At 44.2% G+C, this 121,896-nt stretch overlaps 1 protein-coding gene across 1 annotated transcript; it reads left to right on the top strand.

Moving 5' to 3' along the window:
* Positions 1-2,496: 2,496 nt before the first annotated feature.
* Positions 2,497-77,726, top strand: LOC110489634 (zinc finger protein 516). The gene is made up of 6 exons (XM_036948238.1): positions 2,497-2,701; positions 50,565-52,926; positions 61,638-62,993; positions 66,131-66,235; positions 67,649-67,716; positions 74,208-77,726. The coding sequence occupies exons 2-6, from the start codon at positions 51,126-51,128 to the stop codon at positions 74,265-74,267; spliced, it is 3,390 nt and encodes a 1,129-aa protein (XP_036804133.1). The 5' UTR covers positions 2,497-2,701; positions 50,565-51,125; the 3' UTR covers positions 74,268-77,726.
* Positions 77,727-121,896: the final 44,170 nt, after the last annotated feature.

Genomic DNA, 121,896 nt, shown 5'->3' with positions numbered 1-121,896 from the left:
GACATTCAGAGACTTGTCCCGAAGTCACTTCTGTCTTGTCTTGGGCTGTGTGCTTAGGGTTGTTGTCCTGTTGGAAGGTGAACCTTCGCCCCAGTCTGAGGTTATGAGCGCTCTGGAGCAGGTTTTTTTCAAGGTTTTTATGATCTCTCTGTACTTTGCTCCATTCATCTTTGCCTCGAACCTGACTAGTCTCCCAGTCCCAAATGCTGAAAAATATCCCCACAGCATGATGCTACTACCACCATGCTTCACCGTAGGGTTGGTGCCAGGTTTCCTCCAGACGTGATGCTTGGCATTCAGACCAAAGGCTTCAATTTTGTTTTCCTCAGTCCAGAGAATCTTGTTTCTCATGGTCTGAGAGTCTTTAGGTTCCTTTTGGCAAACTCCAAGAGGGCTGCCTTTTACTGAGGAGTGGCTTCCGTCTGGCCACTCTACCATAAAGGCCTGATTGGTTTAGTGCTGCAGAGAAGGTTGTCCTTCTCTGGAAGGTTCTCCCATCTCCACAGAGGAACTCTTTAGCTCTGTCAGAGTGACCATAGAGTTCTTGGTTACCTCCCTGACCAAGGCCCGACTGCTCAGTTTGGCCAGGCAGCCAGGTCTAGGAAGAGTCTTGGTGGTTCCAAACTTCTTCCATTTAAGAATGATGGAGGCCACTATGTTCTTTGGGACCTTCAATGATTCAGAAATGTGTTGGTACTGTTCCCCAGATCTGTGCCTCGACACAATCCTCTCGGCACTCTGCAGACAATTCCTTCGACCTCATGGCTTGGTCTTTGCTCTGACATGCACTGTCAACTGTGGGACCTTATATAGATAGGTGTGTGCCTTTCCAAATCATGTCCAATCAATTTCATTTACCACAGGTGGACTCCAATCAAGTTGTAGACATATGTCAAAAAATTGTCAAAACATGTTGTTGCTTTGTCATTATGGGGTATTGTGTGTAGACTGCTGAAAAAAAATATTTGATCAATTTTAGAATAAAGCTGTAACCTAACAAAATGTGGAAAAAGTAAAGGGGTCTGAAAATTTTTCAAAGGCACTGTACATGTGCATGCCCATGGAAGCCATTGTGAGCTGGAGGGTGGTGTGTCAGTGCATACCGATTCAAGGGCTTGTGGTTGATAAGATGTGTCAGTGACTTAAATCACTGGTACATCAGAAGTTAGGAAGAAGGCTTCTTCCCTATGCATGCTAAGAAAACACTCCTATCCATGGCTTACTCACTGTAATGCAGATGTGAATCTATCCACAATCTAAATTTAACTCAAAGTGTAACAATTTAAATGTATTATCATATTATCTAGGCCTCTTAGTTTAAATTCAACCTACCATAGACTAAAGTCAATTTAGGCTGTTCAAGAAATAACCCTCAATTTATATTTCAAATCGGTGTGCTTATACAGACGTCCTATGCTAGTGAGTCTACAAAAACCGGCCAACCTAACACGCAGATATTTTTTTCACTTAAAAAAATATTATTATTTTAACCTCTTAACACCACAAGTTGATTCCACTGTATCAAAAATAATAGATTAGGTTACAACATATCCTGTATTAATGCAATTGACAAATTAATACACTTTGCTTTTAGCAATTTTTACAGAATAAAATGTTTTATTACACCTTTGTAAAGGTTTTAATATAGCTAATGCATGTTTAATGAAATATATTTTAATAAAATGCCATGGTGTTGCAGCGAACGGAGGGAGCGGGAATCTTACTGGGTCTCTGGAAAGGCAAACACCGTACCAATAGGGTTAACTCACTTTGTGGAATTGTAATGTGGCTCAAATAACGAGGGCTTCACTGCCCCGTCCGAGTAGGAAGGTACGTCCCCATGCAACACCCATGCTTCGACTAACTTCAGTCTCACGATGCAATCCGATGGCCCCACTGCCCCCATCCCATTTCTGACACCGATATAGCTAACGAGGGCCGTGGGAAGCGAACCAGGGCCTCTGTGAAAGGCATACAACCAACGCATCTTGCCAATATGTTAACTCGATGGGAATTGAAACGTGGCTCTTATAGCGTGGGTCGCTACAGTATATTATGTATAATTACCTAGGCCAATTAGAAGTTAGGCTAGTTCAACTAGGCTATTTGTTTGGGATTTATCTGATTCCTCTGTCTGTAACTGCGTGCATTCCAAACGGCTGTTGTCTATGACGTCCGTAAGCAGGTTTGAGAACCTGTCTGAATTTAATCCAAATGATAACACATTGATACTCAATATTTTGGCGAATATACAAGTGTTAGGCCTACATGTCAAGTCGTCGTGTATGTCAACCGAACACTTTATTTAGTATAGTATCAATAACTTTGTGCTGATGGAGACAATAGTAAATAGTTCATTTAATGCGGGAGAGACCATCCACAGCACTGAAAGGTGTTTCTATGAAACGATCGTGGCGCAAACGTCTTGGTTTTGCTCATAATGTAACACAGTCCAGGAAATAGGCTTTACTTAGGAGGTAAAGAAGCAATTTGAGGCTTTGCTTATCGTCATTGCTCGAGAGGAATCAAGCTCTTAGTGCATTGAATGCTTGGAGACCGATGACTATCCCTATGTCACAGTGGTTTCGACTCACTCAATCATATGCACTTCAACATACAGCGCATGCTGCTTTCGCCTTTGCTTTCGCCTATTCTTTGGGAGTGCTTGCAGGATATGTTTCGATCACACACTTGCACACAGGTACGTAACTATATTAGATTACATTGATGTTTCGCTTCCGTGTGTTTTAGTGAGGGTTTTGAATGGCAGCCGAGTCGAGGAGTATGAGTAGGAATATGAGCGAATACGAACCTATTAACGCACTCGAGACTATATCAAACAAACCAACAAACATAATACACGTTTCATTAGCAATAGTCTGTATCGGTATCAATGACGACGTTAGTACGTGGTTATATCATATGGTTTTGATAGAGCTGCCCAAATATAGGCTACCTTTGCTTTGTCATATTCTTGAAAATGTGAAGTTGAAAACGTTGCTCTGTTATCATGCAACATCAAAACTCAAGGGATTAATCAGTTTGGAGGAACGTTATTGGAAGAGCTTGGTTGACTAGATTCATGACTGTTGTTTTATAATCATAGTCAATTATTAAATGGCTATTTAATAGACTTTGTTGTTTGTTCCTTAAAACAGGCAGAGACAGATGAAAACATCCATATTAGGAAGTCAAATGTCCTACACATAGGCCTAATGGACATGCCATAGCTGTCATTTAGTTAGAGGAACATGGCACAAATGTCATGCGTTCATAATAGCTGATTTTGAGATCGCTGACGCAAAAGTCCCCAACATCTGAAATAGCCTACCATCAAAATTAGTTGGAGCTCATTAACATGTGGCGGGGGTGGGGAGTCGAAAGATGCGGGCTGAGTGGGGGTGTCGGGAAACAGAACAACTTTTGAACCACATGGTATTCATGTTTTATTGTCCTTCATAAACTTCAATAAACCATTGTGGACGTATGTCCTATGCTCTATATGGGGAAGCCTAAATCTCCTATACATGGAGATGTGTGTGACATTGTGGAAGGAAGAAAAGCAGGAGGGCTGTGCCTTAACAATCGTAAAGTAGAGTCCACGTAGCGCAAGGGAGAATATCACAAGTCTGCGCACAGATTTCCGGCAATTAGGCTAAGCGTAGCCTATTCAAACCTCATATATAAAAAAACATGTATTTAAATATTTTACTTGTTTTATTTACTGGCACAAAGGCTATAGGCACAGTACCCAAATCAATTGCCGTATAGGCTAACAATGAAAGACGAAGGCCTAAACAATTTAAGCCAGCTGTGGGTTAGTATGCAATGAATAATGTTGATAAAACTTTTCTGTTTCCCTTTTTTCAACCTCGAGCTGCCTGTCCTCGGTTCTAGTTGCAGGGACGTCACGCGGGTGCTCTACATTCTTAGCGCAAGTGACACGAGAGAGAGAGAGCGGGTGACAGACAGGGAGACAGACAGACAGACAAACAGACAGGGATAGAGAGCGAGAGCGAGAGAGAGAGCATGGAACCTGTACAGTCCTAGGGCAACAAGAGAGCAGCGCGAGGAAAGTACGCTAGAAACGTGTCATGCAATGGAACTAATAATGCATAGAATAAAAATATGATAGTGGAACCGGCACTCTCGAAATAGTGCCCCAAGTCGTCTAGGCCTATCTGGAGTAATTTCCTCATACTGCATAACCATATCTCTCCTAAGGGAAAACGGTTGTCCACTGTCTTACCTGGAAGGAAGTAGCTAAATACATATTATTGTTCCTGGTTGCAGGTCTCAGACAGACTTCTTTGACTGGCCAAAGATTTAAAGCATTATTTTCCTTGCCCCTGTGAATACAGTGTTACAGTGTTAGTTTTACTTGATGAGGAATGGGAGTGGTCATTAAATTAGGCTACTATTTAGTTTTATTTGCTTGTGCCCTGATTTGAAGAATGTCATAACATCAAAACATGGCTGTTTTGTTTCGAGGACATTGCAACAATGTATCAGTATAGCAGTGTACTTGTCTGGCTACATTTCGGCAGCAATGTAGTGTACAATCAGTGAGTGTTTTGAATGACCCTGCATGCTGAAAAAAGTTATGATGTGATGTAGTCCTACAACAAGACAAAACTTGAAAGATGGAAAATAACTTGACATGTTTGATACAAAGCAGACTTTAGCAGGCTTATAACAGTGCAGCGGTCAGCATTGGGGACAGTTTCCTTAGCCTTGCACACCTGTTTCACAGGATGCAGTTGTTATCTCTGGCGGAGTCAGGTTTCAGATTTATAGGAACATTGTATTCACCTTTCAAAAGTCCGCTGATGAAAACAGTTTTTTTTTTGCGACCCACAATCTCTTCCGTGACATTTGGACATGATTGCAACACATGACGTAGCCTAATTGTATTCTCCCTCAGAACTGAGTAGCCAATGAAATTAGAATGATAATCCACTGGAGAGCCACCGCCTGATGTAATAGGACTACATATTATCTTCAAATTCATTACAGTGAAAAGGTATCCATCCAACCTTTTTCTGAGAGTAAATCACGTAGCATAAAAAAAAATGTAATGACAGGCCTGATGGAAACGTCAAATTTGTCGGTAAACTTTCCAAATGTCAACTAAACAAATAGGGTATGCAAGGTGGGATCTTTTTGTGTTGGTAAAATGTATTATGCGAGAAATGGCTCTGGAAATGCTTTTGTGCGCAAATATTGATATAATAACCTTTATATCAATTTGGAGTCACCAAATGAGATGTTATTTAGTCCTCCCACTACAACTCGGGAAAGCATGCAGTTTATTAGGCTAAAGATTGAAAAAACAGGTTGGTGAAAGTGCAAGGTGGCAAAGCAACATCCAATAACAACATTCACCTTTCCAATAAACATCGAAGGGTCTTATTCTGGTGACATGATGATCAATGCTTGGCTGCAGTTTGACAAATAATCATAATCTCGCTCTTTTGTCCTTAATAATCTCATCATGTAGGCTATACCTGCGCTGTAGGCCTTGTACGCAGTCTGTCGGTTAGAGCGAATGTGCACGTGCTAATACCGGAGTGGGCACATTAGCTAAATGAAGCTTCTTTTTTTGTTGTTGTGACAAAATCATTAGTAGAGTTGAAAATGCTTCGGAAATTCTTTTCATTTGTATTTGTATTAGGTACATGGGAATTTAACCCTCTATGGCATGAAATTTTTGTCTTTGGGGAAAACGATATGCTACGAGGGTACTGAAACACCAAGGTTCTCTATAATACATATACAGTGCCTTGCGAAAGTATTTCGGCCCCCTTGAACTTTGCGACCTTTTGCCACATTTCAGGCTTCAAACATAAAGATATAAAACTGTATTTATTTTGTGAAGAATCAACAACAAGTGGGACACAATCATGAAGTGGAACGACATTTTTGGATATTTCAAACTTTTTCAACAAATCAAAAACTGAACAATTGGGCGTGCAAAATTATTCAGCCCCTTTACTTTCAGTGCAGCAAACTCTCTCCAGAAGTTCAGTGAGGATCTCTGAATGATCCAATGTTGACCTAAATGACTAATGATGATAAATACAATCCACCTGTGTGTAATCAAGTCTCCCTATAAATGCACCTGCACTGTGATAGTCTCAGAGGTCCGTTAAAAGCGCAGAGAGCATCATGAAGAACAAGGAACACACCAGGCAAGTCCGAGATACTGTTGTGAAGAAGTTTAAAGCCGGATTTGGATACAAAAAGATTTCCCAAGCTTTAAACATCCCAAGGAGCACTGTGCAAGCGATAATATTGAAATGGAAGGAGTATCAGACCACTGCAAATCTACCAAGACCTGGCCGTCCCTCTAAACTTTCAGCTCATACAAGGAGAAGACTGATCAAAGATGCAGCCAAGAGGCCCATGATCACTCTGGATGAACTGCAGAGATCTACAGCTGAGGTGGGAGACTCTGTCCATAGGACAACAATCAGTCGTATATTGCACAAATCTGGCCTTTATGGAAGAGTGGCAAGAAGAAAGCCATTTCTTAAAGATATACATAAAAAGTGTCGTTTAAAGTTTGCCACAAGCCATCTGGGAGACACACCAAACATGTGGAAGAAGGTGCTCTGGTCAGATGAAACCAAAATTGAACTTTCTGGCAACAATGCAAAACGTTATGTTTGGCGTAAAAGCAACACAGCTGAACACACCATCCCCACTGTCAAACATGGTGGTGGCAGCATCATGGTTTGGGCCTGCTTTTCTTCAGCAGGGACAGGGAAGATGGTTAAAATTGATGGGAAGATGGATGGAGCCAAATACAGGACCATTCTGGAAGAAAACCTGATGGAGTCTGCAAAAGACCTGAGACTGGGACGGAGATTTGTCTTCCAACAAGACAATGATCTAAAACATAAAGCAAATCTACAATGGAATGGTTCAAAAATAAACATATCCAGGTGTTAGAATGGCCAAGTCAAAGTCCAGACCTGAATCCAATCGAGAATCTGTGGAAAGAACTGAAAACTGCTGTTCACAAATGCTCTCCATCCAACCTCACTGAGCTCGAGCTGTTTTGCAAGGAGGAATGGGAAAAACTTCAGTCTCTCGATGTGCAAAACTGATAGAGACATACCCCAAGCGACTTACAGCTGTAATCGCAGCAAAAGGTGGCGCTACAAAGTATTAACTTAAGGGGGCTGAATAATTTTGCACGCCCAATTTTTCAGTTTTTGATTTGTTAAAACAGTTTGAAATATCCAATAAATGTCGTTCCACTTCATGATTGTGTCCCACTTGTTGTTGATTCTTCACAAAAAAATACAGTTTTATATCTTTATGTTTGAAGCCTGAAATGTGGCAAAAGGTCGCAAAGTTCAAGGGGGCCGAAAACTTTCGCAAGGCACTGTAAGTGGAATAAGGAAAAAAAGCAATATATGCATTAGAAAAAGTTTTATTTGGACAAACATCAACCACAAATGGTTCCAACCAATGACAATTAGAAGCTTTAAAGTCAAAACATCAAACAATCAAATGAACAAACCACTACTAATTACAACTAACACCTCATGTATAAATGTTTCTCACATTTCATATGAGCATATAAACCAACATCCAAATGTCTGTGTGTGTTTGTGTGTGTGGAGGGGTTAGCCTGTGTGTGCGGGTATATGTGCGAGTGTGTTTCAGTGTGTCTGAATGTGTGTTTGCTTGGGTGATTGTTTGAATTAGTGTTTCTCTTTTTGACAAAGCATTCTTTGATTTCCTATTCTGTGTGGAACCTCAGGAAGCAGTTGCTGGTGGATGTGAAACAGAGGTGGACATCACATTTCCAGGCACTTGGATTTTGGTGTACATGTGCACCCTGGTGCCTAGCATCTCCCCTTTCTTTCAGCCATAATCATCCAGTAGACTGTGGCATCCAGGCACACATCAGGGACTAGAATTGGAGCAGCGGGCCCTTTTCTCCTCCTCTACTCATACTCACCAGCAATTGTGGAACCTCTACGACCTATCTTGCGCTCCCGACTCTTTCCACTTTCGCACAGGCCTTCAGCGATGTATAACTTGAAGGTTTGCAGCTTCATTTGTTCCTTCTTTCTCATGCCAGTGCCTTCACAATCTCTTCGGTAGAGCCGCCAGGTGGTCACAATGATCATATCCAGGAAGTGGAACACCAGCCGGTGGTACCACTTCTTTGATCTAATTTTGTTCCGGTACAGTGCAATCAGTGAGTCAAGCAGATCCACCCCACCCATATTCTTGTTGTATTCTTTCACCACAGCAGGGCAGGGGAGATCATCTTTTGAAGACAATGTTGCCACTTGCTCCCACATCTACTAGCTCAGGGTTGTACAACTCTCCCTGTGCAGATTTCTAAGTTGTGCGGGACACCATCAGAGCCAGCCAAGACGAGTATCTTGTAGCCCCGTTTCTTTGGTTTTGATGGCAGGTATTGCTTCAATCTATTTCTTCCCTTGAATGCGACCATCTGCTCATCAACAGCCAGCTAGATAGACGTCAGTTTTGAGGTTAGATGAGTGACCAGTGGTCGGATTTTGTGTAGTGGATCATCATTTTCCTCCTGTCTCTCTTCATTGTTACTGAAGTGCAGGGAATTTTTTGATGGCCTCCCATCTATTCAGTATCATGGTGCCAGCTACTTGGGACACTCGGCAGGCTTTGTTCCAAAACATGAAGGTGCCTGGTAAACCAAACAATGACATGTACACCACAATACTCAGGAACTGCTCCAATTATTTTGTAGTGAGGTTAAGGGGCTTGTTTGCATTACATTGTATCACATATAGATTTGACTGCCCTACAATAACTTCCAGAATGTATTCAGAAACAAACTGCTTGAAGTACTGGAGGGGGGACATGATATCATCAGATCTTGAAAGCAGTTCCTGCCATTCTGAGTAAGCATTGAAGTACGCATTGTGGGGTGTTCTCCACCAGAGTAGGCGTGGAACATCAATCTCTGCTACATCTTCATCCTCAGACTCAGTCTCATTGTCAACAGACATATACCCATCTTCATCCACTGACATGCACACACACACACACACACACACACACACACACACACACACACACACACACACACACACACACACACACACACACACACACGTTACTTTTGAGGTCCAAAAAGGTAGTTTGTTATCTGAGGGCAACACCATGCCATTGAGGGTGAACTGCAAAAGTAATTTTATGTGCACTAGAAAGGCTTTTATGCACAATTTTCAATTTGATGGAAACACATCTCTGATGAGGAAATGTGTGTTTTATGCAGATTTTAGGATATTAACTGTTGCAATTGGATGGAAACCTAGCTACTAACCATGTTTCCATCCACTGTTGTTATGCGAGTAAAGTCATACCATTTCAAAAAATGTATATTGACAGCTGTGATTTTCTAAATGTTGACAGATAATTTTTCATTTGAAAATGGTGGTGGAAAAGCCTTTATGCAATATTTTGATATGATAACCATCATATTCAATGTAAACTTGAAGTCACGCGATGATATGGTGTCTGGTCCTCCCACTATGACTTGAGAAACCATGCAGTTTATTAGGCTACAGATTAAATAAGTTATTATGCACTTCACAGGGTGTTGAAAGTGCACAGTGATTTTGATGCTTTTCTATAAATATCAAGGGTTTTATTCTGGTGACATGATGATTGAGGCTTGACTGCCATTTGACAAATGCAAATATTCTCGCTCTTATCCATAATCATCTCATCATGTAGACTAGCCTACCCGCACAACCAATCTGCGAGCTGTCGGCTAAAGCTCGCGTGCCAAGACCACAGTAGCCACATTTGCTATTTAACTCAACAGCCTTTGTGACAAACTCTCAGTAGAGTTGAAAATGCGATGGGAACACATTGAACTTTCAAGTTGTTTTCGGTACATGAAAACGTAAGTGAAAAAGTACACTTTTGTCCGCAACAAGTCTGTTTGGTCGGAACACGTCAATGGTGTTCTTTATGTGTAATTTAGAATATTCACATTCAAATCTGTCGCCAATTGAATGGAAACCAAGCTTGTGACTCAATGCCATAGATTTGTATGGCTTTGTGAGAATGACACTTGACAGGCACATTTACTAGTCTTTTTGTAAGTTTAAAATTTTACAAGAGTAGGGGATGTTATTGTTCTTGTGTCAGTTGAATTAAAGTCTGACATGAATTGAAATATTATAGTCTTAATAGTCTAAAACTGAAGTACAGTACCAGTCAGAAGTTTGGACACACCTACTCATTCAAGGGTTTTTCTTCATTTTTACTACTTTCTACATTGTTGAATAATAGTGAGGACATCAAAACTATGAAATAACACGTGATGGTGCTTTGCTTGTGACACTGTCTGTGATTTATTTAGAATTCAAGGCACACTTAACCAGCATGGCTACCACAGCATTCTGCAGCGATACGCCATCCCATCTGGTTTGCGCTTTGAAAAAATATATATTTGACCTTTATTTAACCAGGTAGGCTAGTTGAGAACAAGTTCTCATTTACAACTGTGACCTGACCAAGATAAAGCATAGCAGTGCGACACAAACAACAACACAGAGTTACACATGGAACAAACAAACATACAGTAAATAATACAATATAAAAAAAGTCTATATAGGCCTCCCGGGTGGCGCAGTGGTTAAGCTGTGCCAGCTGTGCCATCAGAGTCCCTGGGTTCGCGCCCAGGCGTCTGTCGTAACCGGCCGCGACCGGGAGGTCCGTGGGGTGACGCACAATTGGCCTAGCGTCTTCCGGGTTAGGGAAGGGCTTGGTCGGTAGGGATGTCCTTGTCTCATCGCGCACCAGCGACTCCTGTGGCGGGCCGGGCGCAGTGCGCGCTAACCAAGGTTGCCAGGTGCACGGTGTAGCCTCCGACACATTGGTGCGGCTGGCTTCCGGGTTGGATGCGCGCTGTGTTAAGAAGCAGTACAGCTGGCTGGGTTGTGTATCGGAGGACGCATGACTTTCAACCTTCGTCTCTCCCGAGCCCGTACGGGAGTTGTAGCGATGAGACAAGATAGTAGCTACTACAACAATTGGATACCACGAAATTGGGGTATACAGTGTGTGCAAATGAGGTAGGATAAGGGAATAAATAGGCTATAGTGGCGAAATTATTACCATATAGCAATTAAATACTGGAGTGATAGATGTGCAGAAGATGAGTGTAAGTAGAGATACTGGGGTGCAAAGGAGCTAATTAAATGGGGATGAGGTAGTTGGATGGGGTATTTACAGATGGTGCAGTTATCTGTGAACTGCTTTGACAGCTGGTGCTTAAAGTGAGTCTCCAGCTTCAGTGATTTTTGCAGTTTGTTCCAGTCATTGGCAGCAGAAGGAGGAATTGGCTTTGGGGGTGACCAGTGAAATATAACCTGCTGGAGCCCTACGGGTGGGTGCTGCGGGTGGGTGCTGCTATGGTGACCAGTGAGCTGAGATAAGGCGGGGCTTTACCTAGCAAAGACTTATAGATGACCTGGAGCCAGTTTGGTTGGCGATGAATATGAAGCGAGGGCCAGCTAACGAGAGCATACAGGTCGCAGTGGTGGGTAGTATATGGGGCTTTGGTGACAAAACAGATGGCACTGTGATAGACAGCATCCAATTTGCTGAGTAGAGTGTTGGAGGCTATTTTGTAAATGACATCGCCGAGGTCAAGGATCTGTAGGATAGTCAGTTTTCTGAGGGTATGTTTGGAACATAAGTGAAGGATGCTTTGTTTCGAAATAGGAAGCCGCTTTCTGGATTTAATTTTGGATTGGAGATGCTTAATGTGAGTCTGGAAGGAGAGTTTACAGTCTAACCAGACACCTAGTTATTTGTAGTTGTCCACATATTCTAAGTCAGAACCGTCCAGAGTAGTGATGCTGACGGGCAGGCAGGTGTGGGCAGCGATCGGTTGAAGAGCATAGTTAACACAGTATCCAAAGGGCCAGAAGTATACAGAATGGTGTCGTCTGCATAGAGGTGGATCAGAGAATCACATATACATCATTGATGTATACAGAGAAGAGAGTCGGCATGAGAATTGAACCTTGTGGCACCCCCATAGAGACTGCCAGAGGTTTGGACAACAGGCCCTCCGATTTGACACACTGAACTCTGTCTGAGAAGTAGTTGGTGAACCAGGCGAGGCAGTCATTTGAGAAACCAAAGCTGTTGAGTCTGCCAATAAGAATGTGGTGATTGACAAGAGTCGAAAGCCTTGGCCAGGTTGATGAATACAGCTGCACAGTATTGTCTCTTAATGATAGCGGTTATGATATCATTTACGACCTTGAGCGTGGCTGAAGTGCACCCATGACCAGCTCGGAAACCAGATTGCATAGTGGAGAAGGTACAGTGGGATTCGAAATGTTCGGTGATCTGTTTGTTAACTTGGCTTTCGAAGACCGTAGAAAGGCAGGGTAGGATGGATATAGGTCTGTAGCAGTTTGGGTCTAGAGTGTCTCCCCCTTTGAAGAGATCGATGACCGTGGCAGCTTTCCAATCTTTGGGGATCTCAGATAATGTGAAAGAGAGGTTGAACAGGCAAGTAATATTGGTAGCAACAATTTTGGCAGATAATTTTAGAAAAAGAGTGTCCAGATTGTCTAGCCCGGCTGATTTATAGGGGTCCAGAATTTGCAGCTTTTTCAGCTATTTGGATTTGGGTGATGGAGAAATGGGGGAGGCATGGGCAAGATGCTGTGGGAGGTGCAGGGCTGTTGACTGGGGTGTGGGTATCCAGGTGGAAAGCATGGCCAGCCGTAGAAAAATGCTTATTGAAATTCTCAATTGTCGTGGATTTATCGGTGGTGACAGTGTTTCCTAGCCTCAGTGCAGTGGGCAGCTGGGAGGAGGTGCTCTTATTCTCCATGGACTTCACAGTGTCCCAGAACTTTTTGGAGTTTGTGCTACAGGATGCAAATGTATGTTTGAAAAAGCTAGCCTTTGCTTTCCTAACTGCCTGTGTATATTGGTTCCTAACTTCCCTAAAAAGTTAGCCAGGAGTGGTCACTCGGATAGCAGCTAGCAGGTGAAAAGGTTCAGAGCTTGTGATAGGAATCCGGAGATATGGAGAAAAATAAGTCCGATATGCTCTGGTTTGAATCGCGCTCTGCGGACTGGCAAGAGTTGTCCAGGCTAAAGGTTAGCCGATGACCGCTAGCAGTGGCTAGCTGACTACTATCTAGTAGCTAGTTAGCTGGCTATCTCCTGTTTGGGGTTCCGGTTCTAAAGTAAAGAATATCGCAGAACCATACCAGATTGGGTGTGAGGCGGATTGCAGGAGAGTATGTTGAAGTTGAGATTAAGAGAAATATAACAAAAAAAGATATGCGAAGAAAAAAGATACATGAAGATATATACACAGGACACGACAAGACGAAGACAAAGACGTCTGACTGATTACGCCATCTTGGAAATCCAAATCCATTTAAGGATCAGCGTTGTAGCAACATACCATGATCCACAGCTGATCCTGTTGGAGCTCCAAAAATGCAGAGCTTCACAAAAGAAAGCCACTGGTGGCTCATACATTACATTTAACCCAACCCCTCTGAATCAGAGATATGCAGGGGGCTGCCTTAATAAACATTCACGTTATCGGCACCCAGGGAGCAGTTGTTGTTTGGGGACAATTGCCTTGCTCAAGGGCGGAATGGCAGATTTTTCCATCTTGCTGGCTCAGGGATTTGAACCAGCGACCTTTCAGTTACTGGCCCAACGCTTTTAACCACCAGGCGACCTGCCTTTTACCATCGTGTTTTTTGACTCCAAATGAATGATGAATAAAATAAATCAATTGAAACATTGGTTTTTCTGTACAACTTTACTTTCCATCTCTTGGCTTATCACACTTAAACTCTACACACTGTACCACGAAATGTCTTTCAAAGCCGTTTTGTTATAGTTCCCCCTCCCTTTCTCTATCTGTAGGAGTCAAATTAGCGATTTCATTTTTTTTGTTGACCCGAACGTGTTTTATCGGCCTATGTGAAACAATGAGGACAAGGAAGGCCTTTGTGGTGGCTGCAATGCATTTTTAACTCATGTGAATGGTGCCTCACATTCCACAGCAGCAGGCCCTAGCTGAATGGCACCAGTTACTCCCTCTGCTGTTTTCATTGCTGATTACTCTGTTGGGCTTTTTGATCAACACACACACACACACACACACACACACACACACACCTCTTAAATATCTTATATCATGTCCTTATGGAAGAACCATAGAACCCCATTTGGAGACACTGGTTATGCATCTTAATTTCCTGTGTATCCAGTCTCTTTGTCTGGATAAAAGACACACAGTTGGTGTGTCTTTTGTTTCCTCCATTTTTGTCTACCATGGCGACACCTTTATGGGCTAGTCCGATGTGGTAAACACACCACACCTCTACTACAGTCTAGGATATATAAGATACGTAATGATGTTGCATAACCTGTATCCAGAGTAGAAAATACTTCCTATCGTCTTTTATCCATACACACAGTGTTGACTCATTTCTTTGTGGTTTACTTGGTTTGGGTAAAACAGCTACAACAGCTATTTGTTTTTATGAAATTAATTTACTGTAATGGAATCTCTACCTGATGGCTATCGACAGACAATCCCATAATTAGTTTATCGTCGGACTGATAGGAAGTGGTACCGGGCTGTGTTAAGTTTGTGGCCATGGCATTGATTTCAGCTGCACAGTGGGACTCCTCATGTGAAAGGGCAGTCTCTCTCTGCCAGCTCAGAAAGACTGTGGCTCCTGGATTAAATTATAAATGAGCCCCTCCATAGGAAACTCATTGCTTATGTCCTCAGTATAATCAAAAGGAATGTATTTGGCAAAAGACTGACTGCAGTCCCTTTAAGGCACTGCTGTATCTTCTCTCATCATCACTCCGCACAAGAACACGCACGCACACACACACACACACACACACACACACACACACACACACACACGTGTGTTTTCTCCAAATTCTGAGCAAGGGGCAACAGCTGGGTGTGTAATCCCCATATTTGGGTCACACCTGTAACCCCATGGCTGGATCAATAAAATGCCATGCTTCGTAAGCATGGGCTTGATAGTAAGCTATCTAGCAAGATATCTGGCCAAATTAGACCCGAAGAAAATGATTTAGTCACCGGGGGATTAGGGGTTAGAGGAGAGGGGTTGGAATGAGGTTGGGGGGAGGCTGTGGCCAAGGGATTTAACGTGGCACATTTGAGACTGCATGGTTAGGTAGTGAAGAGGCTGTGCTGTTGTGATGGGGGCACAGTTAATATGGTGTATTGGTAACACTTAATAACACACATTCATGAATACGCATTAAAAAAATCAACATTAGAAGCATTATATTTGTAAACGTTAGAAGCATTATAAAAAAAAAGTGTTACTGTTGTTTTTCAGGGACTGTTGTTGTGAGACTGATTTTGGAATGCTGCATCTGAGACTGAGTGAGGAGTTTCAATGGAAGGTTTGATTGGGGGATTCCGAGACTGCCTGGTGTGTGTTAGATTTATCTTCTTACACATATAAATGCTTCCTTTCCAATTAACACATCATGCCTATTATTGGCCATTCATCTCACATGAGAGAGAACAATTGAACACCATGTTGATTATGCATCTGTCCCACTCCTGGTGAGTCAACATCTTACCTCCACAGCAGATCACAAATACATTCTTAAAACACTACTTTGATTAATACTTACAGTAATTATTTGAATCCCCATCGGTTGTGGTATGCTATAATAAAAATAACATAAATCGAATAGATTTTTTGCCTGCTCTGTGAACCAATGGTGGCATTGTTTCTCTGATTGCTAAGGGATTAAAGAAGAGAAATACGATTAGGGAGAAGTAGCCCTGAGCCACGTGGATGCAATCGGGGATTGGAAAGAGACTCTGTGTGTGTGTGTGTGTGTGAGTGTGTGTGTGTGTGTGTGCGCGCGCTGGGGCGAGCTCATTGTCCAGCCCAGATGTCACTAGCGACTAGCTCACTGGTATTATTGATCCCCTTTTTATAGACCCACTGCTCAATAGAATAATGACATTATAAGCAGACAGTGTGTTGAATAGGACCGACATGATACTGTAAAAATTACTGTTGGTAAACGCTCGCTAATAGAATCATATTTTCTCTTTGATCAGTTACCTTCTTCCATTGCCTTTTTATTCAAATGACAAAGGTCATCAAATGAAATTGATTCAATTAGGCCTTTCGCTTTTGAACATGACTTTTCCGTAAACAAAAGAAAACCTTTTGGTAAAATGTACCAGTCGATCAAATGATAATCATTCAATCAATAATAAGTGGGACTTGAAGGAGGCCATTGCTCCTGTTTTGTCTACATTAGCAGGTAATATGTCCTCAATATATTTGTTTTACCCTTTGGTATCTCTCTATGCAGATAACCTGTTTTTATCTATCATCCCGTCCGGTGGTGACTGTCTTGACTGCATCAAACCAATGTAAAGAAGCTTGCTAAGCTAGCTACCTAGGCTACTGGAAGCTTTTCTGTTGCACTTTTCCTTGTCCACAACAGCTCCATTCAGATTAAACAACAGCCTACCTGATGGTTGCTCATTGTGGCCTACTCCTTCTCATTTAACTAACTTAATTCTGTAATTTTAACTCCATTTTGCTTTGATTAGAGATCTCTCATGTTGGTTGCTACACATGGAGCCACTGACAGTGCCACTTTGATTTGCCAACAACAGCAACAAACGCGTGAAACCTGTGTAGGTTTCGCAAGTAGTCAAACACTAACATCCGTTCGGATATTCGAATAACCGTGCCCATCCCTACCTAACACTACTAGTGCCCTAACACTATTCCCCCAACACTGTGCCTTCCACTGGCCATGCCTCTGTGTCTGTCTCTGCTGTGTGACTGAGGCCGTGGCCTTCCTCGCGACCTTGTTCATATTTGATGAGCCACGCGAGTCGCTAAGCCCCAGCGAGCTCTAAACACCCACTGTCAGGCCTGAAGAGAGGAGAGGTGGAGGGTGGGAGGGGTGCAAGGGTGCAGGGGTAAAGGGGAGGAGAGGTGGAGGGATTGGGGTGAAGGGGTGGAGAGATGATGACACTTACAAACTTAATCCAAACTCTGTTCTAAAGGGCAACAAAGTGGGGTGGGGGTTGGGGCAACGATTCTCAAAGGAGCCTCCTCTGTCCATGGTTTTGGCCTATATCGCACTCAAATCTCGAGAGGTGACCACAGTTTTTAATGACAACGCTGGTTTAAAAATACATACTACTGTTTTTCTGCCATGGAAGTGGTGCTTCGAATTCCTTTGAATCCCAGTCGGATACAGAGCTCTTATACTTGTAAACAAACACGTCATTTAGCTGAGATTTATGTAGAGTGGGACAACTAGCTGGCATGTTATTTTTGCTGGTCCATGAAGTGAACAACAGGAGATGTGATCCTGCTGTGAGTGAGGCTGCTTGACGGTGGTTAGTGAATGTTCTTATTAGATGAGATTAGCACGGCATCGTAGGCTGGACAGGCTCACACAAAGACCACACCCAACAGTCACAGTCATACATACAAATAGCACAGCAGACTCATTGAAGCATATTTAAAGTGGCTATATGGAACTTTGGCCTCTGGGTTGCACTTGAGCCAAAAGGGGTCCCGTAAAATAGACTGAAATATTGTCAAGAAAATACCTAATTGGAATGAAAGTTGCATACATTTCCATACCCGTGAGCCAAAACACATATTGTTTACCCAAAACAAAGGATATTTTTGGTCATCCCTAATATTTGTGGATGACAAATGTATTTCATTTATTTTATTTAACCTTTATTTAACTAGGCAAGTCAGTTAAGAACAAATTCTTATTTACAATGATGGCCTACCAAAAGGCAAAAGGCCTCCTGCGGGTACGGGGGCCTGGGATTAACAATAAAAAATAAAAACATTATAAATATAGGACAAAACACACATCACAACAAGAGAGACAACACAACACTACATAAAGAGAGACCTATGACAACAACATAGCAAGGCAGCAACACATGGCAACACAGCATGGTAGCAACACAACAACAACATGATAGCAACACAACATGGTAGCAGCACAAAACATGGTACAAACATTATTGGGCACAGACAACAGCACAAAGGTCAAGAAGGTAGAGACAACAATACATCACACAAAGCAGCCTTTGAATGAAGAGATTGAGATAAAACTGTCCAGTTTGTGTTTCGTTGCAGCTCGTTCCAGTCGCTAGCTGCAGCGAACTGAAAAGAGGAGCGACCCAGGGATGTGTGTGCTTTGGGGACCTTTAACAGAATGTGACTGGCAGAACGGGTGTTGTATGTGGAGGATGAGGACTGCAGTAGATATCTCAGATAGGGGGGAGTGAGGTCTAAGAAGGTTTTATAAATAAGCATCAACCAGTGGCTCTTGCGACGGGTATAAAGAAATGACCAGTTTACAGAGGAGTATAGAGTGCAGTGATGTGTCCTAGAAGGAGCATTGGTGGCAAATCTGGTGGCGAATGGTAAAGAACATCTAGCCGCTCGAGAGCACCCTTACCTGCCGATCTATAAATGATGTCTCCAAAATCTAGCATGGGTAGGATGGTCATCTGAATCAGGGTTAGTTTGGCAGCTGTGGTGAAAGAGGAGCGATTACGATAGAGGAAACCAGGTCTAGATGTAACTTTAGCCTGCAGCTTTGATATGTGCTGAGAGAAGGACAGTGCACTGTCTAGCCATACTCCCAAGTACCTGTATGAGGTAATAACACCTGTGGTAAGAGGGGCATTATTCTTACCAAACCACATGACCTTTGCTTTGGAGGTGTTCAGAACAAGGTTAAGGGTAGAGAAAGCTTGTTGGACACAAAAAATGCTTTGTTGTAAAGCATTTAACACAAAATCCGGGGAGGGGCCAGCTGAGTATAAGACTGCATCATCTGCATATAAATGGATGAGAGAGCTTCCTACTGCCTGAGCTATGTTGTTGATGTAAATTGAGAAGAGGATTGGATCGAGCCTTGGGGTACTCCCTTGGTGACAGACAGTGGCTGAGAGCAGATTTTCTGACTTTATACACTGCACTCTTTGAGAGAGGTAATTAGCAAATCAGGCCAAAGACCCTTCAGAGACACCAATACTCCTTAGCAGGCCCACAATAATGGAATTGTCTACCATATCAAAAGCTTTGGCCAAGTCAATAAAAATAGCAGCACAACAATGCTTAGAATCAAGGGCAATGGTGACATCATTGAGGACCTTTAAGGTTGCAGTGACACATCCATAACCTGAGCAGAAACCAGATTGCATACCCAAGAGAATACTATAGACAGAAAAGAAAGCCAGTCAGTTGATTATTGCTAAGTTTTTCCAACGCTTTTGATAAACAGGGCAAAATAGAAATAGGCCTATAACAGTTAGGATCAGCTTGATCTCACCATTTAAATAAAGGACGAACCGTGGCTGCCTTCCAAGCAATGGAAACCTCCCCAGAAAGGAGAAACAGGTTAAAACAGTTGGAGATAGGCGTGGCGATGATATGGGGCAGCAACCTTAAAGAAGAAAGGGTCTAAACCATCTGACCCAGATGTGTTTTTGGGGTCAAGTTTAAGGAGCTCCTTTAGCACCTCGGACTCAGTGACTGCCTGCAGGGAGAAACTTTAAAGAATAACTCGAAAACAAAATAGAACAGAAGTTATGTTTCTGCTTTCCACTTAACTTGAATTCTATGATAATGATCTAGTTTCTAGATAAAGACACTGAGTAGATGTGGGCTTTGAGAGTGGAACAGGATGGATGTAGGCCTAGTTATTGTGCTCTTTGAAGCCTGGTGATGTTAGATGTCTGAATGACTTAGGGAAACAAGCTGGAAATGTCTCTGGGCTACAGCTAATCATTCACCACAGAGGAACTGATCGTTAGCCACTGATGTCAACCTAACCTTGCCATGATGGAGGGGGATATTTCTGTTCCTATTTGTATGGGTGTGTATTGGGATGTGTGTGTGTACATGCATGTGTGTGTGTGTGCATTCGTGCTTGCGTGTGTGTGGGTGTGTGAGGGAGGGGCCTCCCCCAGTAGCCAGGCCCAGCTGTTGTTAAACACACTACTTCACTAGAATTGTGTTTCTGTGTGTGAGTGTGTGCCTACGTGCGTACATATGTCCCAGTAGTACAGAACAGTAGTTCTGCTTTTACTTACTGTAATAAAGTGCTTTCATTACAGTAATTCCCCCCCCCCCCCCCCAAAAAAAACTGAAATGTTCGTTGTGGTTGTGTTCTCTCTTAGTTAGCATCTCTCTCACAAAGCTACTCATGTGGAAAGCCAGACGGAGGGAGAGATAGTCTAGGATGGTTATTTGATTTCTCTGTTTCTGTCAGTAGCTGTGTCTGCATTCTCAGAATGAGGGAGAGAGATGGAGAAGGAGGGAGTGAGAGTGAGAGAGGGAGAGAGAGAATCCATATTTATGTTTATTTAGGTTGTACTTTAACCTTTTCTGCATCGTTACAACACTGTATATAGACATAATATGACATTTGAACATATGTTTCCCATGCCAATAAAGCCCCTTAAATTGAAATTCAGAGAGGGAGAGAGAGAGAGAGCTGTGGAAAAGGGAGACAGCGGCAGACTGGTTTTGAGGTCACTGAGGATGGGGGTGAGGATGATGACTGCCAGGGGCTAATGAACTTGCCCCATAGCCACGTGTGGAGCTGAATGTAGAGCTGGACAGAGGTAGCTACCACATTATCCACTGACTATGCTGGCCTCTCTCCACTACATCAGCCAAGGCAATGAAACATCACTGCTTCCTGAGTGGCATTTCTCTCTTCCACCCACCCCTCATCCTCTCTCTTTGCCTCCCCCCATCCTCTCTCTGCTGAAAGGCTCCACTACTATTTTTTTTTATTTTTTAACTAGGCAAGTCAGTTAAGAACAAATTCTTATTTACAACGATGGGCTACTGAGGAACAGTGGGTTAACTCTCTTGTTCAGGGGCAGAACAACAGATTTTTACCTTGTCAGCTCGGGGATTCAATCCAGCAACCTTACAGTTACTGGACCAATGCTCTAGCCACATGGCTACCTGCCGCCCCTGCTGCTACTTGCCGCACTCGGCTTAATCTGAGTCTGGGAACCCTATGTTTTCCACCTATGAACTCTATGTTTTCCACCTTCCTCTAGTCCAGATTCTGTCTTCTACCTTCTGTCTTCGATGGGCTACTGCTGCCAGCGACCAGTTTTTTCCGCTGGGGTTGCACGTTTCCCAGCTGCTGCCTCTGTACCTCTCGCCCTGCGGCTTGGTGGTGTAGTAGAGGTTCAGAGAGGGGAAACCAACGTCAGAGTGCTCTTAGCAATGACCCCCGACCCCCCCACTCGCCCCTCCTCATTGGTCCATTGGTGTTTTTTAAAGACCTAGATCTCCTTGCACTCCCCCCGTACACTCCCCTACCCCGCTGACCTCGGTGTCCTATTCCCACATTATATCCAGATGTGTGTGTGTGTGTGTGTGTGTGTGTGTGTGTCCTCTATATGTATGTGTGTTTGTGTGAGGGAGGGAGGGGCCCCCCAGTAGCCAGGCCCAAACTCAGATTATCTGAAGCTGCTGTTAAACACACTCATTCACTAGACTTCTCTGTTTACCCTACTACTGAGAGAAAGGAAGTCAGATTTCATCATGATGAACTGACTACCATGCCCTCTTACAACTCTTTCAATTTACATGTATTTCCATATAAATAAACATTTTCCATTTTCCTGGGTCGAGCAGGAACCTGCCAGTAAGCATTTCGCTGGACGTTGTATACCATGTGTATCCTGTACATACGACTACTATTTTTTTGTTTAAAGCATGCTTCCTTCCCCCCTTCCTCGAAGCAATCACTTATCCGGCATGACAATAGGTGAATGGAACTCTTGCTGTCACAGTTAATGTCAGAACACTGATAACTTCAAAGATGGTAGAAAGTGTACTTTAAGTATTCAAACAGGGCCCTGGAGATATCTAACCTAGCTTCTCTTAGCGCTACTGGGTTATAACACTTTAGGAATCACAACAAACCCTTTGTCGTGGTCTCGTTTTGTTTCCGTGATTCACTGTGACTCAACTCATTTCAAATCACATTTTATTTGTCACGTGCTTTGTAAACAGCAGGTGTAGACTAACAGTAAAATGCTTACTTATGGCCATTCCCAACAATGCAAAGAGCAATAAAAACAATCAAATATATTTTATAAACGAGGTATAAATAGAAGTATAATAGCACAAGGAATAAATACACAATGAGTAACGATAACTTAGCTATATACACGAGGTAATTGAGGTAGATATGTACATACATATAAATCAAATCAAATGTATTTGTCACATACACATGGTTAGCAGATGTTAATGCGAGTGTAGCGAAATGCTAGTGCTTCTAGTTCCGACAATGCAGTAATAACCAACGAGTAATCTAACCTAACAATACCACAACTACTACCCTATACACACAAGTGTAAAGGGATAAAGAATATGTACATAAAGATATATGAATGAGTGATGGTACAGAACGGCATAGGCAAGATGCAGTAGATGGTATTGAGTACAGTGTATACATATGAGATGAGTAATGTAGGGTATGTAAACAAAGTGGCATAGTTTAAAGTGGCTAGTGATACATGTATTACATAAAGATGCAGTCGATGATATAGGGTACAGTATATACATATACATATGAGATGAGTAATGTAGGGTATGTAAACATTATATTAAGTAGCATTGTTTAAAGTGGCTAGTGATATATTTTACATCAGTTCCCATTATTAAAGTGGCTGGAGTTGAGTCAGTGTGTTGGCAGCAGACACTCAATGTTAGTTGTGGCTGTTTAACAGTCTGATGGCCTTGAGATAGAAGCTGTTTTTCAGTCTCTCGGTCCCAGCTTTGATGCACCTGTACTGACCTCGCCTTCTGGATGATAGCGGGGTGAACAGGCAGTGGCTCGGGTGGTTGTTGTCCTTGATTATCTTTATGGCCTTCCTGTGACATATAGGTAGTGATAAAGTGACTAGGCATTGGGAAGGATAATAAACAGTAGCAGCAGTGTATGTGATGAGTCAAAAGAGATTAGTGCAAAAAGGGTCACTGCAAATATTCTGGGTAGTTTATTGGTTAACTATTTAAGAAACGATTTAGCAGTCTTATAGCTTGGGGGTAGACACTCTTCATGGTCCTGTTGGTTCCAGACTTGGTGCATCGGTACCACTTGCCATGCGGTAGCAGAGAGAACACTATGACTTGGTTGACTGGATTATTTGATAATTTTTAGGGCCTTCCTCTGACACCGCCTGGTATAGAGGTCCTGGATGCCAGGGAGCCTGGCCACAGTGATGTACTGGGCCATAAGCACTACCCTCTGCAGCACCTTGCGGTCAGATGACAAACAGTTGCCATACCAAGCGGTGATACAGCCAGTCAAGATGCTCTCAATGGAGCAGCTGTAGAACTTTTTGAGGATCTGAGGGCCTATGCCGAATCTTTTCAGCCTCCTGAGGGGGAACAGTCTGTCGTGCCCTCTTCATGACTGTGTTGATGTGTGTGGACCATGATAGTTCCTTAATATTGTGGACGCCGAAGAAATTGAAGCTCTCGCCCTGTTCCATAAAAGCTCCATCGATGTGGATGGGGGGTGTGCTCGGCCCTCCGATTCCTGTATTCCACGATCAGCTCCTTTGTCTTACTGACATTGAAAGAGAGGTTGTTGTCCTGGCACCACACTGCCGGGTATCTGACATCCGCCCTGTAGGCTGTCTCCTCGTAGTTGGTAGCTCTAGCCTTTAGCTCAGTGAGGATGTCGCCTGTAATCCATGGCTTCTGGTTGGGATATGTTCTATATCTCCGGTCACTGTGGGGACAACGTTGTCGATGCAGTTATTAATGAAGCCGGTGACTGATGTGGTAAACTCCTTAATGCTATCGGATGAATCCCGGAACATGTTCCAGTCTGTGCTAGCGAAACAGTCCTGTAGTTTAGCATCCACTTCATCAGACGACTTCCGTATTGAGCGGGTCACTGGTACTTCCTTACAGGTTTTTTCTTGTAAGCATGAATCAGGAGGATAGAGTTAGGATCATATTTGCTAAAAGGGAGGGTGAGGGAGAGCTTGTGTGTGTCTTTGTGTGTACAGTAAAGGTGATCTAGAGTTTTTTTGCCACTAATTGCACAGGTCACGTGCTGGGGAAATGAGGTAAAACAGTTTTCCTGCATTAAAGTCACCGGCCACTAGGAGCACCGCCTCTGGGTGAGGATTTTCTTGTTTGCTTACTGCCCTATGCGGCTCGTTGAGTGCGCTCCCGGCCACGACAATTGGCCTAGCGTTGTCCGGGTTATGGAGGGTTTGGCCAGCAGGGATATCCTTGTCTTATCGCGCACTAGCGACTCCTGTGGCTGGCCGGGCACAGTGCACGCTGACACGGTCGCCAGGTGTACGGTGTTTCCTCCGACACATTGGTGCGGCTGGCTTCCGGGTTGGATGGGCATTGTGTCAAGAAGCAGTGCGGCTTGGTTGGGTTGTGTTTCGGAGGATGCATGGCTCTCAACCTTCGCCTCTCCCGAGTCCGTACAGGAGTTGCAGCGATGAGACAAGACTGTAACTACTACCAATTGGATACCACGAAATTGAGGAGGAAAAAGGGAGAAAAAAAATATGTTTCCATGAGAATTGTGGAAATTGTTTGGTCAGTTGTTTGGTCTCTAGCGTTGCTTCGAGTTTGACCTGTGTCACCATAGGAAAACCTTGCCATGCAACAACTACACTTGTTTTTGCTGAGCCCACATATGAATGGTAATCTAATAGACCTCGGAGAGTCAGAGCTCATTGTCAGAATATTATTGATTAGAGGTGACACACACACAGAGACCTTCTCGAATAACACTATCTTGCTCGGAATGATTGTTGTCATGGTATTCCCATAACAAAGTCAACGAGACAGAGGCTCTTTTGATCTTGAGGCTCTTGGCCGGGATAATCTAATCTCTGGCCACAGAACTCTATTTAAAGAGCAAACTAATCTCATTAGATTATACCCGGCCGACTACCACAAAATCACCCAATTCATGCCCCATGGCCATGGGTGGAAAATTCTGTCCGCCGCCGTAACCGATGGAATATACAGGAGGGCTGTGTTCATTTGAGCATGACGCATAAAATGTTTAAAAACATTTAGTAACAGAAAACAAAAATGTCTGTTCCTTATTGGACAAGTCGAGGTAGTCCCCCCCCCCTGGTTCAGTCTGTCTTGTCCTGTTTGGTGCCTAATGAACACGACCCTTGCTATTAAGGCAGAAAGGGAGTCAGTTTACAGGGGGCTGCAGGCAGGTGTCATTGGCCCAGATAATGCTAGCGGACAATTGTGAAGTGAACACTTGTGTTGTCTGCAGCCTGTTCCGTTGTGCTGCTATGTTACAGTGGTCCTTTGTCTCTGTGGATCTTTACAGTCAGTGTACCACCACTACCTTATACTGTATGTCTTCAACTGTCTTCAGCTGTGCCAATATGTTTTTCTCTCCTCTCCTCGGTGCTCGTCTATTCTGGTCTAAACCACCTCATTCTGTGCAGTGCAGACATCACTGGCATGAGTTCTATATAGGCTAGTGTATTGCTCTGTGCAGGGCGATGTAGCACTGAGCTGCTGTGTGTGTTTGTGTTCCACTGTGCTGTTCCATGCTGCTGATTTACACAGAATACACACCCATACCTATGTCTGCTATTATATGTTGCTCTCTACAGTCATGACGCCCTTCTCTGCACTTATAGACACATACATGTACATAAGACAAACACACAGACATAGAGATGTCGTATCTTAATTTGACCAGTTTCTCACAGCCAAAAAATAATCCTGAAGCAACAGGCAATGTGAATTATTGTGTGGATTATAAGAAATTGCCATTTTTGTAGGGGTTAATACATTTGTTGTAAGGGGAAATCAAGTCTGACATGATATATATTTTATTTTGTATATATGTATTTTTGTTGTATTTTACCCCCTTTTTTTCTCCCCAATTCATGATCTCCAATTGCGATCCAATTACAATCTTGTCTCATAGTAGCAACTCCCGAACGGGGTCGGGAGAGGCGAAGGTCGAGTCATACGTCCTCCATACCGCCATACCGCGCTGTAGCGACAAGGAGTTGCCAAGTAAAGCTACCCCGGCCAAACCCTCCCCTAACCCAGATGACGCAGGGCCAATTGTGCACCGCCCTATGGGTCACGGCCGGTTGTGGAAATGGCAAACTTTAGAAACCTTTTTAAACCTTGCATAAACCTACACCCCTCAAACGCAAATATGGTCCTCGAAGCCAGTGCCATTGCGTTTTTTCATTATTCCGTTGTAATCAGGGATTGATTTAGACCTGGGACACCACGTGGATGCAATTAGTTTTCAGATACACCAGAAAACCAGAATTCTCCAGACCTCATAGGGTAATAGTTGAATACCCCTCACTACATGTTTGCATTTCCTTCAACAACTGGGGAATCAAATTAAGAGCGTACACCTGTGCCGGTCTTGTTGATGTTTCCATCAGTAATGCATCCTCACACAGCTACAGTATATACGAGAAACCATGCAAGACATCTAGCCTAAATGCTGCAAAAGCACACTCTCACACACACACATATACACACAGACAAAGTGTGTTGTGTAGGGAAGGGCAGTAGCTCGGCCTGATGTGAAAAGAACTACATGAGTAGTAATCCTTTGCTTATTTGTTGTGCAACAGGGCTGAGGGTTTAGCATCGCTTGGGCAGACAGAGAGAGACGCGCACAGCCCAGGTCTCTGTCGTCACGGCAACCTGGCGGGCCCGCCTGGCAGGTGAATCCAGTTGGAATCATTGAGCTCCGTCACTGACTGTCTTGAGTTCTCCAGAGACCTGTAGACATGCTGTAATCACCGCTGTTTACAGTATGGTTATGTTCAGCTGTGTGTGTTCAGCTTAGCCGTGCATATTAGTCTGCGCAAACCCTCTGATGACATCATTGACTATGCTACTTTACCTTACTCATCGTTTACCTCACATTACTGTACTGTCTAAAACCAGTGCAGAAATCTCATTATCTCACCCCAGGTTAATATGCCCCACCGGGACACTAACATTAAGTTATAAGTGACTGATACAGTCATGGGTGTAAGGGGTTATGATACAAATGGAAGGTGTACTGAAACATTCATCCTGAGGTGTTCTGTAACATGGAATAGTGTGTTGTAACACCACTTGATCAAGAGTCGGGCAACACCTTGCAAGAGACTGGGAGTGCTAACCCGGAAAAGGTTGAGTACACTATTATATTGTTTCTAGTCCTGTCTAATGCAGAGTTTGATCCCTTATCTTTTGGTGCCGTTTCCTCTCTCTTAAGCTCCTAAACACCGTTATGGTGTGTCGAATCCTGTCTAGTGCAAAAAAAGTTTCCAAATACTGTAAATGGGAGTCCCTCCTCTTGTTGTATATGCCTTGCTCTTATATGGTGTGCTGATAAACGCCTCATTGGTCATTCCCAAAAGTCAAATATACAGTATTATGCTCAAACAAAGGGTAAAAGAAAATGTTTTTTTGTGAAAGTACAAATTAATACGTTTGTCCAGGATAATAATTCATGAGCACAAAATTTACTTTTCAAGAAATGATTTTGAAGCTTCAAATGCTTTCTTTTCTTTGCAAATGTATTTGTTCTGTTACCTCATTTTACCTCTGCAGCTATTACTCACATAGCCCTAAATATTTTGATTGTAACATCATTTATAATCTCACAATGGGCTTGGCAACTGTAGCCTGTACTTAGTGTCATTGCCTAACCTAGGAAAAGCATTCAATTCCCACTGTCTTCTTTAAAACGTTAATTAAAGAATCAATATGTACGCTATAAACTATTGGCATTTCAAAATCATTGAAATGATTGTATGAGATGCACAGTTTGCCAAAATCAGCTTTTTGTGTTTTGATGTTGCCTTTTACATGCACTGAAACACCAACAATGGTTTTCACAAGACTCTTAAAAACATGAATATTTCTCTTTTTCAGAGTACTTCCATTCTGTTTTTTTTTTTTAGATACATTCGGTGTATTATAACACTTACATTGGGTTTACATTCAAACACCGCCCACAGATTTACAGCCATGTGCCTTATCTCAAATCGACCCCTTGCCCCTACGTCAGCGTTTCCCAAACTCTGTCCTGGGGACCCCAAGAGGTACACGTTCAGTTTTTTGCCCTATCACTTACGTAGCTGATTCCTTTAATGAACTAATCATCAAGCTTGGATTATTTGAATCCGCTGTGTAGTGCTAGAACAAAACAACAAAAGGTGCTTCTCTTGGGGTCCACCACGACCCAAGTTTGGAAAATGCTGACGTATGTCTAAGCAATGTAGTGAACGTTTCACCTAGCTTATCAAAGTGCAAGGTAGATTTAGAACCATATCAATCAAATTCTCTTCGATCGTCACTGTTAATTGTACCTTTAATTCTACAGGGAGTACCATTGAGACCAACATTTGACAATTTCACACATTTGACAAAATAGAAGAGAATAAAAAAAAAAAAAATACAAGTGCATAGGGCATAGGACATAGGGTCTAGGGGTCGATTTTGGATTGGTGACGGTATTTCAGAGGCACTGGTAGTCATTGTAGGAGACGATATGGCTGTAGTGTTCTCTGACGCTGGCAGGTTGTGACTCCCACCTCAAGTCAATCCTGGTCATCAGTAACTAATTAACAGACCAGCCCAGGTTCCTCGCTCTCTCTCAGAGAAAGAACAAATCAGAGTGGAGACCTCGAGGAACTTGAGGCAGACCAACGTACGGTGCTGGTCCTTCTTGGTAAGACACGTCCATTGAGACCACCTGTGTCAGACATCACTACGTCCTTACTACTACTTGTTTTTAACCTCATGTATCTGAACTCCATTTCAAATGGAAGGGGACTCTATAAATCAGACCATTTGAATGTATCTGTATTAACAAATCCCATGCAACATGAGGATACATTTGGCTAGATGCAGTATGAAACTATGTCGAGTCATGATGCTATGCTAACACACAGTGACTGTGGCGTTATACTGTGTTGCCTTTGGGATGCAGAAAGAGACTCCTGTCTTCAACATGCATGTAGCATCCATAAGCTATAAACTAACAGAAAGAGGAAGCCTCTGAAATACTAATCCTATCAGATTCTCCCCCATAGGAGCTTTCTTGGCTAGGAGTGTTTGGAGATTGGAGAGCATGTAGCATTTCCTTGGTGTGGTTTGAGCCTGCGGTTTACCCTCTCTCTGAATCTCTCTTTCAATCATTCATACAATATCTTTTGTTTTCTCTTTATCTTGCTTTCTCATACTCTTTATATCTCTATCTCTCTCTCAACCTTCCTCCCCTCTCCCTCCGCCATGCTCTTTTCAGATGGAGCTTTCACTACTGCTTTCCTTCTTAGTTTATACTTTCCACTTGGTGAGATAACAAGCAAGGCTGATGTTCACCAGCGGGAATCAGTCAGCCCTGTAAAGACATGACCCAGATGTCCATGGTTCTGCTATCAATCACATCATTAAGCTCATTGTAATGTCTCAGACGCAGTTTGAAGGAACTATTTTACATGTAGCTTCCTTGTAAACAGACCTGGGTTGAAATACTATTTTAAATCATGTCAAATACTTTATCTGAGCTTGATTGAGCTTGTCTGGCTCAATAAACCAATATAATAGTTCCAAAACACCAAACCTTGCCATTCTGGCACTCCCGACTGGCTAGAGCAAACTCTCATGGTATTCAAAAGATTTCAAGTACCATTTGAACCCAGGTCTGCTTATGAACTCCTTGTAAAGTCTTGTGTGAAACTGTGAAATATCAAACACCTAAAGTAGTGGTTTTCCTGTGTGCTGTTTCTGACTTATTGTTGTTGGCTCCGAGGCCTCGAGCAGATGTTTCTTTCTGTTCCCAGTCCAATAGTGAAGTGGACTCCGTGACACAATAACAAAGTGTTTGTGGCGAAGAAATTGGATTTCACCCACTGGTTATTTTATTTAGGTTGCACCTCTTTGTGTTATTGTATTTGATTTGAACAGCTTGAGCCAAGTTAGTGTTTGAGCATCCACAGTCTCCATTGAGCTGAGGAGTTCTCTGTGAAAACACATCCTTGAGAGAGAGAGAGAGAGAGGGAGAGAGAGATATTTTCTCCATATAAAGTTTTCCATTCTCTCCATCCCTATTTGTCGTGCCTCTTCATCTCATCCTCCAATGCACTTCATTTTCTATAATGTACACATGCTATGTTATCATTAGGATTTACCTCAAGTTAGACCGCAAGATTAAAAGGACTAGAATGGAACAGACCAAAAAGAAAAGACAGGAGAAACCCTGGCACAGCTATACATTGATAATGTCCTTCTTTCCATCCATTATTTTTGTTCCCGATTTGTTTGTGGCCACGTGTGTGTGTTGCTGTGGGGCTGGCTGGAAGTGTCTCTCGTGGGCCTGCGCTGCAGAGGGGGAATGCACGGGGAGTTCAGTGGCCTAATTGCATTCCAGAGAGCCTCATTTAAGTTGCTGTTCCAGGGTTTATTCTGGGCTGCCTACACAGGTGGGCGTAGCGAGAGAAGACCTTGGGACAGACCCTGGGATGGAGGTTCCATATGGGAGTCTCATCCCAGCCTACTACGCTCTCCCTCGCCTCAGTCACACCAAGTCCATAAGAAACCTGTTAGAACTGGTTTGGCAAAGAGCTCAATATGAAATGACCAAAACAAACAAATGCATCTTATCACTGTCCAAGTGTGTTTATAGTTCCAACATCTTGTAACGGCTGTTGGTGGAAGAAGGTGAGGACCAAAGCACAGCACGTGTTCATGTTCTTTATTAAACTGAACACTAAATACAACAAGTAACACAAGAACAACCGAAACAGCTCCGTCAGGTGCAAACCACACTAAACAGAAAATAACTACCCACACCACACAGATGGGAAGAGGCTACCTAAGGATGGTTCTCAATCAGAGACAACGATAGACAGCTGCCTCTGATTGAGAACCACACCCGGCCAAACAACACAGAAATCCAAAACATAGAAAATGAACATAGAATGCCCACCCTAGTCACACCCTGGCCTAACCAAAATAGAGAATTAAAGCCTCTCTATGGCCAGGGTGTGACACATCTGCTATTTTTGTTTTAATTTATCTGTTAAACCAGAACATGTTGGCTCACTATTTATAAGGAAGATGGAGAACAAGCTATAGGATGGACCAGAGTTTGGCGCAAGTGCAGTCGACTAGCGCTAGCTAACAATAGCAAAAACCAAAAAAATGGCCGCAGTCTCCGTACTAACCATGCGATTAGCAAAAAAAAAAGTATAGATACAAATGTTTTCCTCCACTCCTGACTGCATGTGCTGCCATCCAAGTCCATGGTGGCGTAATGAGTGGACTGGTGGCCATTGTGAGTGTATCCATAGGGGCAAAGCAGGAAATAAAAGCAGGAAGTGTACCCATCAATATTTGCTGTGATTTGTTGATTCAACTCAGCTGACATTACAAAAATACATTTGATTGCGTGAGCCATATCAGTTTACGGGCGCGTTCGTAAGTGTTCTTAAATTTGCTCTTCTATCTACTCCGATTTCAGAGCACTCTCATCTGAATGAGTGAGTTCTCTCATTTATGTCTGAAAGTAGCTAGCAAGCTAACCAGTTAGCTTGGGTGCTTGACTGCCATTGTGTGGTCCGAACACTCTGATCAACCCTACTCCTCGGCCAGAGCATCCAGTGTGCACTCTTAACGCTCAGAGGGCCTTGTTTGTGTGTCTGTCTTTGCTTTCCTCTCCCTCCCTCCCCCCACCGGCCCTGTCTGTTTTTCTCACACTACTCATTAACCCCTATACAAATACATTTAAACTCAGTTTAAACCAAGCTAATTAATTTATACAATACATTTTTTATATATACTGTATATACAGTTGAAGTCGGAAGTTTACATACACCTGAGACAAATACATTTAAACTTCGTTTTTCACAATTCCTGACATTTAATCCTAGTAAAAATTCCCTGTTTTTGGTCAGTTAGGATCACCACTTTATTTTAAGAATGTGAAATGTCAGAATAATTGCAGAGAGAATGTTTTATTTCAGATTTTATTTATTTCATCACATTCCTAGTGGGTTAGAAGTTTACATACACTCAATTAGTATTTGGTAGCATTGCCTTTAAATTGTTTAACTTCGGTCAAACGTTTCAAGTAGCCTTCCACAAGCTTCCCAAAATAAGTTGGGTGAATTTTGGGCCATTCCTCCTGACAGAGCTGGTGTAAGTAAGTGAGTTAGTTTGTAGGCCTCCTTGCTCGCACACACCTTTTCAGTTCTGCCCACAAATGTTCTATAGGATTGAGGTCAGGGCTTTGTGATGGCCACTCCAATACCTTGACTTTCTTGTCCTTAAGCCATTTTGCCACAACTTTGGAAGTATGCTTGGGGTCATTGTCCACTTGGAAGACCTATTTGCGACCAAGCTTTAGCTTCCTGACTGATGTCTTGAGATGTTGCTTCAATATATCCACATAATATTCCTTTCTCATGTGAAGTGCACCAGTCCCTCCTGCAGCAAAGCACCCCCACAACATGATGCTTCCACCCCCGTGCTTCACGGTTGGGATGGTGTTCTTCGGCTTGCAAGCCTCCCCCTTTTTCCTCCAAACTTAACAATGGTCATTATGGCCAAACAGTTCTATTTTTGTGTCATCAGCCCATAGGACATTTCTACTAAAAGTACGATCTTTGTCCCCATGTGCAGCTGCAAACCGTAGTCTGGCTTTTTATAGCGGTTTTCCTTGCTGAGCGGCCTTTCAGGTTATGCCGATATAGGACTCGTTTTACTGTGGATTTAGATACATTTGTACCTGTTTCCTCCAGCATCTTCACAAGGTCCTTTGCTGTTGTTCTGGGATTGATTTGCACTTTTCGCACCAAAGTCTGTTTATCTCTAGGAGACAGAACGTGTCTCCTTCCTGAGTGGTATGACGGATGCGTGGTCCCATGGTGTTTATACTTGCATACTATTGTTTGTACAGATGAACGTGGTACCTTCAGGCGTTTGGAAATTGCTCCCAAGGATGAACCAGACTTGTAGAGGTCTACCATTTTTTTTGAGGTCTTGGGTTATTTCTTTTGATTTTCCTTCCCATGATGTCACTGAGTTGGAAGGTGGGTCTTGAAATACATCCACAGGTACACCTCCAATTGACTCAAATTATGTCAATTAGCCTATCAGAAGCTTCTAAAGCCATGATGGAATTTTCTGGAATTTTCCAAGCTGTTTAAAGGCACAGTCAACTTAGTGTATGTAAACTTCTGACCCACTGGAATTGTGATACAGTGAATTATAAGTGAAATAATGTCTGTAAACAATTGTTGGAAAAATGTCTTGTGTTATGCACAAAGTAGATGTCCTAACCAACTTATTATAGATATAGTTATACAGTGGGGCAAAAAAGTATTTAGTCAGCCACCAATTGTGCAAGTTCTCCCACTTAAAAAGATGAGAGGCCTGTAATTTTCATCATAGGTACAATTCAACTATGACAGACAAAATGAGAGAAAAAAACCCCCAGAAAATCACATTGTAGTATTTTTAATACATTTATTTGCAAATTATGGTGGAAAATAAGTATTTGGTCAATAACAAAAGTTTCTCAATACTTTGTTATATACCCTTTGTTGGCAATGACAGAGGTCAAACGTTTTCTGCAAGTCTTCACAAGGTTTCCACACACTGTTGCTGCAATTTTGGCCCATTCCTCCATGCAGATCTCCTCTAGAGCAGTGATGTTTTGGGGCTGTTGCTGGGCAACATGGACTTTCAACTCCCTCCAAAGATTTTCTATGGGGTTGAGATCTGGAGACTGGCTAGGACACTCCAGGACCTTGAAATGCTTCTTAAGAAGCCACTCCTTTGTTGCCCAGGCGGTGTGTTGGGATCATTGTCATGCTGAAAGACCCAGCCACGTTTCATCTTCAATGCCCTTGCTGATGGAAGGAGGTTTTCACTCAAAATCTCACGATACATGGCCCCATTCATTCTTTCCTTTACACGGATCAGTCGTCCTGGTCCCTTTGCAGAAAAACAGCCCCAAAGCATGATGTTTCCACCCCCATGCTTCACAGTAGGTATGGTGTTCTTTGGATGCAACTCAGCATTCTTTGTCCTCCAAACACAACGAGTTGAGTTTTTACCAAAAAGTTATATTTTGGTTTCATCTGACCATCTTCTTCTGGATCATCCAAATGCTCTCTAGCAAACTTCAGACGGGCCTGGACATGTACTGACTTAAGCAGGGGGACACGTCTGGCACTGCAGGATTTGAATCCCTGGCGGCGTAGTGTGTTACTGATGGTAGGCTTTGTTACTTTGGTCCCGGCTCTCTGCAGGTCATTCACTAGGTCCCCCCGTGTGGTTCTGGGATTTTTGCTCACCGTTTTGTGATCATTTTGACCCCACGGGGTGAGATCTTGCATGGAGCCCCAGATCGAGGGAGATTATCAGTGGTCTTGTATGTCTTCCATTTCCTAATAATTGCTCCCACAGTTGATTTCTTCAAACCAAGCTGCTTACCTATTGCAGATTCAGTCTTCCCAGCATGGTGCAGGTTTACAATTTTGTTTCTAGTGTCCTTTGACAGCTCTTTGGTCTTGGCCATGGTGGAGTTTGGAGTGTGACTCTTTGAGGTTGTGGACAGGTGTTTTTTATACTGATAACAAGTTCAAACAGGTGCCATTAATACAGGTAACGAGTGGAGGACAGAGGAGCCTCTTAAAGAATAAGTTACAGTTCTGTGAGAGCCAGAAATATTGCTTGTTTGTAGGTGACCAAATACTTATTTTCCACCATAATTTGCAAATAAATTCATTACAAATCCTACAATGTGATTTTCTGGATTTTTTTTCTCATTTTGTCTGTTATAGTTGAAGTGTACCTGTGATGAAAATTACAGACCTCTCTCATATTTTTAAGTGGGAGAGCTTGCACAATTGGTGGCTGACCAAATACTTTTTTTGCCCCACTGTAATTATAGTTTGTTAACAAGAAATTTGTGGAGTGGTTGAAAAACAGGTTTTAATGACTCCAAGCTAAGTATATGCAAACTTCCAACTTCAACTGTATTTACACTACTGTTCAATAGTCTGTGGTCACTTAGAAATGTCCAGAAATAAAGTGTAGACATTGTTGATGTTGTATATGACTGTTGTAGCTGGCTACGGCTGTTTCTTTTATGGAATATCTACATAGGCGTACAGAGGCCCATTATCAACAACCATCACTCCTGTGTTCCAATGGCACGTTGTGTTAGCTGAACCAAGTTTATCATTTTAAAAGGCTAATTGATCATTAGAAAACCATTTTGCAATTATGTTAGCACAGCTGAAAACTGTTGTTCTATTAAAGAAGCAATAAAACTGCCTTCTTCAGACTAGTTGAGTATCTGGAGCATCAGGATTTGTGGGTTCGATTACAGGCTCAAAATGGCCAGAAACAAAGTCCTTTCTTCTGAAACTTGTCAGTCTATTCTTGTTCAAGAGAAATGAAGGCTAACGCATGTGAGAAATTGCCAAGAAACTGAAGATCTCATTGTGTACTACTCCCTTCACAGAACAGCGCAAACTGGTTTAAACCAAAATAGAAATAGGAGTGGGAGGCCCCCACTCAGCAGTAAAGAGGCAACTCCGGGATGCTGGCCTTCCAGGCAGAGTTGCAAAGAAATAGCCATATCCCAGACCGGCCAATTAAAATAAAAGATTAGGATGGGCAAAGGAACACAGACACTGGACAGAGGAATTCTGCCTAGAAGGCCAGCATCCCGGAGTCGCCTCTTCACTGTTGACATTGAGACTGGTGTTTTGCTGGTACTATTTATTGAAGTTGCTAGTTGATGTCTTGAGGACTTGTGTCTTTCTCAAACTAGACACTCTAATGTACATGTCCTCTTGCTCAATTGTGCACCGGGGCCTCCCACTCCTATTTCTATTCTGGTTAGAGCCATTAACAATGTCTACACCGTATTTCTGATCAATCTGATGTTTTTTTAGTGGACATTAAAATGTGATTTTTTTTTCCTAAAACAAGGACATTCGTAAGTGACCCCAAACGTTTGAATGGTAGTGTGTGTTAGAGGTCGACCGATTTATCGGAATGGCGGATTAATTAGGGCCGATTTCATGTTTTCATAACAATTTTTGGACACCGATTTGGCCATTATTTTTTTTATTATTATTATATATTTTTTTTTACACCTTTATTTAACTAGGCAAGTCCGGTAAGAACACATTCTTATTTTCAATGACGGCCTAGGAACAGTGGGTTAACTGCTTGTTCAGGGGCAGAACGACAGATTTTTACCTTGTCAGCTCGGGGATTTGTTTTTGCCACCTTCCGGTTACTAGTCCAACGCTCTAACCACCTGCCTTACATTGCTGTTACGTGAGGGCAGCAAGAAACCAAGGTAAGTTGCTAGCTAGCGTTAAACTTATAAAAAATTATCAATCTTCACATAATCACTAGTTAACTACACATGGTTGATGATATTACTAGTATATCTAGCGTGTTCTGCGTTGCATATAATCGATGCGGTGCCTGTTAATTTCTCATCGAATAACAGCCTACTTCACCAAACGTATGATGATTTAGCACTGTCGTTGCACCAAACCTAACCATAAACATCAATGCCTTTCTTTAAAATCAATACACAAGTATATATTTTTAAACCTGCATATTTAGTTAATATTGCCCGCTAACATGAATTTCTTATCATTAGGGAAATTGTGTCACTTCTTTTGCACTCCGTGCAAGCAGTCAGGGTATATGCAGCAGTTTGGGCCGCCTGGCTCGTTGCGAACTGTGTGAAGTCCATTTATTCCTAACAAAGACTAATTCATTTGCCAGAATTGTACATAATTATGACATAACATTGAAGGTTGTACAATGTAACAGCAATATTTAGACTTAGGGATGCCACCCGTTAGATAAAATACGGAACGGTTCCGTATTTCACTGAAAGAATAAACGTTTTGTTTTCGAAATGATAGTTTCCGGATTTGACCATATTTATGACTAAAGGCTCGTATTTCTGTGTGTTATGTTATAATTAAGTCTTTGATTTGATAGAGCAGTCTGACTGAGCGGTGGTAGGCAGCAGCAGACTCGTAAGCATACATTCAAACAGCACTTTTGTGCGTTTGCCAGCAGCTCCTCGCAATGCTTCAAGCATTGAGCTGTTTATAACTTCAAGCCTATCAACTCCCGAGATTAGGCTGGTGTAACCGATGTGAAATGGCTAGCTAGTTAGCGGGTGCGAGCTAATAGCGTTTCAATCGGTGACGTCACTCGCTCTGAGACTTGGAGTAGTTGTTCCCCTTGCTCTGCAAGGGAAGCGGCTATTGTGGAGTGATGGGTAACGATGCTTCGAGGGTGGCTGTTGTCGATATGTTCCTGGTTCGAGCCCAGGTAGGGGCGAGGAGAGGAACGGAAGCTATACTGTTACACTGGCAATACTAAAGTGCCTATAAGAACATCCAATAGTCAAAGGTATATGAAATACAAATGGTATAGAGAGAAATAGTCCTATAATTCCTATAATAACTACAACCTAAAACGTCTTACCTGGGAATATTGAAGACTCATGTTAAAAGGAACCACCAGCTTTCACATGTTCTCATGTTCTGAGCAAGGAACTTAAACGTTAGCTTTTTTTACATGGCACATACTTTTACTTTCTTCTCCAACACTTTGTTTTTGCATTATTTAAAACAAATTGAACATGTTTCATTATTTATTTGAGGCTAAATTGATTTTCTTGATGTATTATATTAAGTTAAAATAAGTGTTCATTCAGTATTGTTGTAATTGTCATTATTACAAATAAAATAAAATAAAAACGGCCGATTAATCGGTATCGGCTTTTTTTGGTTCTCCAATAATCGGTATCGGTGTCGGCGTTGAAAAATCATAATCGGTCGACCTCTAGTATGTGTGTGTGTGTGTGTGTGTATGTGTGTGTGTGTATATATATATATATATATATATATAATGTGTGTGTTGTTTTTTATCTAACAGCTGACAGAAGAAGGGACGGCTGGGCGTTCATGTGATTTAGGTAGTTTATGCAGACTCTTAACGTGATAAAACTTTGCTGATCCTTGTTACAACAAGCAAGGTGTTGTAGAAAACTATTCTTCAGTTGCCTAGGCAATGCCCCCTACAATGCAGCAGCATACATTAAAATATAATTATTACAACAGACTTGGAACCTCTAACCCTGGAAATTTGAATAGTAAAAAAAAAGGTTTCAATTTTATTTTCATCCTTAACCGTCAGTTTACGCGGTTATATGTTAATTGTGCAATCCTTAATCACTACTTTCAATGTAAAGCCACTGCTGTATCTCTCAATCTCTCTGGGTGGTTTAGCTCAGTAGTAGTTAGTTTGGTTAAGTTAAGTGGCCAGCTCTGCATCTTTGTGTGGAATGCTATCATGAGTAGAAGAGGTCATTCAGATTTATACAAACAGGGCGTTCCTGTGGGAGCAGCTAGGGGTTAACGAGTGGTGTGAGAAAAATAGACAGGGGTGGTGGGGGGAGGGAGACTGAAGCATTCACACAAACGGCCCTCTGGAGTTAACCCTGCAGATGTGAGGGCCAGTTGGGGGACAGCCTCAGTGTGTTTCCCTTTTTTTCAGATCTTTCTCACATTTGGATTAGACAGCGCAACATACAGGCAACAAGTATACAGTACACTACACTCTTAGAAATGAAAGGGTTATTCAGCTGTCCCCATAGGAGAACCCTTTTACGTTCCAGGTAAAACCCTTTTTGGTTCCAGGTAGAACCCTTTGGGGTTCCATGTAGAACCTTCTGTGGAAAGGGTTCGACATCAAACCCAAAAGGGTTCTACCTGGAACCAAAACGGGTTCTTCAAAGGGTTCTCCTTTAGGTTCTAGATTGCACCTTTATTTCTAAGAGTGTACTGTCGTTTTAAGTTGGTTTGTTTGGTAATTGGTATGGTTTCTTACTAGAAATGAGTAAGATGCTGCCAGTAAAGCACGTAGAATAAAGAATTAAGGATATTTTTTGTATCAATTAGCAAAGTAGACAATGTGAGAACAACTCAAACAGATTCCAAAGTGTCCAGAACAATTCAATTTAAGAGGCTTTCTTGGCATGGGAAACATGTTTGCATTGCCAAAACAAGTGAAATAGATAATTAACAAAAGTGACTGCAAACATTACTCACAAAAGTTCCAAAAGAATAAAGACATTTCAAATGTCATATTATGTCTATATACAGTGTTGCAATGATGTGCTAATAGTTAAAGTACAAAAGGGAAAATAAATAAACATAAATATAGGTTGTATTTACAATGGTGTTTGTTCTTCACTTGTTGCCCTTTTCTTTTGGCAACAGGTCACACATCTTGCTGCTGTGATAACACACTGTGGTATTTCACCCAGTAGATATGGGAGTTTATCAAAATTGGATTTGTTTTCAATTGCTTTGTGGGTCTGTGTAATCTGAGGGAAATATGTGTCGCTAATATGGTCATACATTTGGCAGGAGGTTACGAAGTGCAGCTCAGTTTCCACCTCATTGTGTGGGCAGTGTGCACATAGCCTGTCTTCTCTTGAGAGCCATGTCTGTCTTTGGCGGCCTTTCTCAACAGCAAGGCTATGCTTGAGTCTGTGTATAGTCAAAGATTTCCTTAATTTTCTGTCAGTCATAGTGGTCAGGTATTCTGCCACTGTGTACTCTCTGTTTAGGGCCAAATAGCATTCTAGTTTGCACTGTTTTTTTGTAAATTCTTTCCAATGTGTCGAGTAATTATATATATTTTTCTCATGATTTGGTTGGGTCTAATTGTGTTGCTCTCCTGTGGCTCTGTTGGGTCTGTTTGTGTCTTCTCCAGGTGTATTTCCCTGTAGGTGATGGATTTGTTATGGAAGGTTTGGGAATTGCTTCCTTTTAGGTGATTGTAGAATTGAACATCTCTTTTCTGGATTTGGATAATTAGCGGGTCTAATTCTGCTCTGCATGTCTTATTTGGTGTTTTACGTTGTACACAGGATATTTTTGCAAAGTTCTGCATGCGGCGTCTCAATTTGGTGTTTGTCCGTTTTTGTGGATTCTTGGTTGGAGAGCGGACCCCAGACCTCACTACCATAAAGGGCAATGGGCTCTATGACGGATTCAAATATTTTTTTTGCCAAATCCTAACTGGTGTGTCTAATTTTATATTCCTTTTGATGGCATGGAAGGCCCTTCTTGCCTTGTCTCTCAGATCGTTCACAGCTTTGTGGAAGTTACCTGTGGCACTGATGTTTAGGTTCGAGGTATGTATTGTTTTTTTTTGTGTGCCTAAGGCAACGGTGTCTAGATGGAATTTGTATTCGTGGTCCTGGGAACTGGACCTTTTTTGCAACACCATTATTTTTGTCTTACTGAGATTTACTGTCAGGGCCCAGGTCTGACAGAATCTGTGCAGAAGATCTAGGTGCTGCTGTAGGCCCTCCTTGGTTGGTGACAGAAGCACCAGATTATCAGCAAACAGTAGACATTTGACTTCAGATTCTAGTGGAGGGAGGCCGGGTGCTGCAAGAACAACAGTTTTTTGTTGTTGAAAACTCCTCCCTCCTTTCCTTGACCATGCAGTAAATCCAGCAGCACGGCCCACTCTCTGAAATCTAACATGACATTGTTGACCCAAACACCTGCTCTGGCCCCTGTTCTCTCCTACAGCCCTGCTATATACACCCAAGCAGGGATCCAGTGGGTGCTTTTCATTTGTAAGACCCTTCTCACGTAAATAGAGAGACCCCCACCCTGCCTCTTCCACCCACCACCCTCCTCCCATCCCACTTATCAAAGGTTTGGAGACAACCAGAGACAGAAAGAGAGAGAGGGAGGGAGAGAGAGGTTCCCTCCATTGTTTTGTCTATGCTGACACATTAATGGTGAGTTTCTGTTGGGGCTGTGGCTGGGGTTGGGTGGGGGGTATGATTGGTATGGGTATAGGGGACGGAGAATGGGGGGGTGGTGGTGGGGGGGGGGATAATGGACGCCGTGAGCCCCCCGCTGGTCTCCCTGTCTGTGAGCTTGACCTGCTTTGACAGTCCTAGACCCAGACCTTGGCCCAGGCAGTCCACAGGGTGCTGGGCTATGGGACTCTGCTGCCCTCCACCCAAACACTACATGGGCCTGTCCCACGCACACACCACAGTGCTCATGCACAAATGCATGCATGCGCACACACAGCAGGACTGGGACTACACTAGAACGCAAAGCCTCATTATTGTCATTGAAGCTAATACATTCAGCTATATGAACAGGGAGCATGACAAGAAGAGTTAAACAACAAAGCAAGCTACAGAGAATCAAATTGATTTGATTTATATTTGTATGCTACAGGCGACACCAATTGGTCATACGCACATGTACATTAACATGCATTGCATACGTACAAAAGTCATTAGATAACATAACTCCACTGTGTCTAAAAAGTTGTATGCAGAAGTAGTATCCTATGCTTTTCCAAACTGGGCATGCCATGGGTCGTCTACTGCCCTGTCCTCCTGTCGTTGTTTATCCCTCTCTTCTTCTGGTTCTCTCCATCACACAGCTTACAGCAGGGCTCTTTGTCTGCCTGTCGGGAGTGGGGAGGCAAAGCAGAGTTTGTTCATAATGGATTATTGATTGGTCTGAGAATCCGCTGGCTTGGGGTTGATGGAGGGAGAGGCGAGGGGACGGGGGCTCTGTCCACACCACTGCTGTCCCCCTCTGAGCACTGAATGTCCACTTTATGAGCCTCTGTCTCTGTACTGTGTGTGTGTGTGTGATTTTAAAGAGTTCTCTGTGTCTAATGCCCAAAGCACACATGTGACTGACTGCAGCTCTCAGTATGTACCAGTCACTTTCAAAGCTTACTCTCTCTCTCTCTCTCTCTCTCTCTCTCTGTATGGAGCAGTGTTAGAAGCTCACAGTGTGCGTGGACCTCGTCGAAATCTGGGTGGATAACTTTTGTAAAGCACCCCTCTGTTTGGCAATTTCATTTCTGTGTGCGTGTGCAGGCGTGTGTATGTGTGTGTTTTGTGCATTTGTTCAAGCATGTGTGTGGGAATAAGCAGTCCACTTTTCATTTGTTTTATTTTTTACATTTCACCTTTATTTAACCAGGTAGGCCAGTTGAGAACAAGCTCTCATTTACAACTGTGACCTGGCCAAGATAAAGCAAAGCAGTGTGACAAAAACAACAACACAGAGTTACACATAAACAAGCTAGGCAGTAAATAGGCCCTAGAGGCGAAAATAATTACAATTTAGCATTAATACTGGAGTAATAGATGTGCAGATGATGATGTGCACGTAGAGATACTGGGGTGCAGAAGAGCAAGAGGGTAAGTAATAATATGGGGATGAGGTAGTCAAGTGTGCTATTTACAGATTCGCTTTGTACAGGTACAGTGATCGGTAAGCTGCTCAGACAGCTGATGCCTAAAGTTAGAGAGGGAGATATAAGACTCCAGCTTCAGAGATTTTTGCAATTTGTTCCAGTCATTGGCAGCAGAGAACTGGAAGGAAAGATGGCCAAAGGAAGTGTTGGCTTTGGGGATGACCAGTGCAATACACCTGCTGGTGTTGCTATGGTGACAAGTGAGCTGAGATAAGGCGGGGCTTTACCTAGCAAAGACTTATAGATGACCTGGAGCCAATGAGTTTGGCGACGGATATGTATTGAGGGCCAGCCAACGAGAGCATACCATGCTGTGCTCTGTAACCAATGAGGCTACAACATGCCCCACACTGAAATGGCCACTGAAATGGCCCTGAGCCATTTGCTTTAATAAAGCGTATAGTGAGTGAGAAGGAGAGAGAGAGAAAGTGTGTTTTTAAAGGCCAAATCACCCCCCCCCCCCCTCCTCTGTGTTTGGAGATGTGTGCTGCATCTCCGTCTCTCTTTGCGCTGTTTGTTGTGATTGAGAGCCCTCCCTCTGGCTGACAGTGTTGTCCATCACAGCGATGAGAGTAAAGCTCTGGCCCTCCGCTCTCCTCACCCTCTTGCCCCTCCTTCCTTGTCTCTCTCCCTGCCTGACACACAGATGAATGTGCTGCAAGACCAGATCCAGATGTCCTAAGAACCTCCCTGAGATCTGAGATGGAAATATGCCCCCTTCTTTGAAGGGCTCTGGACCGATGGGAAAATTAAGAGCGGATTTCCTTGTTTCACACAGCAGCTAGACCTTCAGCTGTCTGAGTTCAACATTTTGTGGGGGGGGGGGGGGGGGGGGGTTGTCTTCCTCTCCACTAACACCCCCCGTATCTCAGCTGATAACGGTTATTTGGGTTTTAAACTCATGGGACGATACATTTATAGAGCTACAGTGTAATAGACTTAGCCCTTCTCAAACCATCGCGTCTGCATCAGGGTTGGGATCAACGCTAGCAAGATGGAGTGGGCTAAGGCAGTCATTTCAAGGTTGGGCTTATCATGAATATGAGGATCTTTTTGGATCAGTGGGGTGGGGAGAATGGGGGTGGACATGTTGAAATCATGTCTTTGATTCATCACAGAAGTCATAATAATGAATGGTAACATTGTCCCTCTGGACCCACACACACACACACACACACAAAGTATTGTACAGCTAACCTCGTGGAGACACAATTTAGTCCCATTCAATATCCTATTTTCCCTAACCCCTAAACCTAACCCTAACCCGTACTCTTACCTAACCTTAACCCAAAAACCTAACCTTAATCCTAACCCTACCTCCTAACCCTAAAACTAACCCTAGCTGGCCCTAAACCTAATTCTAACACTAATTCTAACCTTAACCGTAAACCCCCTAGAAATAGCATTTGACCTTGTGGGGATAAACAAAATTACCTCAGTTGGTCAGATTTTTGTTTGTTTACTATTCTGGTGGGGACTTCTGGTCCCCACCAGAATAGTTAAACACGTCCACAGAGACACACATACACTATTAGCCAATTTGTCCTTTTTTTCTTACTTTGTGTTGAGAGGGGAACACATTGTTTCTCCTTCAGCTAGGCTAATCTCATTACAGTTTAATTTGGACATGTGATCGTCTGGTGGATGACAGGCTTAATGCTCGCTGAATACTTACCCAATCAGCAAACCCTGTTTAATAACAAATAAGATCATTAGCCTCTTTTTTTACGATTAAACAGTAAGAAATAAACCAGGAAGTATTTATTAAAGGGGCAATCTGCAGTTCGAACAATAACAGTGAAGCCCCGCCACTGATTTGGTAAACAGCTGAGGAATGGGGCTGGAGAAATGGAACCACTCTCAGACTAAATGGGGTAAGAGAAGGATGGGAGGGATATTAAGGAAGAAAAAGGGGGAGAATGAAGATCTGTTCAGATCAAGGGGTTTACTTGTCAGTCCTTTCCAGCAATGTGAATTCCTTATGGGCGATTCCAAGGTATTTACACTTTGACTTTAAAATAGATGCCAAACAAAAACCATTGATTTCAAAGTATAACTCTATGCACAAGGAATAGTTTTAACAGAGTTTTGGTAACAGAGTTATGGTAAAATCTCCCTCAGGTTTTTATGCGACCACGTTTTCCAAAAGCTATGTTAAATATATGCTCCGAATTATGATTCAAAGATGTCTGCGGAAGAATGGGGTGTCAGCTATGACATGGTAACTTGAATTTGAAAAAAATCTCTTGGTTATTGAACTACAGTAACCGAAGTGGATTTACACCCGGTAACGGAATTACATGATCTGTACTACACAGAAATGCATGATTATGGATCTGAATCTCATTCTCCTCATGTTTCACAAGTTTGGACATCACAGTGCAGCACAGCAGAGTACAGTGCAGTACAAAACAGCACAGCAGGACAGGGTGGAGTAGAATAGAGTAGGGCCGAGTAATGTAGGGTAGAGTGCAGTGCAGTAGAGCACAGTAGAGTTCAGTACATGACAGTAAAGTAGAGTATAGTTCAGTACAGTAAAAATAAAATCTACTGTGCTGTACTATACAAACTTGTGAATCATACGTTTATGATAGGTTCAGACTTGTCCCGGTGTAACGGTTTTCTTCCTCTTCTGACGAGGAGTATGAAGGATCGGACCAATGCGCAGCGTGGTAAGTGTTCATGTTATTTTATTGGAACAGAAACACTAAACAAAATAACAAAGTGAATGAAAGAAACGAAACAGTCCTGTAAGGCGCAGCAACACAAAACAGAAAACAACTACCCACAACCCATAGTGGGAAAACAGGCTGCCTAAGTATGGTTCTCAATCAGAGACAACAATTGACAGCTACCTCTGATTGGGAACCATACCAGGCCAAAACCAGAAATACAAAACATAGAACAAAAACATAGAATGAACACCCCAACTCACGCCCTGACCAAACTAAAATAGAGACATAAAAAAGGAACTAAGGTCAGGACGTGACACCCAGTCCAGTCTGTCTGTGGACGTTAAACATCAATGCCAGTGTGGACTGACCAAATTTCAACTACTTTTCAACGTGCGTGGACGTCCAGTGCTTAGTGGGTGAAAATGGTGGTTACAGTAAATGGAAAGAGAGGGTGCTTATGGGTAGGTGTCAGTAAGAACTGGGAGAGGTGACCTGGAGAGGGAGAGAGATAGAGGGAGGGGTTGTCTAGACTCAGACTTTATTATATGTCAGCAAAATAACTATAGCTAATTGATGGGTCTACCTTTACTTGTTACTTCTGTGAGCTTTTATTATCCTCCTTCCTCGTGAGGGAGAGATATTTGAAAATGTCTTAAAGATATGTGGGTTTTTGGTTACGGAATTACAAGGCACAAGGCCATATTGCTTAATCCTACAGAAGGTCAACAAAAACTAAATATAAGTGTTGATATTAGTTGTCAGGGTCTGTACGTCAACATTATTGTGTTTGATGTATTTTTGATACCTTTTAAGACCTTTTCTGATAGATGTTTTCTCAGACCCCTTCTCGACCGGTTTATCAAAAAACCAAAGCCTTTACTTATGCCTCGTTTAAAAAAAAAAAAAAAAATGGAAAATGGTTGAAAAAAATGTATCTATGCCTTAGTTTCCCCCAACGAAAGACTCCTAGCTTTCATTTGACATGCTCCTATGAACTTCACGTGTTGGTGCTCATGGGTCCTTTTCCATGGGAAATGCCCTTGTGTAATTTGCTTAAGGCTTGTTTTAGTGTGATTCATTGAAGTCTCTTTTTGTTGTTTTTTTGCGATTACTCCTATCTGTGTTTTGAGGCTCAATGCTCTGCCAGTAAAATCATTCTTAGACTTGACTTTGATCAAATCAAATCACGGTGTATTGGTCGCGAACACGGATTTGTAGATGTTATCGCAGGTGCAGCGAAATTCTTATGTTTCTAGCTCCAACAGTGCACTAATATCTAGCAATACAATAGCAATCCACACAAAATCCAACAAGTAGAAAAAGAATAACAAGAAGTTGAGAAATATCAGAACGAGCTACAGTGCCTTGCGAAAGTATTCGGCCCCCATGAACTTTGCGACCTTTTGCCACATTTCAGGCTTCAAACATAAATATATAAAACTGTATTTTTTTGTGAAGAATCAACAACAAGTGGGACACAATCATGAAGTGGAACGACATTTATTGGATATTTCAAACTTTTGTAACAAATCAAAAACTGAAAAATTGGGCGTGCAAAATTATTCAGCCCCCTTAAGTTAATACTTTGTAGCGCCACCTTTTGCTGCGATTACAGCTGTAAGTCGCTTGGGGTATGTCTCTATCAGTTTTGCACATCGAGAGACTGAATTTTTTTCCCATTCCTCCTTGCAAAACAGCTCGAGCTCAGTGAGGTTGGATGGAGAGCATTTGTGAACAGCAGTTTTCAGTTCTTTCCACAGATTCTCGATTGGATTCAGGTCTGGACTTTGACTTGGCCATTCTAACACCTGGATATGTTTATTTTTTATGTTTATTTTTCAATGTTTTGGATCATTGTCTTGTTGGAAGACAAATCTCCGTCCCAGTCTCAGGTCTTTTGCAGACTCCATCAGGTTTTCTTCCAGAATGGTCCTGTATTTGGCTCCATCCATCTTCCCATCAATTTTAACCATCTTCCCTGTCCCTGCTGAAGAAAAGCAGGCCCAAACCTTGATGCTGCCACCACCATATTTGACAGTGGGGATGGTGTGTTCAGGGTGATGAGCTGTGTTGCTTTTACGCCAAACATAACGTTTTGCATTGTTGCCAAAAAGTTCAATTTTGGTTTCATCTGACCAGAGCACCTTCTTCCACATGTTTGGTGTGTCTCCCAGGTGGCTTGTGGCAAACTTTAAACGACACTTTTTATGGATATCTTTAGGAAATTGTTTTCCTTTTGCCACTCTTCCATAAAGGCCAGATTTGTGCAATATACGACTGATTGTTGTCCTATGGACAGAGTCTCCCACCTCAGCTGTAGATCTCTGCAGTTCATCCAGAGTGATCATGGGCCTCTTGGCTGCATCTCTGATCAGTCTTCTCCTTGTATGAGCTGAAGGTTTAGAGGGACGGCCAGGTCTTGGTAGATTTGCAGTGGTCTGATACTCCTTCCATTTCAATATTATCGCTTGCACAGTGCTCCTTGGGATGTTTAAAGCTTGGGAAATCTTTTTGTATCCAAATCCGGCTTTAAACTTCTTCACAACAGTATCTCGGACCTGCCTGGTGTGTTCCTTGTTCTTCATGATGCTCTCTGCGCTTTTAACGGACCTCTGAGACTATCACAGTGCAGGTGCATTTATACAGAGACTTGATTACACACAGGTGGATTGTATTTATCATCATTAGTCATTTAGGTCAACATTGGATCATTCAGAGATCCTCACTGATCTTCTGGAGAGAGTTTGCTGCACTGAAAGTAAAGGGGCTGAATAATTTTGCACGCCCAATTTTTCAGTTTTTGATTTGTTAAAAAAGTTTGAAAAATCCAATAAATGTCGTTCCACTTCATGATTGTGTCCCACTTGTTGTTGATTCTTCACAAAAAAATACAGTTTTATATCTTTATGTTTGAAGCCTGAAATGTGGCAAAAGGTCGCAAAGTTCAAGGGGGCCGAATACTTTCGCAAGGCACTGTATGTCAGAGACCGGAATACAAAAACAGTAGGAACACCTGCTCTTTTCATGACACAGGCTAACCAGGTGAATTCAGGTGAAAGCTATGATCCCTCATTTATGTCACCTTTTATAAACCACTGCAATCAGTGTAGATGAAGATTAAATAAGGATTATTAAACCTCGAGACAATCGAGACATGGATTGTGTACGTGTGCCATTCAGAGGGTGAATGGGCAAGACAACATATTTAAGTGCCTTTGAACAGGGTCTGGTAGAAGGTGCCAGGCACACCGGTTTGAGTGTGTCAAGAACTGCAACGCTGCTGGGTTTTTCACGCTCAACAGTTTCCCGTGGGGATCAAGAATGGTCCACCACCCAAAGGACATCCAGCCAACTTGACACAACTGTGGGAAGCATTGGAGTCAACATGGTCCGGCATCCCTGTGGAACGCTTTCGACACCTTGTAGAGTTCATGCTCCAACAAATTTAGGGTGTTCTGAGGGCAAAAGGGGGTGCAACTCAATATTAGAAATGTGTTCCTAATGTATTGTACACTCAGTGCATATAAATGGTGTGCATAGACAGGGTGGACAGTATATGAATGGAAAAGTTGTGTACCTCACTAGTTATATAGTATAATCCATAACTAGAATACAGTATATACATATAAAGTTAGTAAAAACAGTATGTAAATGTTATTGAACTGTTCAGTGACTTTATGCACATAGGGCAGCAGTCTCTGCAGGGTAGAGTACTTTGATGCACCTGTACTGTCTCACTTATTTAACAGTGACTGTTTAGCATTTAGGTTGTGGCTGGCAGTCAGACCTTGAATCTTTCAGTAATTCTTAATGGAACATATTGTCTTCAGCACCTTTGAGAACAGCAACACTAGCGCTTAGTTTTTTTTTTTTTGTGGGGGGGCGGGGGGGATGCGGAATAGAGGCCCGAAACCAAAGTGTTCCAACTGGTTTTTAACTTTAAGCGGCTTAGATTGTAACATGTGGACCAGTGAAATCTTAACGTCTGAGATATTCACTCTCTCTGATACAATACAATGGGCTTCTGTCAGAGGCATTAGGCAGTGTCATGCTCCCAACAATGTAGGCACAATACCTATTGCGTTTATGCCTGACTTGCTGTTGACATATTGCTCAATCCGTATGATGTCCATGTGCAGCAGATGATAATTGCTTTGTGAAAACTTACATAGGCACGGTTAAACTTACATATAGTGCTGTACTCTCCCCATGTAAAAGCAACACCATTTACTCACTGGGATGGCTGTGTGTGTGTGTTTGTGTGTTTTGATAGCCCCTCATTTCCTACCTCATCCTCTTGTGATCATGGTCAATTATCCACTTATAATGATAGTCAGTCACTCAGCCTGGTGAGCTATGAGCTGTGAGTTATGTAATAACCTGTAATCGTGCTGTCAATCAACCTTCCTCATAACTCCAACTCATTCCTCAATTATTCTTCCTTTCTATATATGTATCATCCCTTTTAGTCTCTTCTGGTATCTTGTCAAATTTAAATGAATTTGAATACAGTAAAGGGCTTTTCGAGGTAAAAAGTTCACATTAGTTGGTGCCTTTGTCCTTTGTTGGTATGTGTCCTGCACTTCAATTGGGCTTTTGTTGAGCCCACATTCAGAATTGTGGAACTTGCAACAGTGAGATTGAGACATGAGAGAGAGTGTAAAGCAACTCATAATAAATTATCTCGCTCTCCCTCTCTCTCTCTCTCTCTCTCTCTCTCTCTTTCTCTCTCTTTCTCTCTTTCTCTCTTTCTTTACTCTGGAAGAGTAAAAAGAGCCACTTCCTGTTGTGTACTTAAGATCCCTGCCATGTGATAGTGTCAGTTGAAGCGGGCGTGGGGAATATGTTGGCTAGGCTCAGGCTACTGGTGCTGATCTTGCTGATGTGAATGAACGTTGCTCTGCGGTGCGATTGTGTTCAAAGTGTCGACTCAGCTGGAGTGGCGTCAGTGGCAGCGCCATGCACAATCACACACAGTGGCCCTCTCTGTCTGACATTTCAACAGACTTACATATGATATCACCCCATACACACACTGACGTGCTTACTTACATAGAAACGTACACACGTGCTGCATGCTCTGTCTGACACGTACCTGTAGATATGAATATGCAAATGTGTAACGGATCACTGTAGGTGAAGTGGCATGCTTTGGCTATGCTAACGCTGTCTCTTTGTTCTATCTCTCTCTGTCTGTCTGTCTGTCTGTCTGTCTGTCTCTCTCGCTCCATTTCTGTATTGCCAAAATAAACATGTAGAACAATTCAATAAGATATAAAAGACATTTAGAAACATTTATCATAATTAGTGAGTACTCGATTTCATTTGATCTCTCCTCTCTCTCTCTCTCTCTCTCTCTCTCTCTCTCTCTCTCTCGCTCTCTCAGGGTGAGGACCTGCACAGGCTGTACAGAGAGCTCACAGAGAGTGATGCAACCTGGGAGCTGCTGATGTGATGAAAAATAAAGCCAAAGAAAAGCCAGCCAGTGAACTGAACAGGAGTGGGGACATGGTGTAACAGTGTCTGACTATACACAGCCACAGATAGAGCTCAATGTGTTGCCATATACCATGGCGGATTCTGTCTGACACAGTGTAAGGCACACGGAGATGTGCGATTCCAGATAGCGCTGTGTAAGCCATTTCACAAAGGGCCCAATAGCAGGTGCAGAGACATCGACAGTGTTGGATTCACTGACTGTCACTGCATGGATGAAGACCGATAGATGGCATTGGATTCACTAAGCAAAGAGTGTCAGATGAACACGGCCTAAATAGCACTGGATGCACCCATACAGTTGGCAGTGGATGATCACGGACAGATAGCATTGGGATCGGCTGATACAGACGCAGAACGCTAGAGCTAGATGAGCTACTGCAGATAGCAGTGTAGATCCACTGTTAGCGAGCTAGCGCAGGTAGGGAGTTGGAGTGGGAGGCATAGCACCATGAACCCCAGAGAGAGCGGAGGAGGAGTGGAGGACATGGAGACCCAGGCGGGAGGTTTGGCGTTGGGGGAAGAGGGTGGCAAGGCCAGCCATAGAGGAGATGGAGAAGAGGGGGAAGAAGACAAGGCCTCAGCCTACGACTGCAACGTGTGTGGCCGCAGCTTCCCCTTCCAGAGCTCTCTGTCGCAGCACATGCGGCGCCACACAGGCGCACGCCCCTACAAGTGTCCCTACTGTGACCACCGTGCCTCCCAGAAGGGCAACCTCAAGGTCCACATCCGCAGCCACAAACTGCGCACACTCACTAGCCACCACCCCGAGGAGGAGGAGGGGCCAGAGGAGGAAGAGGAGGGGTCAGGTGAAGTGGGTGTGTCCGAGGGCCTGGACGGTGGAACCAGTCCGACGAAGAGCAGCTCGGCCTGTAACAGGGTCGTCAACGGCGACGCTAACACAGAAGAGGGCATAGGGAAGACGGCGGTGAGGAGTGTCAAAAGGGAGAAGTCGAGCTCTGAGCAGCGGCCATATTGCTGCCGTCTGTGCGGGTACCAGACCCAGCGCGAGGACCAACTCCTCAGTCACATCGAGAAGGTCCACATCACAGCCGACATGGAGGACGAGACTAACCCAGTGAGTCAGGAGGCAGTGGCAACGGAGGGAGAAGCAGGGACTCAGGTCACTGATGGGGCCTTCCCCTGTGAGACGTGTGGCCAGGTGTTCACACAGGCCTGGTTTCTTAAGTCCCACATGAAGAAACACGCAGGCCTCCTTGAGCACTGTTGTCGGGTGTGTGGCCGTCGCTTCAGGGAAGCCTGGTTCCTCAAGAGCCACATGAAGACCCACAATGGCTCCAAGGCCTCCGGCCGGGGGAAACCCAAGGCAGACTCCCAAGAGGCCGCGGCCACCATCAACGACGTGGCCCAAGACCCAGAGACCAATGTGACCTCCACAAGCCTTTACCAGGTTTGCTCCAAGTGTGGCAACCTGTTCCATGACCGAGAGAGCCTGAGGGCCCACGAGAAGGTCCACAACCAGGCTAAGCAGCCGACACAGGGCCAGAGACCTAGTGACGACGGGGACTCTCCCAGTGCCAAAAGGCGCCTCTTGGACTACCTCAGCCTCCGCCCAGCTGACGAAGTAAAGCCCCAGGAAGAGAAGAGGCGCTTGGGCCAGAGAATCCCCGAGCTGGACCCAGTTTGTAGCTACCAGGCCTGGCAGCTGGCTACTCGGGGCAGGGTTCTGGAGCCTGTGGAGTCATACAGTATAAAGGCTACGGTAGGTGGGGAAGGGGACGAGGCCCTGGCTGGAGGGACCGTGGTGTACGAGAAGGAGAGCAGCCGCTACATCCTGGAGGGCCAGCAGAGGGAGAGACGCTCAGGGAGACGCAGCAGCGCCAGTGGGGGAGGGGGTAGTAGCCACCACACCTCCCCGGGGGAGCGCACCCCCGAGAGTCTGAGCGACTCGGAGTACCGTCCCTCCTCCCGCCAGGGCCGACGTCCCTCGTCCTTCCAGCAGAGCCAGTCCAAGTCCACCGAGTGCTTTGAGTGCGGAAAGGTGTTCCGCAGCCGCCACCAGATGATTGTGCACCAGCGGGTCCACCAGAGGCGAGACGGGGGCAGGGGTTCCGGGTCCGGAGGGGACAACAGGGCAGGGCAAGGAGTGGACCGCTGGGGATCCACCAGTGACCCTGAATCAGGCTCCCCCAGCAGGCCCAGCACCCCAGGGTACGGGAACTCACCACCAGCCTCCACCCTGGGAGAGGACGCCCCTGAGATGAGCACCGCCAATGCAGTCCAACTGGCAGGTTAGTGAACATACCTCGACTGTTAATATAAGCCTTCTGTCGGGTGACCTTAGTTGGACTAGTGAGGGGGGAATTGGGCAGTATTTGAGAGGAAATAGAATGTAAACAAAACCTTTTCTCTGACAACAGGAAGATATTTAGCTCTGTCCTCAACACGCAGATGTTGTATGCAGATTTAGAATGACAACAGCCAAGAGATAAGCTTCAATGTAAGGACTATGTTAAGCATGCTGTAGGAGCTCATTCCTTTTCAAGCTCTTTCAAGGCCCCTGATCTTGACACTCTCACTAGCAAACATCTGTTGGTGAGATCCCTATCATTGTGATTCCATCTCATCAACTCAGCCCCATATAGAGTGGGGACATGAGCCACCCTGTGGCGATAGTCGGAACTGCTCAGGATCTGTTTTTGAGTGTGCTTTACAAAAACAACATGATAGACTGTATCATGTCGGGTCATTATATTCTCATTTGTGTTCAAGCCACTGTTGAAAACAACAAGACTGTTGACAAAAGCAGACCATGATGAAAAGTCAATGGGTGGTTTGATGAAAGCGTATGCTTTGAAAGTGGCATTACAATGGAGTTGGAATTTTTGAAATGCCTGTCATTTCTTCACCGTCATAAACACGGTCAAGAAAATCTTGAGCTGTAAACACTGTGGGGGGAAAAATCACGATAAACACATACATCTGGGTTGATTTAAGATTCAAGATTGCTTGGTATGTATGTTTTGTTCTTCCGTAGGGTACAGACAGGTATTTGAGTGGGTGTCAGTGTTGGCACTAACTTGTTGAAAATATGTCTCGGCTTATCATGTTTTCATACACAGTTAAGAATCAGAGCTTAGTCTTTCACTCTCTTCCCTGGCGGTTTAGAATGTCAGAAATAGAAGTAGCTTTTCTTCGGGCTCGAGCAGTCTGCTATTTCAGCTTTTCCTGTCTCAGGAAACCCCCCCTTTTATCTGTGTGAATATGTTTTTGCTCTCCTTTTTTAATTATTTACAGTGAAAAATCTGTATTCTTTTCTCCCCCCCAGCTGTCAACATGAGAATGTTTAAAAATTGAGCAGAGAGAAATAGAGAAATAGCATGAGGACACCCAACCATAGAAGTTCAGTCGACTAAAGAAAGAAAAGAGCACTTGTTGCTTTTTTAGTCGACATTGTGTCACACACAAGGAAAAAAAAGAAAGCACCTTTTCATGTCTGTTGTGAACTTCCTGTTTTGTCATTCATGTACTAAATCCTCAGACAGAAACATGTATTTATTTGGTTAGTATGCAGAGAATGGATCTTACTTATGATATCCCTTAGGATGTTATATGCAGTAGCCTATGTATGAGAACATTAAGAATATTAGCTCGTGCAGTCAAAGCCATGAGTGAGTAGCCTGGTTCCAGAACTGTTAGAGCAGTATAGACAACTCAACATGTTGGTCATCACAATGACCATAGGAGTCCGCACCAACAGATCTGGGACCAGGCTATTGAGAGATTGAGGAGAGTTTAAGATCACAGCAATGGATTTCTTAAGATACTCTTTGAAGAGGTAGAGTTTCACATGTTTTCGGAATATGGGCAGGGACGCTGCTGTTCTAGTGGGAGGGTCAAGAGACCAGAGGTAGCAGAATGGAGCGCAGCCTGAAGGTAGGGAGGGGCAGTTCCTCTTGCTGCTCTGTAGGCAACTACCATGGTCTTGTCGTGGATCCAAGCTTCGACTGGAAACCAGTGCAGAGGAGCGGAGTGACATGGGAAAACTTGGGAAGGTTGAACACCAGGCGGGCTGCAGCATTATGGATAAGTTGCAGGGGTTTGATGGAACAAGTGGGGAGCCCAGCCAAGAGCGTAGTGCAGACAGGAGATGACAAGTGCCTGGATTAGGACCTGCGCTGCTTCCTGTGTGGGGTAGGGTCGTACTCTACGGATGTTGTAGCGTATGAACCTGCAGGAGCAAGTCACTACTTTGACGTCTGCAGAGAACGACAGGGTGCTGTCCAGGGTCTCGTCAAGGTTCTTTGCACTCTCGTAGGGGGACACCGTGGAGTTGTCAACTGTGATGGAGAGGTCTTGGAGCGGGAAGGCCTTCCCCGGGAGGAAGAGCAGCTGCGTCTTGTCAATGTTGAGCTTGAGGTGGGGGGCCAACTTCCAAGTTAAGAGATCTGCCAGGCACGCAGAGATGTGTTTCGCCACCTGGGCATCAGAAGGGGGGGAATGAGAAAAGTAATTGAGTGTCATCCGCATAGCAATGATAGGAAAAATCATGTGAGGTTATTTCGGAGCCGAGTGACTTGGTGTATTGAGAGAAGAGGAGAGGGCCTAGAACCGATCCCTGGGTGACACCAGTAGTGAGAGTACATGGAGCAGATACAGATCCTCTCCACGTCACCTGGTAGGAGCGGCTTTCCAGGGAAGATGCAATCCAAGAGTGTGCAGAGCCTGAGACGCCCAGCCCTAAGAGGGTGGAGAGGAGGATCTGATGGTTCACAGTGTCGAAGGCAGCGGATAGATCTAGGAGGATGAGAACAGAGGAGAGAGTCAGCTTTGGCAATGCTGAGAGCCTCTGTGACACAGAGAAGAGCGGTCTCGGTTGAGTGAACCGTCGTGACACTGGTTGGTGTCAAGAAGATTGTTCAGAGATAGATAGTGAGAGAGTTGGTTAGAGACAGCATACTCAAGCATTTTGGAAAGAAAAGAAAGAAGGAATACTGGTCTGTAGTTTTTGACGTCAGAGGAGGGGAGTGACTTCGGACCGTTTTGAAGTCAGAGGAGACATAGCCAGTGGTCAGGGATGAGTTGATGAGGGTAGTGACGAATGGGAGAAGGCTTCCAGAGATGGTCTAGAGAAGGGAGGAGGGGATGTGGTCGAGCGGGCAGGTTGTTGGGCAGCCGGGCCTCACTAGCCGCAGGATTTCATCTGGAGAGAGAAGGGAGGAAGCGGTCAAGGTGTAGGGTAGTTCTGTGGGACCACTGGACTCAATAGGCTGAGCGAATGAGAAGCAGATGTCGTCAGTCTTCTTTTCAAAGTGGTTGTCAAAGTCGTCTGCAGAGAGGGAGGAGGGAGGCGGAGAGGGTGGAGGATTAAGTAGGGAGGAGAAGGTGGAAAGAGCCATCTCAGATCCCCTGTCAGACAGTCAGGTAACAGGGCCTAGTAGGGCGTCCTCTGCCCTACCTATACCCTCTATGTTCCACTGGCTGGTTACCTAATCCCCGCTGACGCCATCCAGTCACCCTGATCCCTCTCCTGCTCCCCACGTCTCAGGGATGTGTTATTTATAGAGACACTCCTAATGGACACACATACTCTCAGAGGACACACACACACCTAGCATGCACCAGCAGCATACCTCCCTGCATCCCACTGCTGGCTTGCCTCTGAAGCTGAACAGGGTTGGTCCTGGGTGGGAGACCAGATGCTGCTGGAAGTGGTGTTGGAGGTACCAATGCCCCAGTAGCAGTGATTGGGAACATTGCCCTGTGTAGGGTGCCGTCTTTCAGAAGGGAGGTTAAACGGGTGCCCTGACTCTCTGTGGTCAATAAAGATTCCATGGCACTTTATTATAAGAGTAGGGGTGTTAACACTGGGGTCCTGGCTAAATTCCCAATCTGGCCTTCATACCATCATGGCCACCTAATCCTCCCCAGTTTCCAATATTGGCTCATTCATCCCATTCCTCTCCTCTAACTATTCCCCCAGGTCGTTGCTGTAAATGAGAATGTATTGTGAGTCAACATGCCTGGTAAAATAAGGGTAAAATACAAAAAAATGCATGTGCACACTCCGTTATACACACACACACACGCACACGCACAGCCACTCACTCCGAGACTTCACCCGAGCGTGCTGACAGACAGGTGATCTGGTTGGCAGGTGGGCAGACTAAGGCCTAGATTCAATCAGATCAAGCGTTGAACGGCAATATCCGGCCAAACCGCATAGCCGATGTTTTGGCGGTGTCGGAGGTGGAACTGCGTTGGAGCTGTCAAATGTGATCATTGTCACGAAGCCACACCAGTCCCACTCGCCTTAGAAGTTCAGAGCGAGAAAGTCCAGGCTATATAAAAAAGAATCATACTCCAAATTAAAATCATGAAACAAAATAATAAAGATTTATATCAGCCTGATCAGGGTGTAGATTACATCTCATCTTCCAGTCAACAAGGCTGCATGGCTGCAAGATTTCTCTTAATGCGACTCCGTGCAAACAATGGCAATGTCCTCTTTGGGTATACCGAGAGCCTCTTGTGGATTTGACAGCTCTTACGCCGTTCCACCTCCGACACATCAAGACATCAGCTGTGCGGATGTTGGTTAAAGCGGATGTGATTGAATCGGTCCCCAAGTCATTCAAATCAGGGGTTCATTCAAGCTTTGCACTGTTGACAATGTTGTTTATAGTTTGGAAATGCCAATGAACATGACTGGATGTCTGCATGCGTGTGCTGCTCAGGTGATCAGGTCCATGGATGTGAGGTGATACAATGTTGAGGAGTTGGCAGGTTGCCACCCTGTCCATCACTCTTATCGATCCCAGACAGAGACCGAGTTTAAAGTCCTTTTTTACCTATTTACTATTTACAGTACATACTGTACAGGAGAACATAATCATTTTCAGGCCGTTACTTATGAAGTGTGGATAGGCTTTCTAAATGGCTGAGTAAAGTAGGTTTAGAATGTTTGTATGGTTACTGTAGGCCGTGGAAATGGCGAGCGCAAGCAAGATCTGGTTCTGGGTTCCAGGATTCCCTGCGTGGCTGCACTACACGTGGAGGACAGTGTCGCTACAGTGTCAGTCTCGATTGCCTTGACTCCCACAGAGTGCCGAGTGGGGGGGAGTGAGGGAGGGAGGGAGGGAGGGAGCAAGCGAAGGAGGGAGGGAGCAAGCGAAGGAGGGAGGGAGTGAGGGAGGTGTGCAGTTAATGGCAGACATCCCACCCAGTGTTTGTTTATGTCAGATGGATGTTATTTCCCCCTGTGGTTTCCCCTTGGCAGCGAGGCAGGTTATGGCACTGACAGCTCTATGGGAACCAGGGCTTTCCCCTCCTCAAACACAGACATGCACGCATGCACCACCTACGAGCACAGACTTTTCTGATAGTACATTTTTACTCAATAAAGTAGCTACGTATGACTGAGAGATGTGGTTGTCTCACCTAGCTATCTTAAGATGAATGCATTAACTATAAGTAGCTCTGGATAAGAGCTAAATGACTAAAATGTCAAATGTAAAACACACTCACACACACACACACACACACACACACACACACACAGAGAGAGATTAGCCTCCAGCCCAACCCTGGCTGGGTGCTAGCCACTGCAGTATGTGGATAATAGGGAAGCCAAAATGAAAAGCAGATGGCAGTGGCATGTTCTAATTGAGGAGTGGAAACACAGTGGTGTGTGTGTGTGTGTGTGTGTGTGTGTGTGTGTGTGTGTGTGTGTGTGTGTGTGTGTGTGTGTGTGTGTGTATGCCCATTTGTTTCAGTGGGCAAGGGAGGTCTTGTACATCACAAGGCACTGAGTGTGTGGACATGTCCTCCTTAATTAAAGGGCAATCTGGAGTTGCTACATGCATTTTTGTGATGATAAATGAAGGATATGTACCCATTTGATTCTTGAAGAATATATCTTAGAAATGCCTCATGAGCTTAGTTCAACTCCGGTACCCCCAGCATGACCCAACATATAAGCTTGTTTGACCCTGATGTTTGTAGTAAACATCCATTGCTCTGTCTATGCATTAGAGAGTGGTTACTTATTGCCAGTCCCGGGGGCGAGGAGCATGCTTTGTTATTGTTTCAACTGCTGATTGCCGCCTTAAGGGTCCTTAAGAAGTGTTACTGGACATTGGTGTGTGTTTTGTGTTTCTTCCGGTGTGAAGGAGAGAGAGTGAGAGGTGTGTGATTAATGCTCTGGAGTAGTGTGGGTGTGTGAGTGTTTTTGTATTCATGTTTATGTGTGATAGATTGCGTGGGGTTCTGTTTATGTGTGTGTGCAGGGGGAACTCAGTATATATGCCACCATGTGGTGAACATTGACAACTGCACTCTACAAACAGTAGAAATATACACGGAACAAAAATATACATGCAACATGCAACAATTTCAAAGATTTGACTGAGTTACAGTTCAGATAAGGAAGTCAGTCAATTGAAATCAATTCATTAGGCCCTAATCTATGTATTTTACATGACTGAGAATACAGATATGCATCTGTTGATCACAAATACCTCAAATACAGGAGGGGCGTGGATCAGAAAACCAGTCGGTATCTGGTGTGACCACCATTTGCCTCATGCAGAGCGACCTCTCCAGCGTGCCAGGGCCATCGAAGGTGAGCATTTGCCCACTGAAGTTGGTTACGACGCCAAACTGCAGTCAGGTCAAGACCCTGGTAAGGATGACGAGCCGGGTGTCCGGTGGCTGGTCTCAGACGATTCCGCAGGTGAAGAAGCCAGATGCGGAGGTCCTGGCCTGGTGTGGTTACACGTGGTCTGCGCTTGTGAGGCCGGTTGGATGTATTGCCAAATTCTTTAAAACAACTTTGGAGGAGGCGTTTGGTAGAAAAATTAACATTAAATGTTCTGCCAACAGCTCTGGTGGACATTTCTGCAGTCAACATGCCAATTGCATGCGCCCTTAAAACGTGTGGCAATGTGTTGTGTGAGAAAACTACACATTTTAGAGTGGGATTTTGCATACAGCACAAGGTGCACCTGTGTAATGATCATGTTGTTTAATCAGCTTCTTGTTATGCCATACCTGTCAGGTGGATGGATTATCTTGGCAAAGGAGAAATGCTCACTAACAGGGATCTAAACAAATTTGTTTTAAGAGAGTTGAGCATTTTGTGACTATGAAACATTTTTGGTAATCTTTTACTTCAGTTCATGAAACATGGGACCAACACTTTACATGTTGCGTTTGTATTTTTGTTCAGTGTAGTAATGCAGCCAATTAAATACATTAATCAGGGTATCAAAAGGCAGGAAGACTATTTTCCCTTCAGTTATACCTACAAATACTTCTCGCATCAGAGTGAATTTCTACATGTTGTTAATGTCCCGATACATACTCTCATATGTCGGAATAATCTGGAATGACACTATTTTGTGACATGTATAGATGCACTGAATCAGATGCGAATGCCATACATTTTAGCCTGTGGGAGAATCTCAATTGCATTTCCTTGACTCTTGTCCTTTCTCCTGGCCTCCTTCTCCAAACCCATTGTATAAGAAAATCAGAATTCCCACCCCTCTGACCTTCTGCTCCTATTGGTTTTGAGAAGGAGGTCGAGGAGAGGGGACATGAGGTATCCATTCAGATTCTCTCCATATATTCTTATGGTTTGGTATTTAGGCCAACACTGTCACCAAGTGGTTATGAGGAAGCACAACACCCCCTTTTTCATGGAACATGACTCAATTAAACCTGTCAGCTACTATTTCAAGCACATCTCTAGGCAGATCAATGTTTTGTAGAATGTTTCATAGACGTTAGTAAGACAGAATGTTCATATAATGCTTGAAGAATGCAGTGGTGTACATGAACTAAGTAAAAAAATACAGAAAGTTCAGAAAAGAAACACCAAGTAGAGATATGTTTAACCATTTATTAAAGAATGGTTAATGGCAGTCTTGCCGATATCGGCTCGGCTCCTTCAGGGTAGCACACTGCCCAAGCAAAGCATCAAAATATAAAATGACCTACAAGCAGTGAGCGCGGTAAGCTATACCAATCCCCCAGCAGGAAAACAGAACCTAACAGGTAGAGGCAAAAGAAGCAAACGCATACTATCATTGGCAGCAAGTGGTAGCAGGATATGTGAGCAGAACCGGTCAGCTTAAATACAATCACGCCGCCAAATAAGGCAGGCGTGATTGTTACTAGCGTCTAATTGGTGCAATCTCAGCTCATGCGTCAGCTGAGGCAGGGACTCAGGTTCTGTTTCTGAACTGGCTTCTCTTTATGTGTTTTTTTGGGGTACCCGTACTTTACTTTCCTACTTAGTTTTTGACAACTTTGACTTTTACTCCACTACATTCCTAAAGAAAATATGTGCTTTCTACTCATACCGTACATTTTCCCCGACACCCAAAAGTGCTCGTTACATTTGGAATGCTCAGGCAGGAGAGCGATATGGTCCAATTCACGCACCTTCATCCCTACTACCTCTGATCTGGCGGACTCACTAATCACAAATACTGGATTTGTATTTAGTATTTTATTAGGAACCAAGGCAGCCTCTCCTCTTCCTGGGGTCCATACAGGAGTAAAACAACAGATTGCAACAAAAACATTGTCCACATCATTAATAAAACAATGCATCACACTAGACGTTGTGCGCTATAAAAATGTACACTGCTCCACAATCACACATTTACAATGTACTAGTGTGTGTCTCTTTGTGCCACGAGGTGTTGTTTTATCTGTTTTTAAAAGAAATCAGATTTGAATGCTAGCTTGAGCTACCTGACGTGAAAGAGTTCCATGTAGTCATGGCTCTATTTTCTACTGTTTGCAATAATGTCTGAGTGTTGGAGTGTGGCCCGCTCTGTCCATAAAGAAATACATCTGGTTTGCTTAATATAATATAAAGAATTTGATGTAATTACTTTTTACTCAAGTATGAACATTTTGTACTTTTTACACCAGATACTTTAAAACCAGGTACTTTTAGACTTTTTCTGTTCTGTTTTGCCTTCCACAGATGAGAAGTCTTATGTCTGCAGCCTGTGTGACTTTGTCAGCACAGAGTCCTCTGCCTTCCTGTCCCATCTACGTCTCCAGCACACCAGTGACGGCCGCCCCATTCCAATTCCCAACCCCAGCTCCAGCTCTGAGAGAGGCACCCCCAGTAGCTTCCCCAAGCTGAAGAGGGCCCTCCTCGATGGGCTTGCTCAATCCTCTGCCCCCCACCCTTACCTCTCTGCCCGGCCGTCAAGAGACAAATGCACCGCCGAGGGCAGTTCACCCACTGACCCTCACCATGTTGCTCCTCTGGACCTGTGTGTGAGAGCCGAGGGCCACAGGGGCCCGACCTCCTCAGCCCTTCAGCAGAAGGGCCTGCCCAGTCATAAGTGCTCTTACTGCTCCCACTCCACCCACTACCTGGAGGTGCTGTGGATGCACCAGACTGTCGCCCATCGTATCAACAGCAGCGCCCTGGCCCCCAAATGGGCCCTCCTGAAGAATGGCTTCAAAGGCCCCCGGGAGCTTTCATCCTCCAGGAGACGCACGGGCCCTCCTCCTGCTCTGGATGGGAGGGAGTGCCCCCCGTTGCCCCCTGTGGTGCGCACCCCCCGCACACGCCCCCCATCGTTGAATGGGGGCCAGAAGAAAGACGGCAGGGACAGGGCAGCCAGTCAACCCAGCACCTCTTCCTCCTCCACACAAGGATCCTCCTCTTCTGCCTCAGGCTCCCAGAGTGTGCGGCCTTCCAGGGCAGGCAGCAGACAGAGAGGCGAGGCTGTGCCAGATCAGGGCCACCGCTCTCGCTCCAACTCCAGGCCCAGGGTGGAGATCTACCCACGGGGAGGCTCCTCGACCGGCTCCCTGGAGAAGAGCACTGCGGCCGGGGCTCCCCAGCGACCCTCAGCCCCTAGCCCCAGTGTTGGAGGAACCACCAGGCTGGTGGATAGGTACATGTTGCCTCAGGAAGGCCTTGGATTCATGCTGTCCAGCAAACATGGCCTGGCAGAGTACAGCAGAGCCAGGAGCTCGCCTCAGCCCCAGCCCAAGCCCAGCAGCTCCCAGTCCCACACCCAGTCTCACCCCCAGTCCCAGGTCAGACCCAGGGCAGAGCGCCCAGCCCACAACACCACCACGGCAGGCCAGGGCTACGGAGCCTCCCACTCCCAGACACTAGGGAGCGCCGTCCAGGTATCCTCCGCCTCTTCCTCCTACTCAGCCCAGCATGCGGAGGTGAAACAGGAGGAGGCACGGAGGGTGGAGACACCAGAGCTGCCCATGGACATCTTGAGCTTCCTGAAGAACTGCAACTCCAATGACCTGGCGACACTCTACCACCGCTGGGGCGCCGCCAACCCCCTACTGGACCCCACAGGTAAGAGCCAGGGCAGAGCTGTCAAACAACCTTAGGTCCTTTAAATAAATAGGAAAGTATGTTTAGCCAACTTGGCACATGACCTAGACACAAAATAACATCAAGTAAACAGGGGGAACGTCCACTCATTGTTTGCCACTCTCACAAGAGATCTTTAATGACGGTAAAGTCACCCTCTGGCATAAGACTCACCCTTCTCACAAACAATAAGGGAAAAAATGACATTTTTTTCTACATTTAGGCCTACTCTAAAACTCAGATCCTCAGACATGTTTTTCATCTATGTTATGTGGGCAGCCTGTCAGTGCCGTGATGAGAAGGGGAGACATTGAGGAGGGTAGTAGGGATGATGATAAACATGCCTTAGGATCATGTGTTTAGAGGAAAGGCCCAATGTTGAGCAGACCTTTTTTGGCTCGCTGATTGACAGCTCATGTCACATGTGGCGGGGAGATTCACTGGACTGGATCTGCCAGCAGGAATGGCCCCTGAGGTGGTCAACGCAAACACATGGGCTCAGTTGTGTACACACACACATGTATGCAGGCATGCACACACACCGCGCACGCACGCACACAAACACACTCGCACGCCTACACACACACCATCTGGCAGAAGATGATTGATAGACAGGCCGACTGGCCAGTCTGACAGGAGCATAAATAATGAAAGGGAGATGCATTAAAGTAGATGTGTGTGTGTGTACGTGTGTGTGCTGACCGTGTCAGAATACATGTGTGTGTGTGTGTGTAGGAGCACACAAGGTACTGTATATTGTAAAAAGGCTGTATCTGGGGCAGTGTGTGTTCTGTATGTAGGGAGCAATGGCGGCTGGTGGAGCTATAGGAGGACGGGCTCATAGTAACGGCGACAATGGAATACATGCAATGGTATGAAACACATCAAACATATGGGAACCACACATTTGATCCCGTCCTCCTATAACGCCTCCCACCGGCCTCCACTGGTGGGGAGTGATGTTATAACAGTGAAAGATGTGGCAGGACCTTCGTGGGTCTCTGTTTAGCAAGGCATATCTCCGCTCTCCCGGTGACCTGTCGCCAACTGTTTGGTTCAGGACTCCGGCTGATGATGCTCTCACAGACGGGGGGGGTAGAGACATAATAATTAACCCAACAGCAGCTGCTTTAGAAATGGTGATTACCAAAACATCCTGAATCTCCCCCGTATTCTGCTGCTGCTTTCCTAAGGTCAAGCGGGCCTCTGCTTAAGACACCCAGCTGCCAGGCTTCTATTCCTCCCCATGTTCCAGAAAGAGAAAACAGCCTGGGAGGCAGACGTATGACATCGCTGTCACCCGTCCAGGCAGATACCGTCACGCTCCGCCTTAGCCCTTTGAGTCAGATGCTATAAAGTGACCTTTTTTTGAGAAAGCCAGGATGTGTGTTGTTTGTGTGTGTGTGTGGCAGGAGGGTGGTGTGTGTGTGTGTGTGTGTGTGTGTGTGTGTGTGTGTGTGTGTGTGTGTGTGTGTGTGTTTAGTCCAGCTCACTTGTCTTTCATTGGTGCCTCAGAGGGAGAGAGAGAGAGGCTTGTGGGTCTGGCTGGATGTTTTCTGGGGCCAGGCAGGGTTAGATCTGCCAGAGACACTCTCAGTCACCTCCCCTCCCCTGTCACCCATACCACCAGCGGGTACCACGAGCCCAGGTACATGCCAAGGCAGGGCTGGGAACTCACCCCCTCACTCACTGCACACACCCCAAGGGCTTTTTGGCTGGCAGGGGAAGAGGTCATAGGAGGGGTTGGTAGTGGCGGTGGTGCGGAGGACAGGGGATATGTGACGATGGATGGACCAAGTTGGTCTCTCTCGTCTTCCTGCTGCCTCCTTGCATCCTGCATCACCGGATGACACGCCGAAGATCTTTTATATTCCCCTTCTGCACATGTACACACACGTACAAATAAACAGAACACACTCTCTCTCTCTCTCTCTCGCTCTGTCTCTCTCTCTCTCTCTCTCTCTCTCTCTCAAACACACACACACACCTGACATGTGACACGCGGGCCGGGCAGCGGAGCGGGCACATCACAGCCGGGGCGTTTTAATTGGCTGTAATTTATGCGGCGGCCGTGTAGCTGTGTGTGTCTGCCTGTCAGAGCCTGAGATGATGCTGTGTGACAGCTGCAGTCCAACCCCTGGAGCTAGCCTCCCATAATGACACATTAGACATACTAATGATGCTTCCCTCTCTATACTCTACTCTCCTCTACTAGAGTTGAGGCTAGCTCTCACCAGCCAGAGACGAGAGACTCGTCTGACCATGTCTGTCGGTGTCTACTCCTTTATGGCCCTGTGTTCCATTCATATACTTCCAATCAATCAATTACATGTGATTATACAGTCCTTTTTACATCAGCAGATGTCACAAAGTGCTAATATAGAAACGCAGCCTAAAGCCCCAAAGAGCAAGAATTGTAGATGTAGAAGCATGGTTGCTAAGAAAAACTCCTTTGAAAGGCAGGAACCTAGGAAGAAACCTAGAGAGGAACCAGGCTCTGAGGGGGTGCCAGCCGTCTTCTGGCTGTGCTGGTGGAGATTATAAGAGGACATAGTTTACGTCATTTTATTTATTGTTCGTCGTATTAAATGACTCCCAAATGAAATCGCTCAAGGGGAGAGTTCTGCCACCACCTGTCCTCTCTCTGGAAGGTCATGCCATCTCAGCCTTGACCTGTGCCGGTGGATATTATAAGAGTACATGGCCATTAAGGCGAGATCGTTCTTCAAGATGTTCAAATGGTCATAGATGACCAGCCGGGTCACATAATAATCACAGTGGTTACAGAGGGTGCAACAGGTCAACACCTCAGGGGTAAATGCCAGTTGGCTTTTCATAGCTGAGCATTCAGAGGTCGAGGCAGCAGGTGCCGCCCTTCATTTAGTCCTTCCCTTCTATCTCTCCTTCGTTCTTTCCATCCTCCCATCCATCTCTACATCTTCATTTTGGTCATCGGGACTTTTGTGTGGATTTTCATATTTTCTTCTCTCAATTCCCCATTCCCCGTACTCGTTCCCTGTTACCTCTCTTTCTCTCTTCCCGTGTCCCTCTCTCTGTGTCGTTACAGAGGACGTTTAAGATGACATTTTAGCCCGTGTTCCTCTCTGTCTGTGTTGTAGGGATGCTGAGGTCTCTGGTTCGACAAGGGGAATACGGCTGCCAAGAGTGTGGGAAGAGCTTCAGTCAGCCCAGTCACCTCCGCACACACATGAGATCCCACACAGGTAAATGGAGATTAACACACACACACACACACACACACACACACACACACACATGAGATCCCACACAGGTAAATGGAGATTAACACACACACGCACACACACACACACACACACACACACACACACACACACACACATGAGATCCCACACAGGTAAATGGAGATTAACACACACACGCACACACACACACACACACACACACACACACACACACATGAGATCCCACACAGGTAAATGGAGATTAACACACACACACACACACACGCACACACACAAGCACATACATACGCAGGTGTGTGAATACACATGCACAAGTGCACATGTTAGTGCGCACAAACACATATGCCTGTACACACACACACACACACACACACATACACATACAATCACATATCCAATACTGAACATCAGTAACATTCAACTAGATTATTTGTTCATTTGCGCTCCTCGGCCTGTGGGTTCATTCTTTGCTCTCAACCAGAATAGCTGTCTGTCGGTTGTAAACTAATATGATTTGCTGACCTGTGACAAATATTCTACATTATTAATCACGTGTCAGTTAGAGAGAAGGAATTGTGCATGCTAGTGAACCATAGGATTTGTCCATCATGCCCACATATGTCTCCATTATCACTCATCCTTGTTCAGCAGCCAAGCCAGTTGTTGTGCCTCCTTTCTTATCTCTTCCTCTCGTCTGCTCCTCCTCTCCTTTGTCCTCTTTCTCCTCTCCTCTCTGGTCATGTCCATCAGTGGGGGCCAGCTGTAATAGTGGTAGACAGTGAGATAAGTAACTTCTTTATGGAGAGTGTGAATGATTTGTGGCACAGCCAGTGATGCTAAGTGACAGGAGCCAAACGGTAAGTGATGCAGAGGGAGTCCTCTTCCCCCTCAGCATCCACTGTAAACACACACGGGCGTGTGCAGGCATGCACACACACACACACACACACACACACACACACACACTTTACCCCCTACACACACACACAGCACAAACACACACTCACTGCACAAACACACACACACACTTTACCCCCTACACACACACTGCACAAACACACACACACACAGAGAGAGAGAGAGAGAGAGAGTGAGCTGTATGTAATTAATGTTGTCACCGATGGTTTTATTCAGCATGGACGTCATCCTCACGCGAAAGGCCAGTCACCCCGAGGCCTTCCATTAGCATGTCTGTGTCATATTAAATCACTGGCTTCACTCCACCAGGTCTCATCATCATCATCATCATCATCTAGCTCCACTCTGCTCTGCTGTTGTTGTGTTGTCTCTCTCTAACTAACTGGTCGTTGCTGTGGTGATGCTGGTGAATGGAGACTATGAGCTTCTATTTTTTTAACAAGCACCCCCCCCCTCCCTCCCTCCCCCATCCCCCACCCTCCTTCTTCCCCACAGTCGTGTTTGATTATAACGGACTCCGAGGTGCTGACGCTCAAACCAACCCCTCGGAAGCTCCCAAACAAGTATGTTGTTCCCATCGATTCACTTTGGGTTGCTGCTTCCCATTGCTTATGCCCGTTAGTTTTGTGTGCATGTGTTTGTCTGTGTATGTTTGCGTGCATGCACGTTTGCTGGTGCTCATGTCCTTATTGTTTTATATTCATTCTGTCTTTTTCACTCTGAGTTATGTGTCCTTCTGGAATCATCCGCTTTCAGACTGTCCATATTTCTTGTTGTCACTATGTCACCAAGTGACTAGAACCATAGACGGCAACAATACAGTTCTGGTAGTCTGTCCCTGTGTGAAGGATTGGCCCTGAGAACACACAAAATGTGTTATGGTGAGTGAATGAGGACCCAAAAGCGAACTAACTTAAACAGAGCTTCTTTAATAACAAAACATAGGTAGGCTCAGATAGACCGGCAGATTCCGACAGGACAGGACAAGGTTACAGCAAACATGACGATAGTCTGGCTCAGGCATGAAACACAAACAAACAAACAAGAATCCGACAAGGACAGGAGCAGAAACAGAGAGAGATATAGGGACCTAATCAGAGGGAAAAAGGGAACAGGTGGGGAACGGGGTGAATGGGTAATTAGGAGGAGACAAGGCACAGCTGGGGAAAAAGAGGGGGAGAAAAGGTAACATAACAACGACCAGCAGAGGGAGACAGGGTGAAGGGAAAGGACAGAGACAAGACAACATGACAGTACCCCCCCACTCACCGAGCGCCTCCTGGCGCACTCGAGGAGGAAACCTGGCGGCCACGGAGGAAATCATCAATCAGCGCACGGTCCAGCACGTCCCGAGAGGGAACCCAACTCCTCTCCTCAGGACCGTACCCCTCCCAGTCAACTAGGTACTGATGACCACGGCCCCGAGGACGCATGTCCAAGATCTTACGGACCCTGTAGATAGGTGCGCCCTCGACAAGGATGGGGGGGGGGGGGGGGAAGACGAGCGGGGGCGCGAAGAACGGGCTTAACACAGGAGACATGGAAGACAGGGTGGACGCGACGAAGATATCGCGGAAGAAGAAGTCGCACTGCGACAGGATTAATGACCTGAGAGATACGGAATGGACCAATGAACCGCGGGGTCAACTTGCGAGAAGCCGTCTTAAGGGGAAGGTTCTGAGTGGAGAGCCAAACTCTCTGACCGCGACAATACCTAGGGCTCTTAGTTCTACGCTTATTAGCAGCTCTCACAGTCTGCGCCCTATAACGGCAAAGTGCAGACCTGACCCTCTTCCAGGTGCGCTCGCAACGTTGGACAAAAGCCTGAGCGGAGGGGACGCTGGACTCGGCGAACTGAGATGAGAACAACGGAGGCTGGTACCCGAGGCTACTCTGAAAAGGAGATAGCCCGGTCGCAGACGAAGGAAGCGAGTTGTGGGCGTATTCTGCCCAGGGGAGCTGTTCTGACCAAGACGCAGGGTTGCGAAAAGAAAGACTGCGTAAGATGCGACCAATAGTCTGATTGGCCCGTTCTGCTTGACCGTTAGACTGGGGGTGAAAGCCGGAAGAGAGACTGACGGAAGCCCCAATCAAACGGCAAAACTCCCTCCAAAATTGAGACGTGAATTGCGGACCTCTGTCCGAAACGACGTCTGACGGAAGGCCATGAATTCTGAAAACATTCTCGATGATGATTTGTGCCGTCTCTTTAGCAGAAGGAAGCTTAGCAAGGGGAATGAAATGAGCCGCCTTAGAGAACCTATCGACAACCGTAAGAATAACAGTCTTCCCCGCTGACGAAGGCAGTCCGGTGACAAAATCTAAGGCGATGTGAGACCACGGTCGAGAGGGAATAGGAAGCGGCCTGAGACGGCCGGCAGGAGGAGAGTTACCGGACTTAGTCTGCGCGCAGACCGAACAAGCAGCCACGAAACGACGCGTGTCATGCTCCCGGGTGGGCCACCAGAAACGCTGGCGAATGGAAGCAAGCGTACCCCGAACGCCAGGGTGGCCGGCTAACTTGGCAGAGTGAGCCCACTGAAGAACGGCCAGACGAGTAGGAACGGGAACGAAAAGAAGGTTCCTAGGACAAGCGCGCGGCGACGGAGTTTGAGTGAGTGCTTGCTTTACCTGCCTCTCAATTCCCCAGACAGTCAACCCGACAACACGCCCCTCAGGGAGAATCCCCTCGGGGTCAGTGGAGGCTACTGAAGAACTGAAGAGACGAGACAAAGCATCAGGCTTGGTGTTCTTAGAGCCCGGACGATAAGAAATCACGAACTCGAAACGAGCGAAAAACAGCGCCCAACGCGCCTGACGCGCATTAAGTCGTTTGGCAGAACGGATGTACTCAAGGTTCCTATGGTCAGTCCAAACGACAAAAGGAACGGTCGCCCCCTCCAACCACTGTCGCCATTCGCCTAGGGCTAACCGGATGGCGAGCAGTTCGCGGTTACCCACATCATAGTTACGTTCCGACGGCGACAGGCGATGAGAAAAATACGCGCATGGGTGGACCTTGTCGTCAGAGAGGGAGCGCTGAGAAAGGATGGCTCCCACTCCCACCTCTGACGCGTCAACCTCGACAACGAACTGTCTAGAGACGTCAGGTGTAACAAGGATAGGAGCGGATGTAAAACGATTCTTGAGGAGATCAAAAGCTCCCTGGGCGGAAACGGACCACTTAAAGCACGTCTTGACAGAAGTAAGGGCTGTGAGAGGAGCTGCCACCTGACCGAAATTACGGATGAAACGACGATAGAAGTTCGCGAAGCCGAGAAAGCGCTGCAGCTCGACGCGTGACTTAGGGACGGGCCAATCAATGACAGCTTGGACCTTAGCGGGATCCATCTTAATGCCTTCAGCGGAAATAACAGAACCGAGAAATGTGACGGAGGAGGCATGAAAAGTGCACTTCTCAGCCTTCACAAAAAGACAATTCTCTAAAAGGCGCTGGAGGACACGTCGAACGTGCTGAACATGAATCTGGAGTGACGGTGAAAAAATCAGGATATCGTCAAGGTAAACGAAAACAAAGATGTTCAGCATGTCTCTCAGGACATCATTGACTAATGCCTGAAAGACAGCTGGAGCGTTAGCGAGGCCGAAAGGAAGAACCCGGTATTCAAAGTGCCCTAACGGAGTGTTAAACGCCGTCTTCCACTCGTCCCCCTCCCTGATGCGCACGAGATGGTAAGCGTTACGAAGGTCCAACTTAGTGAAAAACCTGGCTCCCTGCAGGATCTCGAAGGCTGAAGACATAAGAGGAAGCGGATAACGATTCTTCACTGTTATGTCATTCAGCCCTCGATAATCTATGCAGGGGCGCAGAGACCCGTCCTTCTTCTTGACAAAAAAAAACCCCGCTCCGGCGGGAGAGGAGGAGGGGACTATGGTACCGGCGTCAAGAGCTACAGACAAATAATCTTCGAGAGCCTTACGTTCGGGAGCCGACAGAGAGTATAGTCTACCCCGGGGGGGGGTGGTTCCCGGAAGGAGATCAATACTACAATCATACGACCGGTGTGGAGGAAGAGAGGTGGCCCTGGACCGACTGAACACCGTGCGCAGATCGTGATATTCCTCCGGCACCCCTGTCAAATCACCAGGCTCCTCCTGTGAAGAAGAGACAGAGGAAACAGGAGGGATAGCAGACATTAAACATTTCACATGACAAGAGACGTTCCAGGAGAGGATAGAATTACTAGACCAATTAATGGAAGGATTATGACAAACTAGCCAGGGATGGCCCAAAACAACAGGTGTAAAAGGTGAACGAAAAATTAAAAAAGAAATGGTTTCACTATGATTACCAGAAACAGTGAGGGTTAAAGGTAGCGTCTCACGCTGAATCCTGGGGAGAGGACTACCATCCAGGGCGAACAAGGCCGTGGGCTCCTTTAACTGTCTGAGAGGAATGTCATGTTCCCGAGCCCAGGTCTCGTCCATAAAACAGCCCTCCGCCCCAGAGTCTATTAAGGCACTGCAGGAAGCTGACGAACCGGTCCAGCGTAGATGGACCGACAAGGTAGTGCAGGATCTTGAAGGAGAGACAGGAGTAGTAGCGCTCACCAGTAGCCCTCCGCTTACTGACGAGCTCTGGCCTTTTACTGGACATGAAGTGACAAAATGACCAGCGGAACCGCAATAGAGACAGAGGCGGTTGGTGATTCTCCGTTCCCTCTCCTCAGTCGAGATGCGGATACCTCCCAGCTGCATGGGCTCAGCACCCGAGCCGGCAGAGGAAGATGGTAGTGATGCGGAGAGGGAGGCGACGGAGAGCGCGAGCTCCTTTCCACGAGCTCGGTGACGAAGATCAACCCGTCGCTCAATGCGAATAGCGAGTTCAATCAAGGAATCCACGCTGGAAGGAACCTCCCGGGAGAGAATCTCATCCTTTACCTCTGCGCGGAAACCCTCCAGAAGACGAGCGAGCAAGGCCGGCTCGTTCCAGCCACTGGAGACAGCAAGAGTGCGAAACTCAATAGAGTAGTCTGTTATGGATCGATTGCCTTGACATAGGGAAGACAGGGCCCTGGAAGCCTCCTCCCCAAAAACAGATCGATCAAAAACCCGTATCATCTCCTCCTTAAAGTCTTGATACTGGTTAGTACACTCAGCCCTTGCCTCCCAGATTGCCGTGCCCCACTCACGAGCCCGTCCAATAAGGAGAGATATGACGTAGGCGACACGAGCAGTGCTCCTGGAGTAAGTGTTGGGCTGGAGAGAAAACACAATATCACACTGGGTGAGGAACGAGCGGCATTCAGTGGGCTCCCCAGAGTAACACGGCGGGTTATTGATTCTGGGCTCCGGAGATTCGAAAGCCCTGGAAGTGGCCGGTGGATCGAGGCGGAGATGGTGAACCTGTTCTGTGAGGTTGGAGACTTGGGTGGCCAGGGTCTCAACGGCATGTCGAGCAGCAGACAATTCCTGCTTGTGTCTGCCTAGCATCGCTCCCTGGATCTCGACGGCTGAGTGGAGAGGATCCGAAGTCGCTGGGTCCATTCTTGGTCGGATTCTTCTGTTATGGTGAGTGAATGAGGACCCAAAAGCGAACTAACTTAAACAGAGCTTCTTTAATAACAAAACATAGGTAGGCTCAGATAGACCGGCAGATTCCGACAGGACAGGACAAGGTTACAGCAAACATGACGATAGTCTGGCTCAGGCATGAAACACAAACAAACAAACAAGAATCCGACAAGGACAGGAGCAGAAACAGAGAGAGATATAGGGACCTAATCAGAGGGAAAAAGGGAACAGGTGGGGAACGGGGTGAATGGGTAATTAGGAGGAGACAAGGCACAGCTGGGGAAAAAGAGGGGGAGAAAAGGTAACATAACAACGACCAGCAGAGGGAGACAGGGTGAAGGGAAAGGACAGAGACAAGACAACATGACAAAATGTATCTTTTCTCTCTGCATCAGATGAAAGTTTTCTGAGAGAGAGAGAGAGGGGGGGGGGGGGTGGTTAGGTGAGGTAAATCTCCTCTGCTTTGACATTCGGAAAGAGCCAGGTCTGCAAGCCGCACCTCCATCTTAATGAATCACCCATCCGCAAATTTATCGCAACGCTATGAATGATGGGAGCAGAAACAGCGTCGGGGTCCAATTAGATGTAGTGTTGGCGGTGCTTTACAGTGACGATAACCTTTAGTGTAATTTAGTGCACCACTCCCATCCAGCCTGCCTCCCCGCCTCTCTTCCTAACAGGACGACGGTGTCCTAGAGGTGCTCGCTTTCCGCTCACGTCTCTACCTGCCCGCCTGATCGCCAGGCTCTGCTTTTAGATTCCGCGTGATTAATTGTGTATTTTTGTGGTTTTATTTCCCCCACCGCAATATAATGATGTATGATAACACACATATTTTCCTGTTTCTTCTTCAGGTAACAGAGAGGGAAGAGAGGTTGAGGGCAGAAGGAGTCATTTGTTTCCCCCCATTTATATTCTTCCATTTATCATAATGATAATTAGGCGCAATTAAATGGCACTGTCATTAGTTTAGTTCAGGTGTGCTGTTGCTTATTTATGTGATGGCGTCAGAGCCGTTGTAGGTCAGTCTAATTAGCAAAGCGAGTGGGTGGGGCCGGCTGATTGAGGGAAAGAGAGAGAGAAATGAAGTAGGGTTGTGTGGCCCTTTTCCGCACACGTCAGGCTTCTCTCACAGGAGACGAGGGCAGGTTGATGTAGGTTAGAAAAGAGGAAAGTGAACCTGTTGTTTTGGGAATCAGGTGCGGTATATTTTCATGGTTAGAAGTCTGTTGCCATGAGGTTTCATGATTTGGGGTTAACTTTGTTTTTGTGCCTGTTTTGTGTTATAACTGTGTGTATGTGTTCATGTCTTCTTCATTGTACTGTTTAACTACAGTCAGTCCCAGCATGGTGTACGTCTGTATTGTTCCTCGTATTAGATCCCACGCAAATGAAATCGTTCCAGGGGAGATTTCTGCCGCCGCCTGTACTCTCTGAAAAGTTAGGCCATGTCTGCCCTCTGTGTGACCTTTGAACTCTATGTGTGACCTCTGTGTGTGTTGTTGTGTGTGTCCCAAAGGGGAGAGACCGTTCCGGTGCCGCCTCTGCCCGTACCGAGCCTCTCAGAAAGGGAACCTAAAGACCCATGTCCAGAGTGTCCACCACGTGCATTTCGACAACGCCCAGTACCCTGATTACAGACCACCGGGACTGGGCCTCGAACAGGAGGAGGAGGAGGTAATAACAGACCCACCAACGTGACATCCCCAGGGCCTAAGATAGAGATAGAGACTCTATCCATATTCCCAGCCCCTACCCAAAGACAGCAGAGAGACCTGAGAGCTGTGTCAGAGACACCACCTGACAGAGTGAATGAACAGAATGAACTCACCTATTGCCCTTTTAGATGAAATATTACCAGGACTATTTGAAATGTGTTTAAAAATAAGAAATAAAAGGATTTCTTGGAAAGAGAAGAAAAATCGGACACAACCAAATGCTGTTTTGTTTCCTCTGTGGACCCATGGGCAAGGATGGCATGGTGGCATAGTGACGTTCCTATAGCTTTCCATTTTCCTATTTTTCCCTATTTGATTTAGATTGTGATTAAATGGTTTTGTGCATTCCTCAGGACACTGATCCCTTAATAACACACGGCAGAATGGAGCAGCCAAGTTGGTGATGTTTACACTGACTGAACTGAACTCACTTAGCTAACCCTCCGATTGCAGCTAACTTGACAAGCTCAAGACGGTGTGTGTGTGTGTGTGTGTGTGTGTGTGTGTGTGTGTGTGTGTGTGTGTGTGTGTGTGTGTGTGTGTGTGTGTGTTCTTCCTCTCGAGCACCACTATGATGAGTCCAGTATGAGTGGCTATAGTGAAGTGACCACTACACGATCTGACTCCGAGGCTGTTTGGTCGGTTATTAAAGAGAGAGAACAAGAGAGAGAGAGGGCTAATGACAGTGTGAGAGGAGGTGCCTGCTTTGCTGCTCATTAAAAAGAGTATGTGCTTTTAATGGGGGGTATAAACGAGCGTGCGGTTTTAACAGTCATTCAATTATTGGGAGGAGAAGAAGAGGCCGTTTTCTGATCCCTCTGATCCGAGCGTAGTCCTCCTCCCACACCCACACCTCCAACCTCAAATTAGACCCACTTACTGAAACCTCTTAGCAGGAATAAAGTGGTCTGACTGTTTGGTTCAAGTTGCCCTTACTCTCTTTTCTACTTGAGTAAGAGTATACTCCTAAAAGCTAGTCCTCACAACAGTAGCTTTTGGGGGGGGAGCGGTTGAGAGGTCAGGCGTCTAGAGCTTTCAGGGAGCATTGTTGGAGACAGTGTTTTGTTTCTGATGGCTGCGGTGTGTGTGTGCGGCTTGTGTGTGTGCTGCTTGTGTGTGTGTTTTGCCCCTCCTTGATTACCTCTGCGTATTAGACTCCCTTTAGACGCTTTGCATACTACCTCCTTTGCAATAAAAGCTTGTTTTGGTTTTTGTACAGCCAGGTATGAAGTGAGGACCAAAGCCATGCTTGTATACTGTATATAAGATATAAGGAGAGGCTTCACTGTAACCATATGTGTGAAGTTTTTCTCAAAGTTGCATTCACCCTCATAAAACGCCTCCTGGATTCATAGCCATGCCTATGACTATTGGATTACCTGTTTGTTAGGGCAGACACCAAAAAAAACATTTTTTGCAACGGAAAACAAAAATGAGCATTTCTGATTGGACAAATCCAGAAGGGCCCTCCCTGTTTCAGTCCATCTTCTTCCATTGGGTGCCTAATGAACACCACCCAGGTGAGGTGAAGCTCTAATAAGTTAGTAATTCTTGTTTTGGTGCATGGGATGTCAACATGTTCGTTCAGACAAGCAGACTATTGGTCAGACAGTCTTTTTGAGCAAACGTTGTATACACGCAAGGCTACGTGCACTGTACAAGACACTGCAAATGGCAAAGTGTGAGACAAATAGAAGTGAATAATTATCAGCTGTTTAGAATTAAAACAACAAAAAAAAATTGGGGGGGGGATTCAAAGATATGGAATTATTGTCATGGGATATAATACTGTCTACTTTGAGACCTCGGTAGTAGTTTTTACATGAACACAAGATGAAACCATTTCTGTGTCAGTTACTTTATATGGTTGGTTGAATATGCGTACAACAATGTGCTTGCGTATACCTACACATACTGTATGTGTATATTAAAGATGGATAGTCAAATACTTGAAACGGATAATATAGCCTATCAAGTAGTGTCCTTAATAATTAGTGCCCTTAAATACTGTTGTACAGAATGACCCTTTAAGATGAACTCCTAAAATACACATTTGTACTCCTAAGTGTGACTTAGCAGATATGAGCAGACCACGCGGGAGTGAGAGAGTGAGTATTTGTGCGTGTGTGTATGTAAGTGTGTGTGTCTGTATTATAATCGTACCGAACCCGTTACAGCGTTAGATACCAAATGGCATTTCCGGTGCACTTAGTCTAGGTTACTGCTTTAACCCGTTATAACTGTCTTCTGTCTTGTTCTATTATTATAGATATCCATGATTCATTTAATATCATTTGCTATGTGTTTTTTTTTTTTTAGGCGTTTGTTTTTTTTATTACACTGCTCAGTTCAGTTTTCGAATGGAAAACGATAGGCGCATAAATATGTTTCATAAAGAGCGTGTTTTTAGTCTCTCTCTCTTTGCTAAAAAAAAAAGTAGAACTTCTTCAGTAGATAGCCATGGTTACCCTCCCAAAGAACGTGGTGAAAGTCATTATTTCTATTTGGTTGGGGTTTTAACAATGTCTCCAAGTTGTGTGTGTGTGTGTGTGTGCGTTGGCTTTTTATTTGTAATTAACTACATTGTAATTGTTCCGTAGATGACATTATTTGGAATGTATTTGGTTGACATCTGTATTTATTAGTTACAATGATCAGAGCAGAAGCAGACAGGACTCGTTTTATTTGATCCTTTTCAGATGTGTTTTTACACTTTGTTTTCACTGTCCCCGATGAAAGCTCTACCTCGTCTGAGACCTTCTCGGTTCTGTTAAAGTTTTGTACATCGTTGCAGAAAATGTAAAGTCATCATGTCCACATTAAATACACAAATATGGCACCATTCAACCGGTTTCATCAGTCTCCCTTGCTTGCATGTGATAGAATGAGCAGCATCCTGTTGGGATCTGATGGAATACTGTAGGCTCCTAGGGGAGAGTGGGGTAAGTTGTGCCATTTTTTTGTTGAATTTTCAGGATCACTTTGTCAAGGGAAATATAGTATTCTTTCTAACAAAGATATCTACATATATTTCAGGATGTTGTGTATCTCTGGAAATAATCTGAATTCATGTTACCATTACAGTTTTGAAAATATTGACTTAAGTTAAGGTACCTACACATTTTTAGACTGAATTAAATATTCCCGCTACCTTTTTAAAACCATGTCTATGTTAATTTCCCAAATTCAATTCAACATCACTTTTTTGTCTTTTAATCATTTAAAGCATATTTTAACGCAGGCTTAACACCTAACAGACACTTTTTTTAAAAACACTTTGAACATCGTTCCAGCGACAATTCCTTGCATTATACCTGGGGTACACTACACTTCAATTTGCTCAACTTGCCATTGGCTCAACTTAGCCCAAGGCAAACATTTTGGGGCGGCAGGTAGCCTAGTGGTTAGGCTACCTGCCGAGGCAGTTTACCCACGGTTCCTAGGCCGTCATTGTAAATAAACATTTGTTCTTAACTGACTAAAAACATTTTGACTATATTAGCCCACACAGCTACAAGAACACACTTTCATGCTAGATTTAGGACCTCATTTTGAAGCTTTTAGAGACTCCCAACTGATGTATAGAACCATCTTAAAATGATCTACTTTGGTTTAGATACAAGCATCATGAAACCTCTAACACAATAAATCCATTTGACATGGTGAAAATAGTTTTTTTGGACCTAACTTGTTCCATGTGGTTTCTTCCTTCACAGACTCCATGAAATGATTGTCTCTAACCACAATTGTTGCTCAAATCATACATTTTTTGTATGGTTTCTTAGAAACAAGGGCTGCTCAACTTACCCCTTTAGCTCAATTTATCCCACTCTCCCCCTACAGGTCCATAGAAGTACTGGGTCATGTTCATTAGGCACCAAATGGAAGAAAATGGGGAAGGACTAACTGAACTTGTCCAATAACAAACACTTGTTTGTGTTTACTGTTGCATAAGGTTCTAAAACATTTTTTGTTGTTGTTTAGTGCCTTAATGAACACAACCTTGTTCTACACTATTCTACTATCCTTATAATTCAGAGATCTGACTTTCAACTTGTAGTAACATGCCATTTTCATTAAGCATAAACCATTTTCAGATGCAAGTATGGTAGACCAGGAGGGACAAAAATACATTTTTAGGGGTTGACCATCATTTTTTATGAACCACGTGACACTTCAAATGAGATGCTTACTGACACCTATAGGATTAAAGGCCCAGTCCAGTCAAATTAAATTTTCCCTGTGTTTTGTATCATATTGTATAACAGCTGATGAAACTAACTAAAAGGGTGAAAAAAATGTTGATCAGAGTTGTTTCTTGATAGTTCCTGTTTGAAAATTCAATCTACTCAGGACCTTCTAATCAGCAGGTTTGCTTGGGCGGAAGTTTCAGCTTGCCAGGGGACATCACCAGGTGGCAATTCTAATCAAAAACGAATACAGTAGAGGTACTTAATACCCATAAATGAATTGATTTAAAATATGGCTACAATGGGCCTTTAATGTGGAAAAATAGCTTGAGCTTGTTTCTATTTCTGATGTTCTGCCTAGTTAGGGCCAAAGTCCACTTGAGGCAATGTTCAAAAATGGACTCCCAGTCTCCCACCCACCTATTGCAGAGACACACTGACTGCCTAGGACTTGACAGTACTGCTGCTCACTTTACCAGTCCTTTTCATGTACTAGCCTGTGACTGTGTGCTTTGAGACCTGACTGACAGAAGGACTGACTGGCTGAGTGGTGAGTGACAGGTTTTCCCGGAGAACATGGCACATGACGTTAATGCCAGCGAGGCCTGCAGGCCGGTGGACAGACAGAGAGACAGCAGCTGCCTGTCACTCTCCCCCCTCATCAGTCACTGAGAGCGGCCGCCCAACATGACGGCCATGCAGGCAGCACTCACTGAGAAACCTGTTCCCTGACATCTCTGCTTTCTGTCTTACTGACGGGGGAGAGAGAGAGAGAGAGGAAAGAGGATCAACCTTCAGGCAGCAGGCTCCATTTTGATGACTGATATGATGTGTGCCTTCTGAATAGATTTACCCATTTGAACTTGAATAAACTTGTGAAATGCAGTTTTTGCAGTTTAGAGTACTTCAGGGATCATCAACTACTTTTCCCTTGAGTGGATAGTCGGGGGGCCGAAACATCATTACAAATCATTTGTAGACTGAAAATTGACCTCAAGAAGCCCAAACATATATTTGACCAGAACATAATAATTTCAAACCTTGCTTACATTGTTTACGATGACATGTCTATATTATGTGTTAAAAATGTAAGGTCTTTTATGTCCAACCATGAAAAAGAAATAAATAAAACCACCTGTGGATAAAAATCATTAGGCCTATATTTTATAAATGTTTGTGATCATACATCTGTTTTCACCCCGCAGAGAGACACAAAATATCACGCGTCCCTTTACAATACACAGCTCAGACCTTAGTGGTAGTATTACTGTATGTACAGTATGCTCTACAGCCACAGGACATATCTTCAGTGCTCTTTGCTGTTGTTCTACTGCGTAAACATGTCTGTATCTATCGTCTCTTCAGACTTGCTCTCCTAACGTGTCTCTTGTCTCTGTACGGCCCTCTGTTGTGTCTGTGTCAGGGGGCATGATCTGAGCCTGCCACCAGAGTGCAGCATTCTGCTCTAATAGTCACTAAACTACCATCTTCGGGTTGACAAGGGCCACATCAAACACCAACCCTGACCAAATGGCATTTGTACCGTGTGGGGGTTTGTGAGTGGGGGAGGGGGCCTAAATAAACTTAAAAACACACACACACTCGCGTACACAGAACAGTAGAGCTCTGCTCGGCAAATCCAGGCAAAAGGCCAAACACATTTACAACACTTCAAGTGTCGGCGACACGAGAATGCCCTCTCCACCGAGAAATATGTAAATATTGCACTAATCAAAGGGTTCCGGAATCGCCAAATGCCACAGAAAAGGTTATGACCTGGAGCCTGTGGTAATAGGAGAGTGAAGGCGGGTTGGGGGGAGGTCGAGAAGGAGAGGGTGTCAGAGTGACAGCTTCCACAGGCACTCCTCCTGCCTGAGGAGGACCTTCACATGGTGACCTCTGCCTCCTGTGCCTCACCGCGCCTCCTGCACTCCACCAACGCTGACAGTAATGAATAGAAAGGGGCTGTGTATGAACCACAAGAAGAAAGGGAAAGAAATAGAGAGAGAGAGATGCAGAGCCCTCTGTGCACAACACATAGGAGGACTGTGTGGACTTTGCTTTGAGTGGAGGTCATCTGTCACTCATTTCAAATAACATGTCATGTTTGTTGTTTTATCTTTCATGGACAGATGGTTAAGGGTTCATTCATCAAGCACACAAATACGGAATTGTGAATAGAGATGATAATTAATGATTTCTTAAAGATATATCAGTCTGTTTAATAGTTTTACCCCAAACCAAAGCAACAACTATATATGGCCCTGCTGTAAAACACTGAAAGGTACTAAATACTGAGACAGAATCAGGAAATACATACATTCCAGTCATGTAATTTATTTTAGGTGGGATTAATTTTATTTTTTTTTTACATTGACGTGATTGGTCTTAAATACCCCTGGAACCTTAAAGCCCAAAAAGGAAGAGAAGCCTGAGTGGAATTATTTAAGGGAATGATATTCTCGTGATGACACGCTGAAGAAAATAACCTTGAGCCAGCGAACAATGAGCAATCAGCTGCCAAAAAAAAAAGCGTATGTGCTTTTTAACACCACGTGTCAACATCAACGGTTTACCGCTCTGGTTCGTTTTATATCACTCCTTGCAAGAATTAAGTTGGATCTTAAGTATGCAAATGAGAGCCTATTCTGTGCCCCACACACTCCCACCACCACCACTCTGTATGATTCCCTGGACAGACCATGGCATTTAACATCTCCTTCACTAATTTGTGCTTAATAGCCAAAAAGTGATTAGAATGAACATTAATGACATTTCATATGTCTTCCCCTTCCCCACATTCATGTCCCCCTATTCTGCTGATACTTAACCAGCTAATGCTTGTGGCTGCTTCCTCTTACAGCTTAAATTTAATGGAACACTTTTGTCAGAAATACTTCAGTCGCTTTGACTTTTTTCTCTCTCTCTCTCTCAGCCACCCTGCTTCTTTTGAGGAGTAACAACAAGGAAGGAGAAGAGAAAGACTTAAAGCGAGAGATTGTGGATTGTAGTAAACCCCTTTAAGTTTAGAATCTATCCTACAGGTCACAAACTCTTTACCAATTGACATCCGCATCACCAGAGATTAAGAGAGAGGGGGGGGGGGTCGCTTTCTCTTGTCTCTTCTGTGCACGTCTCTAATTTTAGCTCCCGCTCCCCCTCTTTAAACAAATGCTGTCCGATACCCTTCATCTTCAAACTCCAACCCTGTGGCATGCCTATAGTCTTCCTCTCAACGCCAAATCACAGAAAGGACAACGTGGATATAATATAAGAGGAGGAATGCTACCATGTGTTCCTACTCATTCTTAGGACTGCACAGAAAGAAGAAAAACATGGGCATTGAGCACTGAACAGCCAGTCCCTTCCTGTGGCTTGGCAGTCCCATGTGTTCTTTGTGTGTAAACCAAACGTGCAGATGAACACATCAGCATTGCTCGGTGACTGAGTGTCAGAGAAGGAGACAGCGAGGACAGCAGCTGAGCTCATCTCCTCTTGTTCCATCTAATCGCTTCAACTGGTCACTTTCCCCTGGGGGAGGGAGAAGAGGAGAGGTGGAGGGGTAATACGGGGGGGACGGGGGAGAGGTGGTGGTGGGTGCTCATGGGTAATGGCAGGGGCACTGGCGCTGACGGACAGCCCAATCTCCCGCCTGGACAGGCTCAAGAGAGACGTGTCACTCTCCTTAGGCACCCCAGGCCGGCCAAACCGCTACAGTGCTAAATGCATATTGGCAAACTGTCCGTGCCAATGCCATTAGCCAGCAGACTTAAATTCCCCTGTAATTTTCCATGGGCCCCTCGTTATTGGCACCTGTGATGGGTTAAGTATTTGAGTCCAGGTTCAGCTTTAATGGATGACTGCATGGTGGTGGGGAGCAGGGGAGCGGCTCACGATTTCACCACCAACCACTCTCTGTCTGCACGTCCCAATGAGACAATCACTGACGCTACCCAGCATCCTTCATTACACCAACAGGAGAGATCTAATGGAGGAAACCATGGGAGAAACAGAGTAGATCCGGAATGGACAAACCCCTGTTTCTTTTTGACTTTCTGGAACCAACTGTCTCCTCTCAAAACTAACTACACTGAACAAAAATACCAACGCAAAATGTAAAGTGATCATCCCATCTTTCTTGAGCTAAAATAAAACATCCCAGAAATATTCCTTAACCACAAAACACTTATTTCTCTCAAATGGTGTTCACAAATGTGTTTGCATCTCTGTTAGTGGATATTTCTCATTTGCCAAGATAATTCATCCACCTGACAGGTGTTGCATATCAAGAAGCTGATTAAACAGCCTGATCCTTACACAGGTGCACCTTGTGCTGGGGGCAATAAAAGGCCACTCTAAAATGTGCAGTTTTTTCAAACAACACAACGCCACAGATGTCTCAAGTTTTGAGAGAGTGTGCAATTAGCATGCTGACTGCAGGAATATCCATCAGAGCTGTTGCCAGAGAATTGAATCTTAATTTCTCTACCATAAGCCACCTCCAACATCATTTTAGAGAACTTGGCAATACGTCCAACCACAGAGCACGTGTATGGTGTCGTGTGGGTGAGCAGTTTGCTGATGTCAACGTTGTGAACAGAGTGCCCCATTGTGGCAGTGGGGTTATGGAATGGGCAGGCATAAGCTACGGACACTGAACACAATTGCATTTTATCGATGGCAATTTCAATGCAGAGATACTGTGAGATACCCATTGTCGTGCCATTCATCCGCCATGACCTCATGTTTCAGCATGATAACGGTTTGCAAGGATCTGTACACAATTCCTGGAGGCTGAAAATGCCCCAGTTCATCCATGGCCTGCATACTCACCAGACATTTCACCCACTGAGCATGTTCCCGACAATATCTAGAAACTTCTCACAGCCATTGAAGAGGAGTGGGACAACATTCCACAGGCCACAATCAACAGCCTGATTAACTCCATGTGAATGATATGTGTTGCGCTGCATGAGGCAAATGGTGGTCACACCAGATACTGACTGGTTTTCTGATCCACGCCACCTACCTTTTTGTGAAATCCATGGATTAGGGCCTAATGAATTAATTTCAGTTGTCTGATTTCCTTATATGAACTGTAACTCATTCAAATTGTTGCATGTTGCGTTTATATTTTTGTTCAGTGTATTACCAATACCAAGTAGGCAAAACTGGTTGCAAAGCATCAATTTGGTGTCTTTTGTGACATTATGGCCAAGTTGTATGCTATCATCACATCCTGAGCAAAACTTCATCACTGTCAGATAAACTTGTCTGTTTCTGGTCTGCTTGTGTTGATGTCCTACAGTATCTAGCTTGCTAAATCAGCCCTTGCCTAAGCCATGGATGGAGATGTGCATTTGGATTTGTGGTTTTGACGTTCTCTGTACAGGCCAATGATTACGACAGCGCTTCTGATCTAACCATAAATTCATATGTTGTGCCCCTGGCCTGAGATGATTGAAGTTCAATATGTAGCCTAGATGTAGCCTAGATGTAGTCAAAACAATTGTTTTACTTTCAAGCATGCACAAGCATGCACACACGCACACACACGCTGGCACGTATGTGCAAACACACACACACACACACACACACACATACACATACACACACACACACACAGAGATAGACAAAGAGACACACACACACAGATAGACACACACACACACACAGAGAGAGAGAGAGAAATCAGTACCATGGACAGCCACATGCTACTTAGCAACATTGATTGGACTAAATTGTTTTTGGTATTTTTAAATTCAGCGTATTAAACTAAGCATATACTGTATAGCATTGTTCATTTGATGATGTTTAAATGTTTAAACTGAAATGGTGCTGGAATTTCGGAGGATTACCGCTGATGTCTTTGTGCTGACTTGCAGTTACTACGTGGTTCTAAATCACTAGTTGTTTAGTAAAGTGTGGAAAACATTGACTCCTTGACCGTGCTGCAGGTCACATAACTGTTTGTTACTTGGAGTGTTTGCTTTGTGGACTTTCCTCTCCAGGTTTTGTGATGAAACAAATGTAATGTGCGGTTGAATTTATCCCGCCACTGTGTGACTGTTGTCTTTTTGTTGTCAAGGCCTTATTGTACAGTGGCTTGCGAAAGTATTCACCCCTTTGGCATTTTTCCTATTTTGTTGCCTTACAACCTGGAATTAAAATGTATTTTTGGGAGGTTTGTATCATTTGATTTACACAACATCCCTACCACTTTGAAGATGCAAAATATGTTTTATTGTGAAACAAACAAGAAATAAGACAAAAACAATAGAAAACTTGAGCGAGCATAACTATTAACCCCCCCCCCCCCAAAGTCAATCATTTGTAGGGCCAACTTTTGCAGAAATTACAGCTGCAAGTCTCTTGGGGTATGTCTCTATAAGCTTGGCACATCTAGCCACTGGGATTTTTTTTCCCCATTCTTCAAGGCAAACTGCTCCAACTCCTTCAAGTTGGATGGGTTCAGCAGGTGTACAGCAATCTTTAAGTCATACAACAGATTCTCAATTGGATTGAGGTCTGGGCTTTGAATAGGCCATTCCAAGACATTTAAATGTTTCCCCTTAAACCACTCGAGTGTTGCTTTAGCAGTATGCTTTAGGGTCATTGTCCTGCTGGAAGGTGAACCTCCGTCCCAGTTTTAAATCTCTGGAAGACTAAAACAGGTTTCCCTCAAGAATGTCCCTGTATTTTGCGCCATCATTCGATGAAAGACATCCCCACAGCATGATGCTGCCACCACCATGCTTCACTGTGGGAATGGTGTTCTCTGGGTTTTCCTTGATGGCCGAAAAGCTCAATTTTAGTCTCATCTGACCAGAGTACCTTCTTCCATATGTCTGGAGAGTCTCCCACATGCCTCTTGGCGAACACCAAACGTGTTTGCTTATTTTTTTTCTTTAAGCAATGGCTTTTTTTCTGGCCACTCCGATGTAAAGCCCAGCTCTGTGGAGTACACGGCTTAAAGTGGTCCTAATGGACAGATACTCCAAGCTGTGGAGGTTTGCAATTCCTTCAAGATTATCTTTGGTCTCTTTGTTGCCTCTCTGATTAATCTCCTCCTTGCCTGGTCCGTGAGATTTGGTGGGCGGCCCTCTCTTGGCAGGTTTGTTGTGGTGCCATATTCTTTCCATTTTTTAATAATGGATTTAATGGCTGTTCAAAGTTTCTGATATTTTTTTTTATAACCCAACCCTGATCTGTACTTCTCTACAACTTTGTCCCTGACCTGTTTGGAGAGCTCCTTGGAGAGCTCCTCCGAGCTGCTTGCTCGGTGGTGCCACTTGCTTAGTGGTGTTGCAGACTCTGGGGCCTTTCAGAACAGGTGTATATATACTGAGATCATATGAGAGATAATGTGACACTTGGATTGCACACAGGTGGACTTTATTTAACTAATTATGTGACTTCTGGAGGTAATTGGTTTGCACAAGATCTTATTTAGGGGCTTCATAGCACAGGGGGGAATACATATGCACGCACCACTTTTCCGTTTTATTAGTATTTTTTGAAACGAGTTCTTTTTTTTTCATTTCACTTCACCAATTTGGACTATTTTGTGTATGTCCATTACATGAAATCCAAATAAAAATAAGTTTAAATTACAGGTTGTAATGCAACAAAATAGGAAAAACGCCAAGTGGGATGAATACTTTTGCAAGGCACTGTATATCACGGCCGCGTATGAACGAATGGGTTATAGAGCAACATAAGTTGTAGTACGGCTTTTCTATTGGCTTGGCTTCACCGGTGATTTGACCAGATGCAACGTCTTTCCTATGAGTTGTCTTTACCTGCTTAACAGAGACCAATTGGTTATAATCTGGTCACAAGATGTCTTCATAACCTGAAATCCAGTTCCCATCCATGTTGCCTGCTGTGTAGGGACTAGGAATAGAACTGTCCCTGGGTTAGTGATTAGTGAAAGATCAAATACACTCCCACCATTGATTGCCTGGCAATAGAGACACTATGAAATCATTATTTACAGAGTCTTATCAAAGGCTAAAATACATATTGAGTGGCATATCATCAACTATAAGGCAGGTCTATTGTGAGTTGTGGTTCTATAGAAGTTTGAAACTAAACAGATTTATCTTTCCCCCCCCCCCCCCCCCCCCCCCCCCCCCCCCACACACACTTTCTCTCTCTGCCCCGTTCCTATGACATTGCCCACAGTGTGCTGCTTTGCGCCAGGGGAGTAGGCTTTGTCAGGGCTAAGATAAACAAACCACAGAGGTAAATAAATATATAAATAAACAAGAGCAATTTAGGTCTATTGTAATTTGTATAGCATTTGACAACCTTGCTGGAAAGTTTCACCCCAGAAATGCTAAGTACTCCCAGCAGGAGTCAGTCAGGGAGAAGGGGCTCTTTGGTTTTAATGTATTCCTAGGCTGCCGAGAGGCCTCCAAAACGGCAGAGATGTGGAGAAGACATACACACGCATATCTAAAGCTAGGCACTGAAGGAGTGTTGCTAATGGGCCTGTTTTTAATGAGCCAAGGAAGAGGAAGGGAGGAGTGACCCGACGAAGGTGAAACTCTCTCTCTCCCTCTCTCTCTCTCTCTCTCTCTCTCTCTCTCGCACGCTTATGCTCACACATACACACACACACAAGCGTGCTAACAGGCATGTATGCACGCTTGCAGACACACACACACACACACACACACACACACACACACACACACACACACACACACACAGATCTATCTCTGCACTGAAAATTATACTTTGCTAGTGTGGATATTTTATATGTATTTGGTCGGCAACAGAACTGTGTATGTCATATTCACATGTTTTTGTTCCCAGGACTGTGTCAATGACTGTAAGGTTTATTGAAGGCCCATCTGTTGAATATCCATTCTGTGAGAAAACAGAAAAGAGAAACATTACAAACTACTCCAAAATACAATGTAGTATTGTATTTCAAAATATGCCACCTTCATCATCACCAGCCAACAAGATCTCATAGTTTCCCTTTGAAACTCAATGTATTATGAAAAAACGTCTATTAATTCCACGTGGTTACAAGGTTAAAACCTAAACAACTCAAAGGTTTACCGTTTAGGCATTAATTCCACGTGGTTACAGGGTTAAAACCTAAACAACTCAGAGGTTTACCGTTTAGGCATTAATTCCACGTGGTTACAGGGTTAAAACCTAAACAACTCAAAGGTTTACCGTTTAGGCATTAATTCCACGTGGTTACAGGGTTAAAACCTAAACAACTCAAAGGTTTACCGTTTAGGCATTAATTCCACGTGGTTACAAGGTTAAAACCTAAACAACTCAAAGGTTTACCGTTTAGGCATTAATTCCACGTGGTTACAGGGTTAAAACCTAAACAACTCAAAGGTTTACCGTTTAGGTATTAATTCCACGTGGTTACAGGGTTAAAACCTAAACAACTCAAAGGTTTACCGTTTAGGCATTAATTCCACGTGGTTACAAGGTTAAAACCTAAACAACTCAAAGGTTTACCGTTTAGGCATTAATTCCACGTGGTTACAGGGTTAAAACCTAAACAACTCAAAGGTTTACCGTTTATGCATTAATTCCACGTGGTTACAGGGTTAAAACCTAAACAACTCAAAGGTTTACCGTTTAGGCATTAATTCCACGTGGTTACAGGGTTAAAACCTAAACAACTCAAAGGTTTACCGTTTATGCATTAATTCCACGTGGTTACAGGGTTAAAACCTAAACAACTCAAAGGTTTACCGTTTAGGTATTAATTCCACGTGGTTACAGGGTTAAAACCTAAACAACTCAAAGGTTTACCGTTTAGGCATTAATTCCACGTGGTTACAGGGTTAAAACCTAAACAACTCAAAGGTTTACCGTTTAGGTATTAATTCCACGTGGTTACAGGGTTAAAACCTAAACAACTCAAAGGTTTACCGTTTAGGCATTAATTCCACGTGGTTACAGGTTTAAACCTAAACAACTCAAAGGTTTACCGTTTAGGCATTAATTCCACGTGGTTACAGGGTTAAAACCTAAACAACTCAAAGGTTTACCGTTTATGCATTAATTCCACGTGGTTACAGGGTTAAAACCTAAACAACTCAAAGGTTTACCGTTTATGCATTAATTCCACGTGGTTACAGGTTTAAACCTAAACAACTCAAAGGTTTACCGTTTATGCATTAATTCCGAGTGGTTAAGGTTATAGTTTGGGGAAGGCTTAAAACAAAATAATAAAAAACGATACGCTATTACCATCAAGTATCATCAAGTATTCTGGCGGATTGCTAAAATGTGGTGGCGCAGTGTTCTAAGCAGCTCGCTCTGGCGCTGAGCGTCACGAGTTCGCCCTCAGTGTTTTGTTGTTGTTTTTTTTTGTGAGAGCCGAGAGAATATATATTTTCAAACGTCTGAAATCGAAGTCTGGTGATCAGGCTGCACTGTTGGCACAGCACTGCAATTCAAGCTACAAGTTGCAGAAGATGCTTCTATTTCTTTCAACTTACCATTTCCATGAGTCCAACACATATCCCAAGATGATGACACCCATTTCACTGGTGTTCAGTCATTTTAGTTCATTTTCCAGAGAAAGAGAGAGAGATGAGCTCAACAAGGTGCAGTTCCTCAGATGACCAAAAGATGGCACACTATGGTAAGCGAGTAGCCTGTAACATACAGTATACTACTGGTAGGGCTGAGCCATGTGCTACTGTTGCTGTTACTGCTCTATAGTTACAACAGAGGGACTGGAAAAAACCTCAGAGAGATTACTGGGGTCTGTTCAGAATGGCGCAACACTACAGCACGTAAAGATAGAAATGTATTATGCAGAACCAACCCGATTGTCTGCCATGTAGAATGAGGGAATCATGTCAGCTCTATTCATTCCATTTCTATCTGCAACATTCTGACAGAACTTTCGGATGGACATGTGTTGTGTTGAACAAAACCGATTGTCTGCCATGTAGAATAGGGGGGGGGGGGGGGGGTCATGTCAGTTCTATTCGTTCCATTTCTATCTGCAACGTTCTGAATGTTTCACCTTTTTGAACACACCGCTGGTTAGGTTTCATAGAGGAAGAGCAAGAGAAGCACTTGATGTGAATAGATGTACACATTACATGTAATATCCTTGCCCCTATTGTTGAACAAGCTTGGCCGTTTACACAGTGATGGACTGGAGGATATACTACCACGGCATTTAGGGTACTCGTCATCTAGACTCTGGCACATACACTAGTCCATTTCATCTAGAGATAATATAGTGTCATGTTAGGGGAGTATAAATGTTCTAATTTTGAGTTTTGACTGCACACATGATCTTATTCATCATTCATTTAAGTTAATTGTCAGTGTCACTAATTTAGTTAGTCTAATCCACCCCAAACAGAAGAAAATGTCATTCTTTCAATAAGGTAATATTTTACGGTGCTATTATCTTGTAATTCTGATGTACTGTTTGTATCACATGATACACAACATTGTTTTATTATTATACATGTATCAAAAAGCACATTCTCCTTTTAAATGGCTTTTTCTTCCATTGTCCAATTTATTTTGTTGTCTAAGCACGGCTTCTGTTGATTGCAGTTGATTATTTTTCCTTTTTAGACAGCCACTGGTACGTGCAGATAGGATGATTGGAATGTCCCCATTAAGTTGGGTTAATTGCATACGGACTTGGGATTTGGGAATTATTACATTATCATTGACAGAAATATAATCTGTGGAATGTGCGCTCCTTTTGCTGTGTCGGTACGTCCTCTGTAAAGATGTACAACAGTGGTGCTATCTTCCTAACACATCAGTTAGCAATAGAACCAATGCAAAAACATCTCATTTTTATTATATTCCTATAATTCAATCTGATTTCATAATTTGAATGAACCTTCATTTCTAGAATTAACCGATGTTGGCTATAATTATACAGTACTATCCTTTATAAACCTTCGTAAATGAAGCCTCTCTTATTTTGTGTTTTTGAATGCTGCCACAGTGTATCTAAGCAATGGGTTTGAGGTGGGTACGCTGATCGTTTCCCACAGCCTGACTACAGCTATTCTGTCCCCAGTACACCTCCATAGCTCAAGTCCCTGCCTTAACTTACTCTACTCAAATACACAGCTCTCCTTTCCAGACTGACACACACACAAGCACGCAAGCACACACGCACACACACACAAACATGAGACTGCTGAAAATCAATGTGACAGGTTTCAGTCTTCCCTCAGCATCTCCCAGATTCTCTTCTGACATCTGATCCATTACCTCCCCCCTCTACACACGCACATGCACTGAAACACACAAGCGTACATGCACACTCACACACACACACATACACGCATGCATGCACACATACACAAACACAAATGCACACGTATAAACACACACACACACAGAGACACACACACACCCTCCCCTGGCCGTTCTAAGCCCCTATGAGCCATATGAAATGTACTCTGTGCAGGAGAAACCAGATACTGCTCGCTATGTCACATCGCGTTTGCCAGAAAGCGTCAGGGCCAGGCCTGTTTGACTGCCAGGCATTCTGACAGTGTCAGTCATCTGCTCAGAGAACCCAGTGTGTACCCACAAGCAGTACAGAGACTGAGAGACAGGGAGCTGAGAGCCCTTCACTAGCTACAAGGATAGTGTGTGTGTGTGTGTGTGTGTGTGTGTGTGTGTGTGTGTGTGTGTGTGTGTGTGTGTGTGTGTGTGTGTGTGTGCCAGTGTTCGTATGTGCATGTGCAGTACTAGTCAAAAGTTGGGATTATTTTTACTACTTTTTACACTGTAAAATAAAAGTGAAGACATCAAAACTATGAAATAACACATATGGAATCATGTACTAACCGAAAAAAATGACTCAAAGTAGCCACGCTTTTCCTTGATGACAGCTTTTCACACGCTTGGCATTCTCTCAACCAGCTTCACCTGGAATGCTTTTCCAACAGTCTTGAAGGAGTTCCCACATATGCTGAGCACTTGTTGGTTGCTTTTCCTTCACTCTGCGGTCCAACTCATCCCAAACCATCTCAATTGGGTTGAGGTCGGGTGATTGTGGAGGCCAGGTCATCTGATGCAGCACTCCATCACTCTCCTTCTTGGTCAAATAGCCCGTACACAGCGTGGAGGTGTATTTTGGGTCATTGTCCTGTAGAATAACAAATGATAGTCCCACTAAGTGCAAACCAGATGGGATGGCGTATCGCTGCAGAATGCTGTGGTAGCCATGCTGGTTAAGTGTGCCTTGAATTCTACATAAATCACCGACAGTGTCATCAGCAAACACCCCCACACCATCACACCTCCTCCTCCATGCTTCACGGTGGGGACCACACATGCGGAGATCATCTGTTCACCTACTCTGCATTTCACAAACACACAGCGGTTGGAACCAAAAATCTCAAATTTGGACTCATCGGACCAAAGGACAGATTTCCACCGGTCTAATGACCATTGCTCTTGTTTTTTGGCCCAAGCAAGTCTCTTCTTTTTATTGGTGTCCTTCAGTAATGGTTTCTTTGTAGCAATTTGACCATGAAGGCCTGATTCACGCAGTCTCCTCTGAACAGTTGATATCAAGAAGTGTCTCTTACTTGAACTCTGTGAAGCAAGTATTTGGGCTGTAATCTGAGGTGCAGTTAACTCTAATGAATTTAACCTCTGCAGCAGAGGTAACTCAGGGTCTTCCTTTCCTGTGGCGGTCCTCATGAGAGCCAGTTTCATCATAGCGCTTGATGGTTTTTGCGACTGCACTTGAACATACTTTCAAAGTTCTTGAAATGTTCCGCATTGACTGACCTTCTTAAAGTAATGATGGACTGTTGTTTCTCTTTGCTTATTTAAGCTGTTCTTGCCATAATATGGAGTTGGTATTTCACCAAATAGGGCTATCTTCTGTACACCACCCCGACCTTGTCACAACACAACTGATTGGCTCAAAAGCATTAACTTCTTATGGCTGCAGGGGCAGTATTGAGTAGCTTGGATGAAAGGTGCCCAGAGGTGCCCAGAGTAAACGGCCTGCTCCTCAGTACCAGTTGCTAATATATGCATATTATTATTAGTATTGGATAGAAAACACTCTGAAGTTTCTAAAACTGTTTGAATGATGTCACCAAGATGGCATAGCAGTCAGACGTCCTTTGTCCTCGTCTTGTCGTGTCCCGTATATATATATATATATATATATATATATATATATATATTTACAACCTTTTTATATATAGATTTTTGTATTTTCCATAAACTCAACTTCAAAACACTCTCCTGCAACCCGCCTCACCAATTTATCAAAAATGTAAAAAGTATTATTTACCTCAAATCTGTAATCCTCTATAGAAGCTAACCAGAAGCTAGTCAGAAGCTAGCCAGAAGCTAGTTAGCTTCGTTAATGGATAATCGTTAGTATTCAGCTAACCACGGTTTGTGGTCATCAGCTATCCTTTAGCTCGAAAATCTATTGCCAGTTTTGTACGGCACGGCTCGGAGCAGAACATACCGGACCTATTTTTCTCTCCATGTCACCGGATTTCAACCGCAAGCTCTGGACATTTATACCTGGATCTCGCAGCTAGCTAACATCAATTATTGCGGAGCTAGCCAGCTGAAGAGTTCCATCAGCCACTCCTGGGCTACAATCACCTATCCGGACCCAGCCCCACTGGGCCTTCACAACTGGACTACCGACGTTATCTGCCCGAGGGAGTTATCCAGCTGGCTCCTCCGTCGCGACGTTACCTGAACGCCCATCTCCAGCCCGCTAATCGTTAGCTGTCTTATCGGCTGCTATCTGAAAAGCCTCTATATCTATATCTATTTTTATTTTTATTTTTAATTTTTTTGCGAATTGGATTGATCCCCTCTACCACACGGAACCCCACTAATCCTACCGACGGAAACGCACGAGGTGGCTAAAAACAGACCTCCATCCTATGCTAGCTTGCTACCGATGGCCCGGCTAGCTGTCTGAATCGCCGTGACCCCAACCAACCTCACTACTCACTGGACCCTTTTGATCACTCGACTAAGCATGCATCTCCTTAATGTCAATATGCCTTGTCCATTGCTGTTCTGGTTAGTGTTTATTGGCTTATTTAACTGTAGAGCCTCTAGTCCTGCTCACTATACCTTATCCAACCTATTAGTTCCACCACCCACACATGCAATGACATCTCCTGGTTTCAATGATGTTTCTATTGACAATATCTCTCTCATCATCACTCAATACCTAGGTTTACCTCCACTGTATTCACATCCTACCATACCTTTGTCTGTACATTATACCTTGAAGCTATTTCATTGCCCCCAGAAACCTCCTTTTACTCTCTGTTCCAGACGTTCTAGACGACCAATTCTCATTGCTTTTAGCCGTACCCTTATCCTACTCCTCCTCTTTTCCTCTGGTGATGTAGAGGTGAATCCAGGCCCTGCAATGCCTAGCTCCACTCCTATTCCCCAGGCGCTCTCTTTTGATGACTTCTGTAACCGTAAAAGCCTTGGTTTCATGCATGTTAACATTAGAAGCCTCCTCCCTAAGTTTGTTTTATTCACTGCTTTAGCACACTCTGCCAACCCGGATGTTCTAGCTGTGTCTGAATCCTGGCTTAGGAAGACCACCAAAAATTCTGCAATTTTCATCGCTAACTACAACATTTTCAGACAAGATAGAACTGCCAAAGGGAGCGGTGTTGCAATCTACTGCAAAAATAGCCAGAGTTCTGTCCTACTATCCAGGTCTTTACCCAAACAATTTGAACTTCTACTTTTAAAAATCGACCTCTCTAAAAGCAAGTCTCTCACCGTTGCCGCCTCCTATAGACCACCCTCTGCCCCCAGCTGTGCTCTGGACACCATATGTGAACTGATTGCCCCCCATCTATCTTCAGAGCTCGTGCTGCTAGGCGACCTAAACTGGACCTAAACACCCCAGCCATCCTACAATCTAAACTTGATCCCCTCAATCTCACACAAATTATCAATGAACCTACCAGGTACCTCCCCAAAGGCACCCTCATAGATATCATCCTAACCAACTTGCCCTCTAAGTACACCTCTGCTGTCTTCAACCAAGATCTCAGCGATCACTGCCTCATTGCCTGCATTTGTAGTGGGTCAGCGGTCAAACGACCTCCACTCATCACTGTCAAACGCTCCCTGAAACACTTCAGGCCTTTCTAATCAACCTGGCCGGGGTATCCTGGAAGGATATTGATCTCATCCCGTCAGTAGAGGATGCCTGGTTATTCTTTAAAAATGCCTTCCTAACCATCTTAAATAAGCATGCCCCGTTCAAGAAATTTAGACCCAGGAACAGATATAGCCCTTGGTTCTCCCCAGACCTGACTGCCCTTAACCAACACAAAAACATCCTATGGCGTTCTGCATTAGCATCAAACAGCCCCCGTGATATGCAGCTTTTCAGGGAAGCTAGAAACTTGCTTCCTGCAACACTAACCCAAAAAAGTTCTGGGACACTGTAAAGTCCATGGAGAATAAGAACACCTCCTCCCAGCTGCCCACTGCACTGAAGATGGGAAACACTGTCACCACTGACAAATCCACTATAAATGAGAATTTCAATAAGCATTTTTCTACGGCTAGCCATGCTTTCCACCTGGCTACCCCTACCCCAGTCAACAGCACTGCACCCCCCACAGCAACTCGCCCAAGCCTTCCCCATTTCTCCTTCTCCCAAATCCAGTCAGCTGATGTTCTGAAAGAGCTGCAAAATCTGGACCCCTAAAAATAAGCCGGGCTAGACAATCTGGACCCTTTCTTTCTAAAATGATCTGCCGAAATTGTTGCCACCCCTATTACTAGCCTATTCAACCTCTCTTTCGTGTCGTCTGAGATTCCCAAAGATTGGAAAGCAGCTGCGGTCATCCCCCTCTTCAAAGGGGGGGACACTCTTGACCCAAACTGCTACAGACCTATATCTATCCTACCCTGCCTTTCTAAGGTCTTCGAAAGCCAAGTCAACAAACAGATTACCGACCATTTCGAATCTCACCATACCCTCTCTGCTATGCAATCTGGTTTCAGAGCTGGTCATGGGTGCACCTCAGCCACGCTCAAGGTCCTAAACGATATCTTAACGGCCATCGATAAAAAACATTACTGTGCAGCCGTATTCATTGATCTGGCCAAGGCTTTCGACTCTGTCAATCACCACATCCTCATCGGCAGACTCGACAGCCTTGGTTTCTCAAATTAGTGCCTCGCCTGGTTCACCAACTACTTCTCTGATAGAGTTCAGTGTGTCCGGACCTCTGGCAGTCTCTATGGGGGTGCCACAGGGTTCAATTCTTGGACCGACTCTCTTCTCTGTATACATCAATGATGTCGCTCTTGCTGCTGGTGAGTCTCTGATCCACCTCTACGCAGACGAAACCATTCTGTATACTTCTGGCCCTTCTTTGGACACTGTGTTGACAACCCTCCAGGCAAGCTTCAATGCCATACAACTCTTCTTCCGTGGCCTCCAATTGCTCTTAAAAACAAGTAAAACTAAATGCATGTTCTTCAACCGATTGCTGCCTGCACCTGCCCGCCTGTCCAACATCACTACTCTGGACGGCTCTGACTTAGAATACGTGGACAACTACAAATACCTAGGTGTCTGGATAGACTGTAAACTCTCCTTCCAGACCCACATCAAACATCTCCAATCCAAAGTTAAATCTAGAATTGGCTTCCTATTTCGCAACAAAGCATCCTTCACTCATGCTGCCAAACATACCCTTGTAAAACTGACCATCCTACCAATCCTCGACTTCAGCGATGTCATTTACAAAATAGCCTCCAATACCCTACTCAACAAATTGGATGCAGTCAATCACAGTGCCAACCGTTTTGTCACCAAAGCCCCATATACTGGCCCTCGCTTCATACTTGTCGCCAAACCCACTGGCTCCATGTCATCTACAAGACCCTGCTAGATAAAGTCCCCTCTTATCTCAGCTCGCTGGTCACCATAGCATCACGCACCTGTAGCACGCGCTCCAGCAGGTATATCTCTCTGGTCACCCCAAAACCAATTCTTTCTTTGGCCGCCTCTCCTTCCAGTTCTCTGCTGCCAATGACTGGAACGAACTACAAAAATCTCTGAAACTGGAAACACTTATCTCCCTCACTAGCTTTAAGCACCAGCTGTCAGAGCAGCTCACAGATTACTGCACCTGTACATAGCCCATCTATAATTTAGCCCAAACAACTACCTCTTTCCCTACTGTATTTATTTTATTTTATTTATTTATTTATTTTGCTCCTTTGTATCCCATTATTTTTATTTCTACTTTGCACATTCTTCCACTGCAAATCTACCATTCCAGTGTTTTACTTGTTATATTGTATATACTTTGCCACCATGGCATTTTTTTTGCCTTTACCTCCCTTATCTCACCTAATTTGCTCACATCGTATATAGACTTGTTTCTACTGTATTATTGACTGTATGTTTGTTTTACTCCATGTGTAACTCTGTGTTGTTGTATGTGTCGAACTGCTTTGCTTTATCTTTGCCAGGTTGCAATTGTAAATGAGAACTTGTTCTCAACTTGCCTACCTGGTTAAATAAAGGTGAAATAAAAAATAAATAAATACATGTCTGTGAGTATAACAGAACTCATATAGCAGGCAAAAACCTGAGAAGAAATCCAAACAGGAAGTGGGAAATCTGAGGTTGGTCGATTTTCAACCCAGCCCCTATTGAATACACAGTGGGATATTGGTTATGTTGCACTTTCTAAGGCTTCCAATAGATGTGAACCGTCTTTAGAAACTTGAATGAGGTTTCTACTGTATTGTGGGGCCGGATGGGAGCAGTTTGAGTCAATAGTCTGGCAGAGAGCAAGGTCCTGGTCACGCGCATTTCACATGATAGCGACCTGCGTTCCATGGTATTTCTACAGACAATGGAATTCTCCGGTTGGAACATTATTGAAGAGTTATGATAACAACATCCTAAAGATCGATTCTATACTTAGTTTGACAAGTTTCTTCGACCTGTAATATAACTTTTTGAAGTTTTCATCCGACGTTCGGCTGGACCTGCACGAGCGTTTGGATTTTTGTACTAAACGCGCTAAAAAAAGTAGCTACTTGGAAATAAATAATGGGCATTAGCGAACAAAACAAACATGTATTGTGGAACTAGGATTCCTGGGAGTGCATTCTGATGAAGATCATCAAAGGTAAGGGAATATTTATAATGTTATATCTGATTTCTGTTGACTACAACATGCCGGATTTAAAAAAAACAACTTCTGAGCACCGTCTCAGATTATTGCATGGTTTGCTTTTTCCGTAATGTTTTTTTTAAATCTGACACAGCGATTGCATTAAGGAGAGGTATATCTATATTTCCATGTCTAACAATTGCATTTATTGACATTTATAATGAGTATTTCTGTAAAATGATGTGGCTCTCTGCAATATCACCGGATGTTTTTGGAACTAGTGAACGTAACGCGCCAATGTATACTGAGATTTTTTTATATAAATATGAACTTTATCAAACAAAACAAAATATATTGCGCAACATGAAGTCCTGTGAGTGTCATCTGATGAAGATCATCAAAGGTTAGTGATTCATTTTATCTCTATTTGTGCTTTTTGTGACTCCTCTCTTTGGCTGGAAAAATGGCTGAATCTTTCTGTGAGTTGGTGATGATCTAACATAATCGTTTGTGGTGCTTTTGCTGTAAAGCCTATTTGAAATCGGACACTGTGGTGGGATTAACAACAAGATTACCTTTAAAACGGTTGTGGCCCTGCAGATATCAGAGACAGGATACCTGGATACCAACACCTCCTGGCCTGTATCCTCACCCCATGCAAGCTTCTTACACGCAGAACAGCCAGCCTCTGAAGGGCCTGGCGGACTGAAGGTGATGGACAGTGTATCTCCAGTGTGAACTAGAGAAGAGAGGAGTGACCCTACGATCTCTCTCTCTCTCTCTCTCTCTCTCTCTCTCTCTCTCTCTCTCTCTCTCTCTCTCTCTCTCTCTCTCTCTCTCTCTCTCTCTCTCTCTCTCTCTCTCTCTCTCTCTCTCTCTCTCTCTCTCTCTCTCTCTCTCTCTCTCTCTCTCTCTCTCTCTCTCTCTCTCTCTCTCTCTCTCTCTCTCTCTCTCTCTCTCTCTCTCTCTCTCTCTCTCTCTCTCTCTCAGGGCGAAGTCTGCCTGACTGCCTGTCTGTCTGCCTAAGCAACAAGAGGGGGGAGTTCTTCTGACTTCTATCTATCTGTTGAAGAAACAGGTCCTAGCTTTTACGAATGATTAATAAACAAATCTATTAACATTGCAGCAGACATTTTACAAAAAGGTTCATTTTAGGAATCACAATCTCCCCTTTGTTAATAATGTCCATTAATCACGGGAGGATGTCACTTAACGCAAGGTTGATGAAACATTGTTAATGCCTCGCTAATCTATTCCGAGTCAGAAAACCCTTAGAACTGTAATTCGTGACCCCTAAACTATTTCCTGGAGAATATTAAGTGGCTGATTGATGGGTGTAGGACAGGGGATGTCCATTATTTTTAAGTGGAAACACAAAGGCAGCATGTGGGGGTCAACCTGGGCAGAACTCAGAATGCTTTACCTGTCCAAGGCTGTAATGAACCAATGCAAAGATATATGAGAAACACTTTGGAGAAGAATTTAAGTAGGACATAACAGCTTCGTAATGGATTTACTGTGGCATTCACAACCATTCATTAACAATCAGCGATAATATCCACAGCCACCTTCCATAATGCTCTGCTTTGAGACAGTATATTCCATCATGCTGATAGTCTGTGACTTATACATGACTTACAATGACTGAAGCCAGAATTCAATCCAGACGGAGGAAGAACCGCATTGTAGCACGGTTGCATTGCCTTTAAATTGTGAATAGCCCAAAAAGGAGCAACAGGATCGAATCCCGGCCTAAGGGGAAGGAAGGGATCGGATTGGCATGTGATATAGTCTGTGTTTAGGCCTCAGAGATATGACAACAGTCAAATTAACTTGTGTTTGGGGCATAAGCCCTTTACTCCAATAATTGTTCTTCCGCTACCGAGCCCATATATGTATATTCACAAAGATTCTCAGAGTATTGCTGATCTAGGATCAGGTTAGCCTTTTAGATCATATTGATTAGGATTATATGGATAGGGGAAACCTGATCCTAGATCAGCACTACTTTGAGATGCTCTGTGAATATGGGCCCTGAACTCAAACCCATACTTCAACACAGAGTATTGTCACAGCTTGTGTGACATGGTGTTAGCATGTAGTGCTAACTGCTTAGTGTTACATTAGGGGGGACGTTTGTTGTAATCTGGCTTGCTGTCTGGTTGCAGCTCAGCTGCTCAGCTCCAAGGCGTTTGGAGAAGCGGATGACTGTTTGTTTGATTGTTTGATGACAATGTGAGGCTTGCATCTCTATCCCTTTCGTCTGCGTCTCTGAAGAGCCATGACATTAGATGTTTGATGTAGGTGTGTCGATCTGATGTACAAACACAAACCCTACCAGAGAGACCAGACAGCTTTTTTTACACAGCGTTTGTTGTTTTTTTCTGTTGTTTCGAAAATCTGGTCGAGTTTTCCCTTCCGTTCTTTGAAAGTTTGCATTGTTTTTTTAATCAGATATTTGCCAAAATTGAATTGTTTAAAAAATAATAATAATTTGGGGTGAATAACTTTTTTGTAATACATGTGTGTGTGTCTATGTGTGTCTATGTGTGTGTGTGTGTGTGTGTGTGTGTGTGTGTGTGTGTGTGTGTGTGTGTGTGTGTGTGTGTGTGTGTGTGTGTGTGTGTGTGTGTGTGTGTGTGTGTGTGTGTGTGTGTGTGATACAGAGGGGACGAGGTAGAACAGATTCTGGTCAATATGAGCTCTAATAAACCAGGAGTTCATTTCCACCCTGCTCTCCCCCTGGCCAGGGGCCACTCCATATACAAGTCAAATCGGCTTTTTGCCTCCCAAAGCTCTGTGATTTATGACCCGCTTCCATTGACCAGACCAGCTAGTTTTCATTTTTGTTAAATCATGCTGGCCCCTAAATGAAACTATCGATTTACAGTCAACTTACTGAGGATTTAATTTGTATTTGGAAAATTAAAGCAGGTAAAGCGTTATAATTTCACACTACAATGGAAATACCAGCATAATCCCCCACAAGCTCGGCATCCGCATACGCTGAAGCATCACACTGCTACACTGCCTCCCCCTCTCTCCCCTCTTGTTCTCTTTGTGTAGCCATTAATGAATTTTGGATTGAGAGACGAGGGATTTATTGGCCTGGGAGTCATAGTTGGACTGTCCCAGAGTTATTGGCCTCTGTCCAGACCTGTGGAGAGCTGTGGCGCATGAGCATTGGACCGTCGCCGCTCACCCTTAGTCCCTCTTTGACCTTGACTTGCACTGCAGCCTCCACCGCCCCCCTCCTCGTCCTCGGGAATCTTCCCTGGAATCCCCACCTCTTCCCTGGGATGAGACGGACAGCGTGGCAGCCTCACCTCCCCTCATCCTGGCCCCGCTGAACGCTCTCTTCACCAAGCCCTTCATTAACTCCCCACCCTCAACCCTCCTCTCACTGGCATTGAAAAGGCACTGTCTTTAAACCTGTCCCTAGCATTGAGGTTTCAATAGGGGCCCTGGGGGGGGGGGGGGGGGGGGGGTGGATCGTTCTCTCGCCCCCTCGCTGGCGGTTTATATTATATTTAGTCATAATAATCACAGCTATCTGTGGCCCGGCTCCCCCCACTCCTCTCCCTTTTTTTGTTTGAGTCTCCCACTCGCAGGCTGGTAGGATGGGAGTGCTGTCTCCGTCGCCTCCACACCTCAGCAGGGCTGTGTGGTGTCGCTCACAGGCCCATAAAGGAGAGGGAGGAGCGGAAGGACTCTAGGGTGTCATTAACTCCTTTCTCCTGCCCAGGAGGAAACAGCGGGTTGACTAGCATGAGCCTGACCCCCCTCCTCAACCCTTTCTCACCCCTCACACAAGCCCCCTCGCGACCCTCACCCCCAAGCTCCTCCATAAGTGTTTATTAACATGTCGTTGACTTCCCCAGGGCCTTTAAGCTAAAGCTGCTAATGCTATCCCCTCCACCCAGATACCCACCATCCTCACTCACACAGTTTACGCTTGTACTGTTATCAGCATAGACCTGCAAAATATTGGACACTTCACCTTTCCCCCGCTTCTTCCCTTTCTTTTTGTTTTCTTGTGTTCAGTGGTGATAACTCAGCTGACACCAACACATTTAAATGGATAACTTAAAGGCAAATGTCACTGTGCACTATTTAAAAGACCTGTCTTGCTTACCCTTTTTGAGAAATGTATCTGTGAGGAAGACATTTTCAAATTAAACAGCTTTTTTTTAGTTACATCAAAAGCTGCAGCAGCCTCATCCCAAAAATAGAGTGGAGGGCTCCGGTCAGCGTCTTGAGAAGTGGGGGAAAGTTTTCTGAGAGGTTTTGTAGTGCAGTGGGGACAAGAGGCAGCTGGCGGCAAGGGAAGGGTGGATGGATTCTGGATGGTCTGGGACAGCTCAGTTCTTGAATGTGTGGAGGTCCCTGAGGGAGGGGCGGAAAAGGTTGGGGGTGGGGGGGGGGCCGTGGAGCACCATGTCTTTCTCCTCCCATAAACATCATGAGGGGTGATGGCTTTAAAAGGCGCTGAATGACATCTGTGAATGGAGGAAAGCTAGTGATTAATCACCACGGTGATTGTCATGGAAATCAACCCTGTCGAGAGAGAGAGAGAGAGAGAGAGAGAGAGAGAGGTGGGGAGAGAGGGGGGAGGGGGGGGGGGGGGCTTCACAACCGTGTGAAACCCATCTCTGGCAAATACTGGGGAGCCTGATTGCTCACAAGGGGATTTTTATGTTATTCAAAAAAATAAGTTATGTGAGCACAATGGTCTCCTCCCCTGCAAATGCATTACAGTGTATTTTCAATCTATAGCTTATAGATTAGAGAGACAATTCTGATCGTTCCGTATATTAATGTCACACTCAGAGCGTGAGCAAATTACGTGGTTTGGCTCAGTTACTAATCGTATGCCATTCATGGAGCCAACACTATAGAATTAGAAAAGCAGAGAAAATGAGTCACAGGCTCATATACTGGTATCATGCTGTGGTCCTTTGTGGCTCAGCTGGTTAGCACGTGGGGCCAGCAACGTGAAGGCTGTGGGTTTGATTCCTGCATGGATCACACACTTAAACTAAACAGTTAGCATTTACTGTAAGTGCAAATAAATATTTCACTGTACTGTAAGTGCTTTTGGATAAAAGTATCCGCTAAAGCATATGTTTACTAAATATATATTCCGTATATATTTAGTATAGGCAGAAATATGGAACATTTGAGACCCTTACTGTCACTCCATGTTCCCATCAGGTGAATTAGCTGATGTGTTGCTGCGGTTAGGGGGGATACAGGCTGCAAGTGGGATGGAGGTGTTTGGATGTAGTGTCACTGCCTCAGATTTCCCTGTGGGGTGGTTCTGCCTGCTATGCTTCTGGTTCCGTATTGTCCTCTAACAGGTCATTCAGATAGACTGATCTCAATGATAAATATTGTTTTGCCACAGACAGAGATGGATCTGTGAGCAGAAATCTTCAAATATATCTCCGGCTGCCGTTCCTGAGCAATGTCGGAATTCATACCGCTACCTCTTCGTGACAATGCCTCCAAAAGTTACGGCTGACACAGTGAAATGAATGAAAGTTAAATAGAATTCGGAGTGTTTGTCAGAGGTTGAGTTTATGCAGTTCCGTGTTACGGCCTTCCTGAACCAATAAGTCTATGCCAGCATTAAAAGCAAATAGCCAAACAGAAAAATATGGTTGGAGGAAATTTGCCAAAGTGAGAAATTGATTTTGTCTGGCTCTGGAGAGTACTTCATTCTTGGTCACAGCAGTAGGAGGGTTTAGAGACATGTTTTACTAACGGGAAGAGCAAAAGCACCGAAGCAAAACTGTTTTTTAACTGTGCCTGGAAAAATCGACTTCTCCTGTACTTCAATATTTTGTGTGGGTGCGCAGATGACACAATACTTTCCAGTCGCACGTCACATACAGGAGCATCTCATGGCCACCTTTCTGATTTAAAGCTACAGCAGAGCATCATGCTACGCATGTCATTATCAAAGTAGTATGGGCCACAGAGAGAGATGGTTTACGGGATGTTGGATTGGCTGGTACTGTGGTACATTTACCAAAATAATTTGAACCATCATTGAAGTGTCAACAACGCACAGGTCCTTAATCCCTAACTGGACAACTACAAATACCTAGGTATCTGGTTAGACTGTAAACTCTCCTTCCAGACTCACATCAAACATCTCCAATCCAAAGTTAAATCTAGAAATGGCTTCCTATATCGCAACAAAGCATCCTTCACTCATGCTGCCAAACATACCCTCGTAAAACTGACCATCCCACCGATCCTCGACTTCGGCGATGTAATTTACAAAATAGCCTCCAATACCCTACTCAATAAATTGGATGCAGTCTATCACAGTGCCATCCGGTTTGTCACCAAAGCCCCATATACTACCCACCGCTGCGACCTGTACGCTCTCGTTGGCTGGCCTTCACTTCATTCGCGTCGCCAAACCCACTGGCTCCAGGTCATCTACAAGACCCTGCTAGGTAAAGTCCCCCCCTTATCTCAGCTCGCTGGTCACTATAGCAGCACCCACCTGTAGCACACACTCCAGCAGGTATATCTCTCTCGTCATCCCCAAAACCAATTCTTCTTTTGGCCGCCTGTCCTTCCAGTTCTCTGCTGCCAATGACTGGAACAAACTACAAAAATCTCTGAAACTGGAAACGTTTATCTCCCTCACTAGCTTAAAGCACCAGCTGTCAGAGCAGGTCACAGATTACTGCACCTGTACATAGCCCATCTATAATTTAGCCCAAACAACTACCCCATACCCTACTGTATTTATTTATTTATTTTGCTCCTTTGCACCCCATTATTTTTATTTAAACTTCGCACATTCTTCCACTGCAAATCTACCACTCCAGTGTTTTACTTGCTATATTGTATTTACTTTGCCACCATGGCCTTTTTTTTGCCTTTACCTCCCTTATCTCACCTCATTTGCTCACATCGCATATAGACTTATTTTTCTACTGTATTATTGATTGTATGTTTGTTTTACTCCATGTGTAACTCTGTGTCGTTGTATGTGTCGAACTGCTTTGCTTTATCTTGGCCAGGTCGCAATTGTAAATGAAAACTTGTTCTCAACTTGCCTACCTGGTTAAATAAAGGTGAAATAAATAAATAAAAATAAAAACTATAAACCTAATAATTTGTTAACATGTCTAAACGTCAACTTACCCTACCAATACACTTACTCAGAGGATGATGATGATGATGCGGGTGATGACGATGATGTTGTGGAGCAGGAGGAGGAGGAGGAGGAGGAGCAAGATTACGATAACGACATATGCAACGACGAAGGAGAGGACAATGAAAGCGATGAGGGTGGTGATAGTGACACCAATCACAATGATCATAATTATTCTGATTAGTATAACGATGTTATCATCTGAGACATTACCACAACACGCTGAGAACGATACTGCTTTCACTTGAGCTGTCACAGTTTCTGTCTGCCTCGGCAACAACCTCGGTTTTATGGGGGAATAAGGAGAGAAAATGGGAATAATGGAATTTGGAAAGCCTGACTCCTCGTCTGTACTAATTTAGTGTGTGAGCTAAGTGGCTGCTTTTTATGTGAACACCATTGTGCTCCTAACTATGCAGCAAACAATCGCTGTTCGGAGGCAAAGAATGACACAGTGTGAACAATGGAACAATGAAGGCCTTTTTTCTCGTTTGCTGCCTGGAGGAAAAGATCCCAACAAAACAAAACTGGGCTGGTATAATTGTTTTCAAAGGCTTTTGATTCAGGGATGTTAAATATGTCTGGAAAAAAACAGACTAGACAAGATGCTAGAACATACAAAAGAATGGTCTGTGTGCCTGTCAAAAGCGTACCCTCGGAAAACAGGCTTCTTCAACCTCAAACAGAGGTGGAATGAATCTGAGTTCACATGCATACGCACAAACACACACACGCACACAAACACATGCATACACACACCGACATGCACACAATGCACGCATACACGCACAAACATGAATGTGCACACACACATGCACGCGTACGCACATACACACACACACACACATGCACGCGTACGCACATACACACACACACACACACACACACACACACACACATTTCATACATTGCTGGGTGATGCCATGTGTGTTAGTGTGTATGTTGACAGGGATCAGTGATGTGTGGGAAACCTTTCAGCCCTCCTCCCCATCCCCAGCCATGCCATTGACAGTGTGAGACCTGCCACTGTGCTCCCTAACCACTATCTATCACTGGGAGCATGCAAAAGTCAATGCTACAGTGGACACATACTCACACTCACACACACAAACACAGCCATAGAAAGCAGACACACCTTATACAATTAAACAAGCAACTTGCTATTTATGTAGATAATGTGATGCTAATACAAACCAGTGAGCACACCTTAAATCTCACCCATCATACAGTGACTTCAGAAAGCATTCATACCCCTTGACTTAATCCACATTTTGTTGTGAACTCAAAATTGGTTAAATATATTTTTTGGGTAAGCAACTCCAGCGTAGATTTGACCTTGTATTTTAGATTGTTGTCCTGCTGAAAGGTGAATTCATCTCCCAGTGTACGTTTTGTTCCATTCCAATTTTAGCCCGATTCCATAAATTGTTTATCCTGAAAAACTCCCCAGTCTTTAATCTGTAAATGAACCGATGATATCAAGCCACACCCGGCCATGATTACAGACACCTGTGTGTCCTTTGAAACTATATAAACTAGTGACCCGCAGTGCTTGTCATTATACCCTGATGAAGACCGCTTGTCTGTCGAAACGTTGGATATTACATTTTTGCATCTGAGTTCCTTGTGTGTGTGGCTCTCCTGTGTGTTACTCCTGAACTTCATTTAGGCTCATCATAACAAAAGGGTTGAAAACTTATTGACTTAAGCTTCTAATTTGTATTAATTTGACAAAATAAAATTCCACTTTGACATTATGGGGTATTGTGCGTTGGCCAGTGAAACATAATCTCAATTGAACATATTTTAAATTCAGGCTGTAACACAACAACATTTAGAAAAAGGCACTGTACATCCTCCATCACGTGTCCATGGTAGATCAAACACAGTTCCTCCCTAGTATCTGCCCACTGGGTACATACTGGTTGAATCAACGGAATTACGTTGAATTGACATCTGTGCCCAGTGGGTGGGCCTGGTGTCCACCTACTAGCATGTCTCTCTCTCCCGCTCTCTCTCTCTTTCACTAGAGAGATCTAGCTCTCTTGGATGATCCTACAATCGCTCTCTCAGCCAATCATAAACAGCGAGCACTCTAGGGTGTTGTTACACATACACAAATACACATGATACACACACACACACACACACACACACACACACACACACAATCGCTTTCAAACACTATTTCAAAAACATCCTTTCGTTGCTCTTGTCATGTCTATTTGTGATATATAGTACAGTACAACACAATATCTGAGACACACACCCTGACATCCTATACAATAACAGTACACAGAGTAATTGACACCATGTACTTTTCAATTAGGGTCTTGCTCTAAATTGCCCCACTACCCATTTCAACCCTTATAACACATACAGCTGATAATAGCAGACATGAATCTGTGTCTCTCTGCACTATTCAGATGCTGGCTGTCCATAAATCAAATCACCTCCATTTTGTTTGAGAACAAAAAAGCAGTGTGTTTCAGCGGGCCTGGTAGTAATCCCCTTGCCTCGCGTTGTGTTTTGTGCCTCTCCTCTTTCCTCTCTTCTCGCTGTCACGCTCCCGCTATTCCAGACGCAGTACAATGGGGGCAGCGAGGTGATGAATATTTGTGTCCGGCCTGGCGTTAAGATTTCATTAATCACGCAAAAGACTACTGAGAAACAGCATACCTGGTCCTAGCTAGCAGGCCTTGCACAAAGCTCTGGGTATACATCAGCCTTAAAGACCATTTGCAGACCAACCATATGCTTATTTTGTGTCGTTGTCTTCTCCAGTCGTTCTCTCTCTCGCCCCCTTTCTATCTGTCCTTCTCTGTCGTGGCATGATGGAGTGACAGATGAAAAGAGACAGAAAGGAGGGGATGATAAGGAGGTAAAATGTGCAACATTTACTCATTCTTTTCATTATTGTCTTTCGCCCCTTGGAGAAAAAGGGAAGGAAGGAAGGAGGGAGGGAGGAAGAGAGGGAAGGAGTGAAAACAAATGGGTGAGGTACAAGGACACCTGGGCCGCCAGGGCCTCGTTCACAAACCACTCAGCCTTGATAGGATTCACCAGCTGCCATGGATACATACCAGTCGTTCACTCTCTCTCTCCCTCCCTCTCCTTTTCTCTCTCTCTCTCTCCCGCCCTTACTCTCCCTCACACTCGCTTTCTGTCTGTCGCTCAATTTCATCTCTCTTTCTCTGTCTGTGTGTACCCTCCCTCCCTCTCGTTCTCCCTGTCTGTAGCCCAGAGCGGTGATGGATAGACATGTGCTGGCATGCAGAAGAACCTATTTGGACTGGTGTGTCAGCCCATCTTTATCAAATGTTGTACAGGTATATTCTCCTGTTATGCTTCATTACTCTGGAATGGCGTGCCTGAAATGTTTGCCTGCTCTGTCTTCTTCTCAGACCCCTCTGCCTCACCACTCCCTCTTTCTCTATCTCTCTTGCTCTCTGTGCTCCTCCTCAGTGGCGGTTCTGGGGGCACAGGGGGGGCCAGTGCCCCTGCGACAACAATTTTGGACCCCCTTGTGGCCCCCCTAAATGTAGAGTATGAAATCATTTTTACTTAACACATTTTTGCTATCGTTCTTTTTTTACACCCGTTATCAGACAGTGGCAACGATGATGATTACGAAAATGGTCTTTTTCCTGCTAATGCCTGCATTGCAGTGAAGAAAATGATGACAACAATAACGTCTAATGTAACTGGCCCCTCTAACAGTACAACTGGCCCCAGCTTGCCCCCCCCCCCCCCCCCCCCCCCCCCCAGTTGAAATGGTCTAGAACCGCCACTGCTCCTCCTCGCTTCTCCCGTTCTCATTTAGCTGCTATGGTTCCCTCTGCCTGAGCTATGCTGGAGCTACGTTGCCCTCTCTCCGTGGTTAAAGGAACATGGCACTGCCTGGGGGACAGATATTGATTCCACTGCCTGGCTAACAATGCTAACAATGCCTAGCCCTCCCCGCCAAACAGCTGCCATGCCACTCTGTCACAGCTGTCACAGCTGCTGATCAATGTAGGCCCTGCCAATCAGAACTCCTGAGAGGGCCTTGTTCCCTGTCAATGACCTCAAGATGACACACAACAGAGAGAAATGTCAGGGCACATTGTAGGACAAAAATATGTGTCACCTTACAAGACAGATTCAATGACCATTCAGCATATAACCGATCAAGTGAGCTAGGTATTTCTTTTCTTTTTTACCATGTGTAGTTCCAAGATTGTAGAATTGTTGCATATATTATTTTTCACCCAAGATTGAACCTTTGGTCACCTTTTATGAAGTGTGTCTCAGAAAACGACTCTGTGTCTGTCCAGTTTCCTTTTACAATATATCTGGGCTTCACACCTTGACTGCAAAGCCCCAGTGTGGATGTGTGGATGAATGTACCAAGCCAGAGGAAGTGGAGATCAATAGTAAATCCTCTCGAGCTGGTGGATATTTCTCCAGATAGGAGGGGAGTAGAGGGGATGGTCTTAACCAATCAGTGGGGATTCCAGACACACATCCCTTGGACTTGATGGATGTTTTGACTGGTTTGAGATATGACTCAGGCCGGTGCTAGACACCAACTGGAGTAAGTAAGAGTGTAGACAACAGCTTAAATATAGAATACACAAACATACAACAAATGTACACGTGTGTCACTGTAGCCTACTCTACATGGGTCATCACATACTGTGGGTTGAGTCATCGTTTTTTCAGCCTCTTATTAAAGACATACTCCGGAACGTTGGCAACTAGTAAGTATTTATAAAACCTCCCGCTTTGGGATGGATGTGTCAATGTTTTCGGTCATTCATGTGTAGTCTATGAGAAGAATGATTGTGTTACCTCAATTAGCCACAAAATCCCTAGTTTGAAAGTGAATATTTACCGGAAGCTGGGAAGTGCCATTTCCCCTACATTTTCCCTCACGTGGGCCAGTCCTCCAGCAACTCAAGTTCCAGGCAATTAGCTTCCCTACAGGACTCCAATAGGACTGGTTCCAAAATCGAATATTCTTTTTCTACTGGATTCTTGTATTGGAATTCCATAGGAGTCCAATGCGTTTCTTTTCCATTTTGGAGACCTCCAAATCAAAATGTATCACTCCAAAATGTAGCTGGTTGTCCTCTAATGAGTGATGTAAAAATATGTCCAGTTTCCACGTGGTTTTGGACTTGTCCCTAGTCAAAAAACGAACAATCCTATTAGAAACTATTGGAACCTATCCTTTATGATTGTTTCCTATAAGACCTATTTTGATCTATAGGAGTGGTTCCCAAATCTTATTTTCTGTTGTTGTTTTTTTTGGAGGGGGGTGGGGGATTCTTGCATTGGAATCCTACAGTCCTATAGGTTAGAATCCTGTAGGAGTCCAATAGAACTGGTTCCAAAATCTGATAGGGCTTTTCTATTGGATTCTTGTATTGGAATCCCATAGGATCCTATAGGACACAATCCTATAAGTTAGAAACCCATAGGAGTCCAGCAGGACTGGTCCCAAAGTCTGAAAACATGGTAAGATGGCATAGGAGAAGAAGGCAGACGTTTTACGTGCCCCCAACTGATTGTGTTTTGTGTTTGCATTGTTTGTAGCTTATTTTTTTAAACTTATTTTGTACATAATGTTGCTGCTACCGTCTATTATGACCGAAAATAACTTCTGGACATCAGGACTGCGATTGACTGGCAGATTCCTTTTTTTCCTTTAACAAGTCTGACGAGACCGACGCAAACAATATACTGCTTTCTCGGGTACAGGCCTAGCTCACCCGTGACCTGCGTGAAGAGGAGGTGGAGAAAAAGGGGCCGGAGGGTGGGCTGTCTTCTGAGAATTCGTAGGCCATCGAATAAACCCCCACTTCCTTCCATTCCGCCACCAAACTTGCAATCTCTGGACAATAAAATAGATGACCTACGCAGAATATTAAACTACAAACGGGACATTAAAAACTGTAATATTTTATGTTTCACAGAGACTAGGCTGAACAACGACACTATCAACATACAGCTGGCTGGTTATACGCTGTACCGGCAGGATAGAAGAGCGGCGTCTGGTAAGACAAGGGGCGGCGGACTATGTATTTTTGTTAACAACAGCTGGTGCATGATATCTAAGGAAGTCTCGAGCTATTGCTCGCCTGAGGTAGAGTATCTTATGATAAACTGTAGACCACACCACCACCACCAGAGTTTTCATCTGTATTTTTTGTAGCTGTTCACATACCATCACAGTCAGGGGCTGGCACTAAGACAGCATTGAATGAGCTGTTTTCCACCATAAGTTAACAAGAAAACGCCCACCCCTAGAGGCGGCCCTCCTAGTAGCCGGGGACTTTAATGCAGGGAAACTTAAATCAGTTTTACCAAATTTCTATCAGCATGTTAAATGTGCAACCAGTGGAAAAAAAACTCTGGACAACCTTTACTCCACACACAAAGTCGCATACAAAGCTCTCCCTCCATTTGGCAAATCTGACCATATTTACATCCTCCTGATTCCTGCTTACAAGCACAAATTAAAGCAGGAAGCAACAGTGACTAGATCAATAAAATTGTGGTCAAATGAAGCAGATGCTAAGCTACAGGACTGTTTTGCTAGCACAGACTGGAATATGTTCCGGGATTCCTCCGATGGCATTGAGGAGTACACCACATCAGTCATTGGCTTCATCAATAAGTGCATCGAGGACGTCGTCCCCACAGTGACTGTACATGCATACCCCAACCAGAAGCCATGGATTACAGGCAACATCCGCACTGAGCTAAAAGCTAGAGCTGTCGTTTTCAAAATCCCGCTATGCCCTCCGACGAACCATCAAACAGGCAAAGAGTCAATACAGGACTAAGATCGAATCGTACTACACCAGCTCTCTCTGACGCTCGTCTGTTGAGGGGCTTTTAAACTATTCCGGTCTACAAGGGGAAGCACAGTCGAGAGCTGCCCAGTGACACAAGCCTACTAGATGAGCTAAACTAATTCTATACTCGCTTTGAAGCAAATAACACTGAAACATGCACAAGAGAACCAGCTGTTCTGGAAGACTGTGTGATCACGCTCTCCACAGCCGATGTGAGTAAGACCATTAAACAGGTCAACATTCAAAAGGCCGCAGGGCCAGATGGATTACCAGGGAGCATGTGAGCATGAGCGCTGATCAACTGGCAAGTGTCTTCAATGACAATTTTAACCTCTTCGTGACCGAGTCTGTAATATATAGGAACACCTATGTGTTCTACCTATGTATAAAAGGAACACCTATGTGAGAATACTGTTCATTGACTACAGCTCAGCATTCAACACCATAGCGCCCACAAAGCTCATCACTAAGCTAAGGACCCTGGGACTAAACATCTCCATCTGCAACTGGATCCTGGACTTCCTGATGGAAGCGGGTCGAGAGTTTCACGACAACACCTTTCCCCCCTCAGTGATATATTGGGCCGTACACATTACCCTCTGTAGGACCTTAAGGTTGGACGCCAAGCAGTTGCCATACCAGGCGGTGATGCAACCGGTCAGGATGCTCTCGATGGTGCAGCTGTAGAACTGTACCGGAGCTCCAAGTCTAGGTCCAAAAGGCTCCTTAACAAGGCTCCTTAACAACTTCAACCCCATGGTATAAGACTGCTGAACAATGAATCAAATGGCCACCCGGATTATTTACATTGACCCCCGTTGTTTATTATCTGTTCATAGTCACTTTACCCTTACCTACATGTACAAATTACCTCAACTTGCCTGTACCCCTGCATACTGACTCGGTACCGGTACCCCCTGTCTATAGCCCCATTATTGTTATGTAATTTTATTGTGTTATTATAATTATTTTTACTTGAGCTATTTAGTAAATCTTTTCTTAACTCTATTTCTTCAACTGCATTGTTGGTTAAGGCTTGAAAGTAAGCATTTCACGGTATAGACCTTACCTTTTGTATTCCGCGCATGTGACAAATAACATTTGATATGATTTGATTTTGGCTAGGGTTCAGCCCCTTGCTATTTGTGACTGCTAGTAAGAGGAAGAGAGACACACAGTAGAGCAAGAGAGAGAGCAATGACTTGTGCACATATAGTGCATTCGGAAAGGATTCACACCCCTTCCCTTTTTCCTACATTTTGTTACGTTACAGCCTTATTCTAAAATTGATTAAATCAAATAAAATCCTCAACAATCTACACACGATACCCCATAATGACAAAGTGACAACTGTTTTTTCAAAATGTTTGCTAATTGAACAATAAAACAGAAATACCTTATTTTACATAAGTATTCAGACCATTTGCTATGAGACTCGAAATTGAGCTCAGGTGCATCCTGTTTCCGTTGATCATCCTTGAGATGTTTCTACAACGTGATTGGAGTCCACCTGTGGTAAATTCAATGTATTGGACATGAGTAGGTCTGAATACTTATGTAAATGTAATATTTCTGGGGTTTTTTAAAACATTTGCAAACATTTCTTAACCTGTTTTTGCTTTGTCATTATGGGGTATATTGTGTAGATTGATGAGGGAAAATAACAATTTAATCAATTTCAGAATAAGGCTGTAACGTAACAAAATGTGAAATAAGTCGAAGGGTCTGAATACTTCCCGAATGCACTGTATTTGACGTAGTAAGCAAGACCTCCCTGGGAGAATCTCAATTGAATTTCCTTGACTCCTTGCGTCCACTCTCCTCGCCTCCTTCTCAAAACTCATTGGAGGAGAAGGTCAGAGGGGACCTCTAACTTTTTTATCCAATAGGTTTTGAGAAGGACGCGAGGAGAGAGGATGTGAGGAGTCTGGGAAATGGAATTGAGATTCTCCCACTATTATGTTCCTATTTCGCTCCATTTGGATCTGTATGTATGGTAACGTCATGGGCAGTGCCTTTTCAAAAGGAGCCAGAATGGCCCTATAATCTATGACAGAAGGGGGCACTATGAGATTCAAAGCGAAACTATGGAAAACATAGCAGCCATAACTTTCTGGGTTAATTATGTTTGGAGTAAATGTCAGTGCACCCCAGACGTCTGGGACTCAACGGCCTCCTCGTAATACCAACTTTTGTCATTCTATCAAACAAAATCACATTTGGACCAAAATATTTAGAGAACGAGCATGTTGGGGATTCGCTCCATGCTGTGCAGTAAATTAGCAGAGAAATGTAAACTAGGAACTCCTTTATGACATGCGCAGTAAACATGCTGTAAATTGGATTGTCAAATGGTTGAATTCTTTTTCATGGTTGAGATGTTCTAGAGATGAGTGTAGGGCGTTTAAAGGGAGTTGATGGTTGTGGTAGAGGAGTTTCTGAATCGAAGGGAAACCAAAAGGATGGTCCATGCGTCTGTGATAATTATGATTACGCTCTGTTTTGCATAATCACCCTAAAGATAAAAAATAGAGGACAGAGCTTTATCAAAATGACGCAATCTTCAAGGGAGGATGTTATCAATATATCTATTTCACGTCCAGATTTCCTTTTCATGTTTAGCACATTTAACCTTCTTTGTCTGTTTCTCAAATGAAATTGCAGTGTGAAAAATATAGACTTGTATTAGCATGAAAAGATGGCTATTTTCTGGAACAAATAGCAGTCCTTGAACTCGACATCATTAAAGGGAACGCCATCATTTCCTTTTATTAGGATGACTGTATGCAGACACATATTGCAGTTGTAAGGTGTAGCAGCAGCAGCATCGACAGCAGCAGGAGACTCATTTAAAACCTCCCTAATCTACAAGATGATAGCCGTAGCATTTAGAGAGTTTCGACTGACTCCCTCTCTCTGAAAATGTCTGTTAAGAGGTTTTGTCATTCAACTATGAGAACAATATTTTTAGACTATAAAAAAAGATATGATTTCCCCCAATTTCCCGCAGAATCTAGCTATTTGGTAACATAACACCTGAGACATGTCCTGTTCTATCATATATCCTCTATATGCCTCAACAAGTCCGAAAATGGCCTTCCTGTTTTGTAATGTGTATCGGCCTACTGTATGGAGAGAATATATCTATGCTCTGCTCTCCTATATCCATGGTCCATGGGCAGGAGTCTGAAAGACTATTGTAGGAAGAACGGACATGGACATAAAATCCTCACAAGGTGCTTTGTAATAAAAGATAACAATGTTATGAAACGCAGTGAGACATAGAGAAAGGGCAGGGAAATATCCATCAAATGAACACGTCAGTGGCTTTGATTGTAATCTTTTCCGGCCCTGTCGCGGCCCTGAAGCAGGCAAACGCGATTTATCAATGCAAACCTAATAGCATCAATATGAATCTAACTAAAAATCAATATTTCATTACCAAATTGTTAGCGAGAATGAAGAGAAATGGCCACCGTCAGTGCGTTCTCCAGGGTAGGAGCATCTGGAGTTCAATGTGACAAGATGAGCGATGCGTGACTCGGGGCTCCAGGAAGGACACCACGAGGACAGGACTCAGTCTGTGCACACTTTGAACTCTCTTTTTCTCTCTACTTCCTCCACCTCTCTCTCGCTCTCCATTCCTCCTCCTCTCTCTCTCTCTGCCCTTTTCTGTTTCTCACTCTCCCACAGTTTCATTATTCTCTGACAATTTCATTGTTTTCAATGCAATTTTCCATTCTTTCCTATCTCACTCTCTCGCCATTTCCTCTGTCAATCTGTGTGTGTCAGTTTGGTTTCAGTCTAGGACCACACAGTTTTTCAACACTCTTCTTCACTTAATGGAAAACTCAAACATGGAGGCACTCAATCTCCCTCCACCTATTTCAATTATTTTTTCTCCTTTGAAGACAAGTCAGTAGATTTTTATTAAAATATCTCCCTCTCTCTCTCTCCCAGTAGATATTTCTCCCAAGGCTCATCATGCTTTCCCCTAAGCAGCTCAGCACGACTTCCTCGGTAATGAGAGAGAGATGGGTTGCTGGGGTGAGGATATATCTACCTGGACTAGATCACACATCCCACAGACCTTCACTTTATTTGTATTCGCTGTGTATTTATTAGCAGGAGTTGTGATTGTTGCACTTTTCCAGGTAAGTAATGATGTACCCCTCTTGCTTGTGCAGCAGCTCCCATTCGCAATTAAGAACAAACACTTTTTCCCCTTCTCTGCATCAATAAACACTCCAGCTCCTAGCTACCTTTTCCTTTTTTTCTCCACCCGCTCAACCAGACATAAAATACAGTAAATGTAAACCTTGGCTACTCCAATTTGTACGTTACGTTTAATATGGTATATATTAATTTATGGATGTCGATCATCCATTTCGTATGATATGTTACGAATTACAATTTGTATGATATGTTACAAATTGCAATTCGTGCAATATATTACAAATTTGCTAAATATATAATATGTTACGGATTCCAATTTATTGTAGCTAATGTTAGCTAGGTGGCTAATATTAGCTCAGCTAGGGGTTAAGGTTAGGGTTAAGGGAAGGGTTAGCTAACATGCTAAGTAGGTGCAAAGTAGTTTAAAAGTAGTAAGTAGTTGCTAATTAGCTAAAATGCTAAATTTGTCCGGGATGAGATTCGAACACGCAACAGGAGCATGTTATACGCCCACCAATCCACCCCGACCAACCACCCTACTTTAATTTTTGCCTTAAGTAAACTTGTGTCTTATGTATCCCACCACATCTAGTCTATGAGACCGGGCTGCCCACTGTAATTTCTGAGAAGCTCATTTCTCGGGCTGGAGTAGACAGGTCCACCCCTCAGAATGAAAAGGAGAAGGGGTGATTGTAAAACGTGCTGTTTTGACACCGTAATGATACACCACACAATGACTCCCTCCTTTGATGATGTTTTGGGGAGAAGGGATTCATCCTGTAATTTATGACTAGTGAGATAAGTAATGCTGAGAAGTGTTTTGTGTGCTTCGAACCGCAATGAAGGATATCATACATGGGAAGAAGAGAACCGCCAATACGAATGCTAATATCACTTGTGACATACAGCAAATCAACCCTGTGTGTGTGAAACATATGCTGCTCTGGATAAAATGTGCCTGTTTCCTTTGCTTGATGATTTAACCCGTGATGTTCTTTTATTGATATTTAACTTATTCCCGAGCGTGAGTGTGGGAACGAACGCGGGTGGGGGAGATGTTCTCACACAAACACGTTGTACGTGACAAAACGCTACACCCTCTACTCGGTGTCAGGTACACCTTTTCACAGTTCCCAACACAAAGCAGAATGAAAAGTTTGTCTCTGTATTCAGCGGAAGCAAAAAACGGGTCTGGAAAATGAGGCTAACAAGACTTTCGTTTTGTCTTGATGAATCAACTAGACCAGGTAATGCATCATGCATAGGTAATCCTGCGTTGGATTGAGTGATAGATAATACATATCATTATTTATTTATTTAATGACATTAACTTGGTCGGAGGTTTTGGAGCCAGGAGTCAGTTTTAAAGAGCATGATGAGAATAACGATTATCTGGTTGATTCTGTCCAATACGACCGGTACACTGCCAATTACAAAAATACGGGAGAATTGGTGTAAAACTGCACTTTCGAGATATAATGTAAGTCAAATAACTACTGCCTGCAGAGAACAGGCAATCTTATCCAATTCATGTGTAGTGAAAATGTCTGGGCCACTTATCTGTGGGTCTACTCGAAAAGGGTGAAGTATCTTTATCATCCGGCGAGCATATAACATACTTACAATGTTCTGGTCCTAACTCTTTTTTCCACTTGACACCCTCATCAGGTTGGGTGATAGAAATCTACATAGCTACTCAGTAAAAATATTATGGCCCACATCTACAAGGTTACTGCTTTCCACTTGGTCCAAATACCACTTCTGGTACACTATTACAGGTATTCAGACCCCTTGACTTATTCTAAAATGTATTCAATCGTTTTTTCCCCCTCATCAATCTGCACACAACACCCCATAATGACAAAGCAAAAACAGGTTTTTAGAAACAATATTTTTTTTACTGAAATATAGCATTTACATAAGTATTCAGACTCTTTACTCAGTACCTTGGTGAAGCACCTTTGAAAGCGATTACAGCCTCGAGTCTTCTTGGCACTATTGTATTTGGGGAGTTTCTTCTATTCTTCTCTGCAGATCCTCTCAAGCTCCGTCAGGTTGGATGGGGAGCGCAGCTGCACAGCTGTTTTCAGGTCACTCTAGAGATGTTCGATCGGGTTCAAGTCTGGACTCTGGCTGAACCAGTCAAGGACATTCAGAGACTTGTCCCGAAGCCACTCCCGCGTTGTCTTAGCTGTGTGTTTTCGGTCGTTGTCCTGTTGAAAGGTAAACCTTTACCCCAGTCTGAGGTCCTGAGCACTCTGGAGCCGGTTTTCATCAAGGATCTCTCTGTACTTTGCTCCATTCATCTTTCCCTTCAATCCTGACTAGTCTTCCAGTCCCTGCCACTGAAAAACATCCCCACAGCAGGATGCTACCACCACCATGCTTCACCGTAGAGATGGAGCCAGGTTTCCTCCAGACGTGATGCTTGGCATTCAGGCCAAGGAGTTCAATCTTGGTTTCATCAGACCAGAGAATCTTGTTTCTCATAGTCTGAGTCTTTAGGTGCCTGTTGGCAAACTCCAAGCGGGCTGTATTTGTATTTGTCACATGCAAATGCAGACCTTTCAGTGAAATGTTTACTTACAAGTCCTTAACCAACAATGCAGTTTTAACAAAAAATACCTACAACTAAAAGTAAGAGACAAAAATAATAAATAATGAAAGAGCAGCAGTAAATAACAATAGCAGGGCTATATACAGAGGGTACCGGTACAGAGTCAATGTGCGGGGCCACCGGTGTCGAGGTAATGGCAGGAAGCTAGGCCCGGTGATGTACTGGGCTGTACGCATTACCCTCTGTAGTGCCACGCGGTCATACCAGGCAGTGATGCAACCCGTCAGGATGCTCTCGATGGTGCAGCTGTTAAACCTTTTGAGGATCTGAGGACCCATGCCAAATCTTTTCAGTCTCCCGAGGGGGAATAGGCATTGTTGTGCCCTCTTCATGACTATCTTGGTGTGTTTGGACCATGTCAGTTTTTTGGTGATGTGGACGCCAAGGAACTTGAAGCTCTCAACCTGCTCCACTACAGCCCCGTCAATGAGAATGGGGGCGTGCTCTGCCCTTTTTTTCCTGTAGTCCACAATCATCTCCTTTGTCTTTATCACGTTGAGGGAGAGGTTGTTGTCCTTGCACCACACGATCAGGTCTCTGACCTCCTCCCTATAGACTGTCTGTGTAATCAGCAAACATAATGATGGTGTTCGAGTCGTGCCTGGCCATGCAGTCTTGAGTGAACAGAAAGTACAGGAGTCGACTGAGCATGCACCCATGAGGGGTCCCCATGTTGAGGATCAACGTGGCAAATGTGTTGTTACCTACCCTTACCACCTGGGGGTGGCCCATCAGGAGGTCTAGGATTCAGTTTCAGATGGATGTGTTTAGTCCCAGGTTCCTTAGCTTAATGATAAGCTTTGACGGCACTATGATGTTGAGCGCTGAGCTGTAGTCAATGAATAGCATTCTCACATAGGTGTTCCTTTTGTCCAGGTGGGAAAGGACATTTCTGTCTAGGGTTTCTGGGATAATGGTGTTGATGTGAGCCATGACCAGCCTGTCATGGCTACCGACATGAGTGCTGCAGGTTGGTAGTCATTTAGGCAGGTTACCTTAGTGTTCTTGGGCACAGGGACAATGGTGGTCTGCTTGAAAAATTTTGGTATTACAGACTCAGACAGGGAGAAGTTGAAAATGTCAGTGAAGACACTTGCCAGTTGGCACGAGCATGCTCGGAGTACACGTCCTGGTAATCCGCCTGGCCCTGCGGCCTTGTGAATGTTGACCTGTTTAAAGGTCTAACATCGGCTGCGGAGAGTGTGATCACACAGTAGCCCGAAACAGCTGATGCTCTTATGTATGTTTCAGTGTTACTTGCCTCAAAGCGAGCATAGAAGTTGTTTAGCTCGTCTGGTATGCTCGTATCACTGGGAAGCTCTCGGCTGTGCTTCCCTTTGTAGTCTGTAATAGTTTGCAAGCCCTGCCACATCTACGTGCGTCGGAACCGGTCTAGTATGATTCGATCTTAGTCCTGTATTGATGCTTTGCCTGTTTGATGGTTCGTCGGTGGGCATAATGGGATTTCTTATAAGCTTCCGGGTTAGAGTCCCGCTCCTTGAAAGCAGCAGCTCTACCATTAAGCTCAGTGCGAATGTTGCCTGTAATCCATGGCTTCTGGTTGTAGTATGTACGTACAGTCACTGTGGGGAAGACGTAATTGATGCACTTATTGATGTAGCCAATGACTGATGTACTGCTCAATGCCATCGGAAGAATCCCAGAACATATTCAAATCTGTGCAAGTAAAACAGTTCTGCAGCTTAGCATCTGCTTCATCTGACCACTTTTTTATTGACCGAGTCACTGGTGCTTCCTGCTTTCATTTTTGCTTGTAAGCAGTAATCAGAAGGATAGAATTATGATCAGATTTACCAAATGGAGGGTGAGGGAGAGCTTTGTACGCGTCTCTGTGTGTCGAGTAAAAGTGGTCTAGAGCTGTTTTCCCTCTGGTTGCACATTTAACAAGCTGGTAGAAATGAGGTAAAACTGATTGAAGTTTCCCTGCATTAAAGTCCCAGGCCACTAGGAGCAGCGCCTCTGGATGAGCGTGTTCCTGTTTGCTTATGGCACATACAGCTCTTTGAGTGCGGGTTTAGTGCCAGCATCGGCCTGTGATGGTATGTAGACATCTTCAAAAAATACAGATGAAAACTCTCCAGGTAGATAGTGTGGTCTACAGCTTATCATGAGATACTCTATCTCGGGCGAGCAAAACCTTGAGACTTCCTTAGATATTGTGCACCAGCTGTTGTTAACAAATATGCATAGGTATGGGGTTAAATATGTAACAGAAATACTTACAAATCCAATATGACTGATACTCTACTAAACTGTTCTCTACTAAACTTGTCTACTCAAATATATGCAACACGGAAGCAGTGTAACCTCACTGGACATGGAACATCTAATTGAGTCATTCCACTAGCAGCAGTATCCCCAGCCCCTTTTCTCATTTTATTTCCCATGTAACCGATTTGCAGGTTTTAATCAGGAGTACAGCAAGAGACCAATTAATCGTGAAAGAAATTAGTGAACATAGTCACGACCTGAACACTCAACAATGGAAGTACCGGCTCAGATCTGGGGACTGATGGCGGACGGTGTGACATGGGTAATGTACTGTATGTACTGTACATGGCTGGGGGGGGGGGGTCCTTCAAATCAAATGGTATTGGTACACATACACATATTTAGCAGATGTTATTGCGGGTGTAGCGAAACGCTTTTGTTCCTAGCTCCATTAGTGCAATAATATCTAACAATTCACAACAATACACAGGGATGTAAAAGTAGAAGGTGATCAGTACAAAGGACCGTACATAGGCATTGATCGGTGAAAAGTAAAGACAATTGGACCTGATTGAAATCCTGGCTCTTTTACATGGGTATGATAAATCAAACTACCTCCTACTGTATGTGAAAGACAGAAATCATGTTCCTTTTCAAGTAATCATAGAACGATTCATATTTCGGTATTTAGTTGCTTCGTCTCATTGTAACAATTTTCAAACAAATCCATGTCTTTATTGGCATTTCCCAGTTTCAAGACAGAGCTGTCAACCACCATATCAGCATAAAATTAATTTTAAAATCTCACCATTTACCTGCGGTGTCCAACCAGTCAAGCACTGGTGTGCCTATACACTTTAGGGCCCGAGGGGGTTGGGGGTCTCTTGGGTTTTTATCACCAGCACATCCGAAGGGTCTTGGGGAAAAAGGCAGGCCGTTTGATGGGCGAGGCAGAATTTAGCATACACTAAGGCAGTATGACTAATGTGGGGAATGGGCCATTTTCATAGTCGAGCGAGGAGAGGCAGACTGCGGTCCCTCCCAAAGGTATGTTTGCCTGACGAAGGGATCTGTCGGCTGGCTGTCC

The sequence above is a fragment of the Oncorhynchus mykiss genome, chromosome 2 (assembly GCF_013265735.2).
Source record: "Oncorhynchus mykiss isolate Arlee chromosome 2, USDA_OmykA_1.1, whole genome shotgun sequence".
NCBI lineage: Eukaryota > Metazoa > Chordata > Actinopteri > Salmoniformes > Salmonidae > Oncorhynchus > Oncorhynchus mykiss.
This window is presented reverse-complemented; position numbering and strand designations above follow the sequence as displayed.

Excerpts from the sequence above, each read along its gene's own strand:
- LOC110489634 (XM_036948238.1), top strand. The coding sequence starts at position 51,126 with ATGAACCCCAGAGAGAGCGGAGGAGGAGTGGAGGACATGGAGACCCAG. Across the intron at positions 52,927-61,637 it reads CAATGCAGTCCAACTGGCAG|ATGAGAAGTCTTATGTCTGC; the intron begins GTTAGTGAACAT and ends TGCCTTCCACAG. Across the intron at positions 66,236-67,648 it reads ACACATGAGATCCCACACAG|TCGTGTTTGATTATAACGGA; the intron begins GTAAATGGAGAT and ends TCTTCCCCACAG.